Consider the following 144,179-nt stretch of genomic DNA (forward strand, 5'->3'; position numbering starts at 1 on the left):
CTGAAGGAACAACATGAATGTTTCATTGTTCTTTTGTTTGGTGTTGCAAACATCTAGCATGGTTATGGCATGTTGGATGTTGTAGGAATAGTGGGTTATGAATTTGTTAACCAATTCGTCAAATGATCTGACAGGTGGTGTAATCTTGGATAACCATTCCATTGTTTGTCCTCCCAGGCTTCTTGGGAATAACCTCATCAGATAAGTGTCATCATGAGCAAATTCAAGACTCATGGTGCAAAATTCTCGAACATGATCCCGAGGATCGCTTTTCCCATCATATTTATCAAATTTGGGAACATCTGAGTTTGGAGGAAAAGGTACCATGTTTAATCTTCTGTCAAATGGATAAGGACAGATTTCGTTTATAGAGTACCGCACTGTTGTCCCTTGTTGCATATCTTGTATTTGACTTTGCAACATTTGCATTTGTTGAGTAAGAGCAACCAAGGGCACATTATCTTGTCGAGGGATGAATTCTTCCCTTGTATTTGTTCTTAACTGAAAAGGTGTAGTAAACGGTATGTTTTGTTCTGGAGTTTCGAGCTCAGGTATACGCATTTCTGGTATACGTTGTTCTGGAATGTGTTGCTCAGGTATGCGAGTTTCTTCCTCTCTTTGTTGTTCTTTATATGTATATTGTTGAGACCTGGTTTGAAAAACGTTTGCGTCGAAATCTTCAGGAAGTTTAACGCCTTTACTCGTAAGCATGAGCAGATACTTTTCTTTGTCATTTTCCATGAGTTTTTCGATGAGTTTTTGGAATGAAGGATTTTCTTGACATCCCTGAAGAATTGCGTCAGTAATTTCAGGTTCTTCTGAGTGTGGAATTTCAAAAGGATTGGACAATCTGCGATTCATACTTGATTCTGCGTGTGTCTCACTTTGTCTGTTTCTTTGAGAGCGAGTGGCAGGCATTTTAATAGAAACTCTCAGTGATGAAAGGGACAAAAGACTCGTTGATGTGTTGCTCAGGTGTTGGTGGTTCTGGTCGAGATGTGTTATACGTGATGCACTCGTCGGGCAAGAATGTTGGATTGATCTTTCCTCCGCGGTTTATCTTTTGATTAAAAGCAGACTTTTAACAGTATGCTCTTGTTTTCAAGGGTTCTTTGTCAAATTCGCTAGATTTGTTTTGGATATAACGCTTGACGTGATGAAGAAATACCCGATGAGATTTGAAGAATTGACGATTGATGTATAAAAACTTATTTCTCTTGATGAATTTGGCAAAACTAGGTTGTTGTTTCTTCAACGTGATGTTACGATAGAGGTTCTTTCTTCTCAAAATAAGGGGATTACTCATGCATGAGTGATCAATGATTTCCTTTAATTTGTTTGGATTCAGTTGATTCTTGTTTTGAAAATTTCAAATCTTACTTTATCAGAATGAAGGTTTAATGCCCCTTCACAACAAAGTGTGCCAAATGATATGGATAAAAGTTTCCCGATCTGGAAACTAGATTTGACAATTTGAAAATTTTAAACAAGTATTTTTGAGATAAAAATCCGTAAGATGGTAAAGGATTCCGTTGATACTGATGACGAAAATTTTTCGGATTATGATAGGAGAGACATCCTCTATTGTGCGATTTGTTTAGGATTCGGACAACTTTGTTTAACACAAATTTAGCTTGAGAAAAGTTCTTAATAGTTTGTTTTTGTCACTCTGGTTTGATAAAAGATGATTTTTGATGAAAAAGTCTTCTAAAATGTTTTTGAAAATTTCAAAAAAAAATTAGTTTTAACTCTTTGTTTTTCAGCCTTGGATCACGTGCTAGAACAGAGTCTACATGCACTACTGAATTTACTAGATGCGCTAAAAGAATAAGTATACGTGCTAAGCTGCCCCTAGACACACGCTAAAGTTTGGACTCTCTGGAAAATTTTGTTTAACAGTAATAAAATCTACGCGCTATACTGGGCCTTCCACGCGCTAACTGTTGGAGTATATGCGCTAAAATGTGGTTCCGAAGCGCTAAGCTATTTCTTCCACGCGCTAAAGTTTGGATTTTTAAAATTTGTTGTTGAACTTGTTTGGAAAAGCTACGCGCTATACTGGACCTGCCACGCGCTAACTGTTGGAGTATATGCGCTAATGTTTTGTTTCTACGCGCTAATATATTGCTTCTAAGCGCTAGACTGTTTTGTGGATGCGTTAAATCATGTTACACTGTTTTGCCTTAGGATTGAAACGCTACTGTTTTAACTCCACGTGCTAATTTAAGGATTTGATACGCTAACAGAGTTATTCTACACGCTAAGAGATTTCTCTGATGCGCTAAACTGTGTTGATTTCTTTGGTTGGTTGATTTCTTTGTGGATTTTGAATTTTGTTGTGAAGTTTTCAAGTGTGATGGATGATTTTCTGAAATAACAAATGTAAGCACGGCACACAAAGTACAATCATTTTGCCTAATCTAACAAAAAGTGTATGTTCTTGCAAGGATGTGTTCAAATCCCCAATGTTTTAACAGGTTTGGATACAAGTAAGACACTTCAGACAGACTCTTTAGTCAAAGGTCATAAATAACATCATAGCCCACTAGTCTTGATACTCCGTCAGCTCAAACAACCGTGTCACCCCCTAGAGGGCACCCATTTTTTTGTCTTTTGCTAGAAGTTAACCCAAAGTGAATTGCTTCACAGTTGAGTAGTTATCTTGGGAGATATATGGTGAGTAATCTTGGGGGCAGATTCTTCCCCACCCTTGCACTATGATGTTACAAATGTTTGGTTACTGACTCGGTTCAAAGTTTCTAATTCTATGGTTCTTAATCAGGCTTCCCGTTTGGCCGTCAGTGATAAACTCCCTCAGGAGGCTTCCCAACCTTTAGAACAAAGGCTTTACGTATCTCGAGGATATTGGGGGAAGGCTAATCACTGCGCGCAACCGTTGAAAAGGACTTTCGTCACTTTCCACATTTGTTTAGAGTGGGTTGGAATTCTTGGCATCAAAGTCGTTCCCCACTTAGGTCGTTCCCTTCACACCAGCCATAAATGGTTTTAAGAGTTGATTGCAACTCCTCGGAAAGGCAGGCCTGCTAAAGGATGTAAATGCTTGAAATAATGAAAGCTATAAGAGTGGTCTGGTTTTTTGGATCACCCAGTTAAGGGGAGAGCATATACCTTCCACTTTCGAGACAAAGCAATCAATTTTATTTTATCCTTTTAAATCAGTGATTTGCTAAAATCTATGTGGAAATGTTGCTCCACAAAACATGGTGTTTATTTTATCTGGGCAAATCAATGATTTTCTAATCTATGAAAGGGAAATGGTCAACAAAGCAAATGTTCGATTTTGAGGTCAACAAAAGAAATCGGTTACAAAGGAAAGGCGTCCACTCCACCTGCAAGAAAATTATTAGAGTCTTGCAAGCAAACCAAAAACTAAAATTGTTAGCGAATTTGGGGGACTTCCACAAGTCTAAATTTCCAGTTCGGTTACAATAAATTTTTTTTTTTTTTTTTTTTTTCTCTGATTGTGATGCACTACAGAACAAACTGTACGTGCTACAATATATGTTTTATGTGCTAAACTTTATGATAAACGCGCTACTCTGTTCTCTGGATGCGCTACTGTGGGTGCTGGAAGCGCTGCTCTGTGTTTTTTTTTTTCGCCCTGATGCCGCAGGTAATTTGAAATATGATGCGCTAATGTTTGAGTTGCACGCACTGTATTATAGATTATAAGCACTGAACTGGGGATCTTATGCGCTATTCTGGTTGTTGAATGCGCTGCTCTGTGTTTCGCCCATGTCGAGACCTACAAAAAAGTGTTAGAGGGAATTATGCACTACAAAAAAGTTTCCACGTGCTAGTTTGTAGACTGTACGCGCTAAACAGGGAGCTGGATGTGCTAGACTGTTGATAAGATGCGCTAGGAAATGTTTCCCACGCGCTGATTCCTGTTTCCCGCGGACCTGCAAAAGTGATTAATTTGAAAAACCGATTTGGGTCGTGGGTTCGAGCCCCACGGTGGGCGCTAGAAATGTATGGTGGAAAAGTGGGTTGATAGAATTTAAAATGTGAAAATATGATTAAATTACTAGTCCACACACACACAGAGGACTTCTTGGTGCAAGCTATGGAGTAACGTAATATTACTCAGCTTCCCAAGGAGGGTCCCATGGTTCTCTATCTCACAATGTCCCTCAAACCAATGTTTTTGCTCTCAGATTACTGAGCAAATTGGTTTAGGGATGGCAAATATGAGAACGAGAGATGCTTTGATAAATTTTAATATGAAATGGATACTAAGCTATGTATGATCTTAGAAATGCAATAAACTAAATGATAAGATGACAAGATTAGTATGAATACTAGCCTAGCATACTATATTTAGTCTATGATTGAGCTAAAATGATAAATAAATTACTCTAAACATGCATATTTAGTCTACTTCTTGATTTAAAGAGAGGCTAAATGATGAGCATATATGAAATGAAAGCTTGAATATATTTGAGCATAAGTGTGATGCTACAAATTTGAAGGATGATTGTTAAAAATGGAGGAATGAGAGCTCTATTTATAGCACAAACAGGGCAATGGATGGTCAGGATTGAAAGGTTTAATCAAGGGCTAAGTTTGAAAGTTAGGGATCCATGTGCACGATTTGCACCAATGAAATGGTGACAAATGTCAACATAAGATTGGGTTGAGAGAAGGGGTTGGAGACATTGAATGCCTAAGAAGACCTCATGGTTATCTAGAGGCTAAGGGTCAAGTCTAAGTTAGGGTTACCCACTGGATTAGGAATTAATCCAAGGATAAACCTTTGTGCAAATGATTAAGAGATAATCATGGTCAAAGCATATAAGGCCTGATGAGACCCTTGGGTTGGGTAGAGGTTGAGTCAAAACAAATGTTTTAACCATGTAGGAGGGTTTGGGTTAACCATTAATGGTTATTGGAGACTTTGTGGATTAAGTGGTTGAAGGTTGGAAGCTTTCAAAGGTTATCAAAGACTTTGAAACATTTAGTGGTTGAAGGTTGAAAGCCTTTAATGGTTATCAAAGACTTTGAGACTTTGAGAAGTGACTTCCCTTTGCTTAGGGATGTGACAAAGTTTAGAGGAGGGGTTAGGTTAATTAGAAGTGATTAGAAGATTCTAGAAGGGATTAGAAAGGGGTTTGGGATTTTGCAAGTGGATAGAGGGATAATAGGATTTAATTGAAATAAATAGTTTAATTCAATTTGGTTGCAATTTGAGGAAATTAAATAAATTAGATTTATTCAATTTAGGATAACTATTTAATTAAATTTGAATTTAATTAAAAGTGGATAGGGGGAATTTAATTGAATAAAATGATTTATTCATTAAATGGGTATAGTGAATTTTATTTAAATAAATTGAGTAATTTACTTAATAAATTAGAAGAATGTGGATAATTTAATTAAATTGGATTTAATTAAATAGGGAAATGAACATAAAATATTCATTTAGGAATATGGTCATTTTTATACGTCTGCAATCAGTATCTTTATTTATTTTTATTTTTATTTTAAATTTTTAAAATAAAAAGGGATAAAAATTTAGTCAATAAAAATTAGAGGGTACAAGGAAAGCCCATGACCCAAGAAAGGGAACTAGAAGGAACTTCCAAAAAAGAGAAACTAATCACTCTTATCCTTCCTAATCAAAATTTTCAAAGTCTTAGAATACTTTGGGGACAAGAGTCCCCAATCATCTACATCCCAATTATCAATGTTCTCAAATGCTCATTTAGCGAGGCAGTTTGCCACTCCATTCCATTCACATTGAATACGAGTAAAAGAAATATAATCCAAAGAAGAACATAAATTTAGAATTTGCTTCCCCATCAGAGCCAAATGCCAATTATTTCATTTAAACTCATGCTCATTCATCAAATCAATCACAATCTAAGAATCAGCCTCACAAGCAATCCTCTTCCAGCCCACAAAACATCTTCTTTCTATAGCATGAAAAATAGTAAGAGCCTTCATAAGATTGTTAGAATGTAGTCCCTTGTAAGTGGAGAAGAAGAACACAACATTACCATCACTACCACGAGCAATGCCCCAATCTCTTCTTGCCCAGGGTTCTCCCTGGAAGACCAATCAATATTAACTTTCAAGAGTCCTCTAGGAGGAGGAAGCCATCTTCGTTCCTAATGTATCCTTTGTTTATCCTGTCTTGGTCTCTTACTTGTCTTGAAAACCCCATTAATATCCCCTATCCCCAGATTCTTGATCACATCTTGGTCACTAGGATCCACCGCAACAGACAAGTCACACTTTGTGGAAATAGTTTCCTGAAGCCTATTTATAATTGTTCTCCACACCTGAGCCACATCCATTTTGGAGCCTTGAAAGATCCCGCGTTTTCTTTCCAGCCAAAGGTTCCAAAGAATGAGAGAAGGGCCAATAGCCCAGGCCACCTGAAGAAAATAAGTTTTCGTTGGAGGTCTTCTCAAACTATCCCAAAACATAAGCAAAAAAGTAGCATTAACACAGGCATGATGCCACTGTTAGGTCCCAGAGACAACTAAGAGGGGGGGGGGGGGGGGGGGCGTGAATCAGTTGTCAAATAAATTCAAACCAAAAATAACTTAACCAACTTAATTCTTAATACTGGTAAACTAGTTAAGTATGTCGGTAGACAGTTTTAACAGTTAATTGCTATACCGATAAACCAGTTAAATATGCCGGTAGACAGTTTTAACAGTTAATTGCTATATCGATAAATATTACTGCATGAAACATAAACACAAAGTCATCCACAACACATAACACCAATATTTGTACGTGGAAACCTTGTAAGGGGAAAAACCACGGTGGGAAACCTTACCCACAATCAGATGATACTACTGCAAATAGTAAGTGTACATAAATGGGGTTTGCACATTCAGAAAGCCCAACAGCCTAGAGCTCACTACTCAATCACAAAATGGGAGTCACACTGACTACAGTTGGATAGTTAAATCCAATAAGAATGTACTGCATAGAATAGCATCTTCATATGCTAGATTCAGTACCGGTGTAATGCTGATATGCTTTCACAAAAACCTAGCTTTACCTTCAAATGATGTCTCTGTGTATAGCTCTGCTTAAACTCGCATATACCTTCACACAATCCTTTTTCGCATTTCACATCTGATCTTACAAATAAGATCTTACATTTATACCATAACCTAAGACCAATTTTAGTAGGTCGGCTCTACAAGATATTACAATAAAAATATTTTACAAACAATATAAAATATCCGATGCAATAACCGATTGAACATGTCGGCTTAATGCATTTACAACAATAATTAATCATCTCCATAGTGTGCCATGTTGATCTGGAAAAGATAAACTTGTCGGTGTAACCCTAGACCTATTTGCCGGTAACAACAAATATGCAACTATGAATATATCAATGATCAATTCATAAAGACAAGATGTCCACACGATGTCTTCGATATTACCAAGTGTTTCTCATGCCATTCCAAGTGCTGGTGATCATTATATCTTGTCGGTGAACTATATACCAATAACTGTGCAATAGTTACTTGTTTGCCGGTGAATGTTGTTGGATCTCCAAAGTGCTAGTGTTTTAGTAGGTGTTGACATCAATGAGAAAACCATACCAAAATACCAACAATCTCCCCCTTTGGCATTGATGGCAACACAAGATGGAAAAACCATCAAAGTGCCAAAACAGAAATGCCAAGTATCAAAAACCAACAATCTCCAAAAAGATTATAACCAGAAAGTAATAATCTCTCCTAAGCAACAATCTCTCCCCCTGGGAGCAACATGTGTTTTCCATACCAATTTCTCCAAAAGAACATGTGTTTTTCCATATATATCTCTCCCCCTTTGACATCAAATGCCAAAGTTATAATAAAACCAAGTTAATATATAAAATACCAATCAATTCAATATACCAACTACTCCCCCTGAGAAGTAGCTTCCTCATCAAAGACCAGAATAAAATATTCCTTTGTTAATTCTATCAGTTGATGACAAACATCAACTGTCTAAGTCTCTACCGGTGGTGGTATGACTCCAAGCTGATCTCTGAGATATTCAAAAGTCTCCTTAGGCAAAGGTTTAGTGAAAATATCTGCAATCTGCTCTTTAGTATTCACATAAACCAGTTTTATTTCCTTAGCTTCAACTTTGAACCCTTAGAAAATTCAGTTTGATAGAAACATGTTTGGTTTTAGAATGTAATACCGGATTCTTAGATATATCAATTGTTGTAGTGTTATCACAATAGATAGTAATAGGTTCCTTGCATTTTACCTTTATGTCTTTCAACATTTGCTTAAGCCATAGTACCTGTGTACAGTTAGTTGTTGCTGCAACATATTCTGATTCTGCTATTGATAAAGATGTACAACTTTGTTTCTTACTCAACCAAGAAACTAATCTGTTTCCAAGAAAGAATGCTCCGTCGGTGGTGCTTTTCCTGTCATCCACATCTCATGCCCAATTTGCATCTATGTATGCACATAATTCAAAGTTTTCATCTCGAGGATACCATAATCCAAGATTTATAGTGCCTTGTAAGTACCGGAAAATCCTTTTTACTGCTGATTCATGATTTTCTCTAGGATTACTTTGAAATCTTGAAACAATACATACTGCATTCATAATATCAGGTCTGGTTTGTGTCAAATACAGTAAACCTCCTATCATAGATTTGTATCTAGTTGGATTAATAGGTGTAGATTCATCTCTTTGAGATAATTTGTCATTTGTTGTCATAGGTGTGCTTACCGATTTAAAGTTCTTCATCCCAAATTTCTTTTGTAACTCTTTCAAGTATTTGGGTTGACTCAAGAATATACCTTTATCAATCTGTGAAATCTGCAATCCTAAAAAGAATTTTATTTCTCCAATCATAGACATTTCAAATTCTTGTTGCATTTTAATAGAAAATTCCTTACATAATCCATCTTCTCCTCCAAAGATTATATCATCAACAAATACTTCTATAATCAATATGTCATCATTAGTTATTTTGTAAAATAAATTGTTGTCTGCATTTCCTTTAGTAAAACCAATCTTTAAAAGATACTTATCCAATCTTGCATACCAAGCTCTTGGGGCTTGTTTTAGTCCATACAGAGTTTTTCTTAACCTGCATACCATATCATTGTCATCTGTCAAAGAAAATCCATCAGGTTGTTCAATGTATACTTCCTCTTCAAGATCTCCATTCAAAAATGCACATTTAATATCCATTTGATAAACTTTGTAGTTCTTGTGTGCTACAAAAGCCAAAAATAATCTGACTACCTCAATTCTAGCTACCGGTGCAAAGGTTTCATTGTAATCAACTCCTTCTTTCTGAGAATATCCCTTACACACTAGTCTTGCTTTATTTCTGACAACCTTACCATCTTCATTAAGTTTGTTTCTAAATACCCATTTGGTTCCAATTACATTTTTATCTTTAGGCCGGGGAACTAATGTCCAAGTGTTGTTTTTCTCAATTTGTTTTAATTCTTCTTCCATAGCTTTAATCCAAAATTTATCTTCACATGTCTCATTAACAAATGATGGTTCAATTTGAGAAATAAGACATACCTCTTCATTTGCCAATCTTCCTCTTGGCATAACTCCTTTAAACTTGTTTCCAATTATCTGATCTTCAAAATGATTCAATCTTACATACTGGGGTGTCTTAGTTTGTTGTTGTTCCTCAATTACTGTGGAATCCTCAGATGGTACCGGGGTAGCTGGATCTTCATTCTATACCGGTGGATTTAGAGTAGATTCATTTGTCAAAAATTTTGTTGCCGGTTCAGAATCTATATACCTTGAAGTTCCTTTGAATTGTTCATCAATCTTTACATTTGTACTCTCAACAATTTTCTGCAATCTCTTGTTAAAACATCTATATGCTTTGTTCTTAGATGAATAACCAAGAAATATTCCTTCATCACTTCTAGGATCAAATTTGTCAATATACTCATCTCTTCTGATATAACATTTACTTCCAAAAATTCTAAAATACTTAAGAGTAGGAGTGTTACCAAACCATAGTTTATGAGGGGTCTTATCGGTTTCACCTTTGATGTGAACTTTGTTAAATGTATAGACCATTGTGTTGACTGCTTCTCTCCAATACACATGTGGTAAATTTGCTTCTGATAACATACTTCTTGTTGCATCCAAGATAGTTCCGTTTTTCCTTTCAACAACTCCATTCTATTGTGGTGTCTGAGATGCTAATAGATGTCTTCTTATTCCATTCACTTCACAGAGTGTATTAAATTCCTTAGATGTAAATTCACCTCCTTGATCTGATCTTAAACATTTGATTTTCTTACCGGTTTCAATTTTCTACCATTGCTTTGAATAGTTTGAACTTTCCAAGTGCTTCTGATTTTTCTCTGAGAAAAGTAACCCAACACATTCTAGAATAGTCATCAATGATTAGCATGAAATATCTATCACCTTGTAAGCTTTTAGTTCTAGTTGGACCACATAAATCAGTGTGAATCAAATCAAAAGCATTATTTGATTTTTATGGAGTACTTTTGAAACTAGCTCTAACTTGTTTTCCAAATTGACATTCTTTGCATATTGTATTCTGAGGTTTGACAATTTTAGGTAAATCTCTAACTGCCTTAGTAGTACTGATCTTTACCATGCAATCAAAGTTTACATGACAGAGTCTCTTATGCCATAACCAACTTTCATCTATATGAGCAATTAAGCATGTCTTTTCATTGTTATTCAAATGAAAGATATTACCTCTAGTCTGATTACCGGTTGCAATTTCCAAACCAGTTATGTTCATGATTTTGCATTTTCCATTTTTAAATTGTAACTAAAATCCTTTCTCAACTAATTGACCAACACTCAAAAGATTATGCTTTAATCCTTCAACATAGTAGACATTGTCAGTGTTATACTTACCATCAAGAGATATTGAGCCCTTACCTTTGATTGAACAAGCTTTATCATCTCCAAATCTCGCTAAGCCTCCATTGTATTCTTGAAAGTTCAAGAATTTACCTTTGTCTCTTGTCATATGATGTGAGCATCCTTAATCAATGATCCATTCATCCTTTACTTCAACTTTAACTGCCAGAGCCTATACTACCGGTTGAGCAGTAGGTGCTGGTTGATCTTCTATTATAGCAACAAAAACCCATCCATTGTCTACTAGATCCTCATCAGAATCATCAGTCACACCTTCATCAGCAATATAACAAGATTTGTCTTTATTCTTCTTAAATCTGTATCTCTGATATTCAGGGTTAGGCTTGTATGTTCTTCTAGCTTCTTCTCTTAGTCTAGCATGTCTATCAGGGCATCTTGAAGCCATATGACCAATCTTACTGTAGTTAAAACATTTAAAGGGTGCTTTACCTTCATACTTACTTCCAACTAGATCTTTAGGCATTTTCCTTGCAAATAGTGCTTCAAGTTCTTCAAGTTCTTCATTTTCTTTCCTACTTTCTTCAAGTTCTCTTGCATAAAAGGCTTTCCATTCAGATTTGTCAAATGATGGAGCAGATGATGTTGATGCTTTAAAGGCCAAATCTGTCTTTATAGTAGCAACAGGACCAAATTCTTCAATTTCAAAAGCTGAAAGTTTCCCAATCAATGTATCCCTAGTTACTAATGTTTTAGGCATTGTTCTTAACTCATGTATAGCAGTGACCTTCATTTTGTATGCCGGTGGCAATCCTCTTAAAACTTTTGAAACAATTTCATCCTCACTTAAGGTTCCTCCACAAGATTTAATACCCAAAACAATTTCATTTACTCTTTCCATAAAAGCATAAATCCTTTCATCTTCTTCCATTTCCAGATGTTCATACCTGACCCAGAAGCTTTCAAGTTTCGCAATTTTGACTGTGGAATCTCCTTCATTCAGTGTTTCCAAATGATCCCAAATAGCTTTAGCTGTAGACCTATCTGATAGTCCCATGATTTGTTGATATGATAATGTGCTCAAAAGTGCTTATCTTGCTTTGCAATCTTTTTCCTCATCTTTAGTCAAGTTAGCTAGACTGGGTTGACCTGGTACAGTAGCATTATAACCATTCTTTGTAACTTCCCAGATGTCTTTTCCAATGCAATTTAGATGTGTCTCCATTCTGATCTTCCATATGCCATAGTTGGTTCCATCAAGTTTAGGACTGTCCTTCCTGAAATAATTAGTAGACATTGGATCTCCTCAAGCTGTTAAACTTCTGCAAAAGAGGACTAAGCTCGGATACCAATTGTTAGGTCCCGGAGACAACTGAGAGGGGGGGGTGAATCAGTTGTTAAATAAATTCAAACCAAAAACAAGTTAACCAACTTAATGCTTAATACTGGTAAACCAGTTAAGTATGTCTGTAGACAGTTTTAACAGTTAATTGCTATACCGATAAGTATTAGTGCATGAAACATAAACACAAAGTCATCCACAACACATAACACCAATATTTATATGTGGAAACCCTGCAAGGGGAAAAACCATGGTGGGAAACCTTACCCACAATCAGATGATACTACTGCAGATAGTAAGTGTACATAAATGGGGTCTGCACATGCAGAAAGGCCAACAGCCTAGAGCTCACTGCTTAATCACAAAATGAGAGTCACACTGACTACAGCTGGATGGTTAAATCCAATAAGAATGTACTGCACAGAATAGCATCTTCATATGTTGGATTCAGTACCGGTGTAATGCTGATATGCTTTCACAAAAACCTAGCTTTAACTTCAAATGATGTCTTTGTGTATAGCTCTTCCTAAACTCGCATATACCTTCACACAATCCTTTTTCGCATTTCACATCTGATCTTACAAATAAGATCTTACATTTATACCATAACCTAAGACCAATTTTAGTAGGTCGGCTCTACAAGATATTACAATAAAAACATTTTACAAACAATATAATATCCGATGCAATAACCGATTGAACATGTCAGCTTAATGCATTTACAACAATAATTAATCATCTCCATAGCGTGCCATGTTGATCTGGAAAAGATAAACCTGCCGATGTAACCCTAGACCTATTTGCCAATAACAACAAATATGCGACTATGAATATACCAATGATCAATTCATAAAGACAAGATGTCCACACGATGTCTTCGATATTACCAAGTGTTTCCCATGCCATTCCAAGTGTCAGTGATCATTATATCTTGCCGGTGAACTATATACCAGTAACTGTGCAATAGTTACTTGCTTGCCAGTGAATGTTGTTGGATCTCCAAAGTGCTAGTGTTTTAGTAGGTGTTGACATCAATGACAAAACCATACCAAAATACCAACAGCCACACCTTCCACTACCAATGCCAAATCATTCTAAAATATGGACACTAAAAGAACATATGAGATGAACACTCTTCATCGTTGTGACAAAGAAAACAGATTGAAGGGCCATGAAAGCCCCTCTTACAGAAATTCTTCCAAGTGAGACACTTATCTTAGGCCACCAACCATAAAAAAATTACATTTCGGCCAAGAGAACTTGTTCCACACTTGTTTCCACCAAGGAATACTCGCTTGACCATGGACCCACTTGTCCAACTCTAGATAACCCGAAGCAATAGAGAACTTTCCTTTTGGGTCAAGACTCCAAGCAAGAATACCCCTCCCCCTAAGAGAGTTGCATAACCTTCTTGCAATAATTTTATCCAGTTCTTGTCAGTCTTCCTCACTTCCCCCACCTGGCCACTCTTGAGGATCTTTCCAACAAGTCACTTTCAGCTGCCCCATAGTTTTAACAGTCTTAAATTCCTCCACCTTTCTCCAACCAGCCTTAGTCAAGATATTACAAAGAGGCTGAAGGTGAGGAAAGTCATGCACAATAGGGGGATGACCATCCTAGGAATCCAACCAAAAAATAGCCTCAGACGCCTTATTACAAACCCCAAACAAACCCTCCTTGATAAGAGCCGCTCCTCACTTAAGCGTATTTCAAACCATCGATCCCTTTCCATCCAAGCTATATCGAGGCATATTTGAGTTGTCCACCCTATGAAAGTACTTGAGGGTAAGCACTCTAGCCCAATCATGATCAGGACAAGTACATCACCTCTAGTATAATTTCACAACTAACACTTGACCTAACAAACTAGTCGATCACAAACCAAGGCCATCTTCCTACTTCGGCCTACAAACATTATCCCACTTGACCAAGCTCCATTTCGAGGAAAAAAAATTGCCAAACCATAAAAATTGGCAAGAAAGAGCATCAAATTCCTTGACAAAAGTAGGAGCCACTTGCACAAAACATCTATAAATAGGCTAGGCCTGAAAAACACAACCTTCAAAAGAGTCACCCTCCATGCAGACGAAAAATCATCTACAAGTCCAATGAGTCACTCTCCTACGGAACTTTTCCATAATTCCTTGCTAGTACTCCTTTTGGTGGGATCCAACAAAAATGGGAATCCCAAGATACACAAAGGGGAGGGTTCCCACATGAAACCTAAGAATCTGGGCAATCCTATTCTGAATGAGCTAAGAAGTGTTGAAGAAGAAGATAGAGGATTTATTCTCATTAATCCTTTACCCCGAAGCATCCAAATACATATTCAGAGCTCTTAAATTGCCTATAAATTGATAACATTTTGCTTTGTTTATGGTTAAGCTTTGACACATGGAACATTAATACTCTACAATTTGTCATTGCTTTATAGACATGGACCCCATTACACCTCCTTCTAGTCACTTCATACTCCTCTCAAACCCAACATTCACAAGCATTGTAATCTTATCCAACTTAGGTCACCATCATTAGGGAGTGACACATTTTTTTAATGTTTTTGATAAAAGCTAAAAATGGGTTCTAAAAATTTGTTAGATCTTTTAAAAAAAATATAGTAGTCATTGGTAAACGGAACAATAACTATAAGCTATGGATTTAGAAAAACAAATAAATTAATAAGAACAAATAAAAAGCAATGAAACAACAATAACATATTAAAAGAAACCATCTATTTTTCATTAGCTAGTTTCTCAAGTCCACTAGGATCCTACCATTCTTTGGTGAGAAGTTTAACTAATCAATTAAAGAGACCCCCAAGGTATCATCTTCAATAGTATTGGTTTTTTCTTTCTAAGATGTAAATTTGTAAGTTCTCTTAATCATGCCCTCCTCTATTGTCTTTTTGAAGCATATTTTACAAAACATATAGGTTAGTATTTGTGTTTTTTGAAGATATGAGTGTTGAAATTGATAATCTTGGATAGCTTCTTGTTCAATTTATATTGATTCTTTTGTTGATCCCAAAAAAAATCACTTCTTAGTAAGGGCAGTCTGGAAGCTTCACAGGCATGGGACCTGGGACTTGATTTTGTGATTTGTGAAACCACCTCCAAGATTTTAGAAGTTGACTCTTCATTTTTAGAGAGTGATAAAAAATAGAAAGGGGGAAGACATGGAAAACAACTAAAATAAGGCTATTCACCAATCCAGAGCTTTTACAACACTTTAAAACCCCCTTTTGTGAAAAGAACAAAGAAATATTAGTTCCTGAGAATGAGCACATCACACCACAACCCTTCATTGTTTTAAGGAGAACAAAATGCACAAAGTAACACAGACATAGGGCATAACATTTAAATCCCCCTGTGGTAGGCACCTGCCAAAGCTCAATGGGAACATATGAATCTTTTGGGATTTTCACAATAATTAACCATTCTTTGTGTGTGTTCCCCAAGAGCATAGTATGAAGAAAATGGAAGAGTAAAAGAACTTACATGATCCATTATCCATAGATTAACAAAGAAATGGAAAAGTCGAAATGAGTTTACTATAACCACTTCCAAATCAAAATAACACCCTAAGAACAATCGTGTTAGGTTTCTATCACAAATGCAAATTATTGAACTTGGAAATATTATTTTTATTCTTTGCAAGAAAGGGGGTTACAAAATTATCAAGTGTTTCCTCCCTTGATTAACAAAAAGTTTTTTTTTATAGGAATGTTCGCGAGCTTTATAGAATTCCTTTCCCTGACTGGGAATGAAATCTAACAACAAAAATCTCCTTAGAATCTTCATCGCGTGTCCATCTTATCAAGGCGATCGTTGCAACTACCTATGAGCAAAAGATCCCAAATCACTGTCTTTAATCGCATGCACATGGCATGGCTACCATCTAGATTGCCCATGATCTTGATCAAGATGATTATGACGTTGATTCTTTTATTTCCCATTTTTTTGGTGTCTTTTCCCTGACTTAAGTCGAGATGTGTCTATTTTCAGATGCTTTTCAAGATCAATGGTACAATTTTTCCCTTGAATGGGCTCAAAAAACTGTAGAATTCTCACCTATCGCCCACTCAAAACTTAGTAGAGAAGAAGGTAATGGGACAATAAATTAAATCAAATTGAAGTTTGGCCCGATCTAGCTATATCAGAGAATCTACAACTTTTGGCGAAGCATAAGGGACCTCTACAAAGGATGGACCAAGAAACTCTAGTTTTTACTGCAGTTTTGAAAGGTCTTTACCAACTCATTGTAGATTTCTTGGATCAACTATCTATGATGATTGAGAAAGGACCTTGTTCATTGATTTGAGACGTTGTCTTTTCTAGAATTATAGCTTACTTTCACATAACCCATGGTTTTGTTTCTATCACACTTTGCTCATTCCTTCCTCATTTTTGCCTCTTGAAACCTGTAAGTGAAAATTTCAAAAATCATATAATTAGTTATTTAAATTAAGCATGAGCTTGGTAGACTTAATACTCATTTGTGCTTGAAAGCATACTCAACATGAGAAGGCACACCCTGCAAACACAAACTAAAATATGTTAAATCGTCACATTTTGAAAGACGTGTGGGGTGGTACAAGGAAGACACACTAATGCACTAAGAAAATGGCAACACAATTGGCCGTTGAATGAAGGGGTAGAGACTCATGTGGATAAAGAATCTATTATTCAACAAATATGATAATGTCTGCATTCCAATGAAATGACCTAAAGTTCATTAAGGATTGATATATGGTATTCTGATCTTTAAGAGAGACATAAAAAATTAATGTATTAAGATCTCTATTTTATAACAAAACATTGGAAATAACCTAGCAAAGATGAAGATTCTCAATATTAGGAATTCTGCAACATGGAGAGTCAAGGCATCGAGCGAGAAGACCCAATCATTCATGTGTGCAGTTTGTTTTGTTATTTAATGATGCAAGAGCACCGGTCTAGTTCTTACCGGTTGAGTAGTTTTCATTGGAATTGCTTGAGATTGTGGCATTTCTTCTTGATTGAGTGTTTAGCGTTGTGATTTTGGGTTTATTCCCTTGTGTTCATGATCTTTGTCGTGTTCGAGTTTCATGGCATTTGGATTTAATCCCGGTGAGTTATCGATTCCGGTGTTGGCCCGGTTGATATGTTCTTACCGGTTAGTCTGGCAAAGTGTTGAGCGAAGTTGGATCGAGTTGTGGTTGATCTTCGTGACTTGCAGGTCGCAGATTTATGTTTCTTGTGTTGTGTTCGATATTTCCGGAGGACCGCACAATGTTTTATGCATTTTGGAGTTGTTCTTAGTGATTTGAGCCGACATGTTACCATTAGCACATTTCATGAGTCGGTTGGTCTTTGGGCCGAATTGATTAAGTTGTAATTATTTGTGGAAGGTATAAATTGAGGTTTGTGAATCATTTGAGTGGACAAAAGTATAAAGATCGAAGACAGAGTTTAGAGATCGAGCAAAGAAGTAGATCCGACGAGATTCTGATCCGGTGGACTGAGGCCGGAAGGGCTGAGGTCCAGATTAGGGTAGAACCGGCAAACTATTTCTGGAGGTCGATTTGATATGTGGATGATCTGCGGATCTGATATCTGTGTTGTAAGCATTGTTTGTATCGTGGACTGCGATCCAGCATCTGTCATGTGTAATTCTTCAGGCTATAATAAGAATTGTTCATAGTGTTTACCGATTATGTATTTTGTGTTGTTACCGGTTGTTATTTTTGTTATTTCTGGCATTGTGTTACCGATTACCAATATGTTTTGCATGGTGTTTGTGTTAGGGTGCAAGAATGGGTTGTCCTTCATTGGATCTCCCTACCTTGACTGCATCATTTAACCTTTTCGCAAAGTGAAATAGAGAAGAAAATGTGTCCATGGTAAGCTATGCAATTGGGTTGTTACGCTTGCTAGTAGATAGACGTCCATAACCCCAACAAGGACATCACTTTGGTTTCCAATGAACATAGCTAGATACTGCTAGTCGAGCGTCTATAACCCTAATAGAGTTATTCACATCACCTGAATATAAAATGATTTATTTTGTACTTCATATCCTTGAATCTTTTGCTCATTTATTTTCATCTTTTAATTCTACTGACTACCATGTTGAAAACCAAAATGATAGCGAAGCTAACTTTTATATTTTTCACTTAAAAAAGACATGTACCCTTACAATATTAGGAAATATTAAATATGTTAGTGAATTCATGAGTGCCATCATAAACCAACAACATGATAATAGTGGTACAAGAATTCCTAACGTTACACTCAAAATATTTGAGAAAAATTGAGCCAAATCTTTTGTCATAGATAGGAGAAATTAATGCATTGTTTTTTTACTTATCCCGAAAGAGAAAGTTGCCATTATACCATCCTTGTTGTCACATAAAAGAACATCCAATTAAAAACTTACTAAATATAGAATGTGTTCCGTGCACTACTCTAACACCTCGAAATTTGTTTTGTCGCGTGATCACTCATGTCAAAATGTGGACACGTAGCTATTCACACATGCGTAGAGCCCAAGAATTGTCTATAAAAGGCAAATGTCATGTTAATTAAATCATTCCAAACTTAGCGATTAAGCATGCATAGTAAATAGTATTGGTATAATTTGCAAGCTTAAGTAGAGATGGACACCCCCAATTAGACTAAAACATTTGATAAACATTGACAATGATTTATTACTTGCCGCTATTAAGTGGATCGTGGGGAACGATTTTCTAGTTAGTGACAACGACAATCTGCTAAGCGAGAGGGTCGTGTTGGAGACAGATGGGGACACCGATGAAGAGGATGATGGAGATGGCCCTTAAGCATGACAATTATAGTTGCCTACCGCCTTGTGCCTAGACAAAATCTTTTTCTTTGGCTTTTAAAATAGAATTCAAGACAAATTTTGTAAATTTTGGAATTTGCAAAGATATTTTATTTTGTTGTTTATGCATGAAAGGAAACACTAAAACTATAAGCGAAAACAACGCATGTGCATGTAAATTGAAATGTGGAATTCAACATTCACTTTTACTATGCATCATTTTAAGCCAATGTTTCGAATCACCATATACAAAACTAGGTGACGAGCAGAGCATACCTGATAGTCAGGGAAAGATTGAAACACCCATGTTCAAACCTTAGAATGTTATGTTCTTAGGAAGTGTGCATGGGAGACAATGAGAACAACAATAAAGTCCTTGTGTTGTAGACATTTAATAAAATTGTATCAGCACTTTGCATTAACTGATAATTCCAAACATCCTTGAGTGTAGGGCATTGAGGGTCAATAATTGTGCACAAATGCACTTAGAGGAAAGATTAAGACTAAACAATGCTTGAAAATCAAATGCATTATTTAATTGTATCTTGTCTTCTCATATGAGTTAGTCTTGAACCTCGAAGTTTTGAGGACCTGTGAAGAAAAAGATGCATGGTTTTATGATTTTTGTTGTTCTTCGTGTTTCTTGGTCTTGAGTTATGGAACTAGTTTTGAGGACTTATTTGGATAAGTAGAAGACATGGTTTGTGGCTTTGAACATATTCCCTTCATTGTGGAAATGATTGGTTTGTTTGATCTAACCTTTGGTATGAGAGGCTTAAATATAATGTTGTCAGGATTCCATCTCAATTTGAATGATAGATGATGATATCCTTTCAGTTTTGGAATTGTGAAGGAGATCTTACTTTGCACAACTTGGTGCTTGTTACTATGGAACAAGGATATCGTTTGATTTGCATATTCTCTCTTTGGTCTTCAAGTCTTATTGGTTTTTTGTATTTGAACATGACATTCGATTTGAGTTTTGATTGGAGCCATAGTGATCATTATGTTTGAGGTCATGTGTTTTTCATTCTTCTTTGATGACAACATGGATCATTGATCTCTTCCTTATGCTAAGTGTGAAGAACTTGGGAAAGCTATGTAGATTAGTGGTGAGAGATGTAGATTACCTTTATTATCATATGTCACCTACATGCTCACACAAGCAATGTGTATTCCAACAGAGGCATCACTTTACAATAGCACAGAAAACTCACAAAATTACATGTGGCTCACACAACAAGAAAGCATGGTGTGGCTCATTACATCACCTTCATGGAGGCATCAAATACTTTATAGGCAATATGTTATCCCACACAGGAAATGTGACATAGATGACAATCATGCTCCTTTCACAATTTGATGATTATGCTTGCCCAACCTCAAGCCCCTACCTATGATACCTAACCCAACATAAGGATTGTATTTTTATACATATTAGTGCATTTACCTCCTATAGATGCCTATGTTATCAAACCCACTTTTGACAATGACTATCTCAAGGACAATGATCCATCTTCTCGTAACTCGTTTGTTTTCCCTACACTCTAATTTCCATGGGTGGAGAGTGTGCACCCCTTGCCCTTATATATAGGCCTAAATACCCTAAGTTTACCTTCCAAATCAAATTTTCCAACTCCCTACATTATTTTTTACCCTATTTTTTTTTTCCATTTTCCTTTGATTTCTTTCCATGCTAATCATTTTTTCTCTATCCAATTTTTCTCCATGTTTTGTCTTTCAAGCACCTATGCAATTTTGTCCCAATTGAGCTCTCAAGGAGGTATCATCCTACTACTTCAGTTTTCGTCATTTTTTTATCAATTAGAACATGCCACTCCCCTCTTCTTCTAAAAAAGGCAACTATTTTTTTGAAATGATGTCTCTTACAAAATCATAGCATCATTTCAAAGAGGGGCAAAATGTAAACACCTAAAATTATCTCTCAATCAATTCCGCTAATTCTCAACATTCTTAAATTAAATAAACAAAATATATTTATTTAACTAATCATCTTAATTCTTCTTCTAACATTTGTTGAATCATTTTTAATTATATAACTAACTCATCCAAATCATTCTTCTAACAATAATTGGATAAATTGTGCGTTTATATTCTATTAATCAATCTTTCTTTTAAAGTTCAACCTAAATAAATAATAAAAAAATTATGTATTTAAATTTATTATATACATGATCAAAAGTTAAATGAATAATCCTTTTTTTTTTAATTCTACATTTTGTTCACATCCATTAAACTCAATTAATTAATCTATAAAATCATTTGCATTAGTTAGATCTTGATTAACTTAACTAATTTTGATCGTTTTATCTAGCCCAGTTATCCATCAAACCTTCATAAGATCATATAGCCATCTATTTTTATCCTAGGAAATCGCATTCCCCCATATGACTCGCTTGTCAAATCCCACATTCCTATGTGATCTTCACATACATTAAAGGACACAATATAATCTCTCTTTCCTTTCCCCCATATGTGGTCTTCACATGTATTATAGTCACTGGCATGGTGACTCGTGGACTATAAAAGCCCTTTTCCTTTTCCTTTCTTCCCTATGTGATCCTAACATGTGAGAGTGTATATCACATTTCCTCTTTCCTATGTGATCTTTACACACATGTGAGAGGACACTTACTATTTCACTTTTCCCCTTAATCTTCATTTGTGAAAAGGTTAGTCTCAAAATCCTATCAATCATTGTTCACTCCAAGTGCACCAATCACGAGATGCCACTTGAATGCTTACCCATGCTCCAAATTCCTCATGCAACTCTAACCATTGATCTCAAGTTCAAATCTCAACCATTGATCTTTAACCCTCAAAATCTATAATGAAATCTCTTGGAAGCCATTTCGTGAGGATCTATTGAATGTTAATATTATGATGTTTTGACATCTCTTAACCGACGTTATTACTTCCATTTAAGGGGAACGTTGGAAGGAGAAGAGGTGCCGTCGTTCATGTTTCATCCCACCGCCAACCAAAGCAAAGAGAATAAAGGAGAATACATACTTTGCTTGGCATCTTTATCATTCGCAGGTATTTCTTTGTTTATTTATTTCTCAAATTGGCTTAAGGAATTAGGGTCTTTGCAAACTCCAAATATCACAATTTAGAGGCTACTCTCTCCTCTTTAATCATTTTTTCTCTCAATTATTTCTGTACTCGTTTGGGCTCCATCCTTTGAGCGCATGAATATCAAGCTTGAACATTCAAGGATTTCACAGTAGCGTAGAAAGGGAAGAGATGATCAAAGATTGTGAATTTTTCTTTCTAAGTTTGTGCCGGTACATTATGTGTCTCATATTCCTTTCAATAGTTCTGACTCATATTCTTGTAATCAATATGCTTAAACCTATATCTTGTGATCATTAATATATTTAGCTATCAATAATGATAATGAATCATTATACATTTATGATCTTTACTAAACATAACTATTATTATATATGTACATGTAATTAAAATTTCACAATTTATCAATATAGTTATACATTACATATTCTATTATGGTAATCAAAGCCCTACCAATGGATTAAGTAGTCACTCTAATTTATATAATGAGATAGCTAGATAGTTTTGGTATAGTTGTTAAGAAAACACCTTTTTAGTTTATCATATTTCTTAACTAAATATCTCTTATTGCATATTATTATGATTAGATGTCATCCTTGAGTCTAAATATTTATACCTCCCCTCATGATTCATGTAGTAGGGATAATATTGGAAGTGTCGATTCTGTTGAGTGCAAATCTGATTTTCCCTTGCTTGCATTTGATTTAGAGCAAAGTCCTAGTGTCTCTAATGTTTTAGATTCTTAGCTTCTTGTTGCAAGATAAAGAAAGAAGCATATCTGATTGGGGACAACTCTACGGTTGAGAAAAATTCTGATTTCCTCATGCAACATAACAATTCATCATCTCTGGGTGATCAAGATTGGGAAAGACATCTCTTGGTATCAGCTGAAAAAGAAGTTCAGATTTTATCTACAATGGATGGCACACACAAGTATGTGGGAAATTTAATTCATAACATACCAAGAGATCAAAATAATTTGAACATCTCCCTTGCTGATTTATGATCAATTAAGAATAATACGGAATAAATCAAGGCGACTTTCTTGCATGTGATTCTAGATAGAGATATGGCTACTAAGGTTGTAGAAGAGGCCACAAATTTATACAAGGAAACTCAGAAGTTGAAGATTGCTCAAAGGACCCTACAAGAAACAAAAAATCAATTTATTGCTACTAAACAATTTTGGGAGCAAAAGAATAAGGGAGTGGTCGAGGAGATCCAGTAGACGATTGAAGAGCTTGATAGCATACATGAAACTTTTTGTTTAGACTAGCATTGCCCGAAGTCAAAAATTAGAAATTTGGATCAGCAAGAACAATGGTTTGAAATTATTGATAATCCTTTGTTTGAATTTGATGACGATGTGATTCATGACAATCCACTTTTTGAGTTGAAGGATGGAGTTCCATCCAATTCTAGTGATGAAGATGAAGCCGAGCACAAGAAAATAGTGTTGAGACGAGATGGGAGTTGTGAGCTTTATACTAGTAATATTGTTGTTCCCATAGTTATTCGCAGAATTACAAAGATTTGCAAATGAGTAGATTTCCCTTTGATCAACAATCAAGTTTGGTTTGGTTTGATTGTGAGTAGATTAATGGTGAGTTTTCAAGGTTCTAATGCAAATGGTGGTGAGAATTATACTAAATACCATTCCTACATTGGTTGATTTCAATTTGATGATGACATAGACTCCTTTGAGATGTTGGCACATTATTTGTTTCCTAATATTGAATTTAGTTTCTTCCAATATTCCAATTTGGGTTATGATGATGGGCACTTCTTTGAGTTGTAGGAGTTGAGGATATCGATTGATGACATAAGACAATTGTTATAATCAGTGGTGCAACATCAACTGGTGGCTCTTTCCTAAGACTAACTTGGAATTCTACGATCACATGGGAATCATCAGTTATTGAAGATGAGTTTGCAAATCTACTACAGATAATCATCAAAATGAGTTCCTAAGAGAAGATCACAACAACATCCAAGATTAGTATGAGATCCTAGTGCTAATCAATTGAGGACAAGCAATTTTGGGTGGGAGGACTTGTAATGTTCCCTTTTGGCTTAAGATATAATTAAATAATCAAAAACATGTTTAATTATTTAATAAGCCATTAGTGTAATTATTTAATATTATTCCTTTTCAAAAATTACATCATAAGGATAATATTATATAATTACTTAAGTGAATAAAAAGGGAAATCAAATTAAGTCACCTTTAATTCAAAAGTGAAATAAAAGAAAAGAAAATGAAAAGGCAAGAGGAAATGGGAGGCCAAGAGACATTTGGAAAGTTATAAAAGAGCATTGAGATGATTTTTTTAGTATGTTGGGTTTATTCATTTCTTGGTTGTAACCTTTGTGAGGTTCCAGAGATTTGGACTTGGTCCATATCATCCTTCCAGGAGATGTAATCCCTCTTGAAGAAGACTAGCCATAGTCGTGAAAGATCTACTCTGGCTAGTGTTTGTTGAAGATTCCAGATAGATCTATTGTTGGTATGTGGATTTCCAAACCTCCTATACATCTTATATCTGTGATTGGGAAGTTTTCAGTACATCCAATCTCTCAGTAAGTTTTGTGGCTACGTTAGGAAAGATAATTTTGTTGTTGTAATGATTTATCTATTTTGATGACAATATTCATATATAATTTTAGATCGCTATTCTAGTCTATTATTATATGATTTACAGTATGATCTATGCAAAGATATTGGATGAAAAGGAATTAGTTTTCATGCAAACTGTTTGTTTAAATTCATAGGGGATATTACAGAGGAATTGCAGCTTTAATATGCAAGTGCCATGATTTTAGGGTTTTGAGGAAAATATATATTTTAGAATCTCTTCATTTGAAATCTATTAAAACATGAGAGTAACATATGCCTTTGTGACAAACCTATTAAATTTGTTAAGACCTTTCAACAATGAATAAATAAAGACTCCATCCCATCCTCAACGCTTTTTACATATATTAATTTGAGAGACCATTATCATAAAACAAACTCTTTAGTCTGCATATAACACGACTTGTTTAGCAACTTACATTTATAGTTATAATTCAATAAAATTTAATGTGTTTATCCTCTTATCTTATTTTTAATCCTCTATTGATGCAATCTATATCAATCATTAAGCCTATAGTAGCAATTCTATAGATGAACTAATCTTAGACTAGATTCATCCAATAGATTCTATATTTAGATATGTGTGAAATGTATTCAAGAATAATAATGATTTAGGTTTTTTATGTCTAAACACATAAATCCTTTCTTAGTTAGATCATAAAATGTATAAGCTATCTCATTTTTCTTAGGTGATAATTTGGAAATGAAATTTGCCTTGTTAATCTATCATTTAAGTGAGAATATTACTTCCAAATTGAGAAGAGAAAGAAAGAAGCATAGGTTTAATTGATTGTGATTCTCTTTTGGTTTCAAAATACTATAAATAAGGAAATAAATGTTTGTGAATTCCTTGATTAAGGAATAGAAAAAGATAATCAATTGTTTCTCAATATGAGTAAACTTAGATATTTTAAGTTATTGTACTCTCTCTCATTGTTAGAGTTGTATAAATGAAATATAGATGATACATTGTTTTGACTTAAGGTATCTCTTTCTATATTATGTTGTACTTTTAAAATAGATAGGATATAAAGTCATGTAGATATTAAAATAAGTTGAGTTGAGCTAGTTTCTTGTCATTGTAATAGGATTCTTGTTGTGTAGATGACATAGAATAAGCTAGACCTAATGATGGAATAAGTAATAAAGAATTTGTGAAGTATTATGACTTAGGCTATCAAGTATATAATTTATTGTACTTAATGGATTAAATGATAAGTTCTACAATGACCCTATACTTGTTGTAAACATTATCTTTAGATCCATAGAAGGTGAAAGTTTCATGCAAATGGGTAGATTTGGTTATATCACATTTCATTTATTGATCATGGATAATCTTGAACAATATATGATAGGTTGAAGTCATATATCTTAGATATAGTTCTCATTATTGTTGTCATCTTTGGAAGACTTCTATTATCGTCTCAAGAAAGTAGTGATGTCTATCTTTTCTTAAATGTGATAGAGTAAGTACTCAATTCTTTGTTTATAGCTATGATAAGAATTCATGAGGTCAAATAATATGGAGGTCCTTGCATTGAGTACAAATACACACAAGTGTACAACGAGAGGTGCTTTGATGCTCAATCTCTTTTAGCTCAAATGGAGGTGTAAAGGAAGCAAGGAACTGGACTATATTTGTTTGTGTAAGTCTTTATTTGTTTGTACATTGTCTTTTTCCTTGTTCACAAGTGGAAGACGCATGGGTTAAACACTACAAGCAAGCAAGCGTGGGGGAAGAAATATATGGAATGTCTAATCAAGTGAAAAGGCCAAGAGGTTAAGGATGCAAAATCGCTGGTGCGGCTGGTGAGCCTGGTGCTGTGTATGGGAGCTATGCGAGGGTTTCGAATGGTGATATGGTGCTTCCAGTGCCCTTTGCTACTGATCGGGGTATCCGTAGCTTGGGGCCTGTGGCTGTTTCTGTTTGCAAACCTCTGGTTTTCAAGGTGTTTGCTAATACTGACATGGAGATCATCCACACTTCCTCTGTGTTTGAAGCTCATGGTCTAATCTGCAGGTTTCAGGGTTTTTGGCCAAGCCTTCCTCAGCTGCACACTTGGATTTCCCAATGCTAAGAACCGATCATAAAAGGTTCAGTTAACATTTTTGCCTCAACCAAGGGTTTTTTCATTGCTAAATTTGAATATGCAGAGGACAGATCGAAAATCTTAGGGATCAATCCTTTCAACTAGGAGGACAAATATGTTTTGATGGTTAAACCCTGGTTCTCAAGCTTTAATCCATCTACTGATTCATTTAATGAGATTCCTATTTGGGTTAGGCTCCCTAGCCTTCCCCTCCATCTTTGGACGAATTCTCTACTAGAGGAAGTGGGGGAGGCTTTAGGCGAATTCCTAATGATTGATAAGGAATCTTACCAAATTTATCATTCTACTTATGCTCGTATTTTGGTTAACATTGGTGTCTCTAAAGGGCTTCCAGTTGAGTTAGAGATTGAATCTTCCTTGGGATCTTGGGTCCAACCACTCGACTTTGAAGGTATCCCCTTTAGATGTCGAAAGTGCTTCCAGACTGGACATGTTGCTGCAGGGTGTGAAACAGATAAAAAGAAAAAAAGATCTGCTTCTTGGTGGAAAGGTGCATCCTCTGAACACTGTTTTGTTAAAAAGAAAAGCTTCTCCCAGGTGGTGGCACAGGTTCCTCAAACTGAGGGTATGCCTCTTGTTTCTAGTGTTGCCTTGCCTCAGGAATGTGTGGATGCCTGCGGTGGCATCCCGAGTGATCATTTGAAAAATGATGGATCTTCTTCTTCGATGGATGACCCTCCTGCATCTCAAATTGCTGTTGGATCTTCTGTTGTCTTTGCCTCTCTGGATGTTGGCTCTGTTCCTCCTGATGATGGGAGGTCCCCTATTCTGGACCCATCCTCTTGGCAAAAGGCTACTGCTAGGGTTGAGGAGGGATGGATTACTGTTAAAAGTAAAAAATCTAAATTGTCCCAGTCCTCTTTTGATATGACCCTTCGATCCCATAAGGGTAGGTCAAATTCTTGATCCTTCCTGGTTGGGTTAGGGCTGTTGGTTTTTTGCAGCCTATTGGTTTTTGGTGGGGGTTAATGTTGTTCCCTTTCTTTTGATTGGCTGGGCCAAATCTCTTTTGTGTTTTGTTTCTTTGAGTGGTCTTTCAAGTTTATCTTTCGGTTCGGGTTGCAGGTCCCTCTAAAACCTGTCTTGTATAGGGTTTCTGGTCCCTTTTAAACTTGTTTTTACTTAATCAAAAACATCGCCAAGCATATCAAAATTTGTCGAGTATAATAAGGCAACTGGAAACGAACCAACATGCAAACATGAGTTGAAGCTCATGGTAAAATCTTCTTTCCAAGTAGTTTAATGGAAAAGAATTTAAGCATAGAGAAAAACCCTCCAAAGCAAGGTGGTTGGTGTGGTGGTTTAACACATGCAAGGACAATATAGTAGAAAAAAGTTTGTGTAATATGTGAATGAAGTTAAGATAGAGCTAACATTAGTTGGCCATTGGAGGGTATAGCAAAATATTTTGTGTAATGCATTTAATGTTAGTGGTAAAGTAGTTGAATTTGAAGTGGAGCATATGAAATTTATTATTATGGGTACACTCATGGCATCTATGGGAGCTCTATATTATTGAGGCTCAAGATAGATTTATATCTTTTGTTTTTATCATATGAGTTTGAATGTGTAGTTTTGAATTAGAGTACATTCTTCATTTCGCAACTATTTTAACTTGTAATTTAACATCTAAGATTAGTTAAATATAGAGATCACCAATTTCGTGTTGAATTCCTTTTGTTTTAGTTACCCCTTGAATGTGAAACCCTAAGGTTGCAAGACTTAGGGCACCAATTATATGGGAATCCTTTGGTCTTGGCTACATCACATAAGAATAATGAGGATTTTTCTCCTCCACTTCCTCAATATGTTAAAGTGGTTCATTATACCCTACTAACAAGAGCTCAACATGTGTTATCTCCTAGTTTAGCTACTTCAATGACAAGAGTGATGTATGGCATTACCTCTGGTGGTTTACATACTACTACTAGCCTCTCCTTCATTCCAATTTTACATCTAAAAGTGCTACAAGGAATGTGGGTTTCCCTATGATGGTAGATAGGTGCTAACTTTCTAGACTCCCTATTGAACGTAATTAAATATTTGTTTGCCTCTTCGATTTCTATGAATTATTAGGAGGATACATTGGGTTGGAAATGTATTGAACGACAAAAAAGTTACTCTTAGAAACAATCTTTGGAACATATGGTCATTCATTCTTATACGAAAAAATTGTATGTCATAAATATTGTAGGCTATTTGCCTACTTACTCCAATTGAAATTGCTTAAGTGGGAGTTTTGGTTTTATTTTTGCTTCTTCTGTAATTCTTGGGTTGGAACCTCAATGTAGATCCCTAGAATTACATTAAAAAAATGATATATAATGTAGTTATAACACTATATTGCACAATGGCACTTGAAAACGCCTTAATAACATCTCGATTCATTGGAAGATACAAAACAAACTACAAAAAGAAGTATTTAACCAATGATAGAGCAATGTTTTTAGCCACATAGATCATAGATATTGATAACCCAACTACAATTATAATGCCTCTAAAAATCTAGATTATCATATCAACCTTTTAAAACTCAAACTAAGAGCACTAAATCCAATTATCATATTCAATATATGATACAAATATAATTGGACAATGGCAAAATTACATGATTCAATTTGAAATACAAAATGAATTTCAGCAAAGGGAAGACAATAGTAAGAACTTTCCTCCTATACCTTGTATTTAGCATTTGATACTTGAAGATTGTTGCGTTTTAACTATCCCATTAATTGATGGTCCCTCAAATACTATAGCTACAAAAAATAGGTACTATAAAGCTCAAAGAAGATGCTTATTGTTACTTTGATCACCTAGGCCTTAATAACCCTCCGCATTGTCTTTCAAACATTATATAAATTTATGGGTACATCCACATTGACAAGTGAAAGGAATGATTGTTTACTTAAATTCATGTTTTATAATCATTGCTATGTTATATTTATAAGGTAACAATATTCTCACATGTTCTTAGCACCAAAGATAAAGCTTGTATATAACTCCATAAAATGGAATGATAATTCTCTACAAAAACTAGCTCATAAAGGACATTTGCATAGAAAAACCCTGAAGTATTTAATTATACACCAACATAATTTAAAAATTTAAAGGGCTTGGAATGTATGTGTTGCACAAAGATAATGCAAGATGACCTTGAATGTCCTTTAGGCAAAGGTGGTTTGTAGAACCTTTAATTTGAAGTTAACTTCCTTTTTTTAAATTATTTTCACAAGTATTGAGTTTTACACTAGGTTCCTTGATGCCATCTATGCACTCTTCACTCAACAATAAAAACAAATTGACAATTGGTTTGCTTTTGCCTACTCTTCAATTGGTAGATTGAGAGCCTTTGATCAAAGTCTAGCCACACAAATCCTCTTTGGCAGCATCATATATGCACTCTTCACTCAAGACATACAACACAAAACTCATGTAACACTATCATCATGCATTTGCACATGACTACCCAACATTGCTCATGTGTATATTGCAATATTGTACATAGTTGCACATGTAAGTGCCCAATCTAACCATACATGTGTGTTGCATGCAAAATCCACATCCATATATTATGCTACCATACATGTGTACCACTTAGTATCCTTTACACCAAATAACATGATTATCCAACTCACTCGATATGGATTTGGCATATATCATTGCCTCATCCACGGTCAATGCACCATAAGCACTTGACACTTGTCAATTATGGTTCACAACATACATGTATAAATACATCTTGTACATGCTATAAGGTAGAAGGGGCATAACAAATTCTCAACTTACCTCTATATAAATTCATTATATTCATTCTTAAATCAAAGTGGCATTTATGTCATAAGTTATTTGCATCCAAATGTCTTTTCGTTTGCATATCTATTTCCTTGATATATTTGATGATCTTGATGCATTATGGTTAATTTGTAATCATCCTTGATTCACCTTAGGAATCATATCATTAATATCAAAGCTAAAGCTCTTCATCCATCCCAATGCAAACACATGTACAACAACTAACGAGCACATGATATCTAGTTTAAATCATGAAATTCCATACAAACATAAAGAAAAATAATAGAAAATAGCATTCCCAAAGTCTCAACAAACATTCATCAAATGCTCAATATTACTTTTGAGATGCAATGCCAAGAACTCTTTTAGCAACTTTGTGACTTGATAAACTACATTGGACAAGTATGGCAAATCCCTACATAACTCATGTAGAATGGAAATCTCTTCAAAGTTCAAGTCAATCTAGATATTCATATGTTTGAAGGAAAAATCAATGCCTTAATATTGGTTGTCTAAATTTGACAAGTTGAAATTTACTTCTCCGTCAATAGCTTCATTGATGGGAGGAGATTTCTTTAATAGGACCGAAAAATGTCCATCTCAATGTCAAACTAGTGGCAAGCACTCAATGCACAATGTGACAAAAAAAACACCAATTATAGCTTAAGAAAGACTTTGTTGGTACTCAATGCACAATGAAACAAAGTTAAAAAAAACAATACTAGATTGAGAAGAGTTTATCAGCGCTCTACAAGAAGAATTTTACCCCCTCAAGCATTTTGAGGATATATACATGTTCTAAAAATTATGCCAAAAAGGATCAACATGTGGAAGAATACACTAACTAGTACAATTACTTCTTTGTGCAATTGCATAAGAACATTCTAAGTAATGTCAAATACTCAAATACATCAACAAATCATCACCTACGATTCATGCTAAACATGAGTTCTTGAATTCAAAGCTAAAGAAAATTTTCACCACAAGAACAAATCCATATTGAAAACTAGCTACACGCCTTAACACAAAAGCAACAACAATACTCCAAAACAAGTGCGTAACGCGCTAAGAGCGTAACGCGCTAAGACCTTTAGTAACTTCTCCAAGCTAATCTATGGGTAAGAAATTGCAACAAGGTGATGTGTGGTGTCATCATCATCACACCCAACGCTCACAAAGACACTAAATGCCCCATGTGACTATCCTTGATCACACAAGCACACCAAATTCAAACTCCATTAATGATACTAATGAAGGGGCACAATGCCTTAACACAAGCATCATAATTACTAATCTTTGAAGGAACCCAAGCATCTCTTACACATAAAGTGTTGGTCAACAAACATACACATCATCATCAATAGTAGCAACCAAAAGAACATCATTGCACATGATGGAATCTAGCACCTACCTAGGTCTCTCTACTACTAGGAATCCAAGCCCCTATGTAGGAGCCCTTTTCATTTGTTTTCTCCTCTCTTGTGCATTTTCCCTACTTGTCCATCATAGATAACCAATCCAAGAAACATGTCATGGGCTCCTCTTTGTCATATTTTTTTCCCCAAGGATGCTCAATTAATGTGTTTTTGTCATTTTTCCTTAGTATTTCTAGGGGGTTCCTACAATCAAGTTTGTTTCAGTATTATGTCTATTTTCCCTCCATGGGTAATCAAACTTTTGTAGAACTTGTGCACTGTTGCACTAGGTCTTGAGGTTCCAAAGTCCCACAAAACCCCAACCCCTCGCACCCCTTTGTGCTCCTTTCACCTTCCTTCCACTAAGTACAAACCCTTAGGTAGAACGAGGGCCTTAGAACATAGTTCCAAATTCTCAATTCCTCTTGCATCCCTAGTCCTTGATTCCCATTCCACCCTTGAGCCCTACAAATGAACCTTGTAATTTGGCACTCGGATGTTAGTGGCAAGTCCACCTAGTGATTAGATCCTCATGGCCTCCCATTCCCACACCCTATCCTAATCCAACCCTTGATCTCATTTTTAGTTCCTCATTGAGACACATACCTACAAGCGAACCTTGGATTTTGGCACCCAATCCCTTAGTGCCAAGTCCACCACATGTCTTGGTCCTTGCAACCTCCCTTTGGTCCCAACCCAAGTCCCATCCCTCCCCAAACCCAAGGCCTGATCCTTTCCTCATCCTCTTATCCCTTGTTCCCAATCCCTCCCAAGGCCCAACCCGCAATATTTCCAATCTCCTGTATTCCTTTTCGACCTCAAACCTCTGAGGAATATTACACTTCCAAATCTATCCTCAGCTCCTCATTCCCTCTAATGACCTAATCCTAGCAAGCCCTCCTCTCCCCAATTTCCCAAGTCCATGGTCCTTCCTAGGACCCAACCCTGAACCTTCCCCTTTTTACAATCCATTGACCCCCTTATCCCAAGTTCTTCCCAACATCCAAATCTCTTTGTCAATCCCAAGTCTTATTTTCTTCGCACCTCCCAATTCCCACTAGGCTTCCTCAACACTCTGAAACCTAGTATCAAGATCCCTCTTAGACCCAAAAGCCTATTGAATGGACTTCTACACATAAAAACCCTCAATAATCAACTTCACCTACTCCTACAACCCACCCATCATGCCTTAGTGCTCGGACTTGATCCTTCAACCTCTAGTTCAACCTTTCCCACATAAAATCCATGGTTTAATCTCACATATGTGATTTCAAATTAAGATTTAATGCAAACAAAGGGGGCAACATTGTTGTCATTATTGAGAGTCATTGGAGTTCTTCCCATCCAAATCTACCTATGTGGATTTCTATCATTCATTATGAATGTTCCACGAACTTGCGCAACCTCCACACGCTAGATTCACAACTTCCTCTTCCTCCCAAAGCTCCCACAAGCTACTAGGCATTAAGAACATGAGGGCTATAAATATGTTTCATTCTTCACACAAAAGGAAGGATGTTTCTATTTCAAATGCGTACAAGTGTCAATCTAGGTTTCAAAACATACTAGTCCAATACACCTCAAGCAAGAAATTTGTGGCTATCACAAGATCTATAGTGTATGTAAATGCACAACTTGTCATCATTTGTTTTTCCTTATTTGTTGCTCATTCTAGTATGCTATGACTCTATTACCAATGGATAGGAATTGGTCTTAGGAAAAAATAACTCAATCACACTCCTTAAAACATACAAATCATTTACCAATAGTTTAGAGTTAGATTTTAGTTTTTGTGCATTCATAAATCAATAGTTTATACAAGGATATCGCTTGAGTCTTATTATCTAATAATTTCATGAATTGTGTTAATTTGCCCTCATCTTGCACTTCTTGCAATGACACTTCTATCAACCATATAAGAGATTATTTGTGCGGTTGGTTAGTTTGTAGCCTAGTGACAATTTTGGGGCCCAACATACTCTTTATATAACTATAGCTTGTGATATTGGCCAATCTTGTAGCTCCTTCAATCTTGTTTAGGGTACCTCTAGGAACATCCTCTTGGGTTTAAGTTGAGCCCAAATCATAGGAGAGCCTTTCCACTCCTCAATTGTCCTCTAACCACCCTCGATATTTTTATGAACCTTTGTTTTGTCTTCTTGATGGCATCCCTTGGCCTTGAAGGTAAATTTGAGAAGTGAGTAGAATAGCACCTAAATGTTAAACAGTTCGGGGATTAGGATTTGGATAGGTGCCTAAGAAAGCATTCTACCTCTATCCCATGATGGCTTACCTCTTCTAGAATTGTGGAGCAGCGTTTTTAGGACCCAATACCCCCTACTCTCTAGGATGGTTGCAGAAAACATGTACAATCGAGATGTCATCTACCATTCTAAATCACAACGATTGATGTTAAATGTTAAAAAATGACATTTCAACTTCCACAAGTCTCAATCATTAACCAAACTAGCTATGGCCTTTAAGTTCTTCATAGTATGCCTAGAGACACCTATGCAAGCACAAAGACCTTCCAAAAAGGTACTATAGTGATATGAATACATCTTTGCAAAACATGAAGGTCTTCAAACACATTATTTAGTACATAATTGAATTGATTTGGTTCCTAGATGTCCCTTCCCAAATAGCTTATTGTATCATAGGTCCACTTGGAAGAATGATGAGATTCCATACCAAATCTAAGAGCTACTCAATCAAGGCAAGATGCTACATAGCTCTTCACCATGTGGCAATCTAATAAATTTTGCACCTAAGGGTAGATCTTGGTGCCTATGCATTAATTATTGCCACTCAACAAGATCATGGTAAAATATAGATATCCTTTGTGCATTGACAACTTGTTGGACTAGCTTCAAGGTACCCAACATTTCACCAAGATTGACCACAAATCAAAGTATCATCAAGTACTATTTTAAATTGAAGATATTTGGAAAACTAGTTTCAAAATGTCGGTTCTGTCAATAAATTTGCACACTAAGTTATCAACTCAGCTATCTACTGAAACATGGGAAGACTTCCAAAGTGTGGGTTTTGATAGGTAGAAGTCAATCTCCAGAGAGGGCTGGTTCCCTTGGTGCTTCACCTAAACTAATCTGTGCTACTGCTGCTTGCTGAGGAGAAGGATAGAGAATAACTTGAAATGCCACGTAAAATCTACTGAGATGAAGCACCAAATTCTTACTAAGACCTATGCCACCATTTTGAGCCACAAATTCTCAGTTACTCAACTAGTTTTCACACAACTCAAGCATTTGACATGTTCATGCATCAACATTTTACAAGAAGGTTTGAATTTACAGAGTTTTGAGAAGGGAAATTATAGTTTTTCACAACTAATGACTGGTTATATTCATTACACAACTAAAAACCTGCATGAGACTGTGTTTTCTGTTCCAAGGTGCTGCAAATGAGACGTTTGAGGATTTCATGAAAATCACAGAGAACATGCATCAATCATTATATTAGACACAAAGAACATACTTTTGAAGGCAATAATACTGAATTTTATTGATATACAAGGTGTTCTTAAAATGGTACATAGTCTGAAACTACTTGATATTAGCTTGAAGAAGAAAAATACTATGTTGTCTTCCATATAAAAACCAAGTTTGAGTTACAAAGCTACCTCATAGCTTGAAAGAACTGACTCGTTTTTAGTTATGCAAAACTACAGCAGCAAGAACTCCTCCCAAAATCTACCCTTAGGCGTTCTATTTTTTCCTCTCCCATGCATGATTAAAGGCATTTAATGACTTTTGTTGTTTGGGTTGACCATCTGACCTGCATTTTTAGGCGTTCAAAAAACTGATTTTCCTGTTTTGATTCCTTTGGAGACTCCAAGGCGATGTTGGATAAAAGAATCTGGACCCTTTGACCCTTTCAACCTGCTTTGGAAGATGCTTAGAAGACTCCTATATGCTTCGCCAACTCCCTGGATGTTCGCAACTGCTACATAATGCTTCAAACTGCCCCTTAATCTTCTCCAGCTGGCTCTTACTGCCTTGATGGTCACTTGCATAATAATAAAGCATTTATTTTATAACCTCCAACAACTGTTCTAACTCCTAGGAGGTGTAGGATAAGCCTTATCCAATACATTTTCAAAGGTCTCTTTTCCAACCTTAATCAATTACTAGCCTTTCCTCTTCCATGATGGATACTAAGTGTCCTTTGATGGCTTGTTAATCTGTAATCAGGCTGGTTTGACATTTGACTGCTCTATAATGGGTCTAATATTTCATCCATGTCATCATATACAGGTTGGAAGCAGCATCAATAGGTATTTGACAATGAATGGCTCCTTTTGATGTCACTGTTTGACATGTTAAAGTATTCAGTACCCCTGTATTGTACTATCCTATCAACTTGTAGACTTCTATATGCTTTCCCCTTGTCATGACTGTCCTCTACTGTCATAAGCTCATTGAACTAAATTGTACCTCACCCTTTTATGCTTTCAACACTTTTAGAGGCACTGTCGCTTTTCACAAACAAGAACTCTGACCTAACTGTGAGGAGAGGATATTTGTTCAAAATCATGTACTGATTGTCCACCCTGTGTTAGACCTTGATAAGACTGATTTTGTCCTTGACTTTACACTTTGACCATCCTTTATCAATTTATGTTCATGGACTGTACTATAGTTAGCATGATACTAGTGATGTTCTTTCTTGCTACTACGGTCATGCTTCATGGTTTTACACTTTTCCCACTTGCAACTTCATGGACTGTCCCAACTCCTTGCTTGACCTATCTAGTGCTTTGTCACTATCCTTTGTATCCAACTTTCCTTTTGTCTTTATCAATGATCTATGTAAAGATTGTCTTATGAAGGGACTTGTCATGTATGTCATGCAAGAGCATTGTCCTTTTCATGTCTGCCCTCTTTGAAAGGTTTGTACTTCTCCATGGGACTCCATTATGACATTCCTTGTGATGACTACATTCCTTCAATGGTTTTGTAGCGTCGTAAATTGTATCCCTATACAATTTCATCCTCACTTAGGCCTCACTTCAGCATTTTGGCTTTCTGTGCTTTGACCATGTTTGATTACTCACACCGACTTCAAACTTCAATCTCTCTCTATCACCTGGTTCAGTGGTCTTGGAGTTTAATCCTGATAGGCTGGACTAGGGTGCCCCAAGTGCCTTTGTCCAGCTTAAAGGGGCCCAATTTTGGACCATACAACAGTTGAAAAATATGGGCAGGAATTCCCTTCTCGTGTCGGCCTGCATCGTAAATTCAAATACATTTCATGAGGTGAGGTATATTTGAGACATCCATCTAACAAGTCCATCACCTCTCAAGTCCGAATTCAATTCCATCCAAGTGAGCAAGCAATCAAGTGTTATCATGGCAGTGAAGGAGAGGTCAAGTATTTAGATTCTAACCATTCAAGATGGGATCCATGATCAAGATATTATGAAGATATCCTACATTCCTACATAACAACATCAACCTTGGCATGAAGACTTCAAAGCAAGACTCGACGAGGTATAACATTCTAATTTCATCATTTCAATTCAGATTTAGCCTCTGCCCTTTCAAGGCATGCTTTTCACTTCAAGTCTATTTCAATTATAGGGTTAATTCCAAACCTAGGGTTTGACCTAGGCAAAGCCCTATCAACAACACAATTTTCCTTCCACTGTGTGTAGGTGACAGATTTAGGAGATACAATTGCATATTCAAGTAGAGTAAACAGAGACGCTCAGATCCAACTTTTGCAGAGGCGAAAAGTGGAGGACGAGGTCGCCCCACACACCTATGTCCGACAACTTTCCGCCGAAACTTTAGGGAAAGACTCAGGACTGCATTTTGATTCTGGAAAGATACCTGTTGCCCACACCCGACACTCTGAGGATAGGGTCACCCCAAGCACCATTTAAATACACTTTCAGGCCCAGATTTCAGACATGGGTTCCTTTCAACTTCCTAATTCTAGATCTGTACTTATGTCGTCTACATATCAAATCTGAAAGTACTTTTTCATGGTATTTTATGTCAATTTTGCACCTTTAGACCTAGATCTTGCATTCAATTTACATCTTTCCATAGCTCATTTTCAACTCAAACAAGGAGACCTGAATCCACCTTGTGTTCAGCCCTTTTCGATCAGATTTATGATAGAGCCATGTGGATTCACCCTCCTTAAATGTAACCATTTGGGAAATAGATCTAGTTCCTATTTTGCATGCATAAACGTGTGAACCCTATTTTCCATTCATTATAGGTTGTTGCAAACAATCTATTAGATGATACAAACAATGATCATAGAAGATTCAGTTATATCAAATTCTTCCACATAAAACTCTAACCAACATGGTTGAATTACTTCCATATATGCTTGAAAGATTATTCACTGTGAAATATACCTGCCAGCTTAAGGCCGAAGCAAGAAAAATTAGGCCTAACAGTACTAAAGAACCAACTCCCTCATTCATCAGAGATATGGCTCTTTGCAAAGATACATGTGTTGCAAATGATCTGTGTATTTTGGTGAGCCCTGTTGCATTTTTCCTCATGACTGTACTGTACAGTCATTTAGACACTATCCTATCTTCTATTAACTGCCATAATAGGACTGTCATTTGGTTTCCCGAAGTCATTGTTAACTTTCCTGATGTTAACTGGTCTGCACTCTTCATGTATTTTCCTCCCCTCTAGGGTGAAACATTTCAGCACCCTTCCTCAAGCTTCCAAAGCTTCCTTAGACTCTTAAACAATTATCAAAGTCAATCTTCGCAATAAAAATAATTCTATCCTCTATCATGATGTTCCTTATTATTACCTTACCTTGGCATTTGATCTAGAATAGTAACTGCTCTGTGCTTGAGGATTGCCATTATCATCTACAGTGCCCTGCTTCGTGACTGTTGACGTTGATGTTCTATGGCACTGTCTATTGTTTTACCATGTAACTTTCATACGCAATAATGTACCCTGCCTTCATGACTGTGTCATTGATTCTCTATGTTTTCATATCCATTTGGTAAGAGCATGATTATTCTTGCTACATATTGACCTGTCTACTATCATTTGTAAGCATGTGGTCTCCAAGAAAGTGAACATGGGACCTTAGGCCATTCTTTGCTATTCGACTCCCATGGTTATCATAATGGATTATACTATAGCATTTCTTTACATATCATCATTGACTGCTCTTTCCCATATGACTGTCTTTGACTTCTTAGCATGACCCCTATGACTGTCATGTGTTCCTAAAGCCACGATGCCATGAAATGGGTTATACGTATGAATTTCATGGATAACCTTTGTTCACTAAGTCTTCATCATGACTATCCTATAACTATGACTATCATTGTGACTCTTCATGAATCTCGGGCTCTTAAAAACATAATTATCCAGTTATTTGACTGTGTTTTTGGGTTGTCATTGTCCACAAATTTACTTGTCATACCTGCACATTCAAGATTCCACTCTTGTCCTTGATAGATTGGCTCATGACTGTAAACTGTGCATTGTCCTTCTAAGACTGTACATTGCCTTGTCATACTCTGCCCTTTGTCATGTCATAAGACTCTGTCTTTGCACATGAAGATTGTTATATTTTTTTTGTTTGGTCTCTGATATACAGGAGGTCACCCTTACAGATACATCCATAACTTTCCCATATGTTTTTGCAACTAGATTCTGAGCATTAGCAAGCCTTCTTATCTTTGCACTCATCAACATCTTCATAATTGTTGACAGCATTCCTTTAAACTACACACTTTGAACCAAAGGACATCCACAGACCCTTGCACTAAAACTATGCTTGAAGGCTATATTTGCCTTCTTATCTTGCCAACAACCACCATTATTTGTTATTACTCGTTTTTCTCTATCCCTTCACTCCAGACCCTTGCACTAAAAGTATGCTTGAAGGCTATCTTTGACTTCTTATCTTGCCAACAACCACCATTATTTGTTAATACTCGTTTTTCTTTATCCCTTCACTCAAGCAAATAAAAGAATAATCTGAAAGAAAAAGGAACAAATGCAATCATGACAGCAGGCAGCATTATTGCTTCCACTACTTTAGATATAGAGAAACTCTTCCCTTGGAAACTCCTTCATAGCCACTACAATGGTATGGAGAGAAATGCAAGAGTCACAATCTCCCTCTTTATACTGAAGACTGTCACAAGGTCAACAATCAAGCAAATGCGTAGAATACTTCTCCTTAAAGTCTTATTCATCCCTTCATGCCCAAACACAATATATATCCGTCTCCAAACTTTACACTTGACCTTCTATAGACCTGCACCTCGCTGAGTATTCACTAGGCTTTTCATAACATCACACCAACCTGTCAATGGCTATACAAACCTATAGAACCCTTTTAGGCTCCTTAGGGCCTGAAGAACCTTTTATACTCTATCTTTCTCAAGCCTTCTTCCTTTGAAATAGATGTTCTCCAAACTGAAACTGATTTGCTTATCAGAGGCAACTGTCAACTTCTCCTAACACTCTAATAACATCAGCAACACCAACAGATTGTTCTTCAGTAAGGACAAAGTGAGCATCTTCTCCATCTCTTTCACAACTTCCATGCAATCTTCTATGTCTACACAAAGTGAACTCCACAGATAGTGATTCATCTTGATAATTAGTGTGAACACTGTCCTTCTCAACCTCCCACAATATTTGGGCCTACACAAAATATTCAGCATGAAGTCTTTAAGCCATCCTTTCCCCCTCTACTAGAGCCCATAAGTATAACCATCTAATAGCCTTTGGAATCAGACTTAATGGATTCTCAACCAACAACAAGGGACAACGTTGACACCACTACCACTTTACTTGCCACAATGCTCATCAACTCTCTTAAATCATAAAAGATCAAAAACAACAGGTGCATTTTTCTCATATTATATTGATGCAATGGAGACCAATGCTCCAGACAAGACAGTTATAAGAGCACAGTGTCACGCATCCTCTTCAATAGCACCATCTACACACCTAGCTTCACTCAACACGCATAACACAATACTCACACCCATGCATGACATTGTCCTTGTACATCCTCATACAGTGCTCACTCACCATCACACAAAATTGCTTTATGTGCATCTTGTGGCCTTACACATGGCTATGTCAATGTCCAGTCAAACCATGCGTGCATGCCATGTGGAGCATACACATGCTACAATTCATTTGCATCACCTAGTAGCCTTTATGTCAGAAAACATGATCATTCAACTGGAATCATTTGTATCTAATGCATGGCAAAAATTGGACCATATATCCCTACCATACAAGTTTGACGTCTATCATCACCCCATCCATATAGTCGATGCACCATACATGTGTGAAACTTTTAAATATTTAACTGTGTAGCCTAGCTAATGGCTTACTTGCATAAATACCTACTTTGTGCATTCTGTACAGTAGAAGAGGCATAATAAATTCATCATATTCATTCTTATATAGAAGTGGCATTCTTGTCATAAGCCTTCTGCATCCGAGTGTATTTTGGTTTGCATATATATTTCCTTAATACACTCTATGATCCTATTTCATTACTAGCTAATTGCAAGATTGTCCTCTAGTGCACCTTGGGAATCGGATCAGCCTTTGCAAGTGAGCAACATAGATTATAGCATAGGTCATTTATGCACTTGGTGCCCTAGAAATCAATTTCACCAATATATTAGACCAAGAATTGCCATTGGTTTTGTGCTACTCTTCTAGAGGCTTGAAAGTTGAACCCCTTATTCTCATGTGTCTTTCTCCCAACTTGGCATAGAAAAGTCCTCGAGGCACCTGATCAGTAGAACTATATGCATCAATGAAATGATGAAATTCACATGCATGTCACTTCCTATTAAAGGATAACCTCAACATCCTTCGTCATTAAGTGCCTCCCCTTATTTGGAAAGAATCTCAGTCTTTTTCATCAATCAAGAGCATAAATTCCCTCAACCTCTTAAACCTGAAGGTCAAGAGGATATATGCACACCACTTCCATTACTCTTTAGAAAGCATCTGTCCCAGACAAACTACCCACCTTGCAATGTCATATCCACCCTTGAATGATTTTCTCTCTTCTCACCAAAAGGGACACTTAGTGAATCTTAGATTATGATTGTCTCAATGTGCCTCATAGCATCATAATGGTGAGGAAATTAAAGGATGTATTGAAAAAAGGTGCCAAATTGATGAGTTTGTGTACCCTTAAAACATTCAAGCTGTATCATAAGTTGCATCAACTTTAACTGACTTCAAACTCAAATTTCCAGACTATTGTACCGTAAATCAAATGATGTTGATTTGGTAACATATGTACAACTAGCAATTGCACCTTTGTGTGCAATGGGTATGCCGAAAATGTGTGGAAGGTCAATAATATTTTTTATTTTTTTGTCCATTCTGTGCATATTGAGAAGGAGATGGAGATGGAGATATAGATGAAGAAGTAGATAAAGATAGGGGATAAAGAGATAGGGGAGAGGAATAGATAAAGATGGAAGAGACAAATATATAGATAAGGGAATAGAGAGGGAAAGATAGAAAATAAAGATATAGGACACAATATATAGAGAGAGGTAGAGAGATGAAAATATAACAAGATAGAAATAGGGGACAGATTACAAGAAATATGGAGAGATGGAGATAAAGGAGTGAAGAGATATTGTAAGATTCCTTACTAGAAATTGGTAACGTACAATGTTTTTCTTTTTTTTATTCCAGGTTATGCAACAAAATAATTTTAGATAATCATGGTAATGCCTATGAGTTTCATTATTGCAAACCGTGCAGTCCCAAATTAACCTTCATAGCATTGATTAAACAGTCATTATATACATTCAATTAAATTGGATTATGGGGTTATGTACTTCATGATGCACCTGTAAATTCGCTGAGTATTAGTATCAAACTTTGCTGTTAAACTCCTCCGGAAATGTCTGCATATGGTCTCTGAGTAACGTGACAAGCTCCAGCCACGCGATGATCACTGTAAATCCTTCCGCAAACAGTAACTGTTTCTGCTATGACCCCCGTAACCACGATGGTAGAGATGCTCTCTTTGTGTCAGGTTATTACTTCCGCCACGGCATAGCTCATATACTGTGCGTTGGAAAAACCACTCCCGTCTCAGGACAGAATCTACATTTCGCGAAGGCAACACCCTCGGCCCGGCATAACATTTGGATTGTGCGTTGAACAGCCCGATACAACACAGATGAGGTAACGCATGATGATCAATCCCGTCACAGCATGGATTTGTAATCTGCGACTCCCGCCGTGATAGCACTTCCCAGGCTGTACCAACTCGCAGCCTCCACCGATACTTACAAAATGTCCGCACACATACACCCGCGTGGATACGATGTTCGTTATTTGTAAGAGCCTGAAGAAGAATAAACTTGTGTTTTGTTGCAGCCAATATTTACCACCTTTGTTGTCACTAACACATTTCTCCTTGTCTCACCATTTTAATTCCAATAGGCCAAAATGGCTGGCGAAAGGATTAATTCACAAACGTTGATATCAAGTCGATATCCAACCTTCACTTCCAGATCTTTATTTATCAGACATACCCTCTCCATCTGTGCGAAACCTTATTTAAAGATGAGATTCCCATAGGAAAATCCCATAGGAACCCAACTTCTCGTAATAACAAAATTAATCAACAATGAATAGTTAGCTTTAATTAAGCTTTATTGGAAAAACACTTAACTATTTTTATAATAAATTAGTCAATATGAGAACTAATATAAAATAAGAAAAGTTAAATTTATTTCATAATTAATACTAATAAGTATTAATTTGACGGGACATCACAGATATAGATATAGAGGTTTAGAAAGAGGGGGAGAGAGGGAGAGAGATGAATTGGTAAATAGTGGGAGACATGTCTAGAGATAGAGGGGGAAAGGGAAAAATAGAGGGAGAGATGAAGATGGAGGGATGGAGGAAGAGGGTGAGAAATAGATAGAGAGATAGAGAGGGTTAGATGGAGAGATAAATATAGTGGTAGGGAGATGGAGAAGGAGAGATGGAGATATAGAGGATGGAGAGGGAGAGATGGAGATATATAGATGATGAGATAGAGTGATGAACATATTAAATCTAAGGAGATATGGAGGGGAAGAGGAAGAGAGACAAAGAGATGGATAAAGAGGCAAAGAGAAGTAGAGAGAGAGAGTGGGCGAGATGGAAAGATATATAAATACATAGGAAGTGATAAAGGGACATATAGATAAAGAGGGGGAGAGAGATGGGAAGATATCTATAGAGGGGGTAAGAGTGAGAGATAAAGGAGATGATGTAGATAAGTAATAGAGACAGTGAGGGATAGATAGAGACAATAAAGAAGAAACAAGGAGTGAGTGTGTATATGTGAGTGATAGAGATATACAGATCTAGAAACAAGGAGGGAGAAATAGGGAGTGTGTGAGTGAGAGAGAGAGAGGGAGAGTGAGAGAGATATGGAGAGAGTGCTAGTGATCCAAACGTGATTAAAACAAAGCCTCTAAATTAGGAAAGGTAGAGAGAGATATTGGGGTAGAGAGAGATTGAGAGATAATGAGATACACATAGAATGAGAGATAAAAGAAGAAATATGGAGATATATAGATAGAGAGGAAAAGAGATATAGATATAGATGTCTACAAAGAGGAGAGGGAGAGGGATAGAGAGAGAGATGGATGGATATGGAGAGACATTTCTAGAGAGAGAGAGATTCACAAAGAGAAATAGATGGAGATAGGTCGAGGGAAAGAGAAAAAGGGAGAGGCAAAGATATATGTCAAGAAAAAAAGACAAAGGTAAAGATATATGGGAAGACAAAGGGAGAGATATATAAAGATAGAGAGATAGATAGGGGATAGGGAGGGAGTGAGGAATGTGAGGGAGGGAGAGAGAGAGAGAGAGAGAGAGGAGGAGGAGGAGGAGGAGGAAATATATAGAGTAAAATGCCTATAAATATATGTTTGTAGTCACTAAATTTAAAGTTTAGAACTTACGACTCAAATTTGTAATGAAGAGGGCATTAAGTGGCCTAATCCAAGATATCAAATGATGTAGACGTGTGAATCATTTTAGATAAAAATAGGATATAATAAAATATGGATAACAAACTCTAAATACAAATTAATATAAATACCAAAAAACAAATAAAATACAACTTTATGGTTACAAATGATATATAAATTGAAAAATTAAAAATACGAAATATATATTTTTATCCCTTACATATAAAAACCTAAAAAAAGAAATGAGACAAAATAATCTTTGAACCAATGTTAACAATTTTAACAAAATATTGAATTATTTTTAGTTGACGTGCATAACCTTATTTTATTTTATTGTCACACATGCACAGTCCTTTAGTGCCCTTGTCCATGTATACTTCTTAAGACAAAATACGTTCTGAGGAATTTTGTAGAGAGAGTGGCAAGGGAGGAAGCTACTTAGAATTTGCATAGGTGTCATTTTTCATTGAATATGTATGATGTTCATAGAATATTTATTAGTTTGACTTTGTTGCAACTAATCTATTTTTGCTTCATTATCATTTCTCTTGTTTATACTTGTTTCTCGTCTTTGAGAGTCTTCAATTGCACTATATGCCATTATTTTCCTTATATTTGTACTTGCCTTAATTCAGTTTAACATATAACTTTATTACCATTGATAAGTAAATAAATACAAAATAGTATTGTACTAATTTAATAATTGTTATATAATATTAAATAGAATTTAAATAATATCTATTATTGATTACTATAAATACAATAAAATTTTATTGCATCAACACTTGTGATCACATTCAAAGAGAATTGCATCATCAACCTTTGATTAGCTACAATAGATCTGAGCTATAATATTTAACATTCTAATTTAATTTCAAGGGTTAATTCCAAAATTGGGGTTTGCCCTAGGCAAAATCCTATTCTCAACACATTTCTTTGTTTTATCACATGGCACATACAAACTCTTGTTCCCAACATTACAAATATAAAAACTAATTTTATCAAATGACACATCCCTTTACCGGAGGCTCTTATTTCTCCCCTCGAGCCATCTTCTTAGTTCCCCTTAAGGAATTCTCTTACCTACCCTAAAATCATCCCCCAATTAAATATAGAAATTAATTTTATCTCATGACATGTACTTTGAGTGAAGTCTCTTGTTTCTCCCCTTAAGCCATCCTCTTAGAACCCCTTAAGCCATCCTCTCACCCATTTTTGAGTACCGACGTCTTGATGCAGTTGTCCTAGGCACGTCTCAACGTACAGACACTGTCGGAAAAGATCAGGACAAATGGGATGAGCGCAACCGAGAAGCTGTCATGTTCAGCAAACTCTCTGTTACCAATGAGCAACTACCTCAGGTACCGTTCGACAAAACTGCGAAGGAAATATGGGATCATTTGAAGAGTCTTCATGAAACCTCTGACAAGAGCAGAGCGTTCTTTCTTATGAATATTCTCTTCACGATCAAATAAATATAATTTATAAATGATTATATATACTAGATAGAATGTAAAATATTTATTATTGCTAATAAGAATTTTTTTTATGTTAATTTAATTCATATTATATTAAAAAAATATGTTTAATATAATATTATATTTGTAATATAATATAAGTATGATACAATAATTATTAAAATAAGTAAAAAATAAAATTTAAGAAAACATATAATTTATTATCAATTTTTTAAATATATAATTAATTATTAATATATTATCTTTATCATTTTAATATTATAAGCTTAAAAAACAGTAAAAATTAATAGATAAAGTTTAACAGAAAAAAAAAAATAATAATAATTTTTAAAACTCAAAATAAAATTTTACATTTTCAAAAACTATGAAAAGTTAAATGCATTAGATATTAACATGTAAAATATGATATAAACTATGAAAACTAAATTTCAGGGCACCACTTCTCACGTGGTACCATTTCCTTACATGGTAACACGTGAGAAGTGGTACCCCGATAATTATTATACCCATCTGTTTGCATGAAGACTGTGACGTGACAATAAGAATAAACGGTGAAGCAGGAAAGTCGTTAAAACAAGACACGCGTTACATGGAGAATGGTGACGACGGACCACGATACTTATAACGCTCAGTGTACAAAACTGCTGCAGTACTTTCAACCCATCCAAAATCCGACAGTCACGATCTTTGTGATGGTCTTGCAACTTGCCAGATACATTATAGACCATTGATTTATAAAGTCAGCCGGTGCATCTCATATAAGAGACGCCTTCGGCATAATTATCAGATAAAGTTTATAACAGAGTAGTATCACAGTGTGTAAAATTTGCAGGTTTGTTCAGCTTGTGACCATCCTAGCATATAGGGAAAAACAAAAAAGTCCGCTAGTAAGAATCAGAAAATAGATATAAGTATTACCTGAACTCATTGTGTAAAACCTGGAATAAATTAAATGGAATAATTAATCGTGTATATAACTGCAATGAGATGAAGACAAGTACAATGATATTCTCCTCTAAATTACATAATGTGTTAACATCTCTAGACCCAATCACCAGCCTGTCATAGCCTACTACATCTGGAGGTCCTTTGCTTAGTTAATGGATCAGAAAATACATTTGAGATTCAAATTTTGGTGTGAAAGTCCATCTCACCCTGCATAATCTAAATTTGGCAACAGAGCTACAGCTTCACCATCAAGGACAAGAAGCATCCCTTCCTTTATAAAGCATTTGGTTGCAAACCTCACTCTGGAAAACAAAGCCACAATCTTATTAACTCTTAAATTGGCAAATCTTAACATACTTAACTAATTTCTTTGCTTTACAAGAGCATTACAAAGTTGAATATCAGAGCTAATATCTTGATCCATATAAATTTAAATGCATAGAGGTAATAGAGCGTGACAGACCTGTATTTTTTTCTATGTTCCCTCAGTTCTAATGCCTGAACTTCAGCAAGTAGTTTGTCCTCAATGCAAACAGGAGCCTTAAACTGCAATGTTTGGGATACATAAATTGCCCCTGGCTATATGATTGTGTCATCAGATAAACAAACAAATCAAAGTAAGACAACAGGGTTACAAATTTTCAACAAACTAATAGCTTGACTAAAACATAAATCATGCCCAAATCAAAGATTTCATTCATGTCTTCTACAGAAGGCCATGGCACTGCACTCTCACTCTACCTAAAAGTTAATTCAAAAATCATGTTTAGACATTCTTAACACCAATATTTTTTAGTGTTGAATCGAAAAGGTCATCATGCATGCTATCATGTTATGGATATGAAAACTGCTGAGAATTATAGTGTAAAACAATCAAAGATATTCCGAAATTTTTATCCATCTCAAATCAAGTAAAAACACAATGTAAAATCTCGCAATAGATATGAGGTCAAAAAGGCTACTGCATTTGTAAGAAAATATCTTTGGCAAGGATACAGGACTGCTAACCTTACCCCTGTTGCCGGGAATAATCATTATGTTATGTTGTTATATTATGTTTATGTTGTCGTCGGTAATAATGAGTTACAGCGGTCAGTTAGTTAGCCGACGGGTAGGTAGTTGGAGTCGCGACAGTTGTGTCGTACCCCTTCGGGTATTATATATTGTGTACCTTTTCTTCAAAGTAGAATGAGGTTAGTCATGTTAGATGTAATGTTATAAGCACTTATTGTACATGGACTGTGGAATTAATACAGAGGCTAGTTATTTAATATATTTCCATTATGTTCTGTGCATTTACTTTCTGCATTTAACCGTTTACCCGAGAGGGCAAACATTTGGCACCGTTGCCTAGACGAACTCGGGAACGGAAGACACAGATGGCGCACAGACACAATGGGCCTACCCGTTGGTGAAGTAAACCCGGAGGCCAACGACGCGTGGACAAAACTTTACACAGGAGAAGACACGGCAACGCGAGAATTTTCAATTTTGCTCCAGGTAGCCATTCAGACATACGTCCGACGAGAGGCGGCGGAGGCAGAAATCCCACCGAGTGCCATGTGGACAGCGCTGGAGGTTAGCCCGGTAGTAAACCGGTTGATGAACCACCTCCCCCGGTTGCTTGCACAGGCATCGCTGGCACAACAAGCCCGCCTGGAGGAGATTGCCCAGGAAGAGCGATGACAACAAATCCTACAACGCTACGAAGAGAACAGCCGACAAGAAACGGAACAAGATGGCGCCAGGCCAGGAGGAAATTGAACCTTATACAGAGTGACGAATGGGAAGTGGCACAAACCGCGTTGAATCTTAGACAGCAGATAGAACGAAGGCGTAGGCTAAGGCAGCTTGCCGAGGGACGACCGGCCGAGGGGTTGCCCGAAGGGAACCCAAGAGGTGTCACGGAGGTTGCGGAGGCAGAGATAGATGGAGAGAACTACACTGTCTACACTGTTGTAGGGCTGCCAGAAGGAGTCACGGAGGGTGCCGAAGGAGAACTCTACAGTTCGCCAGAATACCACCATAGGGTAAGAAGCTGCGAAGAGTTGGTGGAACAAACAAGGCTAAGTCTAAACCTGATCGACGCTACCAGAGACTTGCTAAAGAATTTTTCCATTTCAGAGGACAACCGGAGGGAGACAACCAACCGGAGGGAGACACCGGAAGGTGACGGTATGACCGAAGGTGCCGAGGGAGCACAAGGGTACCGTACGGGAGGCAATTTGTTTGGTTCGGTGTCAGCAACTTTTTTCGGAGGACCCACGAGTGGAGGTTCAGTTGCAGGAGGCGGAGGATCGCCAGGTACAAGCACACAAGGAATTAGAGGAGCGAGACCCAGTGGTGGGATGGCGAGTAAACAAAAATTGCCAAAGTTCACAGGGGAGGGCAAGGAAGACCCTTTACGGCACTGCCGTACATGTGAAACCATTTGGTCTGCCAACGGAGTAATAGACCAGGATGACTGGGTACAGCAGTTCCCAGCTACGTTACGAGGAGTTGCCATAGATTGGTACTCCGATGTGGACAAGCAAAAAGTGGCCACGTGGGCCAATCTACAGAAGGAATTCACGGGGGAGTTTCGGTTGCTCCGTGATGACAATGAAATTGTAACGGAGATATACAGTACCAAACAAGGTACCAAGGAGACAGTACGGGCATACAGTCGGAGGCTGAAAGAACTCTTGGGTAAAATGGAAAGCCAACCCGCAGATGGATTGAAGAAATGATGGTTCATTGAAGGGTTGAAATCCTCCCTACGGAGGAAGATGAAAATTGTACCCCCGACGTCATATGACGACGCTTATAATAGGGCGATGGACCTGGAGAGCGAACACAAAACATCAAAGAAGAAGAAAAGTAATAAATCCTCATCCGAGGACGATGACTCTTCACAAGAAAGTAGCAGCGACGACGAGGCTGGCAAACAGGTGCAAGCACTCTAGAAAGACATGGAGCGAATGAGAAAGGAATTCAAAATAATGAGAAGCATTGGTCGGAATGAAGGGGACATATGGTGCACTGAGTGCAAAGAGGAAGGGCACACAAAGGGTACTTGCCAAAAGAAGGCATTCTGTGAGATTTGCCAAGTGATGGGACACTCCACCAGGGAGTGCCCATACAACATGAAAACCCGAGGTACGCAAATGAACCAGGTGATGTTCACGGAGCAGGCCACGACATCCGCACCAGCGGGTACCGGCCAACATACTAACACAATGGCATCATCTGGAGGATACCGGGACAACAGACACGGCGGCGGAAGGAATAGCAACAATACCAATAACGGAAGCCGTATCCAGTATGACGCCAAGGGCCGACCAATTATCCAATGTAGGGCCTGTAATCAGTGGGGGCACTTCGCCCGTGATTGCACGAAGGAAGCCACCCCTCAGCACCTCTGCCATTGGTGTGGGCCTGGCGACCATGAGGATGCAAATTTCTCGCAGGCAGGGGTTAATCTCCTCAACATTGAGAAGGTTGAGAAGACTGGTGAGAAAGAAGTACTGGTGATCACCCACGCCCAGACGAAAAAAGACACTTATCCCGACCCCCGTACGGAGAAGGAGAGATTACGGGAGGCAAAGGCCAATATTGAACGTGAGATGACGACCGAACGACGGGACAACGAGGTGGCGAGTACATCATTCCGTACGGAAGCAGAAAATAACATCATTGGGCAAATCTTGCAGATAGAGGTGCCGATAAAGGTAAAAGACCTTCTAGACTCTATGCCACAATTGAGGACTGCCATCCTCACCAATGTGCAACGCACCGCATTATCGAGTGCACCACAGGTACGGGTTCCCGCCACCGCATCGTCGAGTGCACCACAGGTAGGGGTTCCCGCCACCGCTTCGAAGAGTACACCACAGGTGGAGGTTTCCGTCAGCCCTTCGACTGACCTGATGTTACTAGCCTTGAGCAGTGGTAGACACCCAGCTGTGGTAGAAATGGGTATCCGTGGGACCATTCTGAAGGACACCATTGTGGACGGGGGATCTGGGGTGAATGTACTACCAGAAGAAACATGGAAGCGGCTGGGGAAGCCCACCCTGTGGCCACCCACATTCAACCTGGTGGGAGCGGACCAACACGGCATTAAGCCACTCGGCTTGTTGATGGCCCAACAAGTGACAATTGGTACGCAACCATTCTTGTTAGATTTTGTGGTTATTCCCTCGAAGAAGAAAGGCTATGATGCCATCCTGGGGAGAGCGTGGTTGATCAATGCGAGGGTAAACCACAATTGGAAGAAAAATACACTTTCCATGGAGAAGGGAGGGTGGAAATATACCATTGACCTACACACCCAAGATGTTGGCGAAGAGCTCGCCTCTTCCGACTCGGACTCAGAGGACTCTAATAAAGGGGAAGGGGGTCCCAATGAAAGCAAGGGCAAGAACGGGATGGAGCCGAACAGTGAAGGGGTGCTCGAATTGGAGGGATGTTTTGAAGATGAGGTATGCTCACTTAACAGGCTCTTCCACTGGCAAATGGAGGATTACGAAATGTTCCAAAGCTACAGGCTTGAAGTAGAGGAACCAGAGCAACCAACAGAGGTGTACATGCTAGAATACAGAGAATATTGGAAGGGAGACGCCCCAAACCCTGGCGACGTAAATAATCCGAAGAGTGTTGGCAACGATTGGAACCTTGTGTGGAAGACCGCAGTCTTCAAAATATTTATTATTCTTCTTCTTCTTATGTACGGGAAGGAGACCATGGTCCCTGTAGAATTTGTGGTTCCAGGTCTTCCGATGGCCATTGAAAATAGATTGGCCACCAACGGGTACAAATTAAAACCTTACCACGCGAAGCGCGCAGGGGACCTGAGAGGCCGGACAGACACCCGAGAGCCCAGAGGGGGACCTGAGAGGATGGAGGGGGACTCAAGAGGCCAGGCAGGCGACTCAAGAGGCACAGGACCATAGCAGGCGACTTTTGGACGAGGAGAACCGAGAAGGATGAAGAGCGATCCCAGAGACAGGGGACTCGAGCCGAAGACTCTCTAGACAACTTTAAAAAAAAAAATTGTGAAAAAAAACCACCGTATGGGGCCGTACGACAGATGACCGTACGGTTGAAAGAAAGAAAGAAACGTACAGTCGTATGACAGGCGACCGTACGATCAAAAATTTATTAAAATTTTTTTTTGAAAAAATCGCACGGTCGTATGACAGCGACCGTACGGTCAAAAAAAAAAAGAAGAAAAAGGGAAAATGGCCACCGTGCGGTGGGACCAAGGTGACACCACTGTGCGGTGAAACCACCAAGGTGACACCACCGTGCGGTGGAACCACCAACGGTGACACACCGTGCGGTGGAATCACCAACGGTGACACCACCGTGCAGTGGAACCACCGACGGTGACACCATCGTGCAGCGGTCACACCATGCGGTGGGAGCCACCAAAGGTTATTGCCGAGACATGAACCCACCATCGCACACCGCACCGCACACTGCACAGCCCGACCACCGCACAACACCGAACACCGCCGCACAACAAGGGATAAAGGAGGAGGAAGACGCACCGCACGGCCCGATCAACACGCACAGCAAGGGTTACGCACACCAACGCGCAGCAGCCGCAAAAGGAAAAAGAAAAAAAGAAACCAAGCCCGCACAATCCACACAGCCACATAAGGGCAAAACGACCGCCACAGGTAGACCAAGCAGCCGCACGATTGGAGGTGCTAGTGTTGTTTTTGATCGGAGGTGTGTCCGTACGATAAGAAGGGTGTGGAAGGCCGCACGATCGGAGGTGCCAGTGCTGTTGTTGACAGTACAGAGAGGTTGTATGGTCGGGGTGCCATCGAGGACATTACAGTGCTTAAAAAAAACAAAACGACGATGACCAGATTTAAAATGATTCGCTAGAGTTTGAAGCCAGGACACTGGAAATTCAGAGTGGAAAAGTAGGGTTTTTGGCATCTTAAAATATCACTGAAATGTTGTGCGCCATGGACTTTCGTATGGTTCTGAGGGTTGTAAATTGGTGTTGGCGGCGGGGGCGCTGCCCCTAGACCCCGCCTTGTACTGCGACAGGGAGCGCACCTGGGGCCCTGCCCCAGGACCCCGCGAGGGGCGCTGCCCCTCGACCCCGCTGGGGCGCTGCCCCAGACCCTGCGAGGGGCACTGCCCCTCGACCCCGCTGGGGGCGTTGCCCCCAGGCCCCCAGTTTATTTTTGAGCTACAGAATACCACGAGAAGTGTTGTGGTTGTCTGTACTGTGAGAAAGAAGCCTGCAGCTAAGTATTGGCGGGGACGCCATAAGCCGTACAGGGATACGGATTTGGAGGTTGGGAACAAACAGAGTTTGAGGGAAGGCATTGTAGGTCTGCGCAGTTGTATGACACCAGGGAGTTATTCAGTTCAGTTTTTAGCCTTTGGGGAGTGTGATGGAGGATTTGAGGTGTCTCCTAGCATTTGTGCCAACGGATTGTGGCCACCTCCAAGCATGACTGGTACGCTTTGAGGAACTCGGAGTATGTCTCGGCTGGACGTGAGGTTGCCTTGGTGGATGCACAGAGGGCTCGGGAGGAGCTGACCACCAGGTTGGAGGCACTAGTCGCGTGAGACTTAGTTTAGCGTACCCAGGAGTTGGATGCCGGGAGAGCAGCACGAGTGGCTATCAAGGACAACTTGGCTAGGGAGACAGTATCATTCGAGTAGTAGTTGGTGGAAGCTAAGACTGAAAAACGTGTTTTGCAGACAAGTTTGGGTTAGGCACAGGAGGACTGTGATGGCAAAGGAAGCAATATTGGTGAAATCCGCACTTGAGCATCGGATGGTAGCAGAAAAGGGTTTTCAGGCGAGGACGCAGCAAGTGTATAAGATCCGGGCCCGACTGGCGTCAGTAGTTCCTGCCGTTCATCTCTATTTTGTATTAAGTCGTCGGAGCCGACTTCTTTTCTTGGGGGGGATGATGTTGTCGGGAATAATCATTATGTTATGTTGTTATATTATGTTTATGTTGTCGTCGGTAATAATGAGTTACAGCGGTCAGTTAGTTAGCCGACGCGTAGGTAGTTGGAGTCGCGACGGTTGTGTCGTACCCCTTCGGGTATTATATATTGTGTACCTTTTCTTCAAAGTAGAATGAGGTTAGTCGTGTTAGATGTAATGTTATAAGCACTTATTGTACATGGACTGTGGAATTAATACAGAGGCTGGTTATTTAATATATTTCCATTATGTTCTGTGCATTTACTTTCTGCATTTAACCGTTTACCCGCCACTTTCAACCATAAGATATCCATCGTTTACACAAAAACTCATATACTTTATATGCATACTTATGGATGAAGATACCTTGAAACAAGAGCAAGATGTCACTTGGCTTTGCAGGGATGTACCCAACTATATCCCATAGTATAGGGGATGTCTCTATTTATAAAACATAATTTGATTGACTTTTTTTGCACTCAAGGCTGAAACACACACCACACTTGCAATTTCTAGCAGGTGCATACAAGCCAACCCCTCAAATGTGATCCTGATGACTCAAGAAACTCTCCAAATTGCAAGAGGAACCACCCCACCATTGTAAATGGTAAAGAGTCTAAAGACCCAATAGTCTTGTCTTTGCATACACAACAAAAGGGTTTGCCTTGCTCAGTATACCATTGGCTCGAGAAAGAGCAATTATAATTTCAAGTTAGCTCTCAAAACAAACATCAATTGATAGGGCTAATAATCTTCTCAGTAAACATGGTGAAAATGAGATTCAAATGAAAAAAGAGAATACTTTATTTTAATTTACCAATACAAGAACAAATGGTACAGCCTAAAATCTTAGGAAAATTCAAAATAATTGTCACACAATACATGCACCTAGTATTTAAGATTATAGATTATAATGTGGATAAGAGCTATATTCAAGGAAGTGAAGTGAGAATTAGGTAGCTATGTAGGACAAGAAAATCCACCATTTGAAAGCTTGATAAAACAAACTCCAGAACATGAAAAGCTAGGTTGATGAAAGATAGGTCAACACATTTTAGGTTTGGATAGACAGAAACTCCATATTTCAGAGCATGGCATAAGCGAAGATTAGATCAGGACATTGGGGACACCCCATAAAAAGTACGGAAATAACAAAAAAAATCCATAAAACTTTTTACATAACACAGTATACATTAAATTACATATTCAAAATATTGAAAGTTGAAACTAGTGTAGATAGCTTAAATAAATCTATCTAAAAGATACCAAGAGATAGCAGCCTTGTGATGCCTATATTGGATTTGTGACATAGGTTAGAAAAGCATCTTGAGATTGATGCCTGTTGATGTCTTATAGGTAGGATGTATTTAAGATACCTAAGGTAGTAAATTAGGCTTGATGGAAAAATGATCATAAATTTATGTTTAGGGGTTTTTGTTATCCACTCACTACATTACAACCCCATTGCTGCCATTGTAGTTATGCCTCTCAGCATGAGAAAAAAAATTTAAAATTGAATATAATACTCTATCTGACATGTTGGTAGGTTCTCTTTCATTCTTTTATGTTATCTCTGGCAGGTCAAATGTTGAGTCAGCATTTGTACAACAAGGTTGCATTGGTATAGTTAAGAGATGCCTATACATGCTAAGTCATTTTGAGGGTGAAGTTTTCAAGGGACTCAGGATAAAACATTATGTGCTTGTGGAATTATGATGAAGTGTTGCGACCATAAGTTAACAATTGACAAAGAAGTGACTGGATGTAAGTAATGTGGGGCTCCTAAAATGACATAATTCTAAAATGCTCTAGAATGACATAATTCTTTCCTTTTGGCAGGGTGTCAAGAAGATGCTTAACTGTATCTTTTAAAGGTAACATGGCAGGTTAGGGAATGCAATGACCAGAAGCAATAACATCCACAGGATCAACATACAAAGTCACAATGTCAAAAAAGGATAAAAATGGATTTTAAGGTGGCTGCACAAATAATCCATTAGCTTCAATAAAAGGGATGAGGTCGAATATAACTACAAAAAATTCCTCCACTACATTCCATTCTCTTCATTTTGGGGGGATCAGATTCATGAGGAATCTTATTTGAGTCTTACCCAATTAAGAAAGAAGAAAAAATGAAGTGAAGAATCCATCTTCGGCTGCATATATTTGTGCTAATAGAATCACAAATAGACTTCAGATGTCAAGGTGAGACAAAATTTGAGTAAAACAGTATGACTACCCAATTCTGTTTCTGGATATCCATCAATGATTGCATTTCATGAAATGTAACACATTAAGTGTCAACAAACGGCATGCCTTCTGAAAAGTGTCAAGTTAAGCTCCAGGCAGTCAAAGCCACATTTTACAGATATGATTTCAAAGAAAATTTGATGGATCTCCAGATCTTTCTCCAAAGTTCCATGTTTGGCACAAGTTGAGAGAAATCTAGCAAAAAAGAATAAGTCTCATTTTAATCTTACAAATGTATTTGCTAAAAAATCTTCAAGGTAAGATAGCCAGCTTGCATATAACCATAAAAGTTGGAACCCATGAGAACATAATGCAATAAAGCATATACTGCTGACCTGTGAAATATGAACGCTCTCTTCCGTGAGACCACATTTCATTGTGGCAATTTATCAAAAAAATACACGCCCTTACCCATTATTATACGGAATTAAGGGAGTATCAACTGTAACTATGGAGAGAAATTCAAGTACTTATTTTAATTGCTAATCAAACCCTACTTATTCCAAAGCTTACATTTCAGCACAGCATAAGAGTGTAGTTGAAGTTTGCTAGGATTGGCCTACATATGGTAATCAGTCTGAAGAACTGCTATGATACCTGAAGTTGTTTGTTTTCAATTACTTAGTTAATTAGTTTGTTTCCAAGCAGTCTGCTTTCCCATTTTAAAAAAGCTGAAATAAAGTGCCTGCTGGAAACTCACAACCATAGTTGCAGAAATCTGCAAAAAATCACAACTTATTGCAATCAATCAGCACTTGGCCTGACTGTCAAATTTTTCATATACAAAATTGTGATTTTTTTATTTAATTTATCAACCCAATTTTTTACCAGTTTTCTGGCAATTTTTTCCCAATAAATTCACAGTTCCTAGTTCAGATTTGGGTTTGGGAATCCTGTTCACCAGTTCGGTTAAATTATTTTTTGGGGTTTGGGTTCATTAGTACAAAAAAACATATATACATGTACATACATATATACTAAGTCACAAGGTTCGAATTTGAATTCATGTTCGACAACAGTAAAATTCGAACGAAGTTTGGCAAGGGAAAAAATCTGGAAATAAAATTTAACATTAAATTTGACTAATAAAAATAAAAAATCTATAAAATTACTAAAATAATAAAACACTAATAAATATATTAAATTTTATATTTTATATATATATTAATAATCAAAACTAAAAAATATATTTTAAAATATTAAATTTTTATGAATAACATTAATATATTAAGGAAGATAAAAACAAAACAAAATAAAACAAGACACATATTAAGATGGCCCTCTTTTAATAACCATCCATTGCCATATGTTTTAAGATTGCCCTCTTCTAATAATCATACATTCCCGTTAATTCTATACAAAATGAAATGAAATGGCCTACGAAGACCTAAAGATACAAAATAAAATATATTCAGTAGTCACAGAATACGGCGATTTTCATGGATGAGGTTCAAATTTAATCGAAATTCAAACTTTTATAAAAAAATCGTTCAAATTCGGCCATAAATTCGTACAGCCAGGACATTATTTTTTTTTATTAAAGTTAAAATTTAAAAATCATTTTTCTAGGGTATCTGAAAAGCGTTTAGGGTTTTTTTGAAGACTTTTGGCAGATTTTCTCTGTAAAGCACTGCTATCTGCCTCTAAACACACAACTCAGCTGGTCGCGGGTATTCTTTGTATCTACTGGGTCATGGGTGTTTGCAACTGCTGGGTCGTGGGTGTCTGCAACTGCTGGGTTGCCGTCGGATTTAGCAATGTTAAGCTATATTTAAAAATATACAAAATTCTATAAGGCGAATTTTATACAATTTTTTTTTTTCGAATTTTTCCCTCGTCGAATTTCATCCGAATTTCATGGCTGTCGAATTCGAATTCAAATTCGAACCTTGTGACTTACTTAGAATATATTAATAGGGCCTTTTAATACAGGAGTTTTTATTCGGCCGACGGGAAGACTTGCTCACAGACAAGAAGAATCGAGGGGATGAGATCATGACCTGCAATTGAGGGTTTTGAATCGCTTATCTGGAAATGCTCACGAGTATTCACTGTGTGTTAAAGATATTTTTTGATAAACAAACTCCATGCCCTTCTCCATCCAAATTTGTAACAAACTTAAACAAATTTTCAAGATTTTCATGAAGTTCGCTGGATTTTGAATTTCTTCCTTGAAATTCGGTGAATGTTGCGAGTCTTGTGACCATACACACACACACACACGCACATACATATGTATGTATGTATGTATGCATATATAGATATATAGATACACACACATACATATGTATGTATGTATGTATGTATGTATGTATATATAGATATATAGATATATATATATATATATATGCATACATATATATACATATATATATATACATACATACATATATATACATATATATATACATATATATATACATATATATATACATATATATTGCTGAACCCATAGAGAACCTGGGCGCCTAGGCAGTACCCTGGGCGAACCCAGGGAGATACCAGAACTGAACCAGTACCTAAGTCGAACCAAGACCAAAACTCAAGCCTGCAGGGAAGAACCCAATAACTTAGCATTTCTTTGCCAATTTATTCCCAAGAAAGATATTTGCTACTATGGTTGCAACCACATCAAACAATGAAGCAATATAAACTACTTATGAAGGATCTCCAAAAGATTGGAACCATTTACATGGCTACAAGATTGAAACAAACAAGAGGATGCAGTGAATGTAAATTTCCACTAGAATTTACTATAGCATCTCCATGGATCAGGGAGCAATACAAGGTGCAATTCCAGCAATTATTTTAGTACACAAAACCATGGCTCATAAGGCAACTCTAAGAAAAGAGTTCAGTCTCACCAGGAGCTTCATTTTGTGTATTTTCTATACTCATGAATCATCACAATCCAAGAAATAGCATCTCTATGGCATTTTGTTGTAAGCGGAGTCTTTGTTGTGCAATAAACCAAGAGCATGGAAGTTCTAGTTCTTGAAATTTCAGTTCAAGTTCAAACCGTGTTTTGAAGGAACTCCTTATCCCCAAGGATTGAATGAGAAGAGTTAAGGCTGGAAATTAATTTGTCGTCTATGAATTGGTTCTCAAAGAAATAGATCTCTTATGACACTATCCACGAGGGACTTTATTGGTAGATAAGCTCTCAAATTCAAATATATTTGTACTAGAAACACTCTTCTCATCCTAAAGAGATCATGGGTCATCCACTTTCATGGCATGGTAATTGTAGCCATAGCCACCAAAAAATATATCTTAAAAACACATCTTGTCATCATAACCATTCAAAGAACAAAAAGATGTATAGGGAAGGCTGAAATTATTGCCAATTTATCTTGGAATTGTTTTCAACATAAAAAGATACTTGTTTCCAAAATTGAAGCCCCTTTTAAAAAAGGATACTTTGTCATTGCCTACCATAATGAATATCAGATCATGGCATATCCAGGGATATTAAGACTCATATTATCCACAATGAAGATCTCTTGTAGAGTTATTATGGTTTATTTAATGATATCAAGTCTCATGATATCTACCATAATGTCTCAAAGATATTAACTATCATGATATGTCCACAGATATCAAGTCACATGATATCCATCATGATACTGAAATTGATCATTGTAAAGTCGTCACCTTACAATATCAATTTGATACAAGTGATCATTATTGAAGAGTCGTCACCTTTCAACAATGATCACAGGGGGCCCATAAAGTCATGGAGTCACACACATGACGATAAAAGAGTTTACACATTAAACATCTTTAAATATTAGTACAAATAAAAATAATTAGAGACTCAATCTCAAATTTAATTTACATGTTCAACCATACCAAGTTTATCCCGAAAGTGTTCAACCTTTATCTTGGAGAGTGGCTTGGTGAGGATGTCTGATGTCTGATCACTTGTACTAATATACTATGTTTCCCCCTTGGGATGTCAGGTTAAGACATTGCATAAATGACAGAAGTACATAGAATATATGGAACTCACAAGTGTTCTATTGATTCATAATAAGCCAATACATACAACGATAGCAATATGTTCGACTACAATAGCATGTCCAAAGACTGGAAACAGATACAATATAAAGGAGTCTGGTCAGTTACCCGATGCCAATTGTCGACAACCGACGGGTTAACTGTCGACGCTAACACAATTTACCTTAATGCTTAATTACCCGACAGCATCATCCCCCCAAAAAGAAACGTCGTCTCTGGACGACAGACAACCAAAATGGGAATGATGTACAAGCAAAACTGAAACCCCAAAACAACAAATGTAATGTCCCAACTTCGCAAATCTAAGAAAACACGTAAACAATGAATTTTAATGATTGATTAATTCATCTAGGGTGTAATTAGTCAAAATTCATTTGAGTTCATTTGTTATCAATAAGTCAATTCCATATTTAATTCCTAGTGGGATCAAGAGGATAAGCTACCTTAGGATGCCAGTAGCGCTTATCAGGCCCAAGGGCGGTACACTCCCCCTTGGCCCTCCTGCCAGAAGCCCTTTGTCAACTGCAGTGGGTGGCCTACCTGACAGAGGCCTAGTTCCTGCTATCCCTGTTGCCTAATTCCTCATTTATCTCACTGGGTTTGGATATGTAATTGCTTAATTTATTATCTTAGTAGAGATCATTATTCTAGTCCTTAATTGCATAATGTGGTTCATCCTTAATTAGTAATTGTATATTATTTATTAATTTATTTAATATGTTTGATCAGATATTCATTAAACAATAATGACACAAGTGGTTGTGTTGCCATTCACTGATTATTTATTCTAACATTCATTATATTATTTGATACCATTCGTTTATTTGACAGATTGTATTAATATATTCCAATAGTATTGTCACCTTAATGTATTATTAATCAGATCATAATTTGCATTATCCTTATAAGTAATTTTGTGATTACCATATTAGAATGTGAAACTGTTAGACTTTAGTTCCATTTATACTGTGGTACATTACGTATTAATATACATATATCTTCGGATATAGAAATGTTGCAGATATATTATCAGAATATTACCTATTACCAGTTGTACGAAATCCATTTATATACCTATCATATTTTGTCTGTTTAAATGACTGATGCAACGTATTAATCTTATTATACTGATATACAATAATTGCTAAACTTTCTTTGGGTCGGATTAAGACATACCTGGAACGAGTCTTCTTAGAATAAATTCCCTTTGCTTCTTACTGTCTGACTATTCTTCTTTTCCCCACGTATGTAATCTCACTTCCTGTTTTGTCTCTCCTTTTTCTCCCTCCTTTGTCGCCTGCCGCGCATTAAGCTTTAAATACCCACGGGAGGGTTCGCGTGGACCCAACCATGGGTCGCGACTGCTGAGGGAGAGGTGTGAGGTGGCGTCTATGGGGAGTCACCGCTCCCTGGTTCTCCCGCAACTCCTTTTGGCGTCTTAAAACGACGCGCCGTATCCGCCTTAACCCTTCGCTGTATGCCATGTGATTTGCGGGTTGCAACATACCCGATAATGGTTAAGGTTTTATCGATATTTTAATGTGTTTGACATTTAATAATCATTCTGTTTTAATATATTAATATCGCATGGTGATAATTTATCGCTTGGTGATAATTTATAAGTTGTGTGTATTTTATATTTATTTTGTAGCACACATTATATAATAAAAATTATGTATCAATAATTATATTTTTAATAATATTTTATGGTAACGTTAATTTAATAATTAGAGCATAATTATTATATTAATATGAATAATGAATCATTTCTTATAAATGGAAGGTATAAATAATTACAAAATGTGGGGTCATGACAACAAATTACTGGGATTGGGGTAGAGATGGCGTCCCTGATGGTACTGTGGATGAGGAAGAGGCCAACTGCTCCCGGAGCTGCAACACCTGCTCTGTGCGGTGGCGAAGATCCCTCTCAGCCACCAGCTGGCACTCCCAAGACCGTTGCACTCTGAATATGGTCTCCATCAGCTCGGTATGCTTCTTATCCAGCTCTACCCTTGTACTACTCAGACTGGCCTCCAACAAAGCCCTATCTGCCACCCGTGTGGCTGAGGCTACTGCTAACTCGGCACGGACACAAGCCAACTCCTCCTCCATACTCCCTGTTCAGGCTCTTTGCTGAGCCAACTCCAACTCCAGTGTCTCCCTAGTGATATCTGCCTCCTGCTGAGCACGACAATGCGCCAGATGACTATCCCATATGGCCTGCTCGATCCGCCTGAGTAGGCTCTGCACCTGACTCTCTCCAGTCTGTCCAGGGTGCTGCCACTCCTCCAACATCACAAGAAGATCCACGTGAGACCACCCTTTGTCAACAAAGCACCGCTGAAACGCCTCAACAACTCCTCCGGTAGCAAATGCCAGGAGACCCTCCAACGCTGGCTGCCCTAGGGTCCCTTCCTCCGTCAAGGCCAAAACTCTACGTGTCTCACTCTCGACTGCTGCCAAAAACTGAGTCAAGGCAATGGGTTGGTTCTCTGTAGAACCAGGCATCAGAATGTCTACCTGTGGCACCGTATCCTCCGCACCACCCATGTGCTGGAGTAGGTCTGTAGGTTCCCCCTGTGCACGCATCTCATGAGGAGAGTCACTGCCCTCTAAATCAACCACCTCTTGACGATGAGGTGTGGCAGGCGGGGGTCCTACTGGGGCTTTCGGTTGCGCTAAGTATTGCTCCAACCATGAGTCTGTATCATCTCCCTCAACGTCACCCCTGTCTAACCTGATCTCTCCACCTCCATCCATTGGCTCTGTCCGGATAAGGGCTGTGTCCCTCGGCTGAACTACACTGCTGCTAGGGACCTATGAAATCTGCCCAAGGGAGGGACGAGGATGCAGTTGGCCAAACCCCGGCACAGGAATTGCTGATATGGCTCCCACTGTCACTCCTGTTGTTGGTAATGGTGTCACGGTCCCATCTGTAGTCAACACAGCGGGTGCATATACTAGCCTCCCTGTCTGAACACCCGTAGGTCGGACCACTCTTCCTCCTGGCAGTCCCCACTTCCCCTTCGATATCTGGCCGAGGGCAACCGTACCACCTGCGCCTTCTTCCATACCCAACTCTAGATACGGTACCTCCGTGTGTGAGAGGCGAAATCCGATATCCCCACCCGAATAGCGAGAAGATGTCTCCTTCGACTCCACCCTTGAACTACTCTCGGTGGCCGAATCCGACTCGCTAGCAGAGACTACCTGTATCTGGGGCTTTCGCTTCCTGCTAGATGGTGCATCCCCTGTGTGTGTATCCAAATGAGTCCAATAAAAAATGGAGGGCGCGGTAGGGTCAATGTTGTCCCGCGGCTGCCACCCTCGCCTTTCTTCCGGCACCTGTATATGGACTGCGCCCAGGAATAACCCAATGGCGTGGTGGGGCATATAGAATGCCTTGTGCTTTAGTGTGAGGAACTCATGAATGCGGTCTAACAGCACAGTAGCCCAGTTGTACACCGTCCCATTCCGGAGCCCGTTCATCAATGCAATCATCGGCACGGCTGTGTCGGAGGCCCTACTGGCTCCTGTGAGATGGCTCTTCATCAAGTCAAGCAAGCACTGTCATGCACCAGGTACTATGTAAGATTTTTCCAGTCCTCGCCCCTTGGGTGCCGTAATCTTGTCCTACTCTGCTCTGGACAGGTTATCTCGACATATTTGTTGTAGCAGCTGATTTTTCCTCTCAGCAGACATCTTCATTGCCTGCTTGTCCACCTTCTTCCCTTCGTCAGGAATGCCAAAAACCCTCGCAAAGTCATCCGGAGCAAAAGACACGGTAACGTCTGTGTGCTATACTTGAACGAGGAGGTGCGCAACTCATCATTGTACGATTTTATCATCATGCGCAGGCAAGGCTCAAAATCCTGAATCACGAATATCAGCTTCTGAATGGCCCAATGCACCCGTGCCCTTCCTAACTGTGTTTTCACCAAAATGTCATCTAGGGACTGCGCCTCCAACCACCATTGCTTGCACACATTGCCGTTCAACCCCTCCAAAGTGATTGTGTCCGCTGTGACTTTCAGCTGCCTTTCTTTCTTGCCTGTATCCGGTACAACCACCTTACCTTTATCCATAGGACAGTCTGTAGATGGTTTCCTGGGTGTCTTCTCTGAATCCTGTAGTCTCCTCCACTCCAGTTTTTTCAACTGCCTGGCGCTAGATGCCATCAAATGATTTTCTTTTTTTTTTCCAAACTTATATCTTTCTTCCGATTGCGATCTCTTATTCCCCTTGTCTCAATGGTACTTTTAGTATGCTTCCGTGGTCCGTACAGCCAATATTTTACTTCTCGGAAAATTTGTTTTCCTTTGGCCCCCTGAATCCGTACGGACTTTTTCTTGACTTAGGCAGCCCCTTGGTTCATACGGAATTTGTCACGCCAAATCCGGTTACTTGAGGAGGTCGTATGGACTTTGCGTCTGAATTCCGTACGGAATTTCGGTTCTCCACTTTTCGTATAGAAATCTTTGGCAGTGTTGCCAAAAAAATTCCGTACGGTTTTGTTCCTCCTTGCCACTTTAATTTCGTACGGACTTTTCCCTTCACTTCTTTTTTTGTTTTGTTTTTGTTTAAATTTTCATACGGAAGGTTTGTCTCCCCGCCGTACCAGATTCTGTACGGAATTCGCTTTTCCTTGATACGTATGGGCCTCTGCCTATAAAACGTACAGATTATTTCCTTTGTTGGCACTCCTCCCCGTACTCTTATTTTCGTACGGATTTTTCTTCTGAGATCCGTGGAGTGTTTTCTATTGACCATGCGGTATTTCCTTTACTTGTGGAATCCGTACGGATCTCTGTCTTTTAGTTTCGTACGGACTTACTATGAATGAGTCCCCCTTTGATTCTTCGACACTTTAAAAAAAACATTCTTTTCCAACTTGTAAATTTTCCTTTTTTTTTTTTTGCTCGCCACTTGCAAATTTCCCTTCATTTTCACAAAAATAATAAAGACAACTTCCTACAAAAAATAATGAAAACGGTGTGCGCCATGAAGTTTCGTGTGGTTCTGAAGGTTGTAAATTGGCGTTGGCGACAAGGGGCGAGGTCGAGACGCTGCCCCAGGACCTCGCAAGGGGCGCTGCCCCTCGACCCCGCAAAGGTGTTGGCATCAAACCTCCGTTTGATTTGGTAGGTACACTGCAAGTTGGTCGGGTTTTTTTTTTTGTTTTGTTTTTTTTTGGTTTCTTACTTGTGCCGTTGGCTAGGTCCTTCTCGCTCATGGTATACCTTCAATTTAGAGCCATTTACTGTGTCCTGCACCTCCTGCCCGTCGAGTGTCCACAGCTTGATCGCCCCATTCGCGCCGACCTCGCGAACTTTGAAAGGGCCCAGCCACTTTACCTTGAATTTTTCGGGCTTGATCTCGTTGCGCCCATTAAACTTTACTACAAGTTGCCCTAGGGTAAACCGCATTCTTCGCAAATGCTTGTCGTGCCAACTCTTCTGCCTTTGCTGTGTCGTCTCTGTCGCCCACTCAGCCATCATCCATCGCTCATCCAATTTGTTCAAAGCGTACAGTCTCTCTCTCAAGCTTTCCATGTCGCCAAGTCGATTATCGATGGCGATTTAGAGACTCAGCACCATGAATTCAACTGGCACCACGGCTTCTTGTCCATACATTAGCTGGAAGGGAGTCTGTCTTGTAGTTACCTTATAAGTTGTTCGGTATGCCCAAAGTATCGACGGTAGGCGCTCCTCCCAATCATCCTTCTCCACTCCGCAAGACTTATAAATCACCGACACGATTATTTTATTGGTCGCCTCGGCCTGCCCATTCACCCGCAGATAGTAGGGGCTTGATAAGGAGTGGAAGATTTTGAACTCCGTTGTTAGCAACTGGATTATATGATTTACAAAATGTCCTCCTTTGTCACTTGTCAGTTGGATTGGAATCCTATACCGCGTAATGATTTGTTCATAGATAAATTTTGCTGTATTGACCGCCGAGTTGTCCGGCAAAGCCCATGCCTCGACCCACTTGGTCAAGTATTCTATCGCCACTACAATGTATCTGCACCGTCGGGCTCTACTTGGTTTTAATGGTCTGATGAAATCCAATCCCCATCTCTCAAACAATTCCTGGGCATTTGATGGGTTGAAGGGCATAAAATCCCTCTTCAATGGCCGTCCGACCCGTTGGCATGTATCACAGCTCGTCACCCACTCTCTGGCGTCATTATGTAGTGTCGACCACCACAGTCCTGCCAACAAAACTTTCCTGGCCGTGGTGTCGGGCCCCATGTATCCACCTGCGGGCCCTTCATGTGCTTCCCTTAGGACACCCTGAATTTCCTCTTCCAAGACGCATCGTCATAGGACCTAGTCGGGCCCCATTTTGTACAAGAGGCCATTAATAAGTTGGAATGTTGTGCTCCTCAGTACCAGTTTCCTTCTTTCACCTGGTGGCATCTCCCTCGGAAACTGTGATGTCGACAAGTATTCCTCCACGCTTGTGTACTAGGCAGGGAGAACGGCGATGCGAAATAAGTGAGCGTCTGGAAAATCTTCATTCACTCCTTCGGCTGGTTCTCCTGACTGGATTCTCAATAGCTGGTCAGCTATCACATGGCTCTTCCCGGGTCTTACAATAATGTTGAATGTAAACTCCTAAAGCAGTAGCAGCCATCGGCTGATTCGTCCTTGGATAATTGGCTTGTTTACCAGGTACATCAACGCCTGGTGGTCCACATAAAATGTGAACGGGGTGGCCAATAAGTAATGTCGAAATTTCTGGACGGAGTACACCATCCTGAGGGCTTCCCTCTCTGTGGTGCTATAATTTTTCTCTGCCTTCGACAGGAGTCTGCTTGCAAAGTAGACCGGGTGATCTAGCCCGTGATCACCAACCTGCGCCAGTGTGGCCCCTATGGCGAAATTGGATGCGTCAACGTGTACGTGGAACTCTTTGTCCCAGTCAGGATATGTCAGGATTGGCGCACCCACCAACCGCAACTTCAATTCTTGGAAGGCCTCTTCCTGAGCCGTCCCCCATGTGTACCGTTCACCTCTCCTCGTCAGCTTGTCCAGAGGGCAGGATACTTGAGCAAAATTTTTGATAAACCGCCTATAATACCCTATGTGTCCTAGGAAGGATTTGACTCCTATGACATCTGCCGGTGCCTCCATTTCCACTATCACCCGAATCTTGTCTGGGTCAGTCTTGAGTCCAGCCTTACACACACTGTGTCCTAACAGCTTCCCTTGAGGCACCATGAATTTGCATTTTTTGGGATTGAGTGCTAGGCGGGCTTGCCTGCATCTCTCCATGCATTCGCCAAGTGCAGCCAGATGTGCATCCTAGTTACTGTAGATGGACCAGTCGTCAAGGAACGCCCTGAAGTTCCCTACTAACATCTTGTCAAATATGTGAAGGATTATCCGTTGGAATGTCGCTGGCGCGTTGCATAACCCGAACGACATTCGGTTATACGCGTACACGCCATCTTCCACTATTAAGGTCATTTTTAATTTGACCTCTTCGGCAATGGATATCTGGTTACACCCAGAAAATCCATCCATAAATGAATAAATTTCATGACAGGCCACTTCCTCCAAGATGCTATCTGTAAATGGTATTGGAAACGGGTCCTTTATAGTGACCGTGTTAAGGCATCTGAAATCCACGCAGATTCGGATCTGGTTTGCCTCCTTTTTAAGGGATATCACTATGGGCGATACCCACTTGCTGGTCTGCACTTTGAAAATAATCCCGGCTTCGAGCATACGCTCAATTTCATCATTCTCTCGCAGCATAGTTTTTATTCATTTTGTACGGCCTCTTTCGTACAGGTACGGCCCCAGGTACGAGTGAAATTTGATGTACGCACAGTTCTGGCGGCACCCCCTTGAGGTCCTTATATGTCCAGGCGAATACATCCTTGTATTCCATGAATATTTTAAACGCAGCGGCTTTCAAGACTGGATTCCAGTCGTCGCCAACCAGGATGTTCCTTGGCTTTGCTTCCGTGCCGAGGTTTGTAGGTTTTACGAACTCTTCGTACCGAATTGGTTTTGTCATGTCAAACCTATGTGCTGGTGTCTCGTTGACAGGAGCATCCCCTTCCTTGTATTCCCTGTACGCTGACGGAAATTCATTTCCGTCCGGCTCCTCGTCAACCTCCAACATGTTGCACCCATACAGCAGCTCGTAGTCTTCCATTTGCCAATGGAAGAGCCCATTAAGGGAATCAATCTCATCTTCCGAACATCCTTGGATTCCCAGGACGCCTTCCTCATCCGGTTCCCTTCCGTACTTTCCTTCGTCAACTTCACCCTCATCTGATTCCGATTTTGACGCAAGTTCTTCACTCACGAGTTGTGTTTTCAGGTCGATAATAAATTTTCGCCTGGCTTTCTCCATGGACAGCGTGTTACGCTTCCAGTTGTGATTCGCTCTGGCTGCCACCAACCACCCTCTACCAAGAATGGCGTCGTATCCTTTCTTGGCGAGCGGAATCACCACGAAGTCGAGGACAAATGGTTGTGTCCTGATGGTCACTTGTTGCGCCATGAGCATTCCAAGAGGTTTGATACCATGTTGATCCGCTCCCAGTAAGTTGAAGGTTGACGGCCATAGTGTCGGCTTGCCAAGCTTCTTCCAAGTTTCTTCCGGAAGCACATTCACTCCCGACCCGCCGTCGACAATGGTGTCAGTCAAAATGGTGCCAAGTATTCCCATTTCTACCACTGCCGGGTGCCGACCACTGTATAGTGTCAGCACCAATGGGTCTGTTGGTGTTCCGCCGGAAACATCCATATTTTGGGTCACCCGACTCTGTGGGGTTACTTGCATCGTACGTAGGAGTGTCGTACGTAATTGCAACATCGTTTCCAAGAGGTCCTTCATCTTCATAGGTACTTCAATCTGCAGCATTTGATTCAGGATATTTTCCTCAGCCTCAGAGCGGGAAGTACTTGCCGCTTCCTGAGTGTTCCCTTGTGCCAACATTTCCTTCGCCACTTCAGCCTTCGCCTCCAGCGCCCGCTGCTTCTCTATGTGGGGGTCCGGGTATGTGGCCTTCTTTGCTTGTGACTGTGTGAATGCCAATACCCGTTCCTCCGTCCTGTCAATGTTCAGCAGGTTCACTCCCGACTTTGGGCAAGTTCCATCATCGTGGTCTCCAGGCCCACACCATTTGCATAGTTTTTGTGGGGTTTCTTCTGAGGTGCATTCTCTGGCAAAGTGGCCCCATTGATTGCAAGCTCGACACTGGATCATTGGTCATCCCTTCGCATCATATTGGATCCGGCCCCTATTATTATTGTTATTATTGGTCTTCCCCCCTCGCCGGTTGTTATGGTATCCGCCAGATGATGCATTATTGTTGGTGGTTTGCGAAGTTCCGACGGTCGGCTGCTCTTGCGTGAAGAGAACTTGTTGGCTCCTGGTTTTCATATTGTAGGGACATTCCTTTGTCAAATGTCCGGCAATCTAACAAATGTCGCAGAAAGCCTTCTTGGGGCAGGACCCCTTGGTGTGTCCATCACTCCTACAATCCGTACACCACACGTCGTTTTCTTCAGTCTTACTTGTACTCCCCTTCATGGCTTTGAATTCTTTCAGCATTCGTTCCATGTCCTTTTGGAGCGCATGTACCTTTTTACTCGATTTGCCACCGCTGTTGCTTTCCCCGTCAAAGTCTTCATCATCGTTGGATGAGTATTTATTACTTCTCTTCTTCTTTGACGTTTTGTGTTCGCTCTCTAAGTCCATCGCCCTATTATAGGCGTCGTCATATGACGTCGAGGGTACAATTTTCATCTTCTTCCGTAGGGAGGATTTCAACCCTTCAACGAACCATTGTTTCTTCAATCCATCTGCGGGTTGGCTATCCATTTTACCCAACAATTCTTTCAACCTCCTGTTGTATGCCCGTACTGTCTCCTTGGTACCTTGTTTGGTACTGTATATCTCGGCTACGATTTCATTGTCATCACGGAGCAACCGAAACTCCTCCTTGAATTCCTTCTGTAGATTGGCCCACGTGGCCACTTTTTGCTTGTCAACATCGGAGTACCAATCTATGGCAACTCCACGTAACGTGGCTGGGAACTGCTGTACCCAGTCATCCTGGTCGGTCACTCCGTTGGCGGACCAAATAGTTTCACATGTACGGTAGTGGCGTACGGGGTCTTCCTTGCCGTCCCCTGTGAACTTTGGCAATTTTTGTTTACTTGCCATCCCACCGCTGGGTCTCGGTCCTCTGATGCCTTGTGTGCTTGTACCTGGTGATCCTCCGCCTCCGCCTCCTACACCTGACCCTCCACTCGTGGGTCCTCCAAAGAAGGTTGACCCCGAACCCAACAAATTGCCTCCCCTACGGTACCCTTGTGCTCCACTGGCACCTTCGGTCGTCTCCCTCCGGTTGGTTGTCTCCCTCTGGTTGTCCTTCGAAATGGACAAGTTCTTTAGTAGGTCTCTGGTAGCGTCGATCAGGTTTAGATTTCGCCTTGTTTGTTCCACCAACTCTTTGCGACTTCTTATCCTATGGTGGTATTCTGGCGAACTGTAGAGTTCTCCTTCGGCACCCTCCGTGACTTCTTTTAAGTTCCCTTCGGGCAACCCTACAATAGTGTAGAGAGTGTAATTCTCTCCGTCTATCTCTGCCTCCGCAACCTCCGTGACACCTCCTGGGTTCCCTTCGAGCAACCCCTCGGTCGATCATCTATCGGCAAGCTGCCTTAGCCTACGCCTTCGTTCTATTTGTTGTCTGAGATTCAACGCTCTTTGTGCCACTTCCCATTCGTCACTTTGTATCTTTTTATTTTTGTCCTTATTTAATATATTGGGCATAAATCACTTCCGTACACAGCAAGCACACACCATGTACACAAAACACAAAAAAAAAATTTGTTACTTCATCCCTCGTACATAATGTATGTCACTGACATACTTATTACAATGGGGGCGTTCTTATTTATTCTCCCTGCTGAAAGATCCCTAATGGATCTTTTAAGCTGACAGGCTGTAATTTTTTAATTGTTTGTTTTAAAATAAATTCTTCCTATTTATTAAATGATCTTTCAAAGAGAGACAGAAGTTGCAGAAAAGGTTGTGTCTTTTGTTTTTGTTTGTATTTTTCCAGATATAGGTAAGCAATGAATAACAATAGCAGCAAATATGAAATAGGTTGGAAAATAATGTGCAATAATATAATATTCAGCCAACCCAGAATAGCTACAAATCGTACTAGGCAAAATACATAAATGATATGCCAACAAAGTATCTACCAACCAATATAATGTTGTCGGCTGCAAGAAAGACCATCCATGCACAAAAAAAGAGATGGTTGAGGAATACCAATAAGAAATCCACATGCCAGCTGGAAGGAGGCCGTACGGCTGCTGCAGTCACGTCCAGGCAGCCAAGGAACTCCCACGTGCCAAGCAATATACCCAACGTCCAAAGCCAAAGTTGTTCCAATGCTGAACTTGCACTCCAATCAAAGTCTAAAACCAAATGAAGCTGCTGAAACCTTCTATTGGGGTTTGCGTCCCAATATCTAAGCCTTGGGGTTTGCGTCCCAGTTCTCCAGAAATCGCTCCTCAGAGCAAATTCACAAATGCCAAGTTTGAAGATGTAAAAAAATAATAAAAAATGAGCCAACATCTCCTTTTATCTCCCTCTCAAAGCTACTCGAACCCTCAAGGGAGAATATGCTTTTACCTTTATTAAATAATGGCATATTCTTAATTAAAAAGGCCTTTATGTATAGGAAAAACACCCCTTTCGTCAAATAACAAAACTCAAGGTGCCAGAAGGTCTCCGGATGATGAAAATAAGTTATAATAATTCAAGACCTTTCCAACGAGCTATAACACATATGCCTGCCTAACCAGAAGAAGCCAAAATCCCCTTATTACTCGAATTAGCTATATAAATAGCTTTATTTAATTAATAAGACGCTAACTTAGGAAATATTAAAGATATATCCCAAATAGCCGTATAATGCTCATCTGACTCCACAAGTCTGAAACGGAGCCTGCCACCTGTCTGTGACTGTTGTCGGAAATCATGGATCCTCGAGCAATCTTGTCCCTAAAATCTAGGGATGCTCCTAGAAGCTAGGAAACATACCCAAATCTCCTGAAATTGAACCCAAGGAATAGTCTCATGGTAACCCAACCCTGGGTACTGTCAAATCCTCCTAAATAGTAGGAATAGCCTCCACAAAAGAAGGAAATGCCTCCTAAAATTAAGGAACTGCTCCAAACTAGTCCACTACTGCCAAAATACCAAATCCCAAACACTGAATATCCTCACTGAGTCTCTATCCACCACTGTCAGCCTACAAGACCCCAAAATAAGCTGACTCACATGTCTCTGCTAGACAGAGCTAAAGAGGGGACATGACACCTGGCCGTCAAAGTTCATGTATTGCGCTCATCTTCTTGGCGCTCCCTTAATTGTCGTAGAATTTGCTGCCATCGGTTCTCTCGGTAGATGTCTTCCCTTCAGTTCTGGAGAGCCAAAAATCCTTGTGCCAAAAGGTTAGGCAATTTGCTCATCAACCGATTCACAGCGGGGCTTTCTCTGAGCGAATTCCACACAGCGTCTTGTGGGACATCTTCGGCTGTGGCTTCCCTCCTTACGTGCGTTTCGATTGCCGCCTGTAGGATGCAGGAGAAATCATTCGTGAGTGTCTTTTCCCCCTCAAACAATTCTTCGGGTTCTCTGTCAGGGTCACTCATTCCTTCTAGTAATGGTTGTCCCATTATCCATGTAGTACATCCTTTTCCCCGTTGCTCCCAGGTTTTTATTTAGGCAACGGCGCCAAATGTTTCCCCCTTGGGGTGTCAGGTTAAGACATTGCATAAATGACAGAAGTACACAGAATATATGGAACTCACAAGTGTTCTATTGATTCATAATAAGCCAGTACATACAATGATAGCAATATGTTCGACTACAATAGCATGTCCAAAGACTGGAAACAGATACAATATAAAGGAGTCTGGTCAGTTACCCGGTGCCAACTGCTGACAACCAACAGGTTAACTGCCAACGCTAACACAATTTACCTTAATGCTTAATTACTCGACAACATACTCCAACTGAATCACATTCCTTTCTACCATGTTTCTAACATAGTGATAAGGAATCTCAATGTGCTTTGATCTATCATGAAACACTGGATTCACTAAAAGCTTGATGCAACTTTGGTTGTCACAATGGATGACGGTAGGATTCAAGGGTTGTCCAAACAGTCCGACAAGCAATTTCCTAAGCCACATTGCTTCTCTTTCTCCCATGGAGGCTGCAATGTACTCAACTTCTATAGAACTCTGTGCAACTGAGGATTGTTTTCTACTGATCCATGAGATCATTGTTGATCCTAAACTGAAGCAACATCCTGATGTGCTCTTTCTGTCAACCACACTTCCAGCCCAATCTGTGTCAGTGTATCCATGTAGATCTAGGTCTACATGTTTGTATCTAAGACCATATCAAATTGAGCCTCGAAGGTATCTCAGAATGTGTTTTGCTGCAACAAGATGTATCTCCTTTGGTTCACACATAAACTGGCTAAGTGCATTTATTGCATAACAAATATCAAGTCTAGTGTTGACCAGATACATCAAGGATCCAATTATCTGTCTGTAGAGAGTGGGATCTGCAAATTCTGAGTCTACTGCTGCTTCCTTCAATTTGTGCAAGTTTGTTTCCATAGGTGTAGACATGGATCTGCAGTCCATCATTCCAAACCTCTTCAAAATGTCAATAGTGTACTTTCCCTGATTCAGAGTGATGCCATTTGCCCGCTGCCAAACTTCTAATCCAAGGAAGTAATGTAGGATACCCAAATCCTTCATATCAAATTCTAAAGCTAAGTTTTCTTTACACTAGGTAATTAGGTGATCTGCTCCTGTGATTAACAGGTCATCAACATATAAAATAAGAATTAACATATCAACATCAATTACCTTAAAGTAGAGGTTTGGATCTGCATCATTCTTGGAAAACCCTAATCCCAAGAGGTAGTGATCAATCCTTTCATACCAAGCTCTAGGGGCCTATTTGAGTCCATACAAAGCCTTCTTCAATCTACAAACATGTGATTCAGCCTTATGTATAACAAATCCTTCAGGTTGCTCTAGATAGACTTCCTCCTCAATAATGCCATTTAGGAATGCAGTCTTCACATCCATTTGATGGATCTTCCATCCCTTTGATGCTGCAATGGCAATTACTGCTCTGACTGAAGTGTATCAGGCAACAAGGGCAAAAGTCTCTTCATAATCGATTCCTTCTTTCTGAGAGAAACCTCTAGCAACAAACCAGGCTTTGTGTTTTTCAATGCTACCATCTGCAGCATGTTTGATCTTGAAGAGCCATTTTGATGATACAACAGATTTTTCTTTAGGCCTTGGTACGATGTCCCAAACATCATTTTTTACAATGGATTGATACTCTTCTAACATAGCATCTTTCCACACTTGATGATTGAGAGCTTCTTTAACACAGGATGGTTCTGAATTTATGATCTCACTCATCAAGGCAACATAACTAGAGAATTTGTGAGGTCTCTTGCTTTCCCTGAAGGCTCCCTTTGGTGCTGTATAATTCTTGGCTTCTTGAATTATCTTCCTAGCCCAAAGTGGTCTCTTTCGGTTTGCATCATTGGGTTCATTTAAGGGAGCAATTTGATCTTCACTGTCAATTTCTTCAGGAGTCTCCCTCTAAATCTCAGGAGCATGATCCTCTTCCATATTGTCAGGAGGATCTTGATCTTCTATCTCAAGAGAGCTTTTGGATTTCCTGAAAGCAATGTCTTCCTCAAAGATGACATCTCTACTAAATTCAATTAATCTTTGGCCAGGTATGTATATCCTATAGGCACTATAGCCAACAACATTCCTTTTCTGCCTGAGGGTTCTAACTTAGACCTCTTTTCCTTAGGTATATGTAAGTAGACCGGACAACCAAAGATTCTTAGATGACTTATATCAGATTTGATGCCAATGAATGCTTCTTCAGGTAATTTGTTATCTAGAAGTGAATGAGGGCATCTATTTTGGATGTAGACAGTTGTTCTCGAGGCTTCAACCCAAAATGAAGTTTCTATGTTTTGATCATACATCATAGCTCTAGCAGCTTCTACTATGGTCCTATTCTTTCTTTCTGCTACCCCATTCTATTGGGGATTATAAGGTATAGTAAACTCCCTCCTAATCCCAGTATTTACACAAAACTCCTTAAAAATGTCTGAAGTATATTCCCCCCCATTGTCTGTCCTTAATGTTTTGATTTTCTTCCCTGACATGTTTTCTACAAGAGCTTTGAATTCCCTGAACTTTATAAAGATTTCTTCAAACTCTTTACATTTAAGAAAATATATCCAAGTTTTCCTAGAGAAGTCATCTACAAATATTACATAGTACAAGAATCCTCCTATAGAGGCTACAGACATGGGTCCACATAAATCAGAATGAATTAGTTCTAATACATTTTTAGATTTGCTATCATTATTGTGGAAAGTTCCTTTTGCATTCTTTCCTAGGGCACAACCCTTGCAAGTTCCTTCATGATTTTGATTTAGCTTAAGCAAACCAATCACCATTTTCTCTATGGAGGGTAGAGCATGAAAATAGAGATGCCCTAATCTTTTGTGCCAAATCTCATTTGAATTTGAAGTCTCGTGAATTAGGGCTTGAGTGGGAGTAGTGCATAGTTTGTAAAGGCATCCATGTCTAACTCCTATAGTATGAACCTTCTTGATTGTGGAGTTCTTTGGCCATGCTAGAACTTTGCCTTCCATAAAGGTTATCCTATACCCTTTTTCTTCAAGTGCAGAAATGGAGACTAGATTTCTCTTTATTCCTGGCACAAATAACACTCCTGTAAGCTGAAGGGATATGCCTGATTTTAAATTTATGGTACAGGTTCCAATCCCTTTGACTGGATGGTTAGAATCGTCCCCAATGGTTACTTCTTCATCAGACTTCTCCACCATAGTGTCTAGGTGTTCTCTGAATCCGACGATATGACATGAGGCTCCACTATCAATTACCCAGGTGTTGAGGCTGGTTGATACTTGGCTTGATAAGGCTGAATAGAAGACAAACTTCTCGGGTTCATTCTCCATGCTAGCCTTTTCAACTTCAACAATGGAGTCTTGTTGTTTTGGCCTATCCGGACACTTCATGGCATAATGTCCATACTTATCACATCTGAAACACTGCACTTGAGACATGTCCCTCCTCTTCTTGGAAGAGCCTTTTCTATTGGTGCCCCTGTCCTTCTTCCTCTTGAAGTTCCTCTTCTTCCCTTTCTTGTGAGAGTGAAAGTTCAACACATGAATGTCTTCATTGATTGCATTTTGGTCAATCCCCCTGGTAATCAATCCGGATTCTTCTTGAATGCAATCCGTCTTCAACAGATCAAACTTGGGAAGTTTTGAACGTGCACTTATTCCTTAAAAAAAACGATTCCCATGATGTTGGGAGCCCATTTAGAGCCATCAACATTAACTCCTTGTCAATTAGATGACCAATTGTGGAAAGTTGGTCCCTTAATTCAGTGATCCTCATAAAATATGATGTGACAGTTTCTCCCTTATTCATCTTCACATGATGGAGTTGTCTTTTCAATGTGAGAGCTCTATTGGTATTGTTTATTTCATGCATGTCTTCAAGTGATTTAAGCATGCGGTATGTTGTGTCATACTTTGAAATAACTGGAACTATATGGTCTCTAACTGCATCCACGATCACTTTCATGGCTTTTCCATTGTTCTTGTTCCATTGAATTTTCTCAACATCATCATCTGGTTTAGGTATGTTTCCCCTTATAAATGAATCTAGTTCATTCTCCTTCAAGGTAAGCATGATCCTAAACTTCCATGATACAAAGTTTGATGCTCCTTCAAGATGCTTCGAATCTGACTCCACTTGCCATTATGAAGAAAGGAATGTGATTTTTCCTAATGAGCAAATGATAGTCTAGATTAATCTACTATCTCAAATCTAATCAGATCTTCCTTGACCTTGCTCTGATACCATGTTAAAGAAGATTAGATTTCTTAGTAGATAAAACAGAGGTATCTTTTAATTTTATTATCTCACAATTGATGATCTCACTAACCTATGAATCTTGCAGGTTGCTGCAAGTATGAAGGGAGATAGTATGTCCACAAAGTATATTGATTTCCTAAGTTTTAATAATGCTTCAAGTTCTGCTGAATATATCACAAATATCGATGTGTTGAGAATAAGATCGACCTTCTAAGGTTTGCACTGATTGATTTCGGTACTACCTTCATCGATCTGTTTGTGAATCATATATATTAAATGGGGAGGCACATCGATGGATAGACATGTCTCCACACGTGTGGAGGCATGTCTCTCCACCGGTATGTCTGTCCATTTAATATTACCAATACCGATTCATAATCGGTGGCATTAGCAAACCATTTGTTATTATAAACTAATACCGATTCATAATCGGTGGCATTAACAATCCGTTTGCAATTACAAACAATTAAATAAATGCCGATTTGTAATCGGTGGTTAACTATTCAGTTAACACAATCGATTCACAATCGGTATGTTAAACTGAAAAGTCAGTTAATCGATATACATAATCGATTAAGATAAATCGATACACATTATCAATTTATGGTGGATCAAAGAAGATAGTCGATACACTCTATCGACAAGAAGTGGACCATACATGATCACTGATTTTACACTATGAAGATGACAATCGATATATGATCAACCATTAGATCATTTAATCAGATTTAGTTTATTCATGAAAAGAATATGTATGTATATTAATATACATAGTAATAATAAACTCAATGATTATTACTATGTATATTGGTATACATATATGAAGTATTCTAATGATGTAAGTTTTATTCATGATCATATTTATCTGACCGAAGCTATCATCTTTAACAAGATTGCCCTTATTAGACATCCATTTATGTCAGAACAGCCAAGTAGTGAATGAGCAGGCTACATTTATGTGCTCAATGACTAGATGGTTACTATATGGAATAACATACGGTGCACAGTATCATCAATATCCACTTGTCAATATGTACATTTGATCCACACTTGTAGGATGGATTCTGCACTATTGATGATGAGCATTTTGTTGGTTGCATACATTACACAACTACTTGATCGGGTAAATAATGTAGGGTGTGATTCTTGCTAGAAGTGGTGGGTAGTAAAAACATAACGACCAACTTTTAAAATGTATTTTATTTGCACCTCATGGTTATCACTTTCTCTTGAAGTCAGGTGCTTATGATAAATAAAAACAGGAGCAGAGTTAATCTTCTCTAACAAAGGGTCTGCTCCTCATCTCTCTTCGTATAAAGTAGCATATAGGATGTAAGTTTTTAAAACTTAATAATAATAAAGACTAATAGATCATCTCATATACCTCCAAATGAATTGATAGCCAAGACACAAATAGGAAAAACACAATTGTGTCAAAGGCAGTAAGCCTCCTATGTATTACAGAAAAAATCAACATTTCTTCTCTTGAAAATGATCTGATCATTTTGGGAAGAAGATAACCCATAGCTTTACCATAAATTCCATAACATGTGTTCTTGAAAGCACATTGAATCATATTCTTGCAGCTTGAGAAACGGATTACAACTGCACATTCCTGACATTAGTCAGTTTATACAACCATGTATTTAATTGCATTTGATCAAAAAGCAACAAATTTTCCCACTTGTATGTTGTTCTGTTATGTAGACAACTGTTATTGTATTCAAGTACACCCTGACCATCAGAAATTTTGCTGAATAATTGGTAAGCATAATGATAATTTGTACTCACTTAGCATGCATTATCATGATATAATTCCACAATGATATCAAACTCGAGTCCAATTTTCTTCTTGCACTTGTCTAATGCTGACAAATCAGCCCATGCCTTGACCAGAACAAGAAGGGTGAATTACCACGTACATTCATCCCTTTTACATTTGATAGTAGACAGTAAGTGTTTTCAAGCAGGACTGTTGCAAAAACACCTTTCAGTCATCATGTTCCATATAAAACAACTTTCTTATGATATTTTCCAAACACTTGGTATGAAATGTTCTGCCAGATATGGCTCAAATCGCTGCAAGGTTTTTGTACCTTCAACGACAAGGAGGTGAGCATGAATTTTATTTCTGTGAGAGTATTCTTCTCTTGATAAAACCAGAGGAAAGTGTGGTCATTGCTGCTGGGATCAGAGTGTTGTTTAATATAGATTGTCATTGGACAGGTAAGAGGTACAGCTTCCTTTGATTTAAGAGGAGCAGAAATATAAAGGAGAAGATAGTCTCTGTCCACATTCATGCACTGTTAAGAGCCCTCAAATGATGAACCTGTTGTGACCATTTCACACATCGCCCCATCACAAATGGGGACCCCCTCTTTTGCTTTAGTAGTCTGATCCTTTAGATGAGATGAAGTTGAATGGATTTTTTTCCCAACACCTGGTCTATGAACGACATATGATGATCATTCTATTTGATCATCATCATCAGAAATAGAGACAATGAATGAAAGCATGAGGATCATCATGAGATTGAGATGATTGATGCAAGATGAAGGCTTCGATTGCGTGAGAAGGCTTTAATAACGACGAAGGACCCTTTGAGTTGGCAAGGTGAATGCCACTACTTAAAATTTGACAAGGTTGAGTCACAGTCAGTGACCTGCCAAAACCCCCGCCTGGCCTTAGCTGACAGTCAGTGACCCCTCAAAAGTCCGAACTTTTCCAGTCAGTAGCCCCTCCAAAGTCCAACCTCTCCCTTGCTCAGTCAATGACCTCTCCGATGTCCGATCTATGATGAAGATGCCTTTGCTAACTGAGATGAGCATTTTGAGGATCAATGCTTGATATTTGATGAAGTTGAAATGATTGAGTAAGTGAGACTAGCAACTTTTGTCCACAGTCAGTGCCCTGTATAATCCACGACCTCATATGCTCTCAGTCACTGCTAGATGAAATCCCCCACCCAAAGATAGAAGAAGATGGTTAAGTTAATGATCAAGCAAATGATGAAAGGAGGGTCAATCCAAGGCGTTAAGCATGAAAAAAAGATTAAGAAGATCATCAACAAGTTTGGAGACTCAGTTGATGACCCCCAAGAAGTCCGAACTTTCGAATTAGTGGGGTACCAAAAGTCCGAACTTTCTTAGCCCTCAATCAATGACCTAGCAAAAGCCCGATCCATCCCAGTCAGTGCTCATGTAAAAGTCCGAACTTTTTTTAGGCTTATCCAAGTTAGTGATGAGGTATATTAAAGCACTTCTGATCGAGAAGGGTCCCGCCTAGGAGATGAACGTTTTAATTCAAATTTGAAAAGGTGATGCAAGTCGGCTTGTGTCTTGAAATCCTCAATTGCAAAACATTTAATAAAACACCAAGTCGGCCTAATGCAATCAAAAGACATCTCCTTACATCTCTATAAAGGCTGGATTGATCATTCCATTTGATCAATCCACAATTTCACGCTTCATGTGCAGCGATTCATCCAAGCTAGGCGATCTTATATTATCAAGTGGCAGTGATTTTGACAAGGCGAATTCATTCAAAGATCAGCGAACTCCATTAAGCAAGATGAATCCCTTCAAAATCAGCGAATCTCCCAGTAGCCAAGTGAATTGCCATTCAAGGACAGTGACTTTGTTATTGCAAGAAAGGAGAATTCAACTTCAGCAAATAGCAAATTCATCCAAAATCAGTGATCCTCCATCTTCAAGAACAGCGATCAGCACCCAAGATCAGCAAATTCAAGACACAACATCAACATTTCACATTACTATCACAGCAAAAGCACATCAATACAAGGGCGATTTTGCCAAATTGAAGACCAATTTGAAGCTACCAATCTGTTTAGAACTTGTTTGCAGGTCTGAATCAGGTTATTTTTTATAGTTTTTATTGAAATCAGACCATAGTTAATGCTGGTGCAGCTTCAGGTTCATTTTTTTTAGGAGGTTTCAGTCATAAGATGCTTCTTTTATCACATTTTTTATCATCTAGCATGCTTAAATGCAATTCATTTCGATTTAATGATTATCCCCAAATTTAGGCAAGTCTAGGGTTTGTATTCACGCCTAGGGTTTTAGTGATTCATCAAAGATTTCAATGATCTTATATGCTTTTTAGGATGAATTACTAACCTAGATGCATCTTTGATATTATACACATTAAAGTTATATCACAACCCTAACTTAGATGCCTCTTTCAGGTAGAACATGGCAGCACCGAAGGCAGGAGCGGTCTCAAGGCAAACCCTCATCAAGGAGGACTCAAGAGGAGTGATGCCCGAATCTAAGATCAGATCATTTTGGAGCAACGTAAGGGACACGAATCTCAGACAAATTGACATGAAGAAGTTTCAAGGTCCTTTATACACAAGCAGGCCATCTAGATTCTCAAAGAAGATGACTAAGAGTGGTATGGTGAACGCAACAGGTTTCCTTCCAGCCATCCAATGCAATGAATTGATAGTTGAATGTGCCAGACATTATGATGCCAACACTAGAATGCTAGTGGCACCTAGTGGTCTAGTACTTGCCTACCTACCCAAGACAGCCATCGGCTAAGCCTTCTACATCCAGGATCACGAAGGCATGGTTTACAAGAGCAAAGGAGGAGCGCAAGTAGTCTATGAAGATGATCCCGACACATGCCTGCGCATAATTAACAAGTACTGGGTATTGAAGACCAGATCCGGCCTATCAAAGGTACCTAGCAGGTTGCATAGAATCGATTTCAAGGAAGAGTTTGGCGATTTGATAACTCTATTCAACCAAGTTATAGGAAGTCCTCAAGCATATTAATTTGAGAATTGGATGTTCTACTTCATGGGGACAATATCAACTGGAAGAGAGAAGATCAACTGGGCAAGAATCATAAGTAATAACCTTGACATATAGTTGAAAAGACTTCAGAGCACTAAGACATTCTATATGAGTTTATATCTCATATATTCACTAGCTAGAGCTCATGAATACGCATGATTAATGTATAGAGGTCTAGTTGGAACAGAAGCTGGATAGCTGAGAGCATGTCAATCATACACACAACTACACTATCCTGGCAAAGCACATTATAGGAGGGTGAATGATGCTTTCACCATGCACTTGACAAGAACATTGCAAGGCGGTATACATCAAAGACTATCACCACAAGTAAAGGAGTTGATAAAGAAAGTTGACGCTTGGTATACCAATTTCCCAAGTTCACCTACATAAGAATTCAAGGATGCTCTTGTCCGCCCAACATGCTACCGCGCTATCCTACCGAAAAAATATTGCTTGAGTTGGTGAGACAATTGACCACATATGACAAAGTGTAGAAGAATAGACACAAGACAGGAATTGCTTTCCCCATCTCAGTCTAGCAATCATTAGAAGTGTGTCCATCCCTACAAGCAACGGAAAAATCAGAAGAAGAGTTGAGATCCCACTTCCTTATCCCATACTTCTCTAGAGAGAAATTTGATCCTTACGGCAACATGAGAAGAGCTAACGGGAGAATACACAAACACAAGCTGCAATTGGAAGACTACTAGATGAATGCCCAAGATGATTTAGAAATAAGAAGAAAGATGTTCTCAAGGCTACCAATTGATATCGTCAGGATGTGCAAAGTTTTCGACATCCCAGATCAAGCACAAGATAGTGGAAAATGCCTCCAACCGATGTAAAAGCAAGAGAAAGACAAGAAGGTAGAGGTCAATTGGATAGATGTGGAGATCACCGATCTGAAAGACTTGATGAAGCTAGTCTTAGCATAGACACCACGATGGGTGAACATCCAAATTCAGAAGTTGGAGAGCTAAAATGCACAACTGACTTTCAAATTGATGGGAGAGACAAAATCATTCGATGAAGATAGAAAAAGCACAAGCGTCAGTGGAAGTGCTACCCAATTAGCTCACTCTAGAGGTTCAAAGAGAAAAGAGAATCATAAGGACCTTCACACGAGGCATAAATCAAATTCAGGCCGCCCTTCCACTAGTACTTCCTCCATACATGAAGTAGAGATGAATCAAGTAGCCGATCAAGAGAGTCAACCACCTAGAGGAAGCATTGATCATGGAGTGAATGAATCCATGGAGTCTATAGTCCAGAATAGCAAATGTGAGAAGACAGGCAAAGGAAAGCAACCACAAGGTAAAGACAATTCAATTCTACATGAGCAAGCTAATAGCAAAGAAGGTAAAGATGTGTATGTGGATATTAAGAATGAAGATGAAGAAGTAACCTCTCCACCCCAAGAAGATCAACAACTCAAGGAGGTGCAAGTGTGAGAAGAGAGATCCACTATCCCAGCATGGCTTAGGGAGAGATTAGCAAAGGAAGTCATAGTGGTAGAAGAGGAGCCTCTAGACGATTTAGACAGTTTCCTAAACAAGGCTCAAGGGACAGTTGAAAGGAAGTCCACTAAGATGTCAAAGATAACAAAGGACAACACAGGATCTTGAGTAATACAAATTGCCACTCCAAAAGTCGATAAGCCTGAAGGCGAGATCACAGCAAAAGAGTATGACTTGAATGATACTATTGTCATTTTATGACATCCTTGGTCCATTAGTGAGAACCGATCAGAGATATGTTCCATGGACCAGCGCGGCCCCAGTTGATTGAGGAGAGAAGAATCATGAAGTGTGAAGCGTTGCCTTGTCCGAAGGAAGTTCCTCCCTTGGCCTTTTCTTCTTCCCCAAAACTCCAGAACCTCGAGGTTCTGAAGTTCTTTTCTCTTTACCCTCTCTTTTCCCTTCTCCAGAACTCCGAAACCGCCAAGTTTTGAAGTTCTTTGCCCTTTTCTCCTTCCTTCTTCCACTTCCAGAACTCCAGAACCCGGAGGTTCCGAAGTTCTTTGCCTTAGTCCTTTCTTTCCTGCTCCGGAACCCCGAGGTTCCGAAGTTCCCTTCCTTCCCTTAGCCTTTCCTTAGTTCTCAGGAACTCCGAAACCCCGAGGTTTCAAAGTTCCTTCTTTTTCCACCTTTCCCGGAACCCCAAGGTTCTAAAGTTCCCTTCCCTTGCCTTCCCCGAACTCCGGAACCCCGAGCTTCTGAAGTTCCTTTTCTTCTCTTCCTCTCTCTATCCCGAAACTCCGGAACCCCGAGGTTCCGAAGTTCTTTCCTTAACCTTTTTTGAGGTTCCTTGCTCCTTCCCTTGGCGACACTTCCGGATGGCGTGATCGACACTCAAGGATTTTAATGCTCCGACAATTTTGGTGACTTGAGCACTTTCCTTTGTGGAGCCACAAGCGTGCATTAAGTGTTTTTGGTAGGATTTCCATCAGGGAGGTACGGGACCATGCTTGGTGACTTATGTCATGTCTGACTTTGGAAGGTTATTCAGTCCACCTTCCTCAGAGTTGCCTTTGGTGGTATGGCTAGGTTGCTTGCACGTACAAGCCAAGTGCATGCACTTCCCTGCACTTCCAGAATGACATGCAATGGTCATGATCACCCTTGTAACCATTTTTTCTATATAAAGGTTGTTAAGCCTCATTGTAAAGGGTTCTCTCCCTTCTGGCTTGAGCTTTCTTATGCTCTTCTCTTCTGTTAAAGACTTGTAATTATTTTTGCATTTCTGCAACTGTAAGATTGGCTTTTGGCCTTATGATTAATTGAAAATCACCATTCTTGCCTCCTTCTAACCTATGTATGTTGTGTATGCTTTCTTACCTTCATTATAGGTGTATGTCTTGTGGCTTTTCTCTCCATATATGCTATGTTAACTTGTTTTCTGAGTGTGACTTGTGGGAATCCTTCTCCCCTCTTGACACTTAGCAAACCCTAACCTCCATACATGCGTTTGGGTAACTTATGCAATTGAAGTTGTGCATCTCTTGGGTTTTTTAGTTGGTTCCTTGTGCCATTTGGGTAGGGAGAGAAACAATCTCTTATCTTGGTGCATCACCTCCTTTCATTTCAAGCATTCTCTCTCCCCTTTACCTCTGCAAATTGTTAAGATAGGATTAAGAGTTAGTTTTGAAGTGTTGAGTTAGTTCAACACTTGCACCTGGATTGAGAAGGAAGTCAGCCTTCTCCGGAGATTCAACCCCCTTGCGCAAGGTCCCACACTTTGGGGTTGTTTCCATGTTTCACAAGGTTGCTGAGTTGATAGCTCAGCAAGGGTGCAAGCCTTTGTGATAACAGTTTTTGGCACGCCCGGTGGGACACAATTTCGACATACATGCTAAGGATTCAGTGTTGTTCTTAGTGTCTCAGCCTTTAAAGGCAGTTATCTTTCAAGCACTTGGCGACTCTGCTCAACAAGCCTAGTTTCTGTTCGTGACTAGTTCCTAACTCTAGGACCCCGGAACCCCCAGGTTCCCAAATCACCAACTCCGGAATCCCCAGGTTCTGAAGTTCACAAGTCCGGAACCCCGGAACCCCCAGGTTCCGAAGTTCAACTCCGGAACCCCGAGGTTCCAAAGTCATGCAGTCCTAAGCCCAAGCCAACTGAAGGTTCGGTGTGTTCTTCAGTTCATCAAGCCTTTGGAGGCAACATCTTTCAAGCACCTGGCAACTTTGCAATCATTTGGTGGATCTGTGGTATGTTATCAGTCTCTGGTTGAGAGGGTTCGTCTGCTCTTTTAAGCATTTTGTTAAAAAAGCTCCATCTGTTTCAAATGCTTTAAAATGAGTTCATATCATGGGTGTAACTTCTATTCACCCCCATTCTATGAGAATGCCAACCATTTTTCCCCTCCTTACCAACAGGGCTGAACTAGGACTGCTCCTAGTTTCATGCCAAATAACTTCACTTCAGCAGTAGGTGGGTACTTTCCTAATGCTTGCCACCCACCCACCCCTGCTCAACTTTCTTGGTAGCCCAACCAGCCCCAAGATGACGAAAAAAGGCAAATTGAAGGAATCAAAAGTGTGTTGCTTGATTTTACCAAGCACCTGGAGGAGTTGAAGAGACAATAGGAGTGGGATTTACAACAGGATCAGCTTGCTTATCAAGCTTTCAGCAACAACAGATGGCAGCCCAAAGACAACATGAGGAGTTCCTTGCAAGGCAGCTTGCCTCTGCTAGGAAGAAAGAAATTGAGCACCTAGCAGCCATAGAGATGTGGCTCATACAGGAGGAGGTTTCTGCTCCTAGGGTTCCTAAGTTTGAAATCCCAAGCTTCGGGCAGGGGAGACCTCCCAAGCCTTCAACTAACTCCCCTAGTTTTAAAATTCCAAGTTTCAAGAGAGCTCCAGCAGTTGTTATACAAGAGCCTTCTCCTCAGTGCCTTTTGCAAAACAACCCACCACCTAGGCCCTTTCCTGATGCTATCTCCCTTTTTAAGGACAGACCTGTTGTATGGAGGACGGATGGTTCCCATCCTCATCATGACGAAGGGTTTCAATCAGCCATTAGTGAGTCTTCATATGCTCTAAAGGAGGAGGAATCGACAATGCCACAGGAGGATATTGAGAACAATCAATTGCAACAGCAGGTCATTGAACATGAGGAGTGTGAAGGTAAAGAAGAGGACTTTGTCCTCTCATTTGACAATCTTCCTTTCTTTATTGATCATTAGGATAAGGATATGTCTACACCTCCCCCGGTGGTAGCTCTGGAGCAGCAAGCTAGTGTCGAGGAGGGCACAGGGGGTAATAGTTTTGCTATAGATTGCATGGCAGATGGATCGTGCCATGAACCTGAGGTTGTTGCATTTTGTTGCCAAGAGGAGGAAACAAAAACAAAGAGACAATCTGAAGATTTTAGATCTTCTTGTGAGGTGTCTCATAAACCTGAGATTTGTGTTGATGAGTTGGATATCGGCACATGTGATTATGATATATGTTGGTTCTCCCCTGTCCCTGGAAGTGATGATGTTGAATACGAGGTCTTCATTCAAGGTGAAGATGTTTCTTTTGGCATTAGGGATGATGTGCCTGAGCTTGAATGTTTCACTTGGGACCAACATACCAAGTTTGATGACGTTGAGCAACAACATGTTGGTCATGCCGACAGTCCTTTGGTTGCTCAACTTGACAGTATACCCGAGCTTCAAAGTTTCCAATTTGATGTGTCTGAAGAGCCCCCTTGTGTTGGCCAAGATAGAGATATGGTATACTTTTCATCACCATGTGAGTCCAAGACCTTTTCCTTTGGTTTCAACTGATGCCCCCTTGTATAATAGAGATGCCTTCTCTTTTGCAAGAAGTAGTTCTTTTGATGCTAGCCAACTCCTAAAAAGCTCCCCCCTTGCTACTATGTATATGCTTCATGCATCCCCAAATGTCTCAGGTGGCTATTTTATATGGCTTCCCTATGGTGGCAATGTGAATGGTGAAGTCTTCTTTCACCACATGAGTAGTATATGTGATCTACTGCATGCATACAAGAGATTTCAACCATTACAGCTAGATGGTGAATGGAACAATGGTACGAGAGGGATCAGCTCCTTCAAAAGGTTCCTCTTTGACAGAGGCAAAAGCATTAGTTGCCTCTTATTGTAACAATGTAAATATTAGTTAGGTTTCTTGTTTTCCAAGAAGTGCACGTGCACAGGCTGTTCCCCTTCAGAATGGTTGATCTTGGTCCTTTGCAGGTTACAAAGGAGAGAGTTTTCTTCTTTCTTGCAGTTATGACTCAATGCCCAATGGATTACACAAGCTACTGATCTATATGCTCAGCAAGCAAGCATCCCGCAGAAATCGCCAAAAATGTTGTCATTTTATGACACCCTTGGTCCATCAGTGAGAACCGATCCGAGATATGTTCCATGGACCAGCGCGGCCCCAATTGATCGAGGAGAGAAGAATCATGAAGTGTGAAGCGTTGCCTTGTCCGAAGGAAGTTCCTCCCTTGGCCTTTTCTTCTTCCCCGGAACTCTGGAACCCCGAGGTTCCGAAGTTATTTTCTCTTTACCCTCTCTTTTCCCTTCTCTGGAACTCCGGAACCCCCAGGGTTCCAAAGTTCTTTGCCCTTGTCTCCTTCCTTCTTCCTCTTCCAGAACTCTGGAACCCCAAGGTTCCGAAATTCTTTGCCTTAGTCCTTTCTTTCCTGCTCCGAAACTCCGGAACCCCGAGGTTTCGAAGTTCCCTTCCTTCCCTTAGCCTTTCCTTAGTTCTCCGGAACTCCGGAACCTCGAGGTTCCGAAGTTCCTTCTTTTTCCCCCTTTCTCGGAACTCCGGAACCCCAAGGTTCTGAGGTTCCTTGGTGTAGTTCCCCGGAACTCCAAAACCCTGAGGCTCCAAAGTTCCCTTCCCTTGCCTTCCCCGAAACTCTGGAACCTCAAGGTTCCGAAGTTCCCTCCTAGCCCTTCTTCCTTCTTTTCTTCGGAACTCCAGAACCCCGAGGTTCCGAAGTCCTCTTCCTCGCTTCCCCTTCTTCTCTCTGGAACTCCGGAACCCTGAGGTTCCGAAGTTCTTTCCCCTTTTGCCTTCTCTCTCTAGTTCCTTCGGAACTCTAGAACCCTGAGGTTCTAAAGTTCCTTTTCTTCTCTTCCTCTCTCTATCCCGAAACTCCGGAACCCCGAGGTTCCGAAGTTCTTTCCTTAGCCTTTTTTGAGGTTCCTTGCTCCTTCCCTTGTCCTCTCACCTCGGGAGTCTGAACTTCCGAAGTCCCCCCCCGGACTTCCTTCCGATTGGCGACACTTCCAGATGGCGTGATCGACACTCAAGGCTTTTAATGCTCCGACAGTTTTGGTGACTTGAGCACTCTCCTTTGTGGAGCCACAAGGGTGCATTAAGTGTTTTTGGTAGGATTTCCATCAAGGAGGTACGGGGCCATGCTTGGTGACTTATGTCATGTCTGACTTTGGAAGGTTATTCAGTCCACCTTCCTCAGAGTTGCCTTTGGTGGTATGGCTAGGTTGCTTGCATGTACAAGTCAAGTGCATGCACTTCCCTACACTTCCAGATTGACATGCAGGGGTCATGATCACCCTTGTAACCATTTTTTCTATATAAAGGTTGTTAAGCCTCATTGTAAAGGGTTCTCTTCCTGCTGGCTTGAGCTTTCTTATGCTCTTTTGTTCTCTTAAAAACTTGTAATTTTTTTGCATTTTTGCAACTGTAAGATTGGCTTTTGGCCTTATGATTAATTGAAAATCACCATCCTTGCCTCCTTCTAGCATATGTATGTTGTGTATGCTTTCTTACCTTCATTATAGGTGTATGTCTTGTGGCTTTTCTCTCCATATATGCTGTGTTAACTTGTTTTCTAAGTGTGACTTGTGGGAATCCTTCTCCCCTCTTGACACTTAGCAAACCCTAACCTCTATACATGCATTTGGGTCACTTATGCAATTGAAGTTGTGCATCTCTTGGGTTTTTTAGTTGGTTCCTTGTGCCATTTGGGTAGGGAGAGAAACAATCTCTTATCTTGGTGCATCACCTCCTTTCATTTCAAGCATTCTCTCTCCCCTTTACCTCTGTAAATTGTTAGGATAGGCTTAAGAGATAGTTTTGAAGTGTTGAGTTAGTTCAACACTTGCACCTGGATTGAGAAGGCAGCCGGCCTTCTCCGGCGATTCAACCCCCTTGCGCAAGGTCCCACACTTCGGGGTTGTTTCCATGTTTCACAAGGTTGTTGAGTTGATAGCTCAGCAAGGGTGCAAGCTCTTGTGATAACAGATACCATGAAAACAGTCTATGATATGTTGAAATTGGAAGTAGAGAAGAATAAGAAACTAGAGAGAGAAGTGAGTGCGTTAAGAAGCTATTTGCAGTAGTTCAAGGAACCGCTAAGGCAACATGACCCTTCAAGCACGCCACCACCACTACTTCCTCTAGACTCAGTTGATAATTTAGAGAGGATGAGAACTTTAGGTCACCTGATGGAGAGTTGGATAAATAAGGCTTTCAAGAAGGCAAATGCATTTGTGAAGGAGCTAGCAAGGATATTTGATAAAGTCACAAGTGTTCTTGAAAGAACTCAAATCCTCATGGCAGCCTATGATACTTTCATTTTCACCAGAGATTACACCATGCTGAGACTGCAAGCAATGAAGAATTTACCTAAGCAGACTTTGGTGAATGGAGGAGTATTGAAGGATTGACAATCACCTGATTTTCAGCATTGGTGTAAGTTGCTCTGAATGACAAAGGTCATCTTCCAGGATGTCAGCAATGGTTGCACTCAAGTAGATAATGCAATAAACTTGATACATGATAAGATTGTGGAGGTAGCCAAGATCATACTTGAGAAGGAGATGAATGAAGGAATTCACATAGATGCCGATCAGCTGATTGAAAGAGTGAAAGTCATATTCTTTGAAACAGTCGGATCACCTTTGGAGAAACAACTGGATGAGGTACACTCATTCATGGTACTTGCTAGCAAGACAAAAGATTTTGGGCCAAGATGGGAGAAAACCTTTGCCTCTACCTTAGACAAGGTGAGCTTCAAGGAAGATTAGTTGAAGAATGTGCTTGCTGCTCCAATAACTGAGATTGAATTCATGGTGTCCAGATTCTTTGAATTCGCAACAAAGGAAAAGGATAAGGGAAACAAACTTCTAGAAGATAATTCGTTATGATCCCATATGGCATCATTTTTCTCATTGGAGGATTTTTCCTCAAAGTTTGTGCCAAATGGATGTCACATTCCCATTGGCTGATATTTAATAATTTGCAATAAGATTAGGTTTTGATGTAACAAAGGGTTTAGGTGGCAATATCTTGGCCCTTGATTTTGATTTAATCTTGGCCATTCATTGTATTCGGGAGCACTATATAAGCCCCATACATTTCATTGATTAGAAGAGTTTTGAAGAATTGTTGCTTGATGCTGTCAGAATTAATAAAATCAATGAAGTGTTGGTGACTTATTGTGTTTTGGAGCATTTGCTTGTTTCTTCATCCTTTTATGAGAGAACTTAATATTAAAAAAGACAAAAAAAAAGATAGAATAGAATTTGCTTAAGTATTTAGATGAATGAAAGACTAATGTGCATGATTGATAGTGAAGCTCTTATTGTTCATGCTACTAGTATTTCAATTTTCATCAATGGTGAAGCATCTTGCGTAGTCAACTAAACATATTTTTGCCCAAGCTTAACTTCAATTATCACTCCTTCATTGATATGCTTCATCTTGAAGGTATCTATGCTTGTAGTGGTGATTTGAAAATCAATAGCTATCCCTAAAAGATCACACTAGCCTTGTGAAAATGTTCATTGCCTGTCAAAGCAAAGCTTAGTCGAGCTCACTTGAAGTTGCCCATCACTCTTGCATTCGTAGTGTTAGTTTAGTATTTCTAAACCTTACCTCTTTTTTCATTTTTTTAAATCAAAGTAGTCATTAGTAGTAGGAAAGAGCTATATTGTAACATCATATGTAGAACAACATTCCTTGCAATTAAGAAGTTTCATCTCCTAGAACAATTACATAAGTCCCCTTGGAGGAGCAGCAAAACACATCGAACCATTGAAGATATCCAACACGTCAAGACCTAACATTGTAAACCTTGGAGTTGTCTCAAGTGATCACATAGTTCAGCATTTAAGAAGTCTTTGTTCAATAGAGGATAGAGTATTCAGTACTTTATTCTATGTTTGATCATGAATGAAACTCACATCAACAAAACCCAAGGCTCTTAACCTCATGATTGTGGGTTTGAACTTCAAAACTCATGGTGCGTTAACAAATTGCATAGTTTTGCACTCTTTACCTTTCAATAATAAGTTTTGCACCTAAGAATCTTGTCTCCATAATTTCCTATTTTGAGCAACGGATACTTCAGAGAACAAGTAATTGATCTAGATATTCACACATTTGATTGTCAAAAAATTTTGAGCCAATACATTTTCAAATCTCTATCCATATGACAAGTGAAAGATGGAAAAGGAATGCATTCCCCACAGTAAATTCTGTTCTGACAATCTGAGATAAACATGGCAGCTCTGTGCTGGTCTGCCACTCATGGAAAGGTTCTTGGGGGAATCAACCCAAGGCTTGTGTTACTAAATTCAAAGTTGAAACTCAATGACCAGCTTCTCACAGTGATTGCAGGGCACCTTTTACTTCCTCCCATCTTTATCGAGCCAAGGTCTGATTCAAGAGACTGAGTATATGATCTATCCGCAACTGAAAATGCCTGCAAGATATTATTCTTTAGTCGTCAGTTCACTGGGAAACAGGCCTGGAGGGTCCAATTAGAACCTGGTTTGGATTCAGGTCCAGCGCTTCTATGGGTCTGTCCAGTATCCCACCTAGCATAACAGGTTTCATTAGGCACAAAACTGGCTTAAAATAATGCCATTTTTTAAATTTATTTATTTTTACTTCTCAATTGACTGAGAAGCAAAACAACCTAAGCCTTAACCCTAAAATTGTCACCTAAACCATCTGAAACACTACAAAAACTCATTTCACTTCATTTTTAATGCAAAGGACAAAAACCATTAATTCTTGCTTGTCATTACATAAATAGTGTTGAAAATTGATTAATGAAAGTTCCAAAGTGGTTGGATCGATATTCATAAGAGCGTGCAAGAGCCCATTTGCTACCAATGAGATCATAGAGGAAGATTTTTGGAAAAGAGAAGTGTTTTTGGTTTTTCTTTTCCTTCATCTTTCTTCTCCCAAAAAACTTTCTCATTTTGTTTTCATTCTTCCACTGTTAAAATATTAAATGAGTTAACATGTATACATACATATATAGATATATGTTTAGAATGTGATATAGATATATGTTTAGAATGTTTAAAATACTAAATAAGTTGACATGAATACATACATATATAAAGGCCAAAACGATTCACATATTCATCACCAACCACCAAATGTTGTAAAGCATATTCAAACCATTCTCGAAATTGGACCTATTAAAGGTAAGTGAAAAATATAAATTATGAAATAAAATTGTTTCAATTTGGTAATTTATTTTTAAAAACTTAAGAACGTTTTCTTCTTTGTTTTTAATTTCTTTTATTTTTATTTTAAAATAGGTTGTTGAGACCCGGTTTGCCTCCAACACAATTGTCTTGAGATGACTTGTAAAGGTTTGAAAGAGACTTTCTAGCATTTTAATCAACCAATTTTGATTTGTATGGAAGCAATTCAACACTAAGAGAGCAGCAAATATTAAGCATATAATCTTAAATGACACTTGGTGGGATCTTGTGGAATATCTTCTTAGCTTCACCGAGTCCACTAAAGTATGATCATTGTTCAATGGATAAGCCATGTTTGGGAAAAATATATGATGGCATCAACTCAATGATTGATATGAAGAAGAAAATCATTAATGAGAGAGCAAGATCTTGAGGAAACCTTCTTTAAATATGTGCAAATAATTCCTTATTGAGCAATGGAACAAAATGATCACCCCACTACATCTTTTCTTTGCATTGACTCCAAAATATTATAGTGTTGAGATTCTTTCCTTGCCAACAATATGTTTTGGAAGTCAACAAAAGGTACAAGCAAGCATTTACTAGATTCTTCACTAATTCAAATATGGAGGATATAGTTACAAATGAGTTTGTTGATTTTGTACACTCTAATTGTCGAAGTATTTCTGCTATTTGTGAGAAGGTTAAAAAGGATGCTCACAATTGATGGTACTTCTATGGCAAAGCATTCCAACACCTACAGCCTCTTGCAATCAAAATTTTATCACAAACTTTTATTTTTTATTGACATAACAATTTTAAGTTTGAAGTTTTATTTATAATTTTATAACTTTGACTCTTTAACTTTTCCTCAATATGTTGTCAATTCATCTTCATCACATAGAAGTGGAGAACTTAGGTGTACATGTATTCCAACTTGCACCTTCTTTCACAAAAATAAAATGACTACAAGAAAAGGGGAAACAAAGCTTTGGGATATAGAGACAAAGCATACTGACGTGGATGCTTCCAGCTCCCAGTATTCTTCATTTGTGAGGAGAATCCAATAACCAGCAGCATACTTTAAATGTGGGTAATAGTGGCACTCATGGTTTTCCTTATCTACCTACATCGTCTAATTTCAAGGATGATGATGATAATCTTATTTAAAGACCCATATGATGCTGATTGTTGATTTTATTACTTTAATATTGAACAATGGATATCTATCATGACATTTGAGTTTCAAAAATTGGCATTAAACTTTAAAGTAATATTTTTTATTTTATGCATGATGCTATGTGGTATTCTGAACTTAATTCCTGTTTTTAGGCTGCAAATATGTATATATATGATTTTTATATTTTTTTGTACAGATGAACCCAACCCCCCCAAAAAATTGCCATATCCACATAGTGAACACCCAAATCAGAAACTTAGTATCATTCACTTCGATCAAGCTGCACCCCAGAATTTTTACAAATCCCGTTACTTGCATCATTGTTCTTGTGTTGCTCCAGTGTACAAGTTTCCAGAAGCACCCTAGATATTCAATAAAAGTACATGTTTTCAAGTCTTTTCAGGTGACCTGTCATTCGTTTTTCTACTCAATATTAGTGTTAAGCTCTTGATACTTCAGCATTAGTTTCTGATAACGTCTTTCAGATGAAGCTGAAGCTGTGTTCTTTGTCAAAGTTGCAAGGCCATCCACAAAATCAAACATGCAAGCATAGTGATCTAACCCCAGCGTTATTGACTAACTCAACTCATACTAGTGATATATTTATAGCCTTCATTTTCCAAACCTGAATTTCAGCATGCAGTCAATACACTGGTAAAGGTTCTGCAGCTTTGCGTTAAGCATGACATGGTGATAGTCCATTGTCCATAGTCTATTTGGGATTCCCCTGGGTCCTTACACAGCAAATGCTCTTGTAGTTTACAGAATAACACTATAAGAAAAATTTAATGGCTAACTGATTGTGGCAGGGAGAATACAACTAATTCAGGAAAGAGCAAAACAGCATCTCTTTTCTGATAAATTGAATACTAAACAAATACACATTGGTACGGTAAAGGATCACTATGTATAGAATTGTCAGCCCTCAGAAAGCACACAATGAACTCTGCATATGAACAGCTTCATAACACTACTTGAACAAATAAATATTGTGGTGTCTTATTTCTAAATGCTTAACCAAAAATCAAAATTTTCCTTTGGTTGATCACACAAGGTAAAGTGCAATACCAAACTTTGTCTACTGAAACATTTGGATGGGATGCAGCTACAGAATTTTCAAAATATCAGAAACAGACTCTGGGTCTCATTTGCTACCATAACCAAAGACAACTTCAACTCGTAGTTCTAATCTGGCATGGTAACCATGGAAGAATTAGCAACTGCCAGTTTTTTAATATAGACCTCCATGGATCAAAGTGATTGTTGCCGATATTGGCATAGTGTGATGGTTAAGCTCTGGTGGTGTTGTTCTTGCCATCAAGGTTCAAAGCCCGCTGGGGTGTTATTGTTAAATGTTTATATTGGGGACGAGATCCCCCATTTGTGACCTCACCAGTTCATAGCTCCAGGTCAAAAGCGTTTACCCCTCTAAAAAAAAGAGATTGTCAAATGGAAACCATCAACTCATTTTCACAAGCTACATTTTGGAAGTGTCTCTGAAGGGAATCCTGGACAAATGGGAATAAGTGGTGTCATTCACAACCACAGAGGAGAGGACATTATTCACTGCAGTTAGCAAATTGAAGACCAAACAAATAACTATGCTGAGATGTGAGCTTTATTCCAAAGAGTGGTTATGGGTTGCCAGCACTAATCACTTATGTCCATGTTGATGGAGACTTTCATCTGATCATCAACATCATCTACGAAGTGGAAAAAAAGCTCAAAGATTACTAGTCATGAAGTTCCTAATACCATTGAAACCTTAAATCCACAATCATCGGCACTCTCTGTGAGATTTTAAAAAATCACTCAATTCAACTGTGATGAAATAAGAAGAAAAAACACTGTTGCTCATACACTTTCCTTATAGGCAACTGGATCTGGGAATAACAATTCATCGAAAATATGCTCAGACAAGCTTGGGGTAGTGCCAAAAAGGAGCTACAATCTCAAGATGCATAAAAGCCATTCATTTGCCTCTTCTTCTATTTGTAAGGCAATTTTTATATAGCTAATGTTTTTACGAATTCAAACTTTCAACTCATTAGGAGATGGAGATGGTTTTTTTGTTTCAAATCAGGTGTTTGATTTCATAATGCACTTCAAGTTGCCTTGGGTGCTCTGCACTCTCTCTTTATGTACAATCAAACTTTTTACCATAGCACTCACCCATCTGATCTTTCTAACGGCTGAGATCTTTTTTTCTATTTTAAAAAATTCAGGTACGTCTTTTGAGGGGAAAAAAAAGATCTACACCAACTTCTTTTTGAATATGCATAAATTTAAGGAGCTGCGAAATTCTGTCTGTTTGTTCTAAAAACACTTTATTTCTTTACATTAAGTTAGCAGATGTTGACATTTCTGATTCTCCTTTAAATTTAGATTGTCAACACTGTTTTTTAGATTCTTCCAAACTTTCAACTTATTTCAGGATGATCTGGTGTGACTGTGTAAACATTAAGGTTACTCAGACAGCAGACAAGACTACAGAACCCGATTCTCTTTCATGGCTATGTTTACTAGATTTCTGTTGAGCATACCATCAATTATTCTAACAATCAAGAACAACAGAGATAAACGACAAGAGATGGATCTATAATAAAGGTTGAAGTGGAAATGAGATACCAAGCTCATATACATGAATTTAATAACAAGAGATCATTTTTATAATCTCTGTTAATAAGCCAACCAAAAGTGGGAAGTTTCAATTTACACACACACAGTATTCCTACATTTTTTTTTCATTTCTTATAATTTTTTTACTGCATGTTATTGAAGCTTTAATTCTCCGGAGATGAAGTAGGCACTTCCTTCATGTACTTTTTAGCTATGAATGCTTCCTTGCCAACAACTCCTGTTTGATAGTGTGCAAAATATAAGTGCATGTTACAACATTTAAATTGACAAATCACCTAGGAAAGCCTGTGACTAATGTTCTATATAAGAAGCCAAAGCATGAGATGTCTGGCTTTTCTCATTCTATTTTATTGGCCGGGAATCCATATGTCTTATATTACTGATTGGACTAGGGTTTTGTTTACTAAATTTATAAGACCTTTTCTAGACTGTATCTCTTGTTTTCTAATCGTTTTTGGAGTGAAGTACTCATTAGCATTTTCATTGTTACTAGGTGAAGTTTTCTTCAGTAGCTTATGGCCATGATAGCGAGTGATATCAATTTTGCCAAGTGCAATTAAATTTTTCACTGTTTCATATTGTAGTAAAAAAGAAGAATTGAATGCAGGAACAGAAACAAATATCAGCCTTAATCATTAATTGTTTTAGCATTTCTTGGGTACACAGCAATCTGAAGATATCATATTTGGAAAGATCCGGAAAATCCTAACTGGACAGTTGGTACTGAAGTAACTGAAGATTGAAAGGTTTGTAAAGCATATGTTCAATGATTGGTATAAAATATCACACCATACTTTTTTAATGGCTTACTCTCACGTACATAACCATTTGTTTCAAGTGCCCACAGTTGCCAAGAAACTCCATAATAGGAATGTGGACTGCATGCCCATCACCATACCCACACTTTCTGGTGACTACATTTAGATACAAAATACTATATAGCCATCTCCTTATTATTTATCCATGCACTATAATTTGATTGGCATCCCTGCCTCTCCTGGTTTCTATGGTTTCAACTTTTTAAGGGTTGAAATATTTGTAGTTATGTGATTCTCAATGGAATAAATGTTATCTACATAACTTTTAGTGCCATCGGCATTGTATAATTGAAAATTTGAGTTTTCTTATGATAAACAATAGTTCTACTATAAGGTGATAATGATTTCAATTCTAAGGCTTTTTTTTTTGTGAGAGTGTAGTATTTTATACATTATGGAAGGGTTTAATACTATCAGTGTCAACATGCTCTACTATTGTGATCTTGCTAGCCTTCCTTGAGGTATTGAGAGTTTAAAAGGCAAAGATGAGATACTTCCATTCCAGAAGCTCATTGGTAATTCGAAAGCATAATAGGACCCTGTTGCAAATGATGATACATTGCTCTCTTTTTGGACCAATAAAAACACATCAAAGCATAAATAGAATCATGGAGTAGCACCTTACTGCAAGAAGACAAGTATAAATGAAAATAGTCTAATTATTAGAATCAAAAGACTCTCTCCTTCCTCTCTCTCTCTCTCTATATATATATATTACAGGTAAGGGTGGCCAACAATACATATGTCAGCCTCAAACCTTACAAGCAACCTACATAGTTACAAGCAGGCTCACACATGTGGGTCGCTTCACTCTAAGGGTACACATGTCAAGCTCCAAGGTGATGTCGTACACAAGAAATCTCCAATGCAATGGCACTCCACAAGATGTGTCCAATGCTCCTCCTCCAAGCCTCTAAGGTCTCGAACGCTCCTCCTACGCCATGTGCTCCACCGGGTTCACTCCCCCTACATGAACACTGTCAACCTAGGTGTCCCCAAGTCAGCTCCATGCCTCCATGCAAACATCCAAGCTACCCCATGTTGTCTAGTGCTCAACACTCTCCTCCTGAATGCCAAATGCTCCTCCTCTAGTGAAAAGCGTTCTCCAAGCAAGAAACCAACAATTAAGATAATCACAAAAATAAAAGCTTCTATAAATGTAAATAGACCCAAAATATCAAAACTCATGGCCCACGGATAGAGGAAGACTGTTTCCACATCAAAAACAACGAAAACCAAAGCAAACATATAATAACGAATTCTAAATTGGATCCAGGTATGTCCCATTGGTTCTATACCTGATTCATAACTAGTGGCTTTCTCCGCCCCTTTACTTATTGGAGCCAAACTTCTTGAAATTGAGAATGCCAGAATCGGAATAAGACTGGATATGGATAAATATATCCAAAAAGTATCATATTCAGAAAATAGATACATAAATAGATTCCTGTCTATTTGATGTTCTTCCTGAATCAAATAAAGATGTACTTGAAATCAGCTAAAAATGTCGATAGCAATCAACTTTTAGTAAGTCACTTAAGTGATTTTGAGTACGTTCTGCGAGTATACTTGCAATCTGTTGAGTTGCTACAGCTTTCTTACACCTGGTACCATTTATCGATGAAACCTAAATTCTGAAAATCAAAATCTTGTATATTCAGAGAGAATATTGTTCCAGGCTTTGATCACACCAACTTTGAGGATCAACATGTATTTTGTTGTTTTACTATCTTTTTCTTTTGTGATTCTTTGCCTAAACATTTCCGTCAAAAAAATATTCTTTAAAAGTGCATAGTAAAACACCAATATCAAACATTTCAACTGATAAGAAAAATACAAGTTACAATTTTTTATTGTTTACATTTAAGTCAAGTAGGTTATATCAGAAATAAATTAGAAATATGTTATTCTGTCTAATGTTTGGGCCATTTAGTGTATTTATTTCATAATCAAAGTTTTTGAAGGGACAAAGTAGAAAGGTGTGTTTACTATTTTATCTTTAAAATTAGGTTATTTGGCATTTTCAATTGTAGTTTCAGATGAAATGAGAATGATAATATTTTTAATTTTACCCTATGAAATTCTTAGTTAAGGATCACACACTATATGGAATCCTTGTTAGGGGTTGCACAATGTATAGAATCCTTAGTTAAGGTTCATACAATATATTCAATATTTTGTATTAGATCAAAATATTTATGCTCATCATCCTGATATTGTTCCAAATAAACTTTCAATTATTATTTGGAAAATTTAGAAGCAGCATCTGCTGTTGTGGACATTTGTGGGGGTGGTGATACAGAGAAGAATGACATAAAGCGGGCTCTCTTGCAAATAAAAAAATTGATTTGATGATTTCATTTGTGCTGATGAAGTCCTTGTAATAGAGGGCAACACGCAACCTAAGAAATTGTGTTTTAAGGAATCAGTAATAGCGGGCTGCTTTTAGCAGCTTGCAAAAATCAGATATTTTATTTGATGATGAGATACATAATCAATTATGATCAATTTCAATCCAAGTTCATGTTGCTTTCTTTAGTTGTCAATAAATTTTACTTTTAATTGATACAAGCTTTCCAGAGCAATTTTTTTACAATCCTTTGTAGTGGAAACAAATGGTACAGAATTAAAGATCAGGCTCATGTGGGGGTTATTGGCATGTTACACTTCCATAAATTTATCTATTGGTATGATTTGAACCAGTTTATCAAGAGACATTTCACAAATGTAGCATCATAAGTAAGTTTTACATTAGGACATAATTCTAAACTCATTTGTGCCTTCTTAGCTAAGGCATGCACTTTTTGTTGTAGGCATTTGCAAAGGAATTTACAAGGGACTTTGTTCTTATGCCGTCATGGCATTCATGGACTACAGATTTCGGATGTTCAGAAAAGGAAGCAGAATTTCGTTGGATGTGTTATTAAATAACACAAATCAAGCTTCTAGTTAGTCTCAATCTTTTACTTTAAAAAAGTTAGAAATATCAGTCTAAGTTAAACTCGCTGAATATTCTTAGACCTTGATCATGCCCACGTACAGTTTTAACCACAAAAAATGGCGCAATACTGTTAAAAAAGAATTACTCTGCGAAAATGGGAGAAATTTATTTGGTCACTCACAAAGTGGGAAGCTATTATAGAGGGGAATAGACCAGCATAGAGCATTCCATGAACAACTGTATCTTTGAAGCCTGCCTCTCGAGCCTGTGCTGAATCCAAGTGAATGGGATTGCTGTCCTGGCTAAGCTGTGAATATTTGACTACTTCTTGATGAGTAAAACCCCTTTCTTTCCTCAACGTGTCCCCTTCTTTCAGTTGGGCATTCAAAGGCGAGGATGACAGAAATGCTCTGGTAATTGTAATAAGTGGAGGCGGCAACGGAATTGGTGGGTAGAAAAGCCTCTGACAGCAAGTCCTCAACATCTTCTCTAATCTCCCTTATTCTCAACATCTAAAAGGCCATGGATCTTCTCTGAACTGTATTACAAGCTGCTTCCATTCCTTGCTCGCCTTTACTTTCATTCATTAATTCCCCCACCTTTCAGAATCGAAACCCTGACTGCAATGGCAGCCATATCATATATGAAAGTAGAAGCATGCACTACCGAGTGGTGTCTGAAAATTGTTTATTAATTTTGATCCAGTTCAAGGATTTTTGTTTATATTTCCGTTTTATGATGTTTTGTCACGATTCAACTGCTTAGGTAGTTTACAGCTTAAATTTATCGATTTCGGTTTGCATATTTACAGGACATGAGTTTATGTGAATTAAATTCATTAGCCTGTAACTCTATGAATAATATTAGAGTTTTCAGAAAAAATATTATTTTATATTTTAGAATAATAATTCACATAAACTCATGTCCTGTAAATATACAAACCGAAATCGATAAATTTAAGCTGTAAACTACCTAAGCAGTTGAATTGTGAGAAAACGTCATAAAACAGAAAGATAAATAAATTTAAAATTTAATTAAATATATTACAAGAAAATGCTTTCTATTTTTTATTTTTTATTTTCATTTTTATTTACAAAGACCTTTTTTTTTCATTATAAGTATGCATATTTATTTTAATGAAATTAATTTTTTAGGATATTAGCATAAATGTAAATATCTAAGTATAAATTTATTTAGATTAATTATCTGGGACATGTAATTGTTACATATATACAAAATTTGATGTTAGGGATAGGTGTACTTAGTTCTATAATTGGTGATGGAAGAATGATTTGAAAATTTTGTAGATTCAATTTGTCATCATCCAAAAATAATGTCTTTAATCTAATGATTGTCTCAAAAATCTCTATGACGAAATCTTGAGTTTAATGATTTTCTCAATTATCTCTATGATTAAATTTTTAACTTTTGTAGGTTCAATCCTAAGCTACGCAAGCTTGATCTAACACGTGAGATTGATTCATGTTGTATAGGAACAATTTGAGAGAATGTACACATAATGATTTTGTCTTTGCCTTTTTACTATCAAAATTTGTCAAGTTGGTGCCTAGGGACATCATTTCAAAATTGGCCAACTTAATATGTCAACAAGCTCTCTTAGGTTGAACCCCTTTTATAAGCTAGATTGATAGCAATTAGAAGTATTGATTATTGCATTCACAACTGTAATGGTGAAAATTAGGGTTTCCACCATTTGATGTAGTAAAACCACTAATTTTGCTTAATTACCATCACATTAGGGAAAGATAGGAATTTGATAGATCTAAACCTGATATATCAATGTGCCTCTTCTTTCCCTTAGGTTGAATTGAATTGTTGAAGATGTTGAAATTAGGGTAAATGTGTCAAAATCGAAGTAAAAATGCATGAACAATGAGACTACAGTCGTCAGATCGAGCTACGAACCTGGATTTGAGGAATATAAGTGTATGTGGACCTATTCCTAGAAGGAGCTCCTAATTTGTCAGGACTGTAGTGATGATTACCCTGGTGCTCCACACTTTTCACACTCCAATGGGGGATCGATTCATCACTGTAAATAAAGCCAATTCTAAAGATTGCAACTCCATACTTGTTCTGGTGCAGTCGCAGTTAGGAGGGACCTCAATGAGATCTATCTAGATTGTGCATCAAGAGTAAACACAACGAAAGCAAGACAAGATGATGGAGGCAATGCAGAACTGGATGAATTAGATCATGAAAACTGATTACAAATAACCGATAACATCCGAGCTACAAGATTCGGCTCACTAGCCTGCTACATACATGCTCAATTACAGAATTGGTCAACTCTAGACCTCTAAATCTTAAGATATATCTCCTATATTCTCTCTGATGATTTATGATGCTTAATTACATTGATTTATATGGTCTAGAGGGATCCAGTCGGCCCAAGAAGAATCAAACAATGATGAACATGATCAAACATGTAAAACCACCAGGCTGACCTTTGCCAAAGAGAATCCTCCGAAAAATCCAAAGGATGAAGTGTGGATCAAAGGGAAGGTTGCCCACACGCCAGTGAACATTGGAATCAACGAACTAGGGCTCCGCAAGCTACGGAAAGGATCCACAAGATTCGCCAATAGCAAATAGGTCCAAGCGGCTCCAATGTTCTAAGCAAAAAAAATTGTCTCAAAATCTGGAAGCGATAACTTGCCAAAAAATGATTCAAACGTCACGCGGCTCGGGAATAAGGAAGATGATCAAGTCCACAAGCAAAATTCAGCTCCGCAAGATCCGGTGAGAAAATGCAAGAAAATGTAGAAAGAAATGTTGAAACTGCAAAACAGAAAACAAACTGAAAAGAAAAGTTTTTAGTTGATGCAAGATTGCTAAGAACCGAGGATGCTCCTGCATCATGTTCTTGCACACACTAGAGAAGGGAAATAGGTTGGGAATAGGGGTTTGCCTAATTCAAACCTCGGTTTAGGAATTAACCTTGAATGGAATATTGCAAATATTGAAATAAATGATAGAAAGATATACATCAGATCTACAATTGTTGATACTAATGCTTTGCTTCTTGAATGTAATCACATATGTTGTATGAAATGGCATGAACATGACAAAACCTAATCACACACACACATGCTTGCATATGGATGATGTATTTTTTCTACACAATGAATGAATAAAGAATATGCAGTCTTGAAGATCTCTAAAAATGCTTGGCAATGGTTCATGGATGCAAGGATGCTTGATTGTTTGAATGGATCAATGCTTAGATTTACTTAGATGAAAATGAGTTGAGAAGGATGTCTTATATAGGGATTTCATAATTAAAATCACCTTTAGACCGACTTTGAATTAATATATTTTCACACGAAACTAAATATGAATAGGATAAGACTGCCCAATCATCCTCCCGAAATTCGGGGAAAAAGCGTGGGACCAGATTGACGAGCACTCCGATCCTAACCACTTTTGTCCAAATTTCCAGGGATGCAAACTATCATGATTCTAATGCTAAATCTAGCTTGGTTTCTCAACCCAAGATGTGTAGATTTGTGAAATATTCTTTGAGAGTTGAAATTAGGGCAGGATTAAGGAAAAATCGGGATTAAATGATAAAGGGCACACCTAAAATTAAGGGCCCAAATAAGAGTGTGATGATGTAATAAAGTAGAATAAGACCCATAATATTGAATTAAATGTTAATTAATTACAATAAAATTCATATAATGCATAGAGGAAAGGGAAATATTAAAATAGGATCTAGGAGAGTGTGAAATTAGACACACTAATAAAGGGTGTAAAATTTGATGCTACAACAACATGCAATGTGATTATGTTATTCCTTTAGAAATCAAAGTGTTCTCTCATGATTTTATCTTTTCCTTGCATCTCAATTAATTGCACATTAAATGTCTTTAAATACCATGACTAAACATATTGCACAAACATATGTTAACTCAACTTGCAATAGCTAGTAAAAGGGGCCAAGAGAATTCAAAATTTGATTTGTTTTTTCAATTTCAAGTCCATTCCCTCATGTCTCGAGATTTAAGTAGGTTTTTAAGCCACTCAAAAATGAACCTTAGGCCTAAAATAATAATTTTGCTTGGTAAGGAGCAAATATATAGAGGTTAGTGTGAATGGGGTGCAACAATGACAAGTAAATGGTAAATGTGTGGGAATTAGTTTAAACAAAGGTAAATAAAAAAAGGACAAGGATCATGCCAAGAGCTTAGCCAAACTAAGCGATTATGACTTTGATGAGAATGTTATATCCAAGAACAAAGAGCTCTGCATATGTTGTAAACCCTAGTCGTTCTGGGTTGGGTTTTTGCTCCCAACAACTGTTTCTCATTGGTACCCAACAGATTTTTCAGAGGTATTATGTGTTTGAAGGAGGAAGCATGGTAGATAGGCGGTTATCCTGGCCAAAGTGAAGGAAGAATAGCTCAGTTTGAGCAAGCGAATGGGAGCACTCAAAGGTTAACAACTTCTGGCATGGGAAACACAAAAAGGAGAGTTTGAATATTGAAGAAATTATTGTTGATTCTTCCTCTTGTGTTGCTGATAAAAATGGGGGAAAGAATGGTGCTTTGAGGGAACAATCTATGTAAATGGCACACAATTCTAGTGTAGTGGCAGGCACAAACGTTGCAGCTAGGATATTAGAGAAAGATTGAGGACCAGGGAAAGTCAAAAGAGCTAATCCAATGGAGTAGGACAACAATGTGGGTTTTGACAAAGAAATGATAGAGAATAGTGACAAGGAGTCAAGTCAAAGAGCGGAAATGGAAGGTAAAACTTTAGAATTTTTATTACCTAATGATGTGATTGAAAGTATTACAAAATGTTAAGAAAGGCCTGTGATTTTATTTTTTTGAGAGGCATATCGTCAAAACCTATTTTTTTACAAATGGGCTAAAATGAATTGGGAAAAATAGGGGTGGGAGATAGAAACCTTGAAAGGACTGGAGAAAGGATATGTTTCCTATAAATTTAAACATGTTGATCATGCTCAAGTTGTGCTTCAATATAGTAAATGGGTCATTTGCAGGCATGGTCTTTGGAATTTCACCCTGAAGGTCCTTCCAGATCCTAGATCCCATGTGGCTAGAATTCCCATTTTTAGATATGGATTTTAGACCATTTCTTGAGGATATTGCCTCTCATCTCAAAAGAGTTATGGTGCAAGAACAATGCAGAGAAATTTTCTAGCCTGCGAGTTCACCCAAGAGTGTGTGTTTAAATGGACTCGAATAATCAACTCCTTGATAATATTAATCTTATAGGTCCAGGGTTTGATTTTTTCCAACCAATAGTATATTTGAATAAACCTAATGCTTTCTTCTTATGTCGCCAAGAATGCCATTTAATTAGATATTATCCTATCAAGAAAAGCAAATATAGTGCCTCTCAAATGAATGGTACACCTAGTATTAACCATGTGAATCTTCAATCCTAAGATGAAGTTATGCCTACAAAAATGCCACAGTTGAGTCAAGAAAATGAATGCAATCTGGAAAGGGAAAACCAAATCCAAAATGTTAACTCTATGCCTTATAAGGATGCTATTATGACGGATGGTTGGAGAATGATTAGAAAGAGAAAATAATCATCTAGATCTTTTGATACCCATAAATGGAAGACACTTCCACCTAGCCATTCCACTGCCTCATCACAACACAATGTGAAAACTAATGAAGTGGTTCCTCAATCTTCTTCTAGGAGATTAAGGTCTTCTTCTCCAACCATGAGATAGGGGCCTTCGCCTTCTACTGTGAGACAAAGCCTAGTCTCCTCCGGTTGTGAGGCAGAGATATTGATCTCCCATTCCTTTTGGTAAAGAGTACAAACAAGCATAAGATCTTGCATTAGCTAATTGATTTGATGTTCTACCGCAAGAGGAGGATTCTAACAACTGTGTCCAATCATGAATTTTAAAGTCTTCTCTTGGAATGTTAGGGGGATCTCGCTTCCCCATTGTAAATATGAGGTCAGGGATGCTTTAATCAAATGGAAACCTGATATTGTCTTCTTACAAGAGGTGAAACTTAGTGGTGTTCATCATCTTTCTTTTCTATCCAATGTTTGGAAAGATTATTCTTTTTTTCCTTATTTTGCATTCTAAAGGAAGGGGGGTGTTGTAATTGGTATAACATCTTGGGCCACTAAGTTTATCATTGATAAAGGGGAGCTCACATAGTTGTATGTGGATCCTTTTATTTATTAATGAGAAACTTATTGGTTTTGTTCGGTATATACTCCTAATATTGCAAAAGGAAGATGTGAGTTGTGAGAATGGATGACTAAGAATTTACCTCAAGCTTATTGGGTGATTGGTGGGTATTTTAATATGGTAGCAAATCACAGTGATCGCAGTTGGTGTAATCAGGTGAAACTAAGTAATGAGTAATTTGATAAATGGTTGTTTTGTTGGAATTCTTTGGGTGTGATTGATCCTATCCATAAAAAAATGGCTAATCATTCTCAAAACTGGTTTACTTGGACTAATTGTAGATTGGGAGCTGAAAAAGTTTTTAGTAGATTGGATAGGATTTATATCTCTCCCAATCTACAATTATTACAAGATTCTAATGGGATTTGTGTTAAAGTAGATTATTCTACCTTACTTTCAGATCATTTTCCTATTTTTTGTTTTATTGCAAGAGATAAGGTTAAGGATGTCGAGTGCCAGCTTCCCTTCAAGCTGAATTCTTCTCTTCTTAAAATACCTTCATGTACATTTTCTCTCATTGGCATTTGGAATTCCATTCCCAAACCTTGTGAAGAGAATTCTTATAGGGAATGGTGGCAAGGTTCTATATGTAAATGTGTGGAGTTTTAAGATCCTTTGGCATGGCAGCGTAAGAGGAAGGAGAAATCCCTTCAAGGAAAGATAGAACTAAACAAAAAACTTTTACTTTCAAATCCAACTAATTTAACAATTCAAACTTCTATAGCTTCTTTGGAAGCTCAACTTCATAAACTTGATATTGATAAGGGTCAAGGGGAAAGAATTAGAGTTAGATTACATTGGATCAAAGAGGGTGATAGAGGTTCAAAATATTTTTTTAAATAACAAGGAAATAATTGATGCAATCAAAGATGAGGATGGGCAAGTTCATACTGATCCAAAAGATATTAAATCATCGTTTCATGATTTCTATGAGAGGTAATTTAAAGAGGAGCTTCATTGGCAAGATATACAATTAAATTTTGGAAGACATGCTTGAGAATTTCATAGCAAGAAACATGGATCAAGATGATAGCAGATTTATTGATAGGGATTTGTCTATGTAAGACTTAGAACATGTTGCATTTTCTATGGCTCCTAACAAGAACCCAGGATTCAATGGGTTGTCAGTAGAGTTTTATCAAACCACGTGGCCTCATGTTAAGGAAGATTTTGACATGGTTTATCTTAAAGCTTTGGAACAAGGATCATTAGGGGTTGATATAAACAAGGGCTTAATCAAGTTGCTCCCTAAAGGAAAAAAAATTCAAATTCTATCTTCGGTTGGCATCCTATCACCCTGCTTAACACTTCTTACAAAATAATTGCTAAAGCCTTAGTTACAAGAATCAAGCCTTTAGCCAAAGGGATAGTTATGCCTAAGAAAAATGGATTTCTTGGTGGTTGATATATTCTAGACAATTTAATATTGGCATGGGAAACTCGTGATTGGGCACAACAAACTGGTCATAATGTTTTTCTTGTGATGTTAGATTTTGATAAAGCATATAATAGAATGAGATGGAGTGTTATCATTAAAATGCTACAATGTTTGGGTTTTGGTCCCAAATTGTGTAAACATGTCCAAATGTTATTTAAGGATGCTAATGTTCAATTAGATAACTCGTTGACTGATCCTTTTTATCTGCAATGCTCAATCAAATAGGGTTGTCCCTTATCACCATTTTTGTATCTTTTAGTTGTTGATGGCTTGGGATATATATGCTACAAAAATATTACCAGATGAATTTGATTAAAGGAATATCCATTCCAAATAATATATTAGTCTTGAATTGTCACTATGTAGATGATAGCATGCTCTTCATTCAAAATTATGAATCTAAAATCAACAATGTAGGTCCTTTATTTATATTGTGTAGTCTCAAGATCTAAACTAGCCCATAATAAGACTGAGTTCTTTATGATCAGTTCTGATCCAACCCCTCAATGGATTCCTAAGGAATGGAAGCACATTAAACATGGACAGATAACATGGTACCTAGGCATTTCGTTTGGTCTGGGACTTAGTTTGTATGACATGTGGAATTGGTTTTTAACTAAGTTAAAAAATCAATTGATTACCCAAGGGAATAAATTTCTTTCACTCGTAGATTCTTATAGATAGATTGGGAAGGTAAGCAAAGTTTTAGAACTACCTCTTGGTTACATTGTATTCAAACTGAGAACAAATATGGGTTGGGTCTTCTAGACCCAAAGACACAGGGTATCTATTTAGCTGCTAAATGGATTGTGAGGGTGGTGTCGGGGGAAGAAAAATGGAAAATCTTGATTCATCGCCATATTGAAAAGACTTCTATGAAGAATAAATGGCAATGTGTGGGGTGGCTTGATAAGATCTTGATGGCTCCTTTCTTCTGTGTTAAAGCTTCATTTCCCTTACAATCTATTTGGAAAACTTGGCAATAGTGTTGCATTTTTTAAGCTGGAAAAAGGATTCTTTACAGCATGGTTTTAGTTTTGAGACCTCCTCCATATGGTGGAATAGGCTTGTGCAATATCATGGGCAACTGCTTGGTGTTAGCTTTCCTAAACAAGCTCATTGTTTATTCATGAAAGGATTGCAACACTTTGGTGATATTTGAGATTTCAAATCTCTTGATTAGGAAGATTGGCAAAATAAAAAAAGTAATTTTTATTTGAACAACAGATATAAGGGATTTGTGACCTTTGTTAAAGCCCTTGTCCCTATAGAGCTCTTCATGAAAATTTGTACACCGTTGATGTGTAATTTATTTAAATATTGGGTGTGCTTGGATCAATACCAATGTTGTTGTTTCCCTCTTAATAAAATATATCTGAAACTCCTTCCTAATATGGCTCTTAATCCAAGACATAATCTGAAATGGATTTGTAAATTCCATGAAAGAAAGTGTAAAAACTAAGTGCTCAAATTTGGAACTCTAAAGCATAGGCTAGTGCTCAAATTTTGTCTTGGAAGCTTCTTCATTTTAAACTTCCAATTGGCAATAGATTGAAATGTTTAAGGATTATGACTACCAAATGCTTGTTTTGTCATCATACAGAAAACTTGAAACATGTTTTTTGGGACTGTTATGTGTCTAAGAAAAAATGGAAGGTTATTTATTCTCAATTTCCTACTATATTTGATCATAGATTGGGCTGGAAAATGGCTTTATTGGGTAATGAATTGTTTAATAATGTTATTGTTGATTCTATGAGACACGCTATCTAGTTTAATATTTGGAAGAGTAGATGTTCTGCTATGTTTTCTAATCATATTTTGCATCAAGAGATTGAAATGTTGAAGTCTTACTCTGACATATTGCTACAATTTATTTTTCTTTGTTCTCAGCTGAAAAAGTATGACAATTACCATAGGTAGTTGGAGATGATCAATTATCAATTTGTGCAACTACATGATAAAGATATTTGGTGTACCAAATAACTTCAAAGGTTTTAAGTTTAAGGTGCAATGGTTTGTAATATGTATTTGTGTCCTTGGTCATGTTCATGTTTTTGTAAGACTTCATCCACCATGTTTTGGGTTGGCTATGTCAGTGGCTCCTACTGAATTAGTTGTTTAGGTTAGTTGTTGTTCTATTCTTATTTGCAGCTCCTTTTATGGGTTGTTATTCTTTATGTACTTTTTATTTAGCTTCCTCCAATAAAAAAAAAGAAGAGACAAACTAAGCACAAGAGGCTACTTGTTGATTTGTTATTGCACTAAGGCATTTCACTTAGGTGAGTGCAAAAACTAAATGGGAAATAGCACAAATATTTATTTCACAATTACCATTTTAATTATATCTATATTAATCTCAAAGCATATATATTAGATTTGTCACAATGATTAGATAGATATCTCTTAGTGTCTTTCAGATAGATGTATTTAAGGTGTACTATGTAAATGTTAATTTTACATCTAATTTTTTTTTGCATTGTAGTGTCATAAAATTGCAACCCTAGCAATTTTCAACCACATTAGGGTCCTCACACATGCGAAATTGAATCCACTAGCCTGATCGGAGACCGGAGACTGGTCAACCCCCCAAAACTATCTCCCTTGCCCTCTGTACTACCTAACCTGCATCCTTTCCTACAAAAAAGGGCAGGACAGGGGCATGGTGCCCTTGTCCCCTACCCTATTTTGGGGCAGGACCCTTCCTAAGTCTACATTGAAGGTTATGCAGTGAGCGGGAAAACTTCCCCGATGTCGACCTATGATGAAAATCAGTTTCATTAACCCTAATTGACAAGTATAAAAGTTGCATTTTCCCTCTCATTTGCATAAGTTCAATAAGGTGAAAATTTGCGATCAAGCGTTCAAGAGCATTCAAGCATCCCTTTCAAGCATTGAGCATCTCAAGTCTCCCTTCAAGGCTAGGTATTGCATTCAAGTCAAGGATTCAACCATTGAAGAGGATATCCATTTCAACATTCAACTTCATACAAGCATTTCTATCAATATTTCTATCACAACCTCCCTTGAGGTGATTTACATTTCAGTCTTCCATTTACATTTACTTGCAAGTACTTTCTTTCAGTACTTGGTTAATTCCAAAACTGGGGTTTGACTTGAAGGCAAACTCCCAATCCCCATCCCTTTTCCTCTCTTTTTTATGTGTAGGTTGCAGGTGCACAGTTGTACTCTCGGATTTGGACTCCATTTGCAGAGGCGAAAAAACCCTTTTCGTTTCGCGGATTTTTCGGAGGACTGTGTACACTTTCACCACGGTCCAGGCAACTTTTCCTTAAATTCGCAAGGCAGCTTTGTCTTGACATATTATTGCCAAATCCAGGCGCACAACTTCATCCCACACTCCGATCTTGAGTTATTATCAGTTCTTCATCTCTTTTCACTTAGTCTGAATACATAATTTAATCAATTCCTTTTCATTCCCAGTAGAAGAGGGGATTGACTTATCATTCTCATTTCATTTAGAATTCTATCTTCTTCTTTGGAGGTTGAATCTAGTGAATTCCCCCCCCCCTCTTCTAATGTAATGCGCGAAAAGTATTTGATGGGAAATCTATAGTGAAACTCTCATCTCTCCTTCGAGGGAAAGGGTAGCTTTCCTCTTGATCTCTCATTCACATATTTTTCACCAACTATTACATTTTGGTGAACTCGTTGTCTTGCATGCTTTCCTTTGAACAAAATTGCATATTTTTCATTTACAAGTTTAATTTTTCTTCAAACTTAGTGGTTCATTCATTCAAAACCCTAGTTTTTTAAAAAATCAGAATTGAACTTGTGATTTGTAAAAATTGATTGTGGTTATCTTAGATCTGAAAATTGTTTTGTTTGTCAAATTCAATTTCCTCGTTTTCTTGTTCAATTTGCAAATCAAATTTACAAAATTAAGCGGTTACTTGTTAAAACCCTAATTTTCAAAAATCATCTTGAACCTGTGTAAAAATTGGATTTCCATTTAATTTTCAGATGTGTGATTATTCTCAAACTTGTTTTCATTCCTACTGTATGCGGGAAAAGTGGGCGAATAAAACTTAAAATGTGAAAATATTGTAAATACTAGTCCACACACACACACAGGACTTCTTGATGCAAGCTATGGAGTAACGTAGTGTTACTCAGCTTCCCAAGGAGGGTCCCATGGTTCTCTATCTCACAATGTCCCTCAAACCAATGTTTTTGCTCTCAGATTACTGAGCAAAATGGTTTAGGGATGGCAAATATGAGAATGAGAGATGCTTTTGATTGATTTTAGTATGAGATGTGTTGTAAGCTATGTATGATGCTAAAATGCAATAAACTAAATGATAAGATGACAAGATTAGTATGAATACTATCCTAGCATGATATATTTAATCTATGATTGAACTAAAATGATAAAGAAAGTAATCTAATCATGCATATTAGTCTAATTTATGATCTAAAAGAGGCTAAATGATGAGCATATATGAAATGAAAGCTTGAAAGAATTTGAGCATAAGTGTGATGCTTCAAATTTGAAAGATGATTGTTATGAAAATGGAGGGATGAGAGCTCTATTTATAGCACAAACAGGGCAATGGATGGTCAAGATTGAAAGGTTTAATCAAGGGCCAAGTTTGAAAGTTGGGGATCCATGTGCACGATTTGCACCAATGAAATGGTGACAAATGTCAACATAAGATTGGGTTGAAAGAAGGGGTTGGAGACATTGAATTCCCGAGAAGACCTCATGGTTATCTAGAGGCTAAGGGTCAAGTCTAAGTTAGGATTACCCACTGGATTAGGAGTTAATCCAAGGATAAACCTTTGTGCAAATGATTAAGAAATAATCATGGTCAAAGCATTAAAGGCCTGATGAGACCCTTGGGTTGGGTAGAGGTTGAGTCAAAACAAATGTTTTAACCATGTAGGAGGGTTTGAGTTAACCATTAATGGTTATTGGAGACTTTGGGGATTAAGTGGTTGAAAGTTGGAAGCCTTCAATGGTTATCAAAGGTTGAAGGTTGAAAGCCTTTAATGGTTATCAAAGACTTTGAGGTTTTGAGAAGTGACTTCCCTTTGCTTAGGGATGTGACAAAGTTTAGAGGAGGGGTTAGGTTAATTAGAAGTGATTAGAAGATTCTATAAGGGATTAGAAAGGGGTTTGGGATTTTGCAAGTGGATGGAGGGATAATAGGATTTAATTGAAATAAAGTAATTTAATTCAATTTGGTTGCAATTTGGAGAAATTAAATAAATTAGATTTATTCAATTTGGAGAAATTAAATAAATTAGATTTATTCAATTTTAGGATAACTATTTAATTAAATTTGAATTTAATTAAAAGTGGATAGGGGGGATTTAATTGAATAAAATGATTTATTCATTAAATGGTATAGTGAATTTTATTTAAATGAATTGAATAATTTACTTAATAAAACAGAGGAATGCGGGTAATTTAATTAAATTGGATTTAATTAAATAGACAAATGAACATAAAATATTCATTTAGGAATATGGTCATTTTTATACGTCTACACCTACAATTCAAATTTTCAATTTCCCTCATTTTTCCTAAAATTCAAATTTCAAAATTAAGTGATTAGGTCATAAAACCCTAATTTTCAAATTTAATTGGATTTTGTACAAATTTCAATCAATTTCATTCAAATTCAGATTTCTAAACATTTTCCAAGGTGTCCCTATCCATTAGGTTTGACCTTTTTCAAATTTGCAATTCAATTCCTCTTTTTCTTCAAAACCCTAATAGGGTCCTATTTTTAAATTTGAACCTTAACTTCGCCCATCTATAAATAGTAAAATTTGCTAATTTTTTGGGGTTAGCTTTGAAATCATCATAATAGCCATCTTTGAAAATTTTGAAAAAAGTTGGTCAGACCATGTGCATTCCCACCATGATCCTCGACTTTTTTCTCAAAATTTTAGGAACTGTTATGACTGTATTTAATAGCCTAGATCTAGAAGATTGGCTGATTTTGTCAATTTTTGATCCCCCTAGAATCGAAAATACCTCCAAAATTCAACATTTCAAATTTCAAGAATTTTTTTAAAATTAAGAGGTTAATTATAGTTTGCCCTAATTTTAAAAATTCTGTTAATTTTAAAATTAAGTGGTATCCCCTTGGCCCTAATTTTAAAATTCCAACGTGTCATTTTCTTTCTCCAACAAAGTTCAAATTGTGTAATCATTATTTTCTTAAATTGTGCATTACTCAATTCTGTAAGCTTTGCTCCTATACTTCAAAATTCAAAATTCAAATTTTCCCTCCAGTGCATGAGTTTTACCACTATTAGTCCTACCTATACTATCCCTATTAGACAAAGCATTAGAATTAAGGCCTCCCAAGGTTTAATTACTAAGGAGATGGAGCCTAGTTTGGGTGACTTCTTTAATGAGGATCATGTTAATTCTTCCAATCCTAATCATGTGCCTATTTACCCCATTGATGAATCCCATGATGATGAAGAAACTTTAACTAGGGTCTCCATAGATCAACTTTCCAAATTGGACAATCAACTTGATAACTTTCAATAAAGGATGTCCCAAGAATACCCTAATAGTGAAGCTCTTCCATTAATTGAAGGCCTTAAGCGCATGATTCAAAGTGATAAGAATGTAATTGATATATTGTGTGTCATTGCACATATTGTTGATTCCAATGTCATGCATATCAAGGGTTGTGTCGAAACCCTAGGTTATTCACAACCTTCAACACAAGTCAATCCTTCAATTCCTTTGACTACTCTTATGACTAGTGTTCATACTTTTACCCCCAACATCATGGCTACTTCAACTCAAAATGTCATCCCTACAATAATTAGTCATGGGGGCAATCCCTCTTCTTCATTAAATCCTCCATCTTTACTTATGTCTTCAATAAGTATTCCTATTATCCCTCAACCAATCAATGTGACACAAGGGGGTAATTCCTTCAACAACTTTGGACCTCCTTTAAGTGTCCATTTTCCTAGCCAATCATCACCTATGCCTAATTATCATAATGTCCCACCACCTTATTCTCAGTCCATTTCTTCTTTCAATATCATCACACCACCTTCTCAATCAACTATGTCTAACATCAATTCTTCTACCGAAGTGACAATTAACAATCTTGCTCAAACCGTGTCTTCCTTACAACAATAAATTGCTTCTATGAGTCAATCCAAGTTTAGTGTGCCCACCTTTTATGTTGTGAGCCCACTTTCTCTTGATATTGTTAAATCTGTGCCACCTAAACATGTTGAGGTCCCTCAATTAGAACTCTATAATGGAAAAGGTGATCCTCTTATGTATGTCAACATATTCCAAACCTTGTGTACTGACTTTTCTTATGATCAAAGATTGCTTGCAAATTATTTACAAGAACACTAAGAGATAAGGATTTACAATGGTATTGCTCTTTGCCTTCTTATTCTATCACTTCTTTTCAACAACTGGCAAGTGCTTTCATCCAATAATTTCAAAACAATATTGGTCCTAAAATCACTTTGACTAATTTAATGCATTGTAAACAAGGTGTTAAAAAAAAAGTGACTGATTTCATTGGTAGATATAAGCATTTGTATGCTCAAATTTCTTTTCATGTACCACATAATGATATTCAAAGAATTTTCATTTCTAATTTGCAAAAATATATTAGGGAAAAGCTTATTTTGTCTGAGTTTACTTCCTTTCCGTAGTTGTGCGCAACACTCCACAATTATCAACTAGCTGTGAGTCAAATGGAGCAATCCACTCCTATGGCTCCGAGTGATAAGGGGGAGAGTGTTCAACAACCGTTTGCAAAGTTCAAACCAACAAAAAACTTCATCAAGTTCAATGATACAATCAACAACAACAATGTGAATGCTACAATAGGTGTGCCTTCTATTTCTAAATTTTTCCAAAGAGAAAGACAATTTACTCCTTTGAATGAATCTTTACATAGTATTATGTCTCAGTTGTTGCCAAGAAATGTTATCAAACTCCCTCCTATAAAACCAGTTGATCCTTCTAAAATTGCATCCCCTTATTTTGATAACAATTCATTTTGTCAATTTCATCGTCAGCCTGGTCATGATACTGAGAAATGTTTCGCATTGAAAAATAAGATTCAAGATTTGATTGATAATAATACTATATCTGTGACAGGTGTGAATGATAAAGGGAATAAATCAGTAGCTCCTCCTAATCAAAATCTAAATATTTTCATTGATCCCTTACCTTCTCATACCTCTAACGTGATTGAGATTGTGCCTACTTCTTTCTCTTCTGAGGAATTCACCTTTATGGCTCTGAACTTGGTAAATATGGTAGAAAGACAAGATACGCCTAAGGATCCTTGTATTACATTTGACCCTAGTGAGACCATTAGAGCACCTGATGGCCCTTTATACATAGTTGTGAAAGTTAAGAATATCCCTTGTTGTGGTGCCCTTATTGATCACTCTTGCATGGTCAATGTCATCACTGAGGAGTATCTTTTCACTTTACGATTGCATAAACTAATATATGATGCTTCTAATGTGGTTGTGAATTTATTTGATGGATTCTCTTGTCCTACCATTGGCTCTATCACCCTTCCTATTGAAGTTCATACTAAATCTATGGATGTTAACTTTGTTATCATTCCTTCTTTTGAGCAATTCCATGTGAAGCTAGGCTATCCTTGGCTATCTTCCATGGAGGCTATTTCTTCTCCAATCCATAAGTGTTTGAAATTTCCTCATAATAAGCAAAATCATAATTGTGAACCATAGCTTATTTAAACTATCCGAAAGAATCCCCGGTGTTCCTATTGATTTATTTTGGCCTAAGCAATTTCAATCTCTTCCATCAAGGAGCGATGCTCTTTTTCAATCTTATCAAAAATGGAAGAAAGATGTGATATTATCCTTAAGTCAACCTAGATCCTGAGCACTTCACATTCCTATCATTCTTGAAGATGAAGTTCTTCCCCTAATGGATAGAACTAATCTTCTTCCTAAGGAAGATCCTCAACCTGTTCCTATGGATGTGTCTATGCCTTCTCCTAAGAAACAAAACAATATTCCTCCTAAGCTTAGACTCGTACCTCCTCCTCAAGATGGACCTAGTCTCCTTCCTACACCTAATATTCCTCCTTTGTATGATGCAGTTCCACCTCCTTCCTCTTATAGAGAGAAGATGTCTGCTTCTCCCCTTATTCAACCTAATAGACCTCAACCTAAACCTTCAACTATCAAAGACGAGAGTATTCCTCCTTCACCAAATATACCTTCTTCTTCTTAGTCTTCCACTAAGACTCGACAAAATTGTTGTGCGAGAGAACACTAACAAAGACGTTTTGTTCGAGCTCATGAAGCTATCCCTCAAACTATTCAATCTCCTAGAACTCCAGCAATTGACATGATTCCCTTTTCTCCTAAGAAAGTTGTTGAACCTAAATCTTCAAATCATAAGTTGCAAAAAACATGTGATGGTTTTACTTCTATTCATGTGCGAGATCCTCTTTCTATAAATCTTGATGAGGAAATGAGTGAAAATGATATTCATGATGGAAATACAACTCCCAATGCTTATGATAGTGATTATGAATATGTTGATGTTGACAAGCATTTATCAACTAAATTTTCAAAAGCCCTAATCCTAGCTGCTAGAGCTAAACAAAGTGACTTACCACATGAGCATAGTCCTTGTTTGGATCTTGTGATAGCTCCATCTGTTGTGCTTGATGTCGCTCCTCTGGCGTGTTGCTCACCTTCTCGAAATAGTGATAAGCGAGATCGGGAGGTGGATGTCGTGCTAGATTAGCAACATTGGCACTATAGATTTTGTCTCTCTCCTCTCTTGCTCTTTTGTGACTATTCTTCTATGTGTATCCCTATTCTTCTATTATTCCCTTAATGCCTACTCGAGGACGATGCGATCTCTTTTGGTCTCTTTCATGTTGACTCTAAAAAAAAAAACTCTCTTCCCTTTCTTCTAAGGTAGTGTCCTTTCTTTGGGGAATGACGATTATTATATGCACATACATATATGATATACATAAGTTATCATACAACATGTTAACCCCAAGGAAAGCAAAACTACCTCGTGTTTTGTGTTCATTATCCTTGGGTTTTATCCTCGATTGGGGGCTAAATCCTTGTGATAATGTGCTCCCTCTCTTCTCTCTCTCTCTCTTAGGTGTATCCTACCTTAAAGAAATTGCTCTTGATAAGGCACGCGTGATTGCTTTAATGTGCGGGCATACACTCCGCTCATATTCTCCTTCTTGATACTTAAGAATTACTTAGTGAACTTTGTTTTGCTTTGTAATCTTTGGTATCCTTGCTTTCATGACTCATAGTGAGGGGAACTTTGCTACTTGCAGTCATGGTTCTCCCCTTCTCGATCTTCCCTTTTACTTTGTCAATCAAAGTCATCAGATCCTAAGTCCACTGGGGGCTTGGCGCATCTTGCCTCCTTGACGTGGTAAAAGTCTTTCAATCTTGTTTCCTTGTACTCTACCGACAGTATTGGCGTATACTCATACTCTCGCTAAAGTGGGGGCTAAATGTAGTTTCATAAAATTGTGATCCTATAAATTTTTGACCACATTGGGGTCCTCACGAATGCGAAATTGAATCCCCTAGCTTGATCGAACCCCCAAAACTGCTCAACCCCCGAAAACTGCATCTCCCTTGCCCTCTGCACTGCCTAACCTACATCCTGTCCTGCAAAAAAGGGCAAGATAGGGGTGTGGCGCCCCTATCCCCTGCCCTATTTTGGGGCAAGACCCTTCCTAAGTCTGCATTGAAGGTTGTGTAGTGAGTGGGAAAACTTCCCCGAAGTCAGCCTGTGACGAAAATCAGTTTCATTAACCCTAATTGACAAGTATAAAAGTTGCATTTTCCCTCTCATTTGCATAAGTTCAATAAGGTGAAAATTTGCGATCAAGCGTTCAAGAGCATTCAAGCATTCAAGCATCCCTTTCAAGCATTGAGCATCTCAAGTCTCCCTTCAAGGCTAGGTGTTGCATTCAAGTCAAGGATTCAACCATTGAAGAGGAGATTCATTTCAACATTCAACTTCATAGAAGCATTTCTATCAATATTTCTATCACAACCTCCCTTGAGGTGATTTACATTTTAATCTTCCATTTACATTTACTTGCAAGTACTTTCTTTCATTACTTGGTTAATTCCAAAACTGGGGTTTGACCTGAAGGCAAACCCCCAATCCCAACCCCTTTTCCTCTCTCTTTTGTGTGTAGGTTGCAGGTGAACAACTGTACTTTCAAATTTGGACTCCATTTGCAAAGGCGGAAAAACCCTTTTCGTTTCACAGATTTTTCAGAGGACCGTGTACACTTTCACCATGGTCCGGACAACTTTTCTTCAAATTCGCAGGGCGTCTTTGTCTCGACATATTACTACCAAATCCAAGTGCACAGCTTCATCCCACACTCCGATCTTGAGTTATTATTAGTTCTTCGTCTCTTTTCACTTAGTCTTAATACATAATTTAATCAATTCCTTTTCATTCCGAGTAGAAGAGGGGATTGACTTATCATTCTCATTTCATTTAGAATTCTATCTTCTTCTTTGGAGGTTGAATCTAGTGAATTCCCCCCCCCCCCCCCTTCTTCAAATGTAATGTGTGAAAAGTGTTTGAAGGGAAATCTGTAGTGAAACTCTCATCTCTCCTTGGAGGGAAAGGGTAGCTTTCCTCTTGATATCTCATTCACACATTTTTCACCCACCATTACATGCATCATACAATATTTTTTCAATAATTAATAAAGTATTTCATATTAATCCAAATATAACATGCATCATAAAGAAGGAGTATAAAATATTTGTAAGAAAAATGTAGACATCTATAGAAGTATTCATATTAATGTTGCACCAATTCTTATATCCATATTAATTAAATATTTTTTTAAATTATTTAATTAAGCTAATATTTCCTCTATTCATCTATAATAATTAAATAGTTTTTAATTATTTAACTATCCTATATAATAATTACATAATTTTTAATTATTTAATTAATCTATCATTTTCCTCAATTAAATAATTCATTGTTTGGTCCATAATAATTAAATAAGTTTCAAAAATGACTAATTAGCTAACACTTTCAAAAATGACTAATTAGCTAACACTTCTTACAAAACTAAATAATTTTTAAACAATTTATTTAATTTCCCACCAAAAATAAATAAATTAATAAATATTTTATCTATTTCATCTACACAATTGATCCCACTTATTTCTTCCACCTTATCAATTTATGTGCTAATTTTAGTTCCTACACTCTCTCAAATTTTCTCATCCATTGATCTTTCTAATTAATCCCTACCATTGATAAAATATTAAGTGAAGAATATAAATAAAATCCTTTACTCATTCAATTTCAACTCGAGAATACTATGATCAAGCATCCATTATCTACAATAATTATCAAGTATCATTATCAAGCATTAACTGCATCATGCATCAAGTATCAAGCTATCATTTTATCATTGTGCTATCATGGTTATGCTAAAATTCTAAGAGCAAGCCACATTTCAAACATTCAAACAAATATCAAAGAAAAAAAGGAGCAATATATGGTGTTTGCAATGGTATTACTATTTATCATTTGATTTTAGCCGTAGATCTTCATTTTTATTGAATGAGTGTGAGTGTGAAATTGGAACTTGTATTGCACTATTTCCATTTTATTTTAGATTCACATTTTCATCCTTCACAAAAAAAAAAAATCAATAGAAATAAAACATAAACATGATATTATTGTAGTTTCAACGATGTGAGTCTCTCTTCCTTGTCTTTGCAATTGAAAAGTTGTTTTTCTATCTTCATTTTTTCACGATGGTTGTATGTGAATGGTGGTGAATTATTTAATATTATCGTAATCTGTGCATAAGAGATATCCACAAACATTATTGATGTTCTTTCATTGTGTCCTATATCAACAATTGCTTTAGAGCCTTTTGATAATTTGTATATTGTTAATGTCTAGGCCAATAGTAAGTATTATTCCCATTTTATTTGTATAATTTGAATTGTATTTTGAGATATATCTTCCAATGGCATTCTAAGTTAAGCATGTCAAACTCCACCATATTGGCATATGTTAGTGATTTTGGTGTCATGTTATCAAGCTTATATATTTTAAACAAATCCTAGAGCTTCATTATAATACTTGTCTATATCTATAGATTGGAGGTTGACATCACCCTTGCATCCTTCACAATTGTCTTATATTGTGATTATTCACATTGCCATTTATTGCAAATAGTTTTTCAAATTCTTTTAGGACTAATATGTGTTTGGAATTTGTCATATACAAAATAAATCTACCTATGAGATAATCACAACACTAAAAAATGAATAAATAATTTATATTCAATATAATAAATAACGTTATAAAGAGTGGCATGTTATTAAATAAGACTCTTGGATGGATGCTTCATGGAAGTGGAATGACCAAGAGATCATGAGTGAATTCTTAGTCACCCCCAATGAGGAGGTGGGTTAGCTTAGTTTGAAATGGAGGTATCCTTGACTAAACAAAGGTGGCACCTAACAATCATCAATCAATGATTGATGAGGTAGTACGCACTTGTGTACTTCAAGTCAAGGTGAACACATGTCATTATTAGCTACTTAAGTGAATAATTAATGTTCATAATATCTTAAGAGCAATATTACACTTGATGAGGCATAATAATGCCATTTTAATTGCACCATTTCATTAAACACTTTGTCTAAATTTTGATATTTGACTATACTTGGCACTTAGGAACTATGACTTTTGACAACTTCTTATGTTGACTTATTTTAATTATGGAATATTTTGGAAATGGTGTCTTGACATAAATGTTATCTTTTAAATGATTATCTAATGAATTAATGGGTGCATTAATTGTTTGAATTTGTTTGGAATTCAATTCTTTGTTGAATTTGAATGTTTTCTATTCTTGTTTTGCCTCGTGGATCTTCTCAGTTTAAAATTGTAATCAATGAGCACTTTCTACAATCTGAATACAACTCTAAGTGCAGATGAGATGAATTATCTATTTGGGGTTAACCATGACTTAGATTTAGAGGACAAGATTGTGGAATTAGCAATGGTCACTCTAGTGGAACATTAAGATGAATATTAGAAGTACTCAAGACAAATGAATGAAAATATGAATAATCATTCAGTCTTGGAGAGAATGTCTTGGACCATAGTACTCTAGATAACGTGGAAAAGCCCCAACATCTGAAACCTGGTCATATTCTTCATAATTTGTTACTAAATCCATGTCCATTATATACCTTGATAGGTGATCTGCCTGATATACAAAATGTGGTTAAACAAATTAAGGTGAAGGACGATAAGCCATTTCTAATTAATGGATCTTTGACAATTGAGCAAGAGAAATCTTTGAATGAAGTTTTAGAGAAGAATACATAAGCATTTGCATGGGAATATAAAGACATGAAGGGGATTCATCCTGATATTTCCACCCATCATATCTACACTAAGGATGTCAAACCTCTAAGGCAACCACAAAGAAGAATTAATCTCGCTCTCAAAGATTTTGTAAAGCAAAAAATTGAGAAATTCTAGTGGATTTATATATTGGTTATAGTCCCAAAGAAGAATGGAAAGTGGAGAATTTATGTACATTTTTTAGAATTACACAAAACAACAAAAATACATTACTTTCCATTGCCATTCATTGATAAAGTCTTGGATAATCTTGTAGGAAGTAGTTATTTCTCCTTCCTAGATGGTTTTAGTGGATACAATCATATTCAAGTAGCTCTAGAAGACCAAGAAAAAACCACTTTTACAAGTCCATAAGGAACTTATGCCTACACAATTTTACCTTTTCTCCTTAGCAATGCGCCTACAACTTTTCAAAGAGAAGTCTTAGCTATATTTGTTGATTTAACAACCAATTATGTGGAAGTTTATATGTGTGATTTTATTGTCCATGGTAAGACATATGAAGAATCCTTAGAAAGTTTTAACAAAGTACTTCAAAGATGCAAAGAATACCAACTATCTTTGAATTATGAAAAATGCTTACTGATGATGACTGAAGGAATTGTTCTTGGTCATCATATCTCAAAGGAAGGAATAAAAGTTGATCCTAAAAAGGTGGAGATTATTCAACAAATCCCTACACCTAAAAACTAGACTGGTGTGAGAAGTTTCTTAGGCCATGTAGGATATTCTGAAAGTTTTATAGAGGGTTTTAGTAAAATTGTAGCACCCTATTTACCTTACTAAAGAAATAAGTTGAGTTTAAGTGGATAGACCAATGTCAGGATTCTTTTTAGATTGCCAAATTAGCATTATCTACTTCTCTTGTGCTAAAGGAGCCAATATAGGGGTATCCATTTCATATCCACATTGATGCATCTAATCTTTCTATTGGAGTTGTACTTGGACAAAGGGATGAATTAGGAGCAATGGATGCTATCTACTACATTAGGAAAAATCTAAACCCCATTGAAAAGAACTACACCACCATAGAGAAGGAAGTTTTGGCAATTATTTATGCCATTAAAAAATTCAGATACTACATTACTGGGTACAAAATTCTTATTCATACTGACCACATAGCTTATAGATACCTGATGCAAAAACGTTGTTGTGGGAGGATGTATTATGAGATGGTTACTTTTGCTTCAAGAGTTTGATATAACAATTGTGGATAAACTAGGGAAATATTTAATGTAGTAGTTGACTTTATTTCTAGAATGGTTTTGTAGGAGAACGAGGAACTAGTGGAGGATAAATTTCTAGATGAGCATCTATTTGCCATCTCTATTCATTCACCATGCTTCGCTAACATAGCAAATTATCTAGTGATAGGGAAAGTTCCTTTTAATTTCAATTCTAAGCAAAAGAAATGGTTAATTTGTGAAAGTAGTAGATTTATTTGGATTAATATAGTGCTATTTAAAAGTTGTCTCAATCATGTATTGAGGAGATGTGTGCAGGAAACTAGTTTTTTTTTTATCCTCAAGTCATGTCATGATGGACCTGATGGTGGGCATTACTCTTTTGTCAGAACAACACACAAGATACTAGGAGCTAGATACTATTAGCCAACCATGTTCAAGGATGTGAACTAGTATGTGAAGCATTGTGATCAATGCTAGAGGATGGGAAGGTCAAGTCCATCCGTTGAGATGCCCCTTTAGCCGCAAATCTCTCTAGCCATTTGAGAAGTGGGCAATTAATTTTTGGGCCCAATAGACCTATCATCTAGAGGGAACCACTATATCCTAGTTTGCATAGATTATGTTACCAAGTGTGCAAAACTCAAGGCGCTTCTAGCAGCTCATGAGGAGAAGGTAGCAAATTTTAAGTTTAAAACATATCTTACAATGGTTCAAAGCACCAAATATTCTAGTTTCTGACTAGGGACCTCAGTTCATGTTTGTAATGCTTTAAGAGTTTCTACATAGATATCAAGTCACTCATAGGAAGAATTATCCTTACCATCCACAAGTGAATGGTAAAGTTGAAGTCACTAATAGTGAATTGGAGAGCTTTCTTACAAAAACGGTATAAACAAGGAGATCAAATTGGGCAGACAGATTGATCGAAGCAATATGGGCCTATAAAACAACATGGAAGACTACAACTAAATTCACATATTATAGTTGGTATATGGGAAGAATTCAATACTTCATATAGAGTTTGAAATTGATACCTTAAGAACAACTCAAGAGGTAGGGATTGAGTTATCAGAATCTCAAAAGAATAGGATCATGTAATGGAATAGATTGGATGAAATATGTTTGGAAGCACTCCATCATACGAAATTGATTCAAAAGAAAAGGTAGATGTGGCATGACAAACATATTAGAATCAAACGCTTTGTTCTTAAAGATTGGGCCTTGTTGTCAATTCAAGATTCCAAGAGTTCAAAGGAAAATTGCATACCAGATGGTTAGGACCATATGAAATACAATTTTTTTTTGATAATGGTGTTGTACAATTGGTACCAATTGACGGAGAAAAGAAAATAATACTGGTAAATGGTCATCGATTGAAATTTTTTTCACAAACCAACATAAAAAATTCAATCAAGGGTTGAGCATCTTACCATGGAGGATTTTTCTACCCTTGGTAAGATCTCTGCTCCTTAGTCTTTTCCATGCAACAGAATAATAAACAAGGTAGATTGAAAACCATAAATGGTGGTCTACCTTCTAAAAAAATGGGGTATGATTGAAAACAAAAAAATGGCGATCAATCCCCTGGGTGAGTTCAAAAATAAAAATAACAATTGACATCCAAAAGAGTAGGTTGAAAACTAGAAATGACAAACTCTCTTTGGATCAAAAAAACTTCAAGTTACTCTAGGTGACTCCTACCTAAATAAAGTTTGAAAGAAAGGAAAAAAGAAAATTTTCTCCAAGTGGCTAAATTTAACTTTGAGCATCTTTGGGTGAGAATTTCAAAAACTCCTCATGATCACCTCCTCCAACATTCTAGGTGGCTCCAAGTCATATGATCTAGTTACTAGATGATGCACTCAAGGAAACTTCTGATAAGTGGCATCTTTGTTAGCTCCACCAAACTCCAAGTATAGTCATCATAGGTAACATTTATTAAGTTATTATTTTTTAAAATTTATTTCATTTATTATAATAGTAACATAAAGTAAGATGTCTTAGTCATTATGTGTTTAAAGTGTCATGTGTCGCTCAAACATCTGGACAAAGACAAGTGTTGATGAAATTAGTTACGAGGTGATGTTGTATCCATTAAATTTGGCAAGTTGGACATTAAATAAAAGGTCGTGATTATAAAAAAAATCATCATTTTTGAAAGGTAGATTCTATAAGATCTGTGAGGAGTTGTATAGAAGTGATGTCATCATTTAGCGACCAAAATCAATCAATGATGACATCAATTGTACTTTTGAATTTAAATGAATACAATTTGAAGCAAAATGAAATGATATAATACTGATGACAGAACACAATAGTGAATGCGTACGATTTGGGAATTAATTTACAATAATTTTAGTTATAATAACTATTAGTGGAAAGAATGTGAAGAATTTGTCATTGCAGTTATCTTCAAATTTTTCTTCTTCTATCATTTTCATTCCAAAAATACAGAGCAATGTTTTTCCTTTTCATGAATAGTGAATTATGGGGTATAAGTGTAAGTTAGAACTATTAGACAACTCAGATAACCAGAGGACAACTAAGAGGGGGGGGGGGGTGAATCAGTTGTCATCAGATTATAGAACTTTAAGCATTCAAAAACTTATTATCGGAACACATAAACTCAATACCGGAATGCATAAACGAAATATTGGAATAACTGATATAGCAATTAAACATAAACATAAATCACAAAACAATTACCCTCCATCCAGAACACATGACACCAAGATTTGTACATGGAAAACCTGGTAAAGGGAAAAACCACGGTGGGAAGCCTATCCACAGTTAGATAATACTTCTACAGTATGTGGTTACAATAATGAGGGGTCTGCACATGTAGGAAGGCCAACAACATAGAGCGCACTGCTCATCACAAAAAGGAGCCTCAGTGACTACAAAATAAATCTAGACCACAATCCAGAATGAAGATTGAACTGCAAGTATAACATCTCCCATGCCTGAGTAGAGTTCCAGTTAAGCTCAATATCGGAGGCCTTAAACCTCTTCCACAAACCCAATTCAATCACCTATGCTTGACCAAACCTTCTGCATATGATTACAACATTATTCGCACACAGATAAACCTATAACCTTGACCTATAATCTACAAAGAGATCTTACATCATATTTATACCAACCTAGGACCTAAATAATTAGGTCGTCCACCTAAAAGATAATACAATAAGATCACAATGTAAACCCGTAATCCAATGATCAACCAAGTTGGCTTAGGCCGAAAAAAATGTAAACCAATCATTAAATCCCATCGATAACACATCAGGAACATCCTCCAACACATTACATAAATCAATCCATAACCTCTAAAGCACTGGACCCAAAATAGGTCACCATAAACCAAATCCAACACCACCGATCAATAGGAACACAAAAAAGATAACCAACAACATCCCAAAAGCCATCTAGAAGCCACACCAATACCACTTATCACATGCATCAAAAGATCTTCAACAAAGCTCTATTGGTAAAACCCTTACCTATGACCAAAAGGCTTACTAGAACAAGTGATAGAATCTGAGTCATCAAATCTTGAACCAATTGATCGTGATACACATCTGAATAGCATGAATGACAAATCCAAATCAATTCCACAAACCAAAGCCTATCAGATCAATATCATAAACCAACCACTCAACCGAAACCAACTAGAAACTAGTTTACAACCAAAATAGTCGGTGTTGCCATCAATGACAAAACATCAATGCAACACATATTCAATTCCTCCAAATTGCCAACAATCTCCCCCTTTGGCATTGATGGCAACATTAGATGTGAAAAACATCCAAGTGCCAAGAAATGCCAAACAAATCTCCCCCTATGGAATACAACCAACAATCTCCCACAAAATGATATAGCAATGGAGCTCTAAACCAAACTCCCCTAATGGATATATATCTCCCTTATTTTTTTCACCAGGAATATCTCTCCCCCTTTGACATCAATGCCAGAAATCTGACATAAACATCAAAGAAAAATCACAATTCTTCTGAATCTTACAGCTGACTATTCCCCCTGAGTAGTAGAATGACCACATCAATATGAAATGAGTAGTAGCTCTATAAATGCATACCAGACTGATGCCAATCAACATCTCTTAGGTTTCTACTAGAGGGGCAAAAACCCCTAATCTGTCTCTAAAGTACTCAAATGATTATTTAGGCAAAGGTTTAATGAAGATGTATGTACTCTGCTCTTTAGTGTTCACATAAACCAGTCTGACTTCATTTGCTTCCACCTTTTCCTTCAAAAAGTTATACTTGATAGATATGTGCTTTGTCTTAGAATGAAATACCGGATTCTTTGATATATCAATAGCAACAGAGTTATCACAATGAATAACTATCAGTTCATTACAAGCCACCTTTATATCCTTCAAAATTTGCTTCATCCATAGAACTTGTGTACAGTTAGTAGCAGCAACAACATACTCAGCTTCAACAATAGATAAAGAGGTACATGACTACTTCTTGATGATCCATGAAACAAGTTTATTTCCAAGAAAGAAAGCTCCACTAGATGTGCTCTTCCGGTCATCAACATCTCCAGCCCAATCTGCATTTGTATATGCACATAATGTAAAGTCATCATTTTTAGGATACCACAAACCATTTTCAGTTGTTCCCTACAAATACTTGAAAATCCTTTTCACCACACTCATGATTTTCTCTAGGATCGCTCTAATATCTTGATACAATACAAATTGCATTCATTATATCCAATATAGTTTGAGTCAAATATAACAAACCTCCAATTATAGACATCTCAAATTCATTCTTCATATTGTTTGAGAATTTCATACACAACTTATCTTCACCTCCAAAAATGATATCATCAACAAAGACTTCAATAATCAATATGTCATTATCAGTGATTTTATAATATAAATTACTGTCACCATTACCAGTAGTTAAATCAAGCTTCAAAAGATATTTATCCAGTCTTGCATACCAAGCTCTACGGGCTTGTTTCAATCCATATAAAGCTTTCTTTAACCTACAAACCATTTTTTTGTCATCTGAAAGTGAAAATCCATAAGGTTGCTCAATATAAACTTCCTCTTCAAGATCTTCATTCAAAAATGCACACTTAACATCCATTTGATAAACCTTGTAGTTCTTATGTGCAACATAAGCAATAAATAATCTCACAGCTTCAACCCTAGCTACTGGTGCAAAGGTTTCACCACAATCAATTCCTTCCTTATGAGAATATCCTTTACAAACCAATCTAGCTTTATTCCTCACAACTTGTCCATCTTCATTCAATTTATTTCTAAAAACCCATTTAGTTCCAATAACATTCTTATTTTTAGGTTGGGGAACTAAAGTCCATGTATTATTCTTTTCTATCTGATCATATCTTCTTCCATAGATTTCATCCAACATACATCTTTACAAGCTTCAATTATTGATGCCGGTTCAATTTGAGAAATAAAACATACCTCATCAGCTGCCAACCTTCTTGTGATCACTCCTTTGTTTTTATCTCCAATGATCTTCTGAATGATTCAACCTTACATACCTAGGAGTCTTCTGATTTTCTGTTCCTCTATCCTGATCTTTAGTTACTGTTAAATTTTTTGATACTGTCGGAGTAACTGGTTCAACATTATGTTCTGGTGTAGGTACTACCGGTTCAATTATGATCATTTCCACTGCTGGTTCTCTCTCATAAGTTCTAATTTGACTTCTATTCTGCTCACCCACCTTGACATTTGTGCTCTCCACAATTCTACAATACTTTGTTATAACATCTATATTATTTGCTTTCATTAGAATAACCAAGAAATATTCCTTTATCGCATCTAGGATCAAACTTTCCAGTGGAATCATCTCTTTTGATATAGCATTTACTACCAAAGATTCTGAAATACTTTTTTTCGGTGTATGACCAAACCATAACTCATAAGGTGTCTTACAGGTATCTCCTTTGATATGAACTCTATTGAATGTGTATACCATTGTGCTTACAGCTTCTCTTCAGTAGACATGAGATAGATTAGCTTCCATAATCATAGTTCTAGCTGCATCCAAGATAGTCTTGTTCTTCCTTTCCACAACTCCACTCCGTTGAGGTGTCTTGGGTGCAGACAACTATCTCCTTATCCCATTCTTCTCACAATGGTTGTTAAATTCACCTGATGTGAATTCTCCACCCTAATCTAACCTTAAGCATTTAATATTCAATCCTATCTCTGTCTCAACTTTAGCTTTAAAGATTTTAAACTTTTCAAATGCTTCAGAATTTTCCCTTAGAAAAGTAACCCACATCATTCTAGAATACTCATCAATGATTATCATGAAATATATATCACCCTGAATTTTTTTTATTCTAGCAAGACCACACAAATGAGTATGAATAAGATCAAGAACATCATTAGATTTGTCTTGTATACTCTTAAAAGAAGTTCTCATTTACTTTCCCATTTGACTTTCCTTACATACTGGATTACAGGGCTTTACAATCTTAGGTATATCTCTAACTGCCTTAGTAGAACTGATCTTCACATTGCAATCAAAATTCACATGACACAACCTCTTATGCCATAGCCAACTCTCATCAATTTCTGCAATCAAACATGTCTTCTCACCGGAGTTCAAATGAAAGATATTACCTTTAGTCTGTGTACCGATTGCAATTTCCAATCCAGATCTATTGATAATCTTGCATTTTCCATCCTTGACCTGTACCTAAAATTTGTTGGCATATGTGCAGAGTATGTTGACATGATGATATTGTGTTGTCATTGATGAAAATATGCTGAAGAGTGAATCGGTAATATGCTAAAGAGTGAACCAATAATATGTTGAAGATGAACTGGTTTATTGAAGTTAAGCAATTGGCAAAGTGAACTGGTATAATGTTGTGAACCGGTATATGTGCAAAAGGTGAAGCAGTACGTTTGTCCAAGTGAACCGGTATATGGAATTTTTTCTATCAAGGTTTAATATGGTATGACTACTGGTTGGTAGTCCCAGCCTCAGGGTTTCTGGTTGAAGTGTTTCGAGCCTGTGTGATTCAACCAATGGCATTGTGTGATGAGTTAGCATTGTAATGAAGATTAGATCATGTTGCCATGTTAGCCTCGTGCGCATGAAGGATCTTGCATGAAGGGGATTGATTCTATCTACCTTAGGAATGTGCGAAGTCCTTGCAAACGGTGATGAATGCGTGATGGGTTATTGCCTCCAAGAAACGGTGAAGATCGAACGATGGAGAATCTTGAGATCTGTTCAAGATCGTTATATTCAAATGCAAAGTGTTCAATGGTCAGGATTGAACCGACTGAATTTCTCAACCTAAATGTTTAGGGTTTAGGGTTTATGCTACCGACCTATCTATTTCCTATAAGGTCGATGTTGTGTTTATGTTGAAATTGTTGGCAAATGTTGTGTGTGTATCTAAGTGCAGAGATACATGATTCTTGCCAGACCAAATAAGAGAATTGATACCTACAAAGTGTGTGTGCAGAAGGAAGGAACTAAAACGGATCTGCATTGGTATTGAGTGCTATTACCAGATCATTGTAATACCCATTGATCTCTAATCACTTCAATAGTTGGAAAATCCCTTAACAGAGTAGCTTTAACTAGCTTGCTATAAATCCTTTAATAGGGTGACTCAAAGCCATTGAGTTCATAAAATCCTCTAATAAGGTAACTTTTAATAGGGTTTAACCCTTGACTGGGTATTCTAGCCATCCCTTAACCGGGTGATCGCTAACAGAACCTGTTGTAACAATCTTTAATCGGACTAGGCTCCTAAAAGAGCGGACTTCTAAAGAGTTCAAAAATAGCTTGTGGGTATTCATCCCCACCGTGGTTTTTCCCAGTTGGGTTTCCACGTGAAAAATATGTGTGTCATGTGTGATGCCTCTTTCATGTGATGTTTTGTTACTTCCTGTTTAGCGATGAATCATGTTGTTCTAGTAAATTATTGCATCTTTGATTATCTGTTTATGCATAAGGATAAAGTGGAAATGAGGAAGTAGATTGTATGGAAAGCTAAGTGTTGCCGGTTTATGTCTTTCATAGTCTCATTATGTTTAACCGGTAGTAATCTGGTTTAGATCAGTATTAGTGATTGTCTGTCAAGTGCACTGTTTTAGTCAAACATGTTCAGGAAAAGTTTTTGTGTTTGTACTAATTCACCCACCCCCCCTTCTCAGTACCAGTTTGGTACTCACTATTCAACATTGAGTTATCAATTGGTATTAGAGCATCCTCCAAGTCCTCTATGTTGTAAGCTTAACCGCTTGAGGGAAAGATCCTATTGTAATGATGAAGAGAGAAGGTCCAAATTTCAACAAAGATAACTTTAAAATATGGATGGACAGAGTGAAGATATACATCAAAAGCATGGGTGCTCAACATTGGAGCTATGTTGAGAATGTTTATGTTATCCCTACCGGTACTCTCACCGATAACCAAAAGAGAGAGATTCAGGAGAATGGGCAAGTCATGGAAGCCCTAATTAGTAGTTTATCTGACATTGAGTTTATTGATGTTCAGGACAAAGAGAATCCCAAAGAAGTATGGGATACACTTGAGTATATCTATGGCGGTGATGAGCATGTGAAACAAGCTAAGGAAGAAAGCCTTGGAGGAAAGTTTGAAGACCTGTGGATGGTTGAAGGAGAGACCATTCAACGATATGGAATAAGAATCAAAACTATTGTTGGAGATATCAAGAGTGCAGGTGGTAAAATGGAAGATTCCACTATTGTTAGCAAAGTTTTGAGATCCTTATTATTGGTCTATGCAATAAGGGTTGCTGCTATTCAGGAGTTGAGGTCAATAGACAAGACTAAGGTATCCCTAGACTCCATCATTGCAAAGTTGATAGCCTATGAGCTAAATATTTTTGATGACAGTGTTCAGAAGACTGAATCAACCTTTAGAGCATCTGTTGCACCATCTAGAAAAGGCAAAGAAGCTAGTACCAGTGGTGAACTAAGACATAGCAGAGAAATGGATGATGAGGAGATCTTGATGGAATTTGAAGCTCTTCTTGCCAAGAGACTTCCCAAGGGAACCGGTAAATACAGAGGTAAGAATCCTTTGAAATGTTTCTCTTGTAATCGGATAAGATACATTGCTGTAAACTGTCCTAATGGTGATAGTAAGGACAAAACAAAAAAGTTCAAGAAGTTCAAAGGAGGAAACTGGAGAAACTATTTTGTAGCAGTTGATGAAGGTGTCACTGACGAGGAATCAGAAGATAAAGAAAATGAAGATATTGTGTTTGTAGTAGTCAAGGATGATGTGTCAGACAAGAAGGCTCTTGTCTCCTGCTTTGATAATTCCAATGAGTGGATTATTGACAGTGGTTGTTCTCACCATATAACTAGTGACCGGAGTAAGTTTCTATCCTTGGAAGAGTATGATGGTGGTGTGGTTCATTTTGGTAATGATGCACCATGTATGGTAAAAGGTAGAGGGTCCATCTCTCTGAATGGAAGAAGCAGTGCTGACACTGTGTATTGGGTAGAAGGTCTAAGGCACAACCTTTTGAGTGTTGCTCAACTGAATAATAATGGACTCACTCTGGAATTCAAAAATGGAGTGTGCAAAATCAAAGGAAAGAGTGGTGAACTGATGGCTACCGGTATGCAGACCAAAGGTAACCTATTTCAACTAAATGCTAATGTCAGTACATGTCTTATGGCTAAGTTTGAGGACAGCTGGATATGGCATAGGAGACTCTACCATGTAAACTTTGACAATATTGTGAAGGCCAGTAAGATCAAGGCAGTTAGAGGATTTTATATGTTGAGCAAACCGGAAAATCCTTTGTGCAGAGAGTGTCAACTAGGGAGAATGTCTTCCTCAACTTTCAAAGGTAAATCTTTCACTGTAGACAATTTACTTGATCTTGTGCATACTGATTTGTGTGGTCCTATGAAAACTAGGAGTGTGCAGGGAGATAGGTATTTTATTATTCTTACAGATGATTGCTCAAGAATGATGCGTGTCACATTCCTAAAGGACAAGTCTGAAGCCTTTGGAAAGTTCAAAGCTTTCAGAGCACTGGTAGAAAAGGAAAGCGGTAGAAGAATCAAATGCCTTAGAACTGATCAAGGAGGAGAATCCACTTCCAGTGAATTCAACAAATACTGTGAGGAGAATGGCATCAAGAGGCAATTGTTTGCCCCCCGGGCTCCACAGCAAAATGGCCTAGCAGAAAGAAACAATCGGACTATGGTTGAAGTGGCTAGAACTATGTTGATCCAAGGAAAGGTTGCTCACACCTTTTGGAGAGAAGCGGTGAGCACTGCAGTCTACACAATGAACTGGGTACTCATCAAGAAAGGAAAGGATAAGACTCCTTATGAGTACTGGACTGGTAAGACACCAGTGGTAAGCTACTTCAGAGTGTTTGGTAGTAAATGTTATATCAAGAGGAGTGAACATCAGAGCAAGTTTGATGCTAAATGTGATGAGGGAATATTCCTAGGGTATTCCACAAAGAGCAAAGCTCTCAAATGTTTCAATAATAGGACTCAGAGAATTGTTGAAAGCATCAATGTTAGGGTTGATGAAAACTCTGAGAAACCTGAGGAAATTGGCAGAGAGCATGTAGGAGATGAACCGGTAGTAACCTTCTGGGAACCGGTTGCAAATCAGCCCAGTACCAGTAATTGTGCTCCTACACCGATGGATGCTGATGCTAATGAAGATGAGGATGAAGAAGAAAAGCAAGAGGAATCTATTAAGAATATACCTAGGTATGTAAAACTCAATCATGATCCAAAGCAGATCATAGGAGACAAAGATGCAGGAATTCTTACAAGAAGAAAGGTCAAAGAAAACTCATGTATGATCTCTGAATTTGAGCCTAAATCATTCAAAGAGGCACATAAAGATGAAGACTGGATCAAGGCAATGGAAGAGGAACTTGATTAGATAGAAAAGAATGGTACATGGTCTTTGGTACCTAGACCGGAGCATAAAAATGTCATTGGAACCAAATGGGTCTTCATAAATTAACTGAATAAGGATGGCACAATGGTAAGGAACAAAGCCAGACTAGTATGTAAAGGATATGCCTAAGAAGAAGGAGAAGACTATGGAGAAACCTTTGCTCCAGTAGCAAGATTGGAAGGAGTTCGTATGCTTCTTGCATATGTAACTTTTAAAGGATTCAAGGTATACCAAATGGATGTAAAATCTACATTTCTAAATGGAATACTTGAAGAGGAGGTGTATATAGAGCAACCAGATGGGCTTTCCCTATCAGAAGACAGTGACATGGTGTGTTGGCTACATAAAGCCTTGTGTGGACTAAAGCAGGCATTTAGAGCATGGTATGAACGCTTGCACTCCCATCTTGTGAAGATAGGATTTGAAAGAACAAGTGAAGATAACAATATCTACTTGAAATAAGAAGGAGATCAGATTTTGATCTGTGAAGTATTTGTTGATGACATAATCTTTGGTGGAGATGAAAAGATGAGTCATGACTTTGTAGATGAGATGAAGAAGGAATTTGAGATGTCACTCATAGGGGAGATTGAGTTCTTCATTGGAATACACATTCAGCAAATGAAAGATGGAATCTTTATTACTCAGTCCAAGTATGTCAAAGAGGTGTTGAAGACTTTGGCATGGAAGATAGCAAACCAGTTGGTACACCAATGGTGACCGATTGTAAACTATCAAAAGAGGATGACTCAGCATTGGTAAATGAGAAGGAATACTGATCAATGATTGGCAAGTTGCATTATGTAGTGTATAGCAGACTAGACATTGCACATGCAGTGGGTATTACTGCTCGGTTTCAGAAAAGCCCAAGAGAATCCCACTTAGTAGCATTCAAGCGGATTCTTAGATATCTGAAGGGAACTATTGACTATGGATTATGGTATCCATATTGATGCTCTGCAAAAAGGATTAGAAAATCTGTTTGATGGCAACACACACAAGAGCACAAGAAACAAACGTTAGTGTTAGCAACAAAAGATTATCCTAAACAGGCATATCAAGAGAGCTATTAAGCATGAAATAGAAAGCATATAAACATAGAATAAAATAGCTAATCAAGATGCTCATAGTTGCTCCTCCCTTGTTCCTCTCCTCTCCAAGTCCCAAATGAGTGTAGCTCTCAACTTTTAGCACTAGCCATGGATGCCATATGGAGATTCAAGATGGTTGAATATGATAAGCAAATGCTATGCAAGTGTAGATAGTGATGCTATGAGAAAGCTCTATGCTAATGCCAGTATAACAACAATACTCTAATGCTTCCCTCTTTGCTTGAGGAGAAGGGTTCTATTTATAGAAGAAATGGGGAAATGAAGGGTTAAGATTGAGCATTCTTAACAAGGGTTAGGATTTAAAGATATTCAATCCATGTGAAACTTTCAACCCAATCCCATGTTGACAAGTGTCACCATGAGGAGGCTTGAGAGGAGAGATAAGGAGCATTAAATGCTTGAGGGGACATGATGGTTACCCTAGTCAAAGAAATAAATGATTTGAAGAGACACATGGGTTACATGAGGGTTAAGTTAGGGGTCAAAGTCCTTAACCATGGGTGCAAGTGGAATTAACCATTAATGGTCATGTAAGAGCCATAAGTGGTTTGGAAGACTTTAGAGGTTAATTTGTTGAACACAAAAATCATTAATTGCTTTTCAAAGACTTTGGAGTCTTTGAGAAGTGACTCCAATTTGCTTAGGAATGTGACAATATTTAGGGGATGGATTAGGTTAATTAGGAAGGGTTTAGAAGAATGTAGAAGGGGTTTAGGCATGCAAGTGGATTTTGTAGGAAAATGCAAGTGGGAGAAATTTTGGTATTTTCAATTAAAATAAAATCATTTATTTCAATTAAATGGTGTAATTTGCATTTGGATAAATATTCAAATAAATATTAATTTATTTAAATGAGAAAAAGGAAGATAAAGCATTAAAATGCTTGAAGACTTTGAGGAAAACCATTAAAGGCTTGAAGACTTTAAGGAAAACCATTAAAGTCTTAAGAAGACTTTAAGGGAAGCCATTAAGTTTGAAGACTTTAAGGGAAACCATTAAAGGCTTTTGAAGACTATAGAAGGAAGCCATCAAGTTTGAAGACTTTAAAGCCATCAAGTTTGAAGACTTTAAGGGAAACCATTAAAGGTTTCAAGTGGGTGAGGATAAATAGGATTTTAAATAAATAATTTATTTAAAATAGTTGTGCAACTTGCTTTTGTAGGAAAATACAAGTGGGTGGAGGATAAAGGTGATTTAAATAAATAATTTATTTAAAATAATTGTGCAACTTGCATTTGTAGGAAAATGCAAGTGGGTAGAGGATAAAGGTGATTTAAATAAATGTTAATTTATTTAAATGTGAGAGGTGGGATTTGGGGGATTTAAATAAATATTAATTTATTTAAATGTGAGAATATTTAATTAAATAAATATGATTTATTTATTTAATTAATGGTCTGAATTTGGTTAAGTGAATTAAATCAAATAAATTGAATAATTTATTTAATTAATAGGAGAAGAGGGTTAAGATGAATTAATTAAATATTAATTTAATTAATTATTAATTGATGGTTAAATAATCAAATAAATACTAAGTATTCATTTAATTAAGTAGACAGATTTATGTGACTACATTTGCCCCTCTTTGAGACGGTGTAGTTTATTGCGTCATTTCAAAGAAAGAAAAATAGGTGTGAAGAAATGCCCCATAAAATGTAAATTTAATGGGTGGTATGCCCCCTCGAGAGATGGGCCGATTTTTTTTTTTTTTGAAAAATCGGGCGGTCTCTCGAAAAAGAATGAAAAGTGGAGGGGATGTAGAATAGAAGAAATTAGAACTAATGATGAAAGAATAAGAGAAAATGGAGTGAATATGAAGAAACAACAAGCTAGCGAGTACCCTGAGGTCATGCAAGAGATACATAGCAGATGTAGTGTGGGGTTTGGATTGATGCTATACAATTGATCAAAATTGGTTGGACAATCTGGTGCAATCGGTTTAATTGCCTCGGTCAAGTCAAAGCGTGACAGTTGATGTTAGTTGGTCGCTTGGACATGATAAAGTCTGAGTAAGTGAATCAAAGTGACCTGATGTGACTTAGACAATTGATGTAATTGCCCGATGAAGTCAAGGTATATGAAGCAAAATACTCGTTGAGACGTAGACAATTGATGTAATTATCCATTGGATTGTGTTTGATTGGTTGATTAATTGATAGTATGTGTGTGTGATGGATGGTTGTGGGGAATCATGGCAGCCCCGTTGAGACTAGGTCATTATGATAAATGCCCGATGTAGTCTAAGTTTTCCATAATCGATTACCTGTTGAGACCCGAAGATACTTGATCAGAGTATCTGTTGATAGTCTAGGTGTGTAGGAGTCGATGTATCTGTGTAGACAAAGTAACTGGCTTAATTTTGTGGATGAGTGAGGATGGGAAGCGATGAAGGGATTAGGATGATGTTGATGAGCAAGATAGGGAGGGTGAGGGGGGATTCGATGTTAGATAGAAGATATGGAGGACTAGGACCGACTCCTATGGAAGAAGAGGAGTAAAATAGAGTATGCATTATTATGACTATGTATGCATGATATGCAGCTATTATGAATGTATGGATGGGTGGAATGCAACAAAATGCAATATATACAGATGAGATGAGATGACGATCCATAGTGCTTTATTTTCATCATTGAGCTTTAAAATGTTGTAAGAAAATACAAGCAACTTGACATAAAGATTCAAGATGACCAGAGTATTTCTTACATGGATTTGATATAGCAAGTTAATACAAGCAACTTGATATAATGGATCAAGTTGACCTGAGTATTGCTTGTGGAACAGACAAGGATTATCTCCTTTCATGCATGACTTGGATTGTCCTCCTCGATCTTAGGCTGATCATATCCTGAGACAAGTGCATACCGTAATAAGAGATAAAACCTTTATCCAGTTTGGATGAGGTAGGAGGAATCAAAGAAAGAGCATTGTACCTGCAAACAAACAGTATATACATAAAGAATAAAGAATATGGATCCTTGGTAATGGTTCATGCTCATATGGTCGAGGTATACGCTATAGTCAGCAAGTCGTAGTGATCTATGACTATATTTTTGCCTATGATCACATAGCTTAGTGAACTTCCCACGTAGACACCATTAGTAGATGCCCCAAAACTTCATCGGAAGTAATGTGCAAACGATACAAAACAATGCTGAAAGATCCCGATACAGATAAACAAATGATTGTACTCATAAATCAACTAATTATTTGATAGCTTAACATAATTTTCTTGTCAAAGAAAATGTCACTTTGTCTTTGTTTTGGTAAGGAAGGATGCATCCTTGTTTAAAGACAATTTCCGATTTGTTGATGTTGATTGTGTGGTTTGATTGGTAAATGGTCATCGTGTGAATATTATGTCAATGTTTGTTTTGTATCTGTGCGGATGAGTATGTACAAAGTGTTGCCATGTTTTTGTTTGATTTTTGATGGTTTTTCGTTGTTTTTGGACTTTGTATTTGATTGTTTTTGGATTTTGTGAGATGTTTTGAATGTTTTTGGATTTTTGTGAGACATTTTTGAATGTTTTTGGATTTTTTGTGAGACATTTTTGAATGTTTTTGCCAATGAATCACCAGTAATGTAGAATCCACTTCCATCATCTAGATTGTAAGGGCATTGCCCCCAAGTTGGACATGATTTATGAAAAAGCGGGATGCCAGATGCATGAAGTACTTTCTTTGATTATAGATCAAATAACAAGCCATGGTTAGATGGATGGATGTGTGTATGTATGAATGTGATCGCAACGAGCCTGAAAGATACTGGAGCCATTATCTTTACGAGTGGCGCTTGTTTGCCAGGTTTTCACCATCGCACTTACCCAAGGTGCCACCAGAGTGGTTGTTCACCATTTGGATGCATGATTTTTCTTTACTTTTTTTGAATGTTTTTGTATTTCTTCAAGACATTTTTCTGAATGTTTTTGGTATTTTCTGGTATGCAGGGGAGCCTAATGCTCTGTTCAGCTTAGGTATAAAACCATTTGAGGTGCATGCTGTTGATTGGATCTGCAAGCGGTTCTCCTTCTGATGTAGCCAACTGATATGCCCCAGACCCGAATACAGCAGTGACAACATATGGGCCCAGCCAGTTTGATTCAAACTTGCCCTGATGTTCTCTATTTGGTTGGTTGCAAGGATTCTCTCGGAGAACAAGATCACCTACCTCAAATGTACGAGGTCTAACTCGGTGATTGTAGCTTCTTCTTATGCGCTGCTAATAGGCTTTGAGGTGATTGTATGCAGCTTGTCGCTTCTCATCAAGTAACTCTAAGTCTTGAAGATGGGATACTCTGTAGGCTTCATCATCTATTAGATTATGCAAGGAAACCCGTAATGATGGTATCTCGACCTCAATAGGTAAGATAGCTTCAACACCATAGACCAATGAATAAGGAGTTGTGCCTGTAGGGGTCCAAATGCTAGTTCGATATGCCCATAGTGCTGGATTCAGTTGAACATGCCAATCACGGCTGGCATCATTGACTGTCTTCTTTAGGATTCTTAATATGTTTTTATTGGATGCTTCAGCCTGACCATTGCCTTGTGGGTAATAGGGGGTGGAAAAGCGATGTTGGATATGAAATTTCTCACAAAGTTCACGGACATCCTGATTTTTGAAAGGAAGACCGTTATCTGTGATGATGGACATGGGCACACCATACCGGCAGATGATGTAGTTGAGGATGAATGAGGCAATCTGCTTGCCGGTGACTTGGGTAAGTGGAACAGCTTCGATCCACTTTGTGAAATATTCCGTGGCGGTAATAATGAATTTATGGCCGTTAGATGAAGATGGGTAAATCTTACCCACAAGGTCAAGGCTCCATTGACAAAAAGGCCATGGTGTTGTGATTGGTTGTAGTTCTTGGGCTGGTGCATGTATCAGGTCGCCATGAACTTGACATTTCTTGCATTTTCTGACAAAGTAGTAGGAATCTTTTTCCATAGATGGCCAATAGTATCCATTGCGCAGGAGTTTCTTGGCTAGTGATGGACCACTTGAGTGAGTCCTGCAAATTCCTTCATGGACTTCTTCCAAAGCCTTTATTATCTCACCTTGTTCCAGACATCGAAGGACAGTACCATCAAGACTGCGTCGGTATAGGGTTTTAACAATAATGGTATATCGAGCAGTTTGGTGAATGAAGGTTTTACGTTGGTTATTTGATTGGTTGGGAGGAAGGGTGTGATCGCGGAGATAGGTGTAGAACTCACCGTACCATGGGGATTTAGAACTGACAAGGTGACATATCATCTCGGATTCGGGGATATCATAAGCGGGGATCCAAAGCTGTTCGACCAAGAACTCGTAGCATGTTGAATTTTGTGGAAGATCTAGGAGAGATGCGATGGTAGCCATAGCGTTAGCGGCTCGATTTTGATCTCTTGGTATCTGCTCAAAAGTGATAGTAGTAAATGATGTCTTTAGATTGTCCACCATTTTCTTATATGGCATGAGTTTATCATCCTTAGTCTGATATTCATCGGTTGATTGTCGAATGACCAGTTGTGAGTCGCCATATACTTGCAGTTCTTGTAATTTCCATTGTACGGCTAGCCTGAGTCCTGTGATCAAGGCCTCATATTCTGCTATGTTGTTTGTGCATGGGAATGTGAGCCTGTAAGACTTCAGGATGCTATCACCTTGAGGTGTGATAAACAGAATGCCTGCCCCCGAGCCATGCCTAGTGTATGAACCATCAAAGTATAGTTTCCATGGTTGTACTTCCGTGATCATGAATATCTCTTCATCTGGAAAATTGGAAATGAGGGGATGATCGCCTATGAGTGGTGCATCGACCAACTGATCTACAATAACTTGCCCTTTGATAGCTTTACGATCCACATACTCGATGTCAAACTCACTTAGAATCATCACCCATTTGGCCAAGCGGCCTGTCAATGCTGCTTTGCTGAGTAAATACTTGAGTGGATCAATCTTTGCAATGAGTTGTACCTTGTGTGTTAACAAATAGTGCCTCAGTTTAGTAGCTGCTAAGATTACTGCTAGGCAAGCTCACTCAATAGGTGTGTAATTGAGTTCATAGCCCACCAGTGTGTGAGAGATATAGTAAACAACACACTCTTTTCCTTCTGCATTATGTTGTGCCAGTAGTACACCCAATGCCATACTTGTTGCTGAGATATAGAGTAACAACGGTCTACTTGGATCTGGTGGCATCAATAATGGTGGATTCATGAGATAGTCTTTAAGTGTCTGAAATGCTTGTTGGCATCGGGCATCCCACTAAAAGCGGATATTCTTGTGTAGCAGGTGTGTGAATGGGTGACACTTATCAGCCAATTGTGCAATGAATCTTCGGATGGATTGAAGTCATCCTTGTAGGGTCCTTAACTGACTGATATTCTTTGGAGGTGGCATGTCCATGATTGCTTTTACCTTTGCTGGGTCGACCTCAATACCTTTGCTTGAGACAATGTATCCTAGAAGCTTCCCGGAGGTCACTCCAAAGACACATTTCTTTGGGTTGAGTCGAACATGGTATTGTTCCAATCTATCATAGATTTTATCTAAGATGTGGAGATGCCCTTCTCTGGTGAGTGATTTTGCTAGTAAGTCATCAACATAATCTTCCATCATAGTATGCATCATGTCATGGAAGATGGTGGTCATTGCTCGTTGATAGGTCGCTCCTGCATTCTTTAGACCAAAAGGCATTACATTCCAGCAAGATGTGCCCCATGGACATGTGAAGGCTGTCTTATGTTGATCTTCTGGTGCGATCTTTATCTGATTATATCCATAAAAGCCATCCATGAGTGAAAGCATGGCATGTCCTGTTGTCAGATCCACTATGATGTCGATATTTGGTAGGGGGAAGTCATCCTTAGGACATGCCTTATTCAGATCTCTGAAGTCAGTACAAATGCGGATGCCCCCTTTTGGTTTGCCGACAGGCACAATGTTGGAGATCCATTCTGCATAATCAATTGGTCTAATGAATCCAACATCTAGGAGTTTCTTGAGTTCTATTTTGACTAGCACTGCAATTTGAGGATGCATCTTATGAAGCTTTTGCTTGACAGGTTTGGCTCCTTCTGCTACGGTGAGGTGATGCATGACTAAATCAGGATCAAGCCCAGGCATGTCTGCATATGACCATGCAAAGTTGATCTGATGCTTTTGGAAGAACTCTATAAATTTAGGCCGTTCCTCTGGAGTGAGAAGAGATGCCAGATGTATGAGGTGAGGATTTTCAGGAGTCCCCACATTGTATTCTTTGGTTTCCTCGATGAGAATCGTTGATCGTTCCTGTTGTGCATTAGCAGGGAGAATGTCAAACCCTTCATCCTCAGGTGCCTCAAAGAGGTTTTCACCATTGGATACGCTCTTTCTTTTTACTTTTGTCGGATCAAACAGTGCCATAGTGTGGTTTTCACTAGAAGATCCATGTTTTATTGTTATATTTTTGCAGCTGAAAGGTTTGGCATCCGCCCTGAAGTATGCTGCGCATGGCGAATCCAACTTTGTGATCCCCGCTTGGTAGGTTATCCCTTAATTCCAAAAAGTCAATGATGGCCTCATCATTTTGGAAGAAGTCAAGACATGGAGGATTTGGTTGGTTCCATTCAATGAGTTCAGGGTGGATAATGGGCATTACTTCATCGATTAGGTTAAGTGTGTTAGATGTATCAATGAGGGTTAAAATGTTATGGTGAAGGTCGTTAATGGTACTCTCCCTGTCAGAATCAGGTGTAGGATGAGACGTAGGGTCTGTGGAAGATGTT

General features: G+C 37.8%; 1 protein-coding gene and 1 long non-coding RNA gene across 2 annotated transcripts; one reads left to right on the forward strand and one right to left on the reverse strand.

Moving 5' to 3' along the window:
• Positions 1-21,872: 21,872 nt before the first annotated feature.
• On the forward strand, positions 21,873-98,465 carry LOC131859616 (uncharacterized). The gene is made up of 3 exons (XR_009359253.1): positions 21,873-22,072; positions 97,987-98,066; positions 98,168-98,465. It is a non-coding gene; the product is annotated as an uncharacterized LOC131859616 (long non-coding RNA).
• Positions 47,487-101,952, reverse strand: LOC131057715 (3-hydroxyacyl-[acyl-carrier-protein] dehydratase, mitochondrial). Its single transcript, XM_057991879.2, has 3 exons — positions 101,261-101,952; positions 47,954-48,069; positions 47,487-47,792 (listed from the first exon to the last, which is right to left on the reverse strand). The coding sequence occupies exons 1-3, from the start codon at positions 101,561-101,563 to the stop codon at positions 47,693-47,695; spliced, it is 519 nt and encodes a 172-aa protein (XP_057847862.1). The 5' UTR covers positions 101,564-101,952; the 3' UTR covers positions 47,487-47,692.
• Between the last annotated feature and the right edge of the window lie 42,227 nt (positions 101,953-144,179).

This window comes from Cryptomeria japonica, chromosome 10, assembly GCF_030272615.1.
Source record: "Cryptomeria japonica chromosome 10, Sugi_1.0, whole genome shotgun sequence".
Lineage (NCBI taxonomy): Eukaryota > Viridiplantae > Streptophyta > Pinopsida > Cupressales > Cupressaceae > Cryptomeria > Cryptomeria japonica.

Bases quoted from the DNA above. Each gene is read 5' to 3' on its own strand.
- LOC131057715 (XM_057991879.2), bottom strand. From the start codon at position 101,563: ATGTTGAGGACTTGCTGTCAGAGGCTTTTCTACCCACCAATTCCGTTG. The intron at 48,070-101,260 runs GTGAGTGACCAA...ACAATCATATAG, and splicing joins CTATAATAGCTTCCCACTTT to CCAGGGGCAATTTATGTATC. The intron at 47,793-47,953 runs GTCTGTCACGCT...TTTGTTTTCCAG, and splicing joins GAACATAGAAAAAAATACAG to AGTGAGGTTTGCAACCAAAT.